Source organism: Danaus plexippus, chromosome 10 (genome assembly GCF_018135715.1).
Source record: "Danaus plexippus chromosome 10, MEX_DaPlex, whole genome shotgun sequence".
Classification (NCBI taxonomy): Eukaryota; Metazoa; Arthropoda; class Insecta; order Lepidoptera; family Nymphalidae; genus Danaus; species Danaus plexippus.
The window spans coordinates 4,908,576-5,052,176 of record NC_083543.1 but is presented as its reverse complement, the minus strand read 5'-3'; the positions used below and the strand labels follow the sequence as shown (position 1 = coordinate 5,052,176).

At 31.3% G+C, this 143,601-nt stretch overlaps 14 protein-coding genes and 2 non-coding genes across 24 annotated transcripts in view; 9 read left to right on the top strand and 7 right to left on the bottom strand.

The window, feature by feature from the left end:
- LOC116767078 (uncharacterized) overlaps positions 1-22,966 on the top strand; it is a 55,223-nt gene extending 32,257 nt beyond the window's left edge. For 3 of the 5 annotated variants that reach the window (XM_061521464.1, XM_032657244.2, XM_061521466.1), the window contains exons 8-22: positions 173-334; positions 636-928; positions 1,160-1,311; positions 1,382-1,584; positions 1,661-2,000; positions 2,304-2,446; positions 2,605-2,709; positions 3,083-3,221; positions 4,872-5,072; positions 15,840-16,014; positions 16,823-16,849; positions 17,907-18,038; positions 19,318-19,437; positions 19,659-19,714; positions 21,283-22,966. In XM_061521464.1, coding sequence (XP_061377448.1) covers positions 173-334; positions 636-928; positions 1,160-1,311; positions 1,382-1,584; positions 1,661-2,000; positions 2,304-2,446; positions 2,605-2,709; positions 3,083-3,221; positions 4,872-5,072; positions 15,840-16,014; positions 16,823-16,849; positions 17,907-18,038; positions 19,318-19,437; positions 19,659-19,714; positions 21,283-21,922 — 2,888 coding nt within the window. In that variant the 3' untranslated portion in view covers positions 21,923-22,966. Of the gene's footprint in view, positions 1-172; positions 335-635; positions 929-1,159; positions 1,312-1,381; positions 1,585-1,660; positions 2,001-2,303; positions 2,447-2,604; positions 2,710-3,082; positions 3,222-4,871; positions 5,073-15,839; positions 16,015-16,822; positions 16,850-17,906; positions 18,039-19,317; positions 19,438-19,658; positions 19,715-19,909; positions 20,538-21,282 lie in introns of all 5 variants that reach the window. The other 2 variants (XR_009752667.1, XM_061521465.1) reach the window with 2 other exon arrangements.
- Positions 22,967-24,113: 1,147 nt separating this feature from the next.
- Positions 24,114-30,725, top strand: LOC116766729 (uncharacterized). Its single transcript, XM_032656796.2, has 9 exons — positions 24,114-24,272; positions 26,581-26,744; positions 27,203-27,346; positions 27,613-27,833; positions 27,903-28,433; positions 28,513-28,854; positions 29,055-29,295; positions 29,367-29,666; positions 29,751-30,725. The coding sequence occupies exons 2-9, from the start codon at positions 26,633-26,635 to the stop codon at positions 30,080-30,082; spliced, it is 2,223 nt and encodes a 740-aa protein (XP_032512687.1). The 5' UTR covers positions 24,114-24,272; positions 26,581-26,632; the 3' UTR covers positions 30,083-30,725.
- Positions 30,726-30,767: 42 nt separating this feature from the next.
- Positions 30,768-37,371, bottom strand: LOC116766728 (exosome complex exonuclease RRP44). Its single transcript, XM_032656795.2, has 15 exons — positions 37,156-37,371; positions 36,753-37,081; positions 36,475-36,677; positions 35,659-35,885; positions 35,284-35,554; positions 35,024-35,194; positions 34,688-34,803; positions 34,325-34,580; positions 33,637-33,761; positions 33,342-33,512; positions 32,711-32,917; positions 32,078-32,298; positions 31,777-31,945; positions 31,359-31,499; positions 30,768-31,071 (listed from the first exon to the last, which is right to left on the bottom strand). Exons 1-15 carry the CDS (start codon positions 37,210-37,212, stop codon positions 30,814-30,816), a joined length of 2,922 nt encoding a protein of 973 aa, XP_032512686.2. The 5' UTR covers positions 37,213-37,371; the 3' UTR covers positions 30,768-30,813.
- Positions 37,372-37,978: 607 nt separating this feature from the next.
- On the top strand, positions 37,979-38,811 carry LOC116766794 (uncharacterized protein C15orf61 homolog). Of its 2 annotated transcripts, none has more exons than XM_032656898.2 (3): positions 37,979-38,276; positions 38,350-38,528; positions 38,597-38,811. In XM_032656898.2, the coding sequence occupies exons 2-3, from the start codon at positions 38,375-38,377 to the stop codon at positions 38,722-38,724; spliced, it is 282 nt and encodes a 93-aa protein (XP_032512789.1). In that variant the 5' UTR covers positions 37,979-38,276; positions 38,350-38,374; the 3' UTR covers positions 38,725-38,811. The 2 variants fall into 2 exon arrangements, with proteins under 2 accessions (XP_032512789.1, XP_032512788.2); XM_032656897.2 differs by having other exon boundaries at positions 38,345-38,528.
- A 2,165-nt stretch (positions 38,812-40,976) lies between these two features.
- Positions 40,977-43,775, bottom strand: LOC116766852 (odorant receptor 13a-like). The gene is made up of 8 exons (XM_061521561.1): positions 43,600-43,775; positions 43,018-43,266; positions 42,677-42,945; positions 42,402-42,603; positions 42,218-42,317; positions 41,884-41,988; positions 41,655-41,816; positions 40,977-41,095 (listed from the first exon to the last, which is right to left on the bottom strand). Exons 1-8 carry the CDS (start codon positions 43,749-43,751, stop codon positions 41,045-41,047), a joined length of 1,290 nt encoding a protein of 429 aa, XP_061377545.1. The 5' UTR covers positions 43,752-43,775; the 3' UTR covers positions 40,977-41,044.
- Positions 43,776-45,919: 2,144 nt separating this feature from the next.
- LOC116767087 (probable cytochrome P450 304a1) lies at positions 45,920-54,133 on the top strand. Its single transcript, XM_032657255.2, has 9 exons — positions 45,920-46,056; positions 47,778-48,026; positions 49,013-49,185; positions 49,892-50,164; positions 50,316-50,433; positions 52,271-52,451; positions 53,006-53,123; positions 53,254-53,395; positions 53,855-54,133. Exons 1-9 carry the CDS (start codon positions 45,960-45,962, stop codon positions 54,037-54,039), a joined length of 1,536 nt encoding a protein of 511 aa, XP_032513146.2. The 5' UTR covers positions 45,920-45,959; the 3' UTR covers positions 54,040-54,133.
- Trnaw-cca (transfer RNA tryptophan (anticodon CCA)) lies at positions 49,412-49,483 on the top strand. The gene has a single exon. It is a non-coding gene; the product is annotated as a tRNA-Trp (tRNA).
- A 3,760-nt stretch (positions 54,134-57,893) lies between the features above and the next one.
- Positions 57,894-57,965, top strand: Trnaw-cca (transfer RNA tryptophan (anticodon CCA)). The gene has a single exon. It is a non-coding gene; the product is annotated as a tRNA-Trp (tRNA).
- A 19,694-nt stretch (positions 57,966-77,659) lies between these two features.
- LOC116766847 (NPC intracellular cholesterol transporter 1-like) lies at positions 77,660-81,786 on the bottom strand. Its single transcript, XM_032656971.2, has one exon. The coding sequence runs from the start codon at positions 81,018-81,020 to the stop codon at positions 78,183-78,185; it is 2,838 nt and encodes a 945-aa protein (XP_032512862.2). The 5' UTR covers positions 81,021-81,786; the 3' UTR covers positions 77,660-78,182.
- A 3,982-nt stretch (positions 81,787-85,768) lies between these two features.
- Positions 85,769-104,711, bottom strand: LOC116766732 (nuclear factor NF-kappa-B p110 subunit). 2 transcript variants are annotated; one of them, XM_061521471.1, is made up of 22 exons: positions 104,341-104,711; positions 103,995-104,137; positions 101,889-102,034; positions 101,506-101,611; positions 100,152-100,284; positions 99,792-99,896; positions 97,249-97,360; positions 96,891-97,069; positions 96,664-96,716; positions 96,503-96,586; positions 95,692-95,929; positions 95,507-95,535; positions 95,362-95,427; positions 94,099-94,224; positions 93,358-93,467; positions 92,660-92,835; positions 91,792-91,929; positions 89,986-90,166; positions 87,798-87,909; positions 87,222-87,383; positions 86,685-86,855; positions 85,769-86,484 (listed from the first exon to the last, which is right to left on the bottom strand). In XM_061521471.1, the coding sequence occupies exons 1-22, from the start codon at positions 104,492-104,494 to the stop codon at positions 86,365-86,367; spliced, it is 2,844 nt and encodes a 947-aa protein (XP_061377455.1). In that variant the 5' UTR covers positions 104,495-104,711; the 3' UTR covers positions 85,769-86,364. The 2 variants fall into 2 exon arrangements, with proteins under 2 accessions (XP_061377455.1, XP_032512699.2); XM_032656808.2 differs by having other exon boundaries at positions 87,798-87,908; positions 89,994-90,166.
- A 3,767-nt stretch (positions 104,712-108,478) lies between these two features.
- Positions 108,479-114,494, bottom strand: LOC116766795 (bifunctional purine biosynthesis protein ATIC). Its single transcript, XM_032656900.2, has 11 exons — positions 114,352-114,494; positions 113,430-113,533; positions 112,850-113,066; positions 111,982-112,257; positions 111,725-111,837; positions 111,245-111,468; positions 110,722-110,970; positions 110,239-110,460; positions 109,796-109,973; positions 109,279-109,442; positions 108,479-108,975 (listed from the first exon to the last, which is right to left on the bottom strand). The coding sequence occupies exons 2-11, from the start codon at positions 113,449-113,451 to the stop codon at positions 108,856-108,858; spliced, it is 1,785 nt and encodes a 594-aa protein (XP_032512791.2). The 5' UTR covers positions 113,452-113,533; positions 114,352-114,494; the 3' UTR covers positions 108,479-108,855.
- Positions 114,495-114,835: 341 nt separating this feature from the next.
- LOC116766872 (putative methyltransferase C9orf114) lies at positions 114,836-116,496 on the top strand. The gene is made up of 3 exons (XM_032657006.2): positions 114,836-115,589; positions 115,704-115,976; positions 116,095-116,496. Exons 1-3 carry the CDS (start codon positions 115,033-115,035, stop codon positions 116,480-116,482), a joined length of 1,218 nt encoding a protein of 405 aa, XP_032512897.1. The 5' UTR covers positions 114,836-115,032; the 3' UTR covers positions 116,483-116,496.
- On the bottom strand, positions 116,488-118,082 carry LOC116766873 (ribulose-phosphate 3-epimerase). The gene is made up of 4 exons (XM_032657007.2): positions 117,625-118,082; positions 117,405-117,512; positions 117,080-117,301; positions 116,488-116,726 (listed from the first exon to the last, which is right to left on the bottom strand). The coding sequence occupies exons 1-4, from the start codon at positions 117,859-117,861 to the stop codon at positions 116,616-116,618; spliced, it is 678 nt and encodes a 225-aa protein (XP_032512898.2). The 5' UTR covers positions 117,862-118,082; the 3' UTR covers positions 116,488-116,615.
- Positions 118,083-119,742: 1,660 nt separating this feature from the next.
- Positions 119,743-125,066, top strand: LOC116767100 (uncharacterized). Of its 2 annotated transcripts, none has more exons than XM_032657276.2 (9): positions 119,743-119,934; positions 120,029-120,184; positions 121,156-121,252; positions 121,438-121,570; positions 122,314-122,407; positions 122,613-122,763; positions 122,841-123,347; positions 124,305-124,646; positions 124,729-125,066. In XM_032657276.2, the coding sequence occupies exons 1-9, from the start codon at positions 119,797-119,799 to the stop codon at positions 125,040-125,042; spliced, it is 1,932 nt and encodes a 643-aa protein (XP_032513167.2). In that variant the 5' UTR covers positions 119,743-119,796; the 3' UTR covers positions 125,043-125,066. The 2 variants fall into 2 exon arrangements, with proteins under 2 accessions (XP_032513167.2, XP_032513166.2); XM_032657275.2 differs by having other exon boundaries at positions 122,826-123,347.
- LOC116767099 (uncharacterized) lies at positions 125,040-130,930 on the bottom strand. 2 transcript variants are annotated; one of them, XM_032657274.2, is made up of 9 exons: positions 130,757-130,930; positions 130,311-130,469; positions 130,006-130,096; positions 129,743-129,872; positions 128,673-128,757; positions 127,435-127,630; positions 127,099-127,293; positions 126,282-126,984; positions 125,040-126,206 (listed from the first exon to the last, which is right to left on the bottom strand). In XM_032657274.2, the coding sequence occupies exons 1-9, from the start codon at positions 130,865-130,867 to the stop codon at positions 125,075-125,077; spliced, it is 2,802 nt and encodes a 933-aa protein (XP_032513165.2). In that variant the 5' UTR covers positions 130,868-130,930; the 3' UTR covers positions 125,040-125,074. The 2 variants fall into 2 exon arrangements, with proteins under 2 accessions (XP_032513165.2, XP_061377661.1); XM_061521677.1 differs by having other exon boundaries at positions 126,118-126,206; positions 126,278-126,984.
- Positions 130,931-130,976: 46 nt separating this feature from the next.
- On the top strand, positions 130,977-132,390 carry LOC116767101 (uncharacterized). The gene is made up of 2 exons (XM_032657277.2): positions 130,977-131,124; positions 131,201-132,390. The coding sequence occupies exons 1-2, from the start codon at positions 131,010-131,012 to the stop codon at positions 132,331-132,333; spliced, it is 1,248 nt and encodes a 415-aa protein (XP_032513168.2). The 5' UTR covers positions 130,977-131,009; the 3' UTR covers positions 132,334-132,390.
- The last annotated feature ends 11,211 nt before the right edge of the window (positions 132,391-143,601 follow it).

Sequence of the window (143,601 nt, the reverse complement as noted above, 5' to 3'; positions counted from 1 at the left end):
TTTCGGTCGCATTTGGGTGATTAAGTAACAAATACACACACACATACAAACTTCCCATATATAGTATGATGACTTACGGGAGAGATTTTTGTTTTCCAGAGGTTGGGGTAGGGTCAAGCATTGGTGATATGAAATGAATTGCCAAAAATATTCTGTATAATGTTCTTTCAAGGCACAGGATCCGCGGTATCCTGTGATTCTGGCGTATGGACGGGTGGCGAGGCCGATCTATCACCACGCTCTCGACGACGACCCCGAAACCTGGAGATGGTGATGAGAGGAACCCATAATTTCCACCTCAGAGAACTGCAAGTAGCTGATCTTGATATAATGGGTATGTGTGCAAAATATACATTCATGTAATATAATACGCATACATGTAATATAGCATAAGTATCACTTATAAAGGCTAAAAATCATGACTTTTGTTATTTGTTGTTGATGGTTAAAGTTTACTTAAGAATCCTGATTATATTTAATTTTTAAAATTTATTGCCTTTCAAGTTGCTATCACTTAGATTTTAACGAATTTTGGTAACATTCAGTTAAACCTTGTATTAGTTGTGACGTCTGTAAGCTATTTACATAATATAAAGCGTCCTGGATTTCAAGTTAATCCTTTTTGCTGGTTTCAGATGACGCGGTAGTAACTGGTCACGCGGTCATTCCACTCCCAAAGTTACCAAGTTCATTTAACGAAGAGTCATCACCAGAGTATGAAATGCCAGAACCTACCTTTGCTCCAACATCACCTATAACAACCAAATCCGCATTTATCGAACCAGTACAAAGAGATGACTCACCTATGTCCACTCTAGATCGATACAGGAATAGAAGTAGGCCTAGCAGAATTCAAACAAACATCGAATTCAAAGATGAAGAGAAATTTGTCCTAGACAGAGCACAGCCTGAAATACTTAACAAACAGGTAAATGAATAAATAAGTAATAAAGTTTAAAAAAAACTGTAAAATAATAGACGAAGGGACTTAGTCATTCTATTTGATTATTATTATCGCAAAAAAAGTTATTAATAATTTTAAGATATTTGGTAGGTCACAGTATAGGATATTTTGACAACAATAGATATGATAAAAATAATATGGAACAAAAAGACCTAAAATAATAGGAAATGACAATGATAATTTCATTTCTTCCAGAAATCGTTTATAAAATCATCAAGTGGAATAACATCACCGACAGCAGTTGATTCAAGCAAGGAGTCGAGTCCCTCTTGTAAGAGCGAAGCAAGTCATTTCGGTAATAGTAGTGCTTGGCAAAGTCATGCTGCAGGAGAGGCAATGGCAACGAGGTATGGTTTGAGATAGCAGTGAATCTTGTATCTATAAAGAATATATTATTATACAGTTATAATATTTTAGATCGCAAGACGATGTTTCGTTAGCACTCAGCGTATCAAGCTGTGAAGATGACAAATCCAAACTGGAAACAAAGGAAACACTTCCTGAATCCGAAGTTCCCATTAAAACGATAGTAATCGCTGATGAGCCTCCCGTTCCACATCCATTACTGATGAAATCACTAACCCTGAGTCAACATGACGCTCTCCGTGGAACTATGATGGGTATAAACTTTATAACATTATAATTTCTTCTAAAACTAAAACTTTTATCACTTACATATAATTCACTTGTCTTTAGGTTCTATGACAGGATCAAATTATAGCACGACAAGCACATGCACAAACCAGAGTACTGACCAACATACTCTGACCCTAACATTGGAGGAGTCTAAATTCGATATGTCAGCTTTAGAAACTTCAACCCAAAGTCTCCTTGATGATGAAACATCACCAGCTGATAGTTTGATATCGTCGACCAGTACTAGTGACTCGAACAATGACTTACACGTTGAAAGGGACGCTCCGTCTATATCAAGTGCATATCAAACAGCTAACACGAAAACTAGGTCTCCTGAACCCATAATAGAGGAGGATGATAGAGTGGACGGTGAAGCCTTGCTACCAGTGAAAGAGGGAAGGTAGGATAAATATTCAAACATAAACTCATACAAAATTCTAGTCTTATTAGTTTTGTTAAGATAATTCATTGAAGTCTGTATATAATAAAAAGAAAATAAAAGATACTAAGAATACTTCGACTATATGATGTAATTAAATAATATCTTTATCAAGTAGTGAGGAACATTTTATAAATATAGTGTTAATTCGGTTTAGAATAAATAAATAAATCTTTTGACATTGCTGCCGTTTGAAAGGATCATTGATTTTGATCTCATATCTCCCATGTTAATGAAGAAGTGTATCATTTTGGTCGAATGTAGTAACGGTAGCGGCGACACCAGCAATAAGGATACTCCTCCATCCCCCGGGACACCGACGCATGCATCAGGGTCGCTTTCGCTGTCCGACGGAAGAGACTTCTTTGATGATGAGATCGCCGATCAACCAGCATTACTCTTTAGAAGTAAGACATTAGATTTTTTTTTCTACATATACCTTTTTTTATAAACAAACATAAGGATGATTTAAAAATTTACTTTACTGAAAGGTTTTATTATATATATGTATGGTGTTAAATACATAATTATGATAATTAATCCGTAAATTTATTGTGTTTTCTAGAAAACAATCAAGGAAGTCCATCTGTCAAGCGAGCAGACTCAGACAAGCAACGGCGATCCAGAGAACAAATTACCTCAAGTCCTCAAGCTCAGCGCAGTCGAAAAAGTATAGCATAGATTTTTAATAACACTTTTAGATAATTCTCCTATATAATACCAATGACTCCAAGCAAATCTGATGAATTTTTTTTTTTATAAAGCAAATAAAAGTAACTAACCAGTACATGTAGTAATCCAAACAGTAATAATAATAATGAAATTACATTTTTCAATTTGTTTAATTTATCACTGAACGAAATCATGAGGATGGGCTAGAAAATCTAAAAGTTAAAAGGTGCAAATTATTATATAATCGCTGAAATATATAACCGTATAAAAAATGTCATATATTTACATGTAACCTTTACCTTATTACTGAAGTTCTAGGTGAAAAAAAAACTAAATATTTTTTTTATATAATTTCGTATGTCATCTTGTAGTGGGTGGTAGTCGTCACCCTACAGAGCGGACTCCGTCCCTGGACACACTCTCCAGCCTTGCGTCCGACGACCTCATGATGGACAATGATTTAGCCAGGTCCATCACCAGCCTCCAGAGCGTTGATGATTACATTGAGAGGTAAGTCACGTGTTGGGATTTACTATTTATTATATTAAGTTTGATGAATGTTTCTAGTTTAACAAAGAAATCACCTATCAGGGAGCTTTACTAAAATTTTAAAAACTTTTACTTAAATAAACCATAGTGCGGGATATTTAAAAGCTCATTGGAACAAATTAAATTAAATTCAATCAAACTAATTAAATGCCAATCCGTAATAAACGTCGGAAAATATGCAAAAAAGATTAATTGGAATAACCGGTTTGAGACAATGTTTTCTTTGCTCTCTCAATATAGATATATAAATGTTCTTATAATTACATTCATATACATATTCTAAACAAATTATTTCTTTGTGGGCTTCTCAGCAGTATATTAAATATAAACATCGTAGTAAAAATGTAGTATGTATGTTTCAATATTGATAAATTTTCCCCTCACTATATTGTCTTGTCATTTGAATATGTTCATTAGCATCACATGTTAATTTTCTAATCTCCAGTGATCATTATCTTTTAGGTTTCATAACGATTATGAGTGAAAGTTGTTACTTAACACTAGATAAATATAAGTAACATTAAGACAAAGAATATTCATGTTATTTAAGTCATTAATATTCTATGGAATATATGAGGAAAGGAATAAGATACTAATCATAATAATTATCTACTTTTAAAAGGAAAACAATAAATTGTAAATAAAAAAAAATACATTCAAATTAATCAATAATATAATACTTTTATATTAAATTAAGAATCCCTATATTAGGGGGATTATACGAAACAATCTACAGTCTTCTAAGATCGTTGATCTTTGGGTAAAGAGCAAAAATTTATCAGATCAGACACACACTCGTTATGAAGTCACGTTTCAGGCTAGCGATTATGACATCACTCTACATGCATCAAAGTTGTTTCTAAAACTTGAAAAATAACTAACAAAACATTAAAATCTTCCTCAAACACTAAAACACAGCTTTCTATTCTTTTTCAGCGATACAATCTTTAGCTGAAAATAATTTATTACCTGCCATTGTCTAGGTTTTATCATTAATTTAGTTAGGTGTAGTTTGTATCTATCTGAAATGCAGAATAAAAATTAACTTAACAACCCTAACTATAATAAGCGGACTGAAAACTAAGTAAGAATTTCAAAATTATATTGGAGAGCCATAACTTATAGCATGCCCTCTTTAAATACTTCGTCTTTAAGAACAAAAACGAGAACTCAAATAATCGCGTTCCTATCCTTTAATAGTGTTTTTAGTTATTACATTATTTATGACTTATAACATATAATTTACTTTTAAACATAGATATGATGTGTTTTTATAGTCTTAATAATGACACTTCAAACTGAGCGTTGAAATTTTTTCACTTATGAATCTTCGTACATTATAGTATTAACGTATCTTATTGAATAAGAAATGGAAAACCTTTCGTCTAGCCTGACAATGTTAACTTGTACTAAGTGCTTGTACTGTACTGTATTATTTTTCCTTATTATGGTGTTTATAAAATATGTGGATGCGTTTTCCAGTTAGGACAAATTTTTGACAAGTTCAAATTAACTATCAACATCCATCAGGTTATAAATATAAATCTTATCTGATGCGATTGCAGAGGTGAAATGATATCCTTACCTTGTTAATTTGTCTATCTTCCGCAGACTGGACAGTTCTCTTCGTAGTGGATTAAATTCTTTGGATGAGAGACAACTTCACCAAGAGCTAGCATCATCTAAGGCAGCTGTCCGACAGTGGAGTCAATTGTTGGAGAAAAACAATCTCCTCGATCGACAACTCGCTGCTATGGCTCAGGGGAAGGCTGAATCCATGACTGGGAGTACCAATAGTCTTAGCAATATTGGGTGAGTTTAAATTCTCTTGATTCGAAAGACAGACGCCTTTACGAAAGACAGGACAGGAATAGGTGTATTTATTTTCATCATACCGGAATTTGAGTCATACATATTTATATTATTTCATTGAAATAAATATATATAAATTTTTAATCTCAATACCAATATCAGGTCTGAATTTCTATTATACTTATAAATGTATTAAGTATTTGCTCAGTGTATTATATGTACATATATACATGAATAATGACGGTTAACACATTGTTCCATTTTACATAGGTGTAATCTGCCAGACAGTTTCCTTAGAGACATCACTCGTATAGCGGTACCGCCGCTGTACGAGGTTCTATACAACTGGTTTGTTAAAAAAAAACTCTATGTAATACAACCGCTAGTTGATAGAAGTCGATTTATAATAGAGCTAATTATCATTTGTGTGATAAGGAATATAAAATATATTTTATTTTTTGTGGTATTATAAAAAAAGTACCTATATTTGGTTTAAGTGACGATGGGCTCGGAATATTTAAATATTTGTAAAAAAAAAAACTATTCATATTGTTTAATCATGGGGCAAATGAATATTTGCTAATAAAGTAAGGTAACGATCTGTATTTATAGAATGCTATTGTGTTTGAATGTTTATTAAAACAAGCAAAAGATAATGCCATTCAACGAAGATTCTGAGAAAGCAAACATTCATACGAACAACTAGTATTATTGTTGGTAATCAATTCAAACTCTTAAACACTTACTTTTCACTTCTTAAAACCTTTAAATCATCGTCTCATTAAAATTAATAACAAAATTATATTACATTTTATAAAGCTCCTACGCATTAATTGTCATCTAACTTTTGAAGCACTTAATTTAGCAATCATAGGCCAAAAATACCTTACAATTACATCATTACGAAAAATAGCTGACATTTTTTAGCTATGTATCGATATTACATAGCTAAAGACCCAGCTTAAGGAAAAGTGGCGATTCGAAATTCATAAAAACATTACCGGAATCAGCAGATCTGTTTGAGAGCCACAGACAGATACACACACACACCCACACACACACACACACAATCTACTTTAAACTTATAACACCCCTCTTTTTGCGTCGGAGATTAAAAATAACCCAAGTAAAAGATGATTTTAAAAAAGCTACACTTATTGTGATAACATAAACAAAACATTGTCGTATTGTAAGTCGTAACTTACAAGGGAATTTATAAGTCGACTGTAATGATCGGCATTCCAAATTATATAGAAATCATAAAATGGTCAAATTATTTTATAATTTAAGCGAGTATAGGCAAATCTTTTAAAATCTTAAGGACTGATTGAATAATTTTAGATTGTACAGAACCTGCTGTGGCCAAACCATGATATTGCAATTTTTTCATAATTCGCAATGTTTAAATCTCTAAGATTTCATAACATCAGCGTTTAATCCATTACTAGGGTTGACAAAAAATTCTGTAGCCATCAGACAATTTACAGTTTGTCTTTAATATTTTTTTTGTCACGACAATTTTAGAGAACCGAATCTTTAAGAAATCAGTACTACAAAGGAAATAGACCAATGCACATAATTATGTCAGTTCTGTTTTATATTCCCGATCCCATAGTAAGTTAATCTTCGGCTTTATAGAAAGACCTTATTTTAAAATATAATTAAGACATTTATTATATGAAATTGCCTAAACGTTAATTCTATTCAATAAATGCGTTACGAATCACCCATATTGGGATTGTTTTAAGAAAGGCTTTACTTGAAATGTCAAGGTATTGAATTATTTCAATAGTTGCTAGTTAAAGTGTAAAAAATATATATTTTAAAACATATTTTAATAATTGCGAAATACTATTGCCATCTAATTTTATACATAACTTAAAATAAACAATGTTAAAGAATATAACTTTTAGAAATTTTCTAACACGTTCTTACGTAAGTTTTATTCAAACAAAGTTATTTGAGCCTTATTATAGCTTATTATATAATTTAGGCAAATTATGTAAAAAGCCGATTGACCGTTCAAAAGTTAATTATTTAACAGTCTCTTTTAAGCAAACGTCATCTTTAAAAGATTATTTAAGTACAACTGACAGTGATTTAAAGAAAAAAATCAATGCGGTGTTGAAGCCTACACTTAAGAGTTATTTTGAGAATAGAACATATTATTTAGTACTGTTAGTATTCGGTAATCATAAAACAAAGGTGTATACTGTAGGTCAAACTCATACTAAAATAACTACTATCAACAATCAAATACAATGGCAGTTGCACAACAATGGGAATCGTTGCCCAGCGTCTAGAGGACGGCATAGTGAGAATTATGAATAAATATTATATCAAAGGATTAAGTTTCGTGTATAATAACAGCTTATGAAATGATAAATTTAGACACGCTTCCGTGTAAACTAAGGTTTTATGGTTTCGCGGTCAATGTAACATAAAACTCTGGTTCTACAGGATCATAATACATATTTATAATCAATTTAATGGCAATGGAACAAACTTTATGCACATTGAATATGTTAAAAAAGCTTTTTCTATAAGAAATTTACTCCAAAAATGTTAATTATAAAATGTTTTCTTTATTTTAGCAGTATAGAAATAAAATTAGAAACTTCAAGAGGGTCTAAAATCTTGGCTATTTTTTCTGTTAACTTTAGTCACATGGTTGATTTTCTCTAAACCATTTGTTTCTTTCAAAACTTATAAACGCTCAAACTTTTAATGATGGACATTATTACACGTGTTTACTGTAACGGTACATTAACACATTAACTAAACGCAAATTGGTGAAATACGTTTTTGTTTCGCAAAGAGAGCTAGTTTTAAAAAAAAGGGCAGATGCGCATAGCCGCAAGTTTGAAGTTCCGTTCCGAATTTCAAGGTACATTTTACGGTAAGCTTTGTGTCGAAAGGTCCTTGGACCATGAGGTAATCGGATCGCAGCTGTTTCTCTCTCGGTTCATCTCCCGCGGTTACAGAATACCATTTACACTCGCTGGCTTATGTAGTCTGTGATGCGACGCGCGCGCGTCCGTACGTTACTCGGACGCTTTTAAACACGTGACACTAAATCAAAAATACTCAGGTCATTGAACGCCGAAATAGGTTCAGTTATTAGTGTAACTAGATTAATTTCTCGTTTACTAAAACGTGTCCGGTACAGCTTAGCGGTGTGACATATAATTTAATTATTCACCTTTTATAGGATTCGCATATTCTATGTAAAGGTGTAGTATGTTGTTTATCTGATTTATTAAATTCCCATATATAATTTTATCAAATAATCTATTATTTTCTGTGCTTTGATATCTTTTATTTATTATCTTTATTGTTTGTATTTTTTGACGCTCTCTATTTATATGTACGCTAAATAACAAAAAAAATGTATTGAGGTACCTACATTCAATTGAGTGTTCCCAATAGCTTTTTAAACATCTGTTCCACCTTCAAACAGATGTTAAAGTATAAAGGGATATCTTGTATTTAAAGATTTATTTCTTCCCTTCATTCCATCAAGGGTTTTGTGAACAGAATAATCTTAAGTCTACCTTTATTATCAATTTAAATAGGAGATCATACATCAGTTATTAGAATACTTTGGAATAATGACTATAATTTTATTTATACTTTAATGTAGTCGTCATTTCAATATTTCTGTTACCCTATTCAATTGCCCTGTTTATGTAATCTACCGTCAAAAAATGTTTTTTTTTTTTTTATAACAGCAGTATTAGTAAAATATTTCTAATGATCTCGAGAGCTGATGTTAAGTATACGGGAATGTTAGTGCATAATGACTTCCTTATTAGCTGATATGTAAACAAAAGCCACGCCTGCAATTAACAAACCTATTCTGTCTCTTTGTTTCAAAACAAAACTATTATAAACGGAACTTAAAACATTAAAGAAGGTTATGCTTGCAATATTAGTTATTCCCTGTTTTGCGATATGAATTTTTTAAATAAAAATTTGTTATGTCTATGTTGTTACTGTTCATAATGTTGTATTGGCTCGTTGCTATAGCAATATTGAATAACTTTCGGGAATTCAAAGCTTTTAAAGTACGGATAAAGTAATGAAGCGATCGTGTTTAACTATTTACATTTTTTTTGTGATGCATATGTTAAATGTTTGAAATGATAAAATATTCTACAGAACCTCGGTGAGATGTGTATTAATCTGTGGTTAACAACTTGGTATTAATATTATTCAGCTTTCTTTCCATTAACGTCTTCTAGAATCGTATATTTTTTTATGTCCGCCTAATTCCTTATGTGTATGTATATAACGAAACACTTCCTTTCTACTTTGTATTATTGTGAATAAAAATTGTATTAAACCGAACATAATTTAGAAAGTTTTTAATGTGGTTATATAAAATATAAGTGTAGGAATGGTAAAATACTCGATTTTTGAACTATTTCCTATAATCGAATGTGCGTATACACAATTGAGTACTTTGATATGGCCTATCTATATTGTACAATGAGTGATATGTTATCCACCTATATAGGCGATAACACTAACAAAAGTACTATACTGGAAAAAAAATGTTTATTAGAAATATTTCTTAAACGCTTGTAGTTAAGGCTGAAACTCTACTTTAAGATCTCTGTCCGTATGTATATTAATCTGTGTTTCGCTTATATCTATTGCATATTAACTTCATCTATGGTCAGTCACTAATCATTTTGAAAGGCAAATCTGACGTAGAATTATTAGCGTACAAACTTCTGCTCTTATTGCAAGCTTTAATTTAATTTTGATTGCTTTTCCTCATACACTTTTCTTAGAATATAGTAAATGAGTGGTCCCGTAGCTTTCCAAGCGCATCTTAATTTTATTGCTACAATTTTTAATGTTATTATTCTTTCTTTGTGTTCCTATATATTAAATAAACGAGTTCTTTAAACGGTTGTTAGATTATATCAGACAGATTTTTATAAAAATATACATAGTGAGTAAAATTATATAAAGTTTACCTTGAAAGAGAAGCGAAAATTCATTGACACATTTATAGTTTACGATTTTTTTAAGGATTAAGCGAAGTTTGCAACGCAAGCTTATAATTGTTTAGCACAAAACGCTGAACGAGACGTCTCAGTCGTTTCGCAAGTTTCATTTTTTCTCTTTTTTTTTGAGGCCATGTTTTCATAAAGTGACAATTTGCGTCTGAAGGTCTTTTAACAATAAATACTATCCTTCTGTATTTGAACAACATTAATATATTACGCACCAAAAACCAAATTGGACTTGTGGTAGGCGTACCAAATTCTTTTATGGAGTACGTTAATATATTTGAAGAAATTGACTAAGAATTAATTTGGTATCATTTAAATAGTTCCTCGGCAATACTTTACATATTAATTATAAATTCAGGATAAAATACGAAACACTATTATTTGTTTATTACTACTTCTACATGATACGTGAAGTGTGAAAGTGATATAAGACGATTGACGGAAACCGTGGTCATGAGGATGGATAAAACTGGAGTTTTGGAGAAGGAGGCGCCCATGAAGGGCATTGTGGCGCAAGTTGTCACCATGCTCAATGGCCAAGCTCAAAGGTATATTTTATACTAGTTATAACAGTGATACACAACAGCCAGTGTGGCATTTCAACCAGTGTGGCATTAAAAAATTTCATCTAGATCGGTTCTGAAGTTTTTGTATGAGTAACAAACATACTTATAAACATAAAACTTGAAACTGCTTTTATTTTGTTCGATAGCAAACTGGGTATGAAGTATATAAATAAATGTGAGTTGAATTAAAATCTAAAAAGTTAATAAACGACCTAAAGTTTATGGACAGCGCCACGATTCAAACCTTCCAAGATAAAGCTTTCGTGGAGTTCATTCTACTTATCAAGTTATTAAAACATATTTTTTATATGCAAAAAAATATTTAAATATAAAATGCTAGTTAAAATCGAAATTTGAACAATAATTAATAAATATAAATAGTTTTCGTTTTTATCAATAAAATAAATAAATCAATCAAATATAACGAGTAAAATAAATTTTAATTAGACTTCCAAGTGAAGAAAAACAATAAATATAATAATAATTTTATTTAAATTAAGTATCTCATTGACGATAAGTGATTTTAACCAAAATTTTGATACAAAAGTTTTTTGTATAATCACATTTGGACCACTTGTTTGGTCTGTTCAAATATGTATCTGAATCCATTGGAGGATTAATATTCAAAATAAAATAACATTTATATTGTATAGATACGCTTAATTATATTTATTAAGTATCACAAACAACAATCGAAGAAAATATATATACTAAATTTATTATGAAACATAGTAATCAACTATCTTAAATAGATACTAAGTTGCAAAACATATCAATGAAAATTTTCCATATAACGGTACCATTGAAAGTAACTAATCATTGTACGTTATTAGCTCAAGCAAAAACCATACGTTGATTAAATATTTGGATATCACAAGTCACCGTAATGCAATCATTACGCTTACCCTAAGTATGCATCGCTACACTATAAACGTAATGTTGAGAATTTTTCGTTCATAATCATCACATTATGGTTTTAACGTAAGTTATTTAATGAGAAACTGGAAACCATTCGTATATATTAGAATAATTAAACGATACAAACACGTGCTAAGCACACAAATGAGTTTGATAACTCAAACAACACGAATCTGCTCCTACACCTAGCTAACTCTTCTTCTCTTCTCTTTATTTATAAAGATATATATTATTAACATATTTGACTTTCAATTAAATAAGAAGCAATAATATTCATTAATCGCAAGAAGTCCTTTGAACACAAATGTACTTCGTTAAAATCGTTTATTTAATAGCTCCAGTAATATTTTATTAGGTTTTATATTATCGACAATTAAAAATGTTATAATTGTGACTATAAATATTATTTTATGATTACCTTATAGCTTATACCCATGCATTAACATTAATTAAAAAAAAACACACGCGTCAAGTATAGTTTTTTAATATTCAATCATGATGAAAATAAAATTATCAAGTGTATTATAATATTTAATGGTGCCCTATGGGAATGATCTCGTTGGTTTTGCTAGTGTTTCAAAAACGTTGTTTATGAATGATTTGAAGTGAGCTTTACCGTTAGGGGTTCGTGACAGACACGTCTCGCTCGACTGCATGAATGCTTCTTGAACGCACATTTTGTAATGAATTTATGTTTAAAGCTGTAATTTATCTATCCTTCTTAATTGGGCATTGTTAACGTAACAGGTTATAATTTAAACGGAGTGGAACGTGTGTGTTTGAGTGGGATTTTAATAAATCTAATTAAAGGTCAGGGACAAATGCGACGTTAAAAATATGTATTACGTTTTCATAAATTGCTTCCATTATCAAATAAAACTTAAATAACAATTGATAAGGGATAAAAATACTCAAAGAATATATTATTTTGGCTATACTTAATATATATTAACTTAACTTGTATTATAGAGAATCGGTAGATGTTATCAGTTTACTTATCGAGAATTATAAGAATAATCAGCTAATACTTTAAAAAAAATAACCGGTACCAAGATTGTTTAATGAAGAGATGTTAGATTATAGATACACGTTCAAATTTTTTAATGAAACCTAACGATATGATTTTCATAAATAAAAGGAAATGGTATTGATTTTTTTTATAACATTCTGTGTAAATTTTCTTGGCTCCTGGTTTAAATTTAAACTGACTTCTACTGGAAACAAACTTTTACGAGTCAGGTACAGAGGGGTTGAAATTATTGAACGGTTCCACGCATGCGTCATAACAGCTATAGAGAAACAGGCCGGTCTTCCTTCATGATATAAACAAACGCTTAACTGACACTGGACTATCCATACCTTCAGTTTTATCCTATTAATAGAAGTAATGCAAATTTAAATATAATTTTATATACATACGAATATACTTAGGATGTCTTTTTGTCGTGCTTGCCTTGATGTAATGACAATTGTTTTTGTATTTTATAAGAGTCATGTACAAAAGAAAGTGTTTGTGAGAGTCAACAAGCGTGACTGAAGTGCTTTGTGATGATAGTCAGGTTTTGCGAGGCGTTTATTTTCCGACACAGTCCGCTGACCTGTGCCTCTCGCACACAACCCTCGTGACAGATTAGAAATGTCAGTAGAGCAATGATAATGTAGTCTAACAGTACTTAATTAGTTACCGTTGAAACAGAGTGTAACAAAAGAAATCATTATGATCTGTTCGGCGTGAATGAGTAGGGTCGCGAGATCTGATTCCGTCAGTGGTGGCACGATAGCGCGTTCGTTCAAACTTCAGTCGGCAGTGTGCGTGCGCGCCGTGAAATCCTCCCGCGATGCGTCAAAGTGCCACGTCGGGGCACCAAACCCTGGGTGCTAGGCGTCAGAAGACGGACCTCCATGTAGCTGAGCCCACGAGGTCCGCCAGCCCAGCCCCCAGTCTCCGCAGCCAAAGGGCCAAACAGTACAGGTGCTTTAAAGACATCGCGTGCAAATTTTTTGTGAAACTACAGTTTTTATGCTGTTGTAATTTTTATGCCAGTGTTTATAATTTACAACAAATTTAGAAACAAATTCAGAAAATATTATAACGTTACGTGATTCATACATATTCCTATCACAAGTTATCATTGTAAAATATATTTTCCTATCTTTCATTTAATGCGTCTCATGTGTAGTACTGAGGGCTATACATTTTTCGTTATACATATATGGCAAAATATAAAATCTGTTATGGAAATAAAACCGATTGCCAGTAAATTAAGTGCCTCGTTGACCTTAAGATGCAAGGCTGTAAGAGCGACTTAGGACACTTTCAGATCACAAAAATAATCAAAATACTAATTTAATTAAAAATAAAACGTTCTATACAATTCTATTGAAGTGTAACGAATATATTTGTTTTTGTCTTTTTATGAATATTTCTGAAATGTTCTCTTTTCTTTGCACCTTTCCTTCGCGCTCCATTGCCTGGTGTTGTAAGCGGATATTATCGTTTTTCCTTTCTATAACTAAGTGCTCTTATTCTTATCTTGTTAAGAAATCGCATGCATTAGTTCATTATACCTTTATTAGAAACCCACTCGACATATTGCCTTGGATCGTAACTTGCTAGTTTTCTTGTTTTTGAATCCAATTCTAATGTTATATATTCAAGCCAATAAACAGAATTAATGAACCGTTCATTCACGTCGTTAGTTTTTGCTAAATGGAACACAATTTTTCATTTTCTTACTATCATTGAATCATAATCCTCATTTAGTCTGGTAATTATATTCGGAATTCAGTCATGTTACACTGTTTATGACGGATTTTCATCGCTACAAACCTGACTAATACCTAATATCATTTTTACTAAATTCTCGTCTAATTAAAAAATAAACAGAGAGATTTGTTCCGAATTTGAGAAGTGATTTTGCAAATGGCACATCTACATTTAATATTATGAAACATTCTAATTACCTTAATGACCAAAAATAGCATTACTAATTTAGGTTAGCTGTTAAACTAGAAAAAAATTTGAGTTTTTTTTTTCTGCATTGCCTTTCACTGTGTAGCTGCAGCTTACCTAATAATTTCATCCATAAAAGACATAAAACCCGGTACAAAAATCATTGTTTTTTAACTCTTACGTTTTTATCGCAAGGTTCAATCAAATTTAGAACTTTGATTTATATTTTATTTCTTCGACGTAGGTTAAAAGATAATTTTTTTTGTTAAATTTAATAAATAATTAAACAATAAGATTTTAAATAGCTTTTTTTTGTGTATCAAACTTCCTTTACATTTACATTATTATAATCTTAAACAAGGACGAGTAGTAAAATTCACCAGCTTTTTTAATTAGACTCATAGATAATTAAATTGCTATTTATTTTCATAAGGACTTAATAATAAACAGTTTGAAGTGGAAATTGAGCTATTTTTATAACTTATCAAATGATAACGATAGCGTATTGAATAGATAAGTATTTGAATCATAGGTAGGCGCTATTTATCACACGTCAAGGTTCTGTTTAAAAAAAAAAAGTTGACAATTCTCGGGTCATAAAGGTCTCTAAAAAAGACCTAATTCTAATAAATTATTATGTTAATGTTTGAATTACTCCTTTTTTAAAAGTCATATCATACGGAATTGTTAAAACATGAATATCATACAAAAATAATTTCAAAACATATCAAGGCTGCTTGTAAATTGATAAAGCAATATATGTATTAAATATAATTAGGTCACTCTATTTTACAAATTAGTTTTTAGCACCGAGCGTCACGCCCACAGCTAATCACGTGAATATAAATTGATTGTAACAAAATTTATTAAATTAATATAATGTAGACAGTTTAAAAAATTTAATTGTTTCCTTTACTTAGGTCTGGGTTTTTCATACATACGACTATCACATTATACAACATTTTTAAGAGAATAAGAAATGGTATTCATTCATGTTTCCATAGAAACATATTATATTTTAGAATAACACTAGTCCGTCCTGTTTTTTTATTTCGAAACTTCTAGCTTTAGTAGCTTGGTGGTGGTAATTTTGTCAGTATATTTATTTAAAGAAGTAATGTTCTTTAAAGAAACTATCATTGCCGCCCCATTGAATCAGAAAGCTGATGACATTTGACTTTAACATAACAAGATAGACTAATACATTACTGGATTTAGTTCAATGTTTTATTGTAAAAGGCTAGCTGTAAATTAATATATAATAATAGTAATATATATATAAAGTTTTGTGTTTTATTTCCAGGGCCAGTCTTCCAGTACGCACGGCTCGTTTGTTGCAACGGTCACGTACTCAGACACCATCAGATGCCGGGATATCAGACGGGAGCACATCCCCTGCACCCGCGCCCTCATCATTACTTCAAGATGTCGTCGACATCAAAACCCTACTGTTGCAACTCAAGAGGGTATTACAAGAGGTTTGTTGCATGATTGCATTAGTTTAAAGAATGCCTTTCGAACGATATAACTTTATCCGCCTCATATTTTTTTGTATTCCTAATAAAGTGCATCCTTCATTTTTACTGCATGTACTATTTAATCAACATATGCTGTTTTATTAAATTGGGAACGCTAAATAATTCATAGCACCCACAAATGCATTAGGCGTAAAGTAAATAGTTCTACGTGTGTGGAGTTTTCTTGAATTTCTAAATAATATATCTTTTCGTCTGTGTTACACTTTTCTTCAAATGGCTAACTTTGATGGTCAGCTTTCTAGCTTTTTAACGAAATTTCTGTGGCATCAATTAATTACATAATAATTTATATTATTTATAATTTTTGTCTGAGTAAATGTTCGCGTGTCTCATTAAAACTATACACACATTATAAGAAGAAGATGTGATAAATAATAATGGCAGACTAATTATTAATTTACGCTGGACATAAATTAGTTTTCAATCAAGTAGAACTATAATTTTGCAATTTCATAAAATTATGATAACATTGAATACAACACAAGAAAAATAATCATGAGAAAGAATCTGTTATAAGATCATACAACCTGCCATTGTTTCTTGGTAGAAAATTAATGTTGATTAATTTTTTATTAATACATATTTAATTTAAACCGTCGATTAACTTTTCTTTAATAATTATTTTTTATACGCTTTACTTGTTAATTTGTTTGTTAACAAGACTACAATGTTTGTGTTGCCTGTATAGCACATTTTTTTTTTGTTTGTAACTTTTATGTTTCGTTGCATCGACTTGTTTGCTGCGCAGCCAGGGGAGGAGCATCATACGATGAGTGTAAGTAAAACAATTATGAATTTGTTTTGTATATATCATGAGAAATAAGTGATAGAAACAAATGTTTTTTGAGGTTGGGAGTTAATAAATATCATTATCTATATATTGCTTAGTTCACGGCACAAATTAATGTCTGTTTTGTTGTTTATTGAGGGTATATATCACTTCCGTATGTAGTTAATATAACGTATTTGTTATTGTAGATTTTTAAAAAGAATATACGTACCTCTTATGTGTTAGTGTTGTTTATGTAATGTAATCAATAAAAAAAACTAAGCTATATTTCTTCACGTATTATTTTTAATATAATTTATATTTACTAAAAATATTAAAATATTACTGCTTAGCTTAGTATATTTTATGTATTCTTGGTTTGTTTTATCAGTAGACGTTTAAGGTATTATATATATATATATATATATATATATAATTTACGCACATCATCATGTATACTTTAAATAGATGCTTGATTAACTTAAAAGAATTTCTGTTTCTTGAAATTTACTGTTTAGGATTGCAATACTAAGCAAATAGCCTGGTTAGTCCTAGGAACACGATGTGAACTAAATAGTATCAGTTGCATTCACTTTTCAATTGATGCGTGTAATTGACCTTAATAACTGGATATGGTGATATTCGTGATGCAATACATGCATGTTCATGCAAATATATAGTTTTTCGTTAATAGCATATATGTATATAACACCAATTTACTAGTAGCGCTGCACTGAACAGTTTAATTCTATATTGAGACATAAATTAATTGATCTCATTCTATTACCAATGCTTTCCAATATCGTATATGTAATAAAAAAGTAGAAAATCAATGTCCTTAAAATATCTATAAAGGATTTTAATTGAAAAGGAAGTGAGTGTTTCATCAAGTTATGATGAGCAGAATGACCAAATGTATTTTTTGTGCAGCAGGATATTTCCTCTAAATCCTAATTAAATACAATTACTTTAATTAAAATACATCTTCCATGTGTGACAAGAGGTTCATGATAATAATTATCTTGTTATATATGTTCCTATAGTTTGTTGATGTCAATTACAGAGCGAAACTCTCGACCCGTTGCTAGCGGCGTGCGCGGAGAGTCCCGCGCGCGGCAACGGGCGCCGCCTCCCCGCCTCGCCGCTGCACCCTGATGCTTGTGCCGAGATGCGTCGCCAAATAGTCTACCTACAGGTAGTAGAATATAAAACTAATATTTTTGGATTACTACGGTTTATTTTATTATTTTCAAACTGCATATTCCCGAAGTTTTGATTACTTTGCAGCAACCGGGATCACGGGCAGACGAGATGAGAATGACGATGATCACGGTTGCTGCAAAGTAACCGAAACGTTCATTAAAATGAATACTCGCGATAGTCTTAGATCTCATTAGGTAGTAGAACAAGCAAAAACACCTCATTCTCAATTCATTCCACGAATCTAACTGTGCGAAATACAAATGAAAAAGTTTTTTAATTTGCTACCAGGCTTAATACGCTTGATATTAGACGTTACAAACGTTTAATATCATAAATATCATATACAAGTATCGTAAATAATTAAACCAGCTGGAAACCGTATCTAGGAAGGATACTAAGAAATTTATTACCAGCGGCGTGGCAGACGGTAGTTAGGTAGACAATAAAGTCATCTCGTGCCACCTATTTGATTCATCACTAGCCATTTATTTGATATCTAATCTTCAGTAACACATTTTTTCGTCAAGGTTTTTTATTTTGATTGAATAGAATTAAAAACATTAAATATTTTCGTAGTGAGTACTTATTTAAATAAAACTATTTTTGTTTGATTAATGTTGGTTTTTGATACGTATGTTCTAAAAGACGAGATGAAATTTTCCAAATTTTTTAATATAAGAAACTATTATATCGTTTGAAAGTTATAGAAAATAAGGGATAAAAATAAAATGAAAATACTATAAAAATTTAGTGTTTTCCAAAAAAAAAATTTAACCTAAATCAAATCACATTCTAATTCTATATTTTAAAGAACTGTGAAAAAATAATACAGTAATATTTTCTAGTAACAAATAAAGGCTATTGGCCGTTACTAAATTGCTTTATTCTGCCTCTAAAAGATATTTTATATGTAATTTCTGGCAAGAAAGAGTTTTGGTACAAAAATCGAATATATGCCAATGTTTATCTGTATCTTAATCTAATGAGAGCAATATTGATAAGGAATAAATGGTTTAATAACAGCCTCAATCCATCCTTATCAGTTATTGTGAAAAATATTTGTGAAATCAATTCCAAGCATTTAATGAATACTGAGAAACATGGCAAAAGGAATTTAATAAAATATACAAATAGCCCAGTAAATAAGTTTTGCTCATAGAAGTAATGACAACTACGTTATAGATAGATCTCAATTCGGTCAAAAAATGAACACTAGGAAATTCCGACTCAGTTACTCAGATCTTAATGACATAATAACTTGATTTTCTCAGGGTCAGTTGGAGGAGAGAGATCGATTGGTGCGTGTGTTGCAACAACAGATGCTGCGTATGGCTGAGAGCCATGAGCCGAGAGTTGATGACACCTGCAACGTCGCCACACAGACCGATCGAGTGAGAAATACTTTCATAGCTACATATATTACTTTCATATTTATTCAAACACTTCTATGGTGTCTATCGTCCTGCTGAAAGTCTCATTTCTTCTGAAAGCTCCTGTGACGTCATCAACATGTTCATTATAATTTCTGCCAAAGAAGATTCAAACATTTCAAGTAACTGCTGCTATAAAATAACAACTAAAAAAATAATTATAAATATTTTTCTATTTTCAGTTGCGGCCACCTATCGGCAGCTCGCTAGCGAGTTCTGAAAATTCCGGTTTAGTGAGGTAATAGATCAATTTATTGTCTTAATTTGGTAATACATCACTCATTTTGTACTTTTGCTAGACCCCACTATATAGTAATCTTCCTTAATAGCGACATTGAACTTTTTTTTCATTGTTTCTTCAAACAATACCTTTCATTATTAATAGTTTATCATTATAGCTTATATATGTATGTATTTTTATATATTGTTTTAGGTTATTCGCCGCTTCAATAAATTCAATCAAGTCCATTATTCACATGATGCAAACATCACTCACGTTTTTAAACACAAAATATATATCATATCTGAACGATAAAAATCAATATAATGCTATATGTACAAATACATTCTCAGTTAAAAATTTCACGAAATATTTAAGAAGTCTAGAATGGGCTGCTGTTTTCGGCGACTATATGAATAAAAAAGTCATTTTCTCGTCTACTTCTATGTGTACTATCACTTTAACAATATCACCTTTTTTCACGGGACTATTTATTTAATCATTCTTTCATTCAATTAGTTTATGATAAAAATATGCTTTTAATCTTATTATATATCTTTTAGTTCCATTCCTATATTTTGTTTCAATCTCCTATCAAAACTTTTGATTAATAAAAAATACCAAAAAAAGGGGATCGGTACTCGGTTCTTATTAAATACTAGCATTTCCCTCAGTATTTTTTTACACAACTTAAATTAATATGACTTTGTTTTTTGGTATATTCATTCATATTAAACTGCCCCTCCTCCAATGATAATTCCGAACAAACTTCCACCTCATGTTATTATTTCCACGCTGCGCGGACAGCTTCCACTTGGGGCGCGTTCGTCCGTCGGAGCAGGTAGCGTGGTTGGACTGCTTGCTCGGTGTCTGCCTTTTGTGCTCATTTACTTTGCTGTGTTGCTTGCATCTTTCGTATACCTAATTCCGAACGCTTACGTTTCAATTGCTTGCTTGATTACATCATTGCAATTCATGGACAATAAGAATTTATTAAAGCATGACTCATATGATCGTTTATTTCGTAAATTAAAATTACCTCACTTTGTTCCTGTTTTAGAAGTTACAAATAACATTGTGCCTTTTAACATATTAAGAAACTATATTTTATAGAGTGTTCTTTTATTATACAAGCATTTTTCTAGAGCTTTGTAAAGGTTATACTGTTATATATATTTATACATACATATATTGCAAATAAATGCACAATATAGGTTGTCTAAAATTTATTATACAAGATCCCTCGACATTTTTTATGAACAAAAAATACAGGTGATATTAGAGTGCTGTGTGTAGTTGTTATAATTTATTTTGTGAACTAACGTTTCTTAACCATGGCCTTGATTTTGAAAATTATCTCTATGTTACACGCTGCCACAACAGAACGTAAAGGTGAGCGATTTGAAAGAAGATAGGCTAAAAGGAACTCATTTTAGATTAGAATTCATATACGATTTTAAAAGATTTTTCTCCATAAATGTTCTCTGTATTTATCATCGTTATTAAAATAATTAGATAAACAATATCAACTCAAAGTTAGATCATTATTCATTACAAAATATTAATGCACTTTATTATTTTCACAGTTGGAATGAACAAGCTAGTGGAAGGAAGCTGCCGTATAGTGAAGCACAAAAGACAAAAAGGCCTGGTAGTAATGGGACCGTGAAATGTCAGTGCGGTGCGAGAAAAGTGAACGGACTATTAGACGAAAACAGACAGACGGACAATCTTAATGACAAGCGGGACTCGGTTCTGCTGAAGCCTAACAGTCGGGTTGGATCTAAATACCTTCAAGCATTAAACAACACAGACAATAGAAGATATATCAAACGAGATTCGTCTCTCAACGATAGATATGAACGACGAAGCCTGTACTCGTCACGTTCCAAATCGATAGAGAATTTTCACAACCAGCATTATCTATCCACAGAGCCTTTACTTTCTAAAACAGCAGTTATCGAGGAGACTTCCATAAAACATCACACTTCCTATGGGGATCTTTACAATGGAAGGATAAGTAGCAAAGAGAGTGTAAACGGGAACAGACACAGTCCAAGTCTCGGTCAGTCCACAGACACGGATTATAGTTCGGATGGAGGATATAAATCTTTGCCATCTTCTATTAACTACAGTACGTCACCCAAAAAAGTAAGCGGAATACCGCGGAGGTCTTACGAACAAAAGTTTAATTCACCAAAACAAATCAGGGCGAGCGCCATTTAACGCACAGCTCTATGTAGAAACTGTTGCAGGCCAATATGATAAGGTTCCTTTGTGCTGTATAAAATATTACCGGACTGACCAACAAACATTCTGACGTTTTGTTTCATTAAATATTCCCTTCGAATAATTAGCGTTTCGTGCCATGACTACGAAGAGCAAGGCTTGTTCGCATTTATATCGAAGCTTAAATTAAGATCTTGTTTTGGCCAAATTGTAATCGATGTTAAATGTATTCCAGTTAAAAAAAAATCGTTCGACTTGAAATGTATTTCGTTTCTGAATCGATTGCTTTGCGCAATTTTTTTTTTATACATAGATAAGCTTGACCCCTGTACATTACAGATGGATAAAGAAACCGGATTATACTATTATTTGTAGATTTCGATTCACATGTTTGTATACAGACGATATTTTAGATTTTCTATGATAGACAAACTAGCTGTAACGCTTACAGCGTTGTGTTATGTGATAAGAGTGGCTGTAAGGACTTCATTTCATTTTACCTTCCTACACCTTATGTACATTGTATTGTATGTTATATCAAGTTGTTTACTTGTACGCTCCTTGTATTATTTATAAACGGTACTAGTTAGGTATCAACGCGCTTGCGGCATTTCGTATCCCCGATGTCATTTTGAAAGCATTTGTCTTATTAATGTAATGTTAAATGTGTAATGATTTAGTATTTCTGTATAGAAAATTGTAATCTTCCATAAAAATTGTCTTTAGGTCGTAACGGAGGTCGTGTGGTGCCGGCTTATTTTATAATACGAAAAGAATGTAAGAATAGTTCCTCTGAATTTGAACTTGTTTTTAATATAAATTAAGCCAGTTCTGCACGAGCCGAGGTCTCGATCGCAAAAGCAAAACATCCTATTGATACCTAGTGTTATCGTATAACGTAATGCATATTGTACTTATGGCCGACGTCTGTTATAGCGTTCATTATCGCCTCTATTAGTTATATAAGTGAAAGCCCATTAGCTTTAGTAAGAAATATATTAATTTAAATCTAAAATGTTTCAATAAATCAGTTTAATTTTGTTTATGATTTTTATTTTATTTCTTATATAGTATTACGATAATTTGGTTTAGTACTTGTGTTATAATAATTTATCATTTTGTTATTTGAAAATATATAAACGGAATTAAATTATTTTAAAATTACCTCTCTTCTTTGTTCAAGAAGAACATACCAAAGTACAAGTCCGACTTCCACACCGAAGGTGATTGACAATTTGACAGAAAAACAACTTAAAATGCTACATTCAAATTATTCACGATTTAAAATGAAGAAACAACATATTTTTGTTTTTATTTTGTAAAACATAAAATCTATAATTTATGTAAGATAATGAATTTTAGACTAAAACATATAAATTCTTACCGGAGAAAACAAGGTCCCGGCATTTGCAGACATTATTTCGCCGGAGATCGATAAAATTTATAACTATTCTTCCTCCACGTCATCAATGATGCACCAAGATAAGATCTGACCTCTTAGTAAAACCCCACTAGCCACTAAAACTGTTTAATAATACTTTATTTCTGTGGTATTTTTTTTTTCAAGTTTTTTTATTTTATAATTATGACTGCGAAGAGAACTGAAACGTATGTGAAAATTATTTTAGCCGCAGTAGATATGTTTAAGAAATCTGAAATACAAAACAAATATTAAATTACCTACACAATTAAGTGACCTTAGATTACTGATTAAAAAAATATATATCACAAAAGAAAATCTCCATACAATAGATTGATACCTAATACAACATGTGTTTTATTATGACTGATAAATTATTTTTATGTCCCTCTCATAAATTTGGTAGCTATATGAAATACAGATAATGGGAATGTTTGTTTTTATTACGATACGAAAAAGAAAATGTCGCTTGTCCCATTTTAAGAACTTAAAACGATTGCTGTTCTTTTTTGAGAATAAAATTTTTTGACTAATTATTATAATGGTAAATAATTTTTGAAATAATGTTAACTAATAATAGTATCTCTACATCTAAGAGAAATTTTCGTAACAAAGATATATGATTTGATCTGGACGAGTATTTTAGCATTACGTAATCGTTTCTATTACTTGGTTATAACAAAAAATTAAAAACGTCTATTACATTTGTTACGAGTTAGATTTAATCTGTATGCTAAATCTATAGTCCCTGGACGTTCTTGCAGATGATTTGTTCTTGAACCTTGGACAAAAGATAACCGATCGTTGGGAGCACGCCACACGGTCACTCCGCTGTCGGAGCCCGTTTAACTTACACGTTGTGCAAATACATTGCTTGTTTTATAAGTGATTTACGAAATACCAACTGTGGTTTTGATTTTTACGAAGGTATGCGGTATTTTTTTTATTTTTTTATTTACGGATTGATGTTTTTTGAACGTGGTGTTATATGAGATGCCATTAAGATTACTTAGCCACATAATTTTTCATCATTCTATAGCTAGTAAGTTGATTAAGTGCTGAAAAAACTGTTCTATAACCTGAAGAAAATGTAACAAGTGAAACAAATAGTCCATAACTACACAAGTATAATTGCAACTTTTGTTTTGCAATGTGATTACTATTATGATTACCGGTTAAGTAGGAGGGTAAACTCGTTAAAATATGACTCCAAAATTTAACATATGTATGTACACATAAATGTATCATATATAATAGGAAAAAAATATGCATTTACTTTTTTTTATATCTTATAAACATTCTTCACAAAATCTGTAAACAAAATTACTGGTGTCATCAACGTGTCGGTGTCAAATAAGTAAATGTATGTACTTATAACAAATAATTTTAGGAATCAAACGACTGTCTCAAGCCAAAAAAGAAAAGAAAACATTATTTTGAATACTTGAGATTTTATTGCTTTTGTCGTACGTCTACAAGTTCTGCGTAATATAAAAAATTTGTTTATTAGAGGCTGATAAATTGTACGGTAAGGTAAATTACTATTCAAAATAACTTTCAAATACACGTGTCGAGTTATTTGTTAGAAACCTTAAAACAGTATGCGCCATTTTACCTTTTTAGATTTTATTAATTCCAGTGACACTCGATAACAAAATCATGAGAACGTTTTGGTATTTAAAATTCTAATTTATTATTTAATTCTTAAAAGTTATATATCAAAAATATCGCAACAGCATTTTTATCTTTACATCCTTTAATTATTTATTCATATTAATAATATATTAATATAACATAAAACGCATATTATCCTGTACGTTCTTTACACTGAGTATACAATAATTTCTGTCTAATTTTACATATTAAGAGCAAAATCTACACCTACATATTGTGAAGTATAACATTGTTAACCCCCATTCTTATGAAAAGTCGATGTTAAATCTATTCTGTTTCTTTAACAATCGATAACAATATATAAATTCGTGAAGCTAGCGAGTTGCTTGTCACACGTCTAAATGACTTACTGAACAATAAACATACGTCTAACGTACATTGCAGGCAAGTGTAGGACGAGATCATGTCACAGGGTTTTTATGTGAACGACAAACAGTGTTAAAGGTTATATATGTTAAGCTATTCGTATCACTACAATCACAAATAGGTATAACTATCGATTGATGTATGTTTGATTGTTTAATACCCGCTTGTAAACGTGATAGTATTATCGCTTGGGTCAGATATGTGCAGTGGTTCACTATACTGAGTAATGCTGATTGTCATTTGCCCTATTTAAAATGAATTTATTATTATAAAATTCTATTGAAAACTATTGAAAAACTTTACGGTTTTGTTATGCAAAAAAACGTATAATTTTATATAAATTGTTCAATGTAAGCTTATGAAAGCAAAAATATAACGCTTTCAATATTTTATTTAAATTAATAACGAGTCAGTTAATTGAGTAAATATTTTTAATTTATGCGTAGAAATTGAAACTTTTATAAAAAAAAAACAAGCTCACTTCTATTAATATTATAATTTATGCGAAATTATGGGGATTTAAGGTTGGACAAAAAAATTTTACTTTCACTTAAAAAACAAACCTTAGTGTTTTTCAAAACTTTACCTATCTGCATGTACCATTAATCCAAAATAAACAGTCTTATTATTAAACCATAGGAATAATGAATTATTACAATTCTTTTTTGTGGGCCTATGAGCACATTCAGAATAAAAATACCAAAATATATAAAATAATATCGCTACGATTACGTTCAGGTTAATAAACTCTCTATAAGATAATCTTATTTTCTGGCCGATAATTTAATTAATTATTCGATTGTTGCTGTGCGATTTTTTTAATATAACTTATATGTTCTGTACAAATATTGTAAATGTAGTTTTATTTAAAGGAGTGTCGAATCTCCTGCGCTGTTATATTTATAGGTATGTTATGTGTAAAACAATTCTTAACTCATAAACATATCCGACACAAGGTCTGTGAAAGTGAAAGCATCTCGTTAGGTAGGTCGGGCTCAGAATAGAAACAGTGAACGTAATTTCTCTTTGCTATTTTTTATATCTTAAATAAAAAAAGTCACAAAATTAATAACAAAAAACTATATACACTCTCGATAAGTTTATTGTATTAAAATATCTAAATATATGATTGCATACGCGATACATGTACCAATAAGAAATATGAAAAAATAATGTTATTCTCTTTGGTTCGCAGATAAATTTGAATTCAGCCATTATCACGGAATAAAATACAGGAGAAAGTCATTATGGCTGAAACACAAATTGGGCTACGTGAGCGACTGCGAAAGGAGTTTTACACTTATTGCGCATTTTGCATAGCAGTGTCTGCGCTACCAGCTTTAGCATTTTCATACGTTGGTATGTCCGATTTCTTAACCCTATTGTATCATATTCTTTTGTATTTACATAACACCAGAATATAAGAACATTTTATAGCGATTTTAACAGAAAAAATATGTTCTCACTAAAAAACTTCGTAATATTTTGTGATTTTAGAAATATTATTTTGATTTAACAATACTCTTTTATTTTATTATGTATTAGTTAAAATTTTTTCAATTTGCCTTCTGTAAGCATATAAATCCAAGTTACATATACACCTTCTCTTAGAAAGTAGCTAATGTGAATTTCCCTAAAAAGTTACATTAATTTTCATTTATCGGGAATATTAAATCATATTATCATTGTGTGTGTAATCCGTATTGTTTCTGACCATGTGTTGAATTTAATTTTTACTAATAATTTAGTTTACAGTAGTTCTTATTTTTTTTTCGGACGTCAACTGAATAATATACAATATTTTCTGCTTCATTTAGTGGTCCGTTTAAGCAAGAAATTATGGCTGAAACTTTTGTCAAGCCGATATCCCACGCTGGAGTTCATCAGAACGGATACTGTACGATCACTTCTAGACACTCACAGAAATCAGGGTATCATTAATGTGTTATTGTGTATAAAAGGTAAATAAAACTAATTGTTATTTTGTACATACATTTTTTATATCTCCTACTCCAATATAAAAATATATATGAATGTTGAAGCCGGAGTATCTCTTGATCTAGCAGAGCTGTTATAATGTTGTTGATTGATACCTCTAGCTAAATTGTCTTTTTCTGACAAGTAAGCGACACTATTACATAGTTTTATATAAATTACTTTATAAGTTTTCCGTCGGTCATACTGTGAAAAGTTATAACATATTTGAAGATTAATTTTATTTTTATAGGTACAATGAATGTGGAAGAAATTCGTGAGAGTCTTGTAAACCATGTTATCAATCGCCGTGATGATACAGAAAGTCTAATGTTTCCAAGATTACGCCATCTCCTGGTATCGTGTTGGGGAAACTACGCCTGGGATGTTAACGTACCGTTCAGGCTAGAAAATCATTTCATCGTAGCCGGCGGTATTCACCGCGGTCGGCCAGTCAATGAAAACAACATTCAAGTAAGCATATCCTCAACAGAAAGACCTTCTTCAATTATTATTAATTTTAATATTGTTTAATTTTTTTAGGGTTACGCCAGCGATATTATATCAAAGTATTTCCCGAGTGACCAACCACCTTGGCAGTTTATATTAATTCCATGCGTCTCTATTGAACCAAAGTATTATATTTTAGTTAGGGTCCATCATTTACTTCTGACGGGTAAGAAATCGCTGAATATAGGCGATTTATTGTTAGTAGAACAACTGCCAGAATCTCGTTTAGTTGAAGCAAGTAACCAAGAGCATAGTCCCTTGACAAATTTATTTCCTGCACCATCTGCAATACCAGAACTATGGGAAAAGATTAATGAAACATTGTCAAACGTTTGGAATGAATTTATATCTGAATACGATCCCACTGAGAGCACTCAATGTAGAAAAAGTTTGCCGGGAATATTTCATGTAGCGGGTATGATAGTCATTTCTGCGACAAACGCTTTCAGAGACATAACAAAAAAGAAGTCATTCAGTGAAGATCCTCATCCGGTGAGAACAGTTACGGCGTTCTTAAATGAACTTCAGAGAGAATGTTATAAGAGAAATTTAACAGTGCCAAAGGTAATATCTTAATAGAACATTCAATGGATTCATTAGACTAGAATAATAAACAAAAAAATGTGTAATCTATTTTTTGCAGATTCTTGTATCACCTGCTGTGACTTTTGATCCTAGAAAGTGGCCAGGGAAATGCCTTCAGGCATCCTACTCAGCTACGCGAATGATTTTCAAATTGCCATCTACGATATGGGGTGAACTTGTTGCATTAAATGATCTCCGAACAACTGGCCATGTGAGATATGTAAACACCTTAACATGGAAGTACGGAGATCTAGGTAAATTATGGGTGAAGGCTACGATAGAAGCTTTGAAAGGTGCCATTCAGATGTATCGAGCTCCAGCTAACTTCTGGACTAATACTATTGGAGCTGATGATGGTAAACGAAATATATTGCAGACATCATCATTATGTGGAAGAAAAGTGAGTTTATCCAACTTATTTTACGTGTACTTAATATTTTTACGAATATTTAACACTTCGAAAAATAACTACTTTCTTCTATATTTCATATTTGTTCTTTTTCTTTGAAATAGAATTCATTATATCAGCGACACTTGCTTTCAATATGCAGTATATGCTGTGATGAGTTTAATATGTATTGAGGTCATTTTAAATTAAAGGTTACTTCATGGTCTCGCCCAGTGTCTCGTGTGGGTATGGAGAGAGCTGCAAAAGCGCTGGGTGTGTCAACAACAGACATAGCTCTATTCGCTACAACGGAAGCTTTACGTGCCTTCTTTGAAAACACACAGAACGAGACTCCAGATAGCGTTTTGATAACTGCGAGAGCTGCTTGTGAGAATTTCCTTTATACCTTCGCAGAAGGCAACGGCAAGAATTTCAAAAAATCTCAAACTGGAGGTATATTGATCACTTACTATGAATTTTTCATAAATCGCTGTATTAAAATATATTATTTATAATATTTTTAGGTATGGTATGTCTTTCACTACCGATTGGAGCAAGTCCGCGGCGCATAGCTGCATCTATAGAAGATGCCTGCAAACAACAACGAGTCTTAGCAGCAGCGTGGGCTGCCCAAGCTCGATGCGGAGCCCTAACAAGATCCGTGCCCTCGCCTCTAGCGAGATTAACCTTAAACGTTTTATCTAGAAGGTATGCAGTTTCTTACGCAGAAATCAATTCCCCAATGGACAGTAGACCAAGAAACACAATGTGGGGACAAACTGTAGACAATGTCATATACTGGAGACCGCCTCAAGCAAATATCAGTAAGGATTGATATTATGAATTTAACTCTTTAATACTTTTATAATAATACCAGCGAATTTTGATTGAATCATAATACTTTTCAGGTATGTCCTTAACAATAATTCAATACGCGAACAGCGTGCAACTGGCTGTTATGGCTGATGCTCGACTAACACCTAACCACATTGTACCCGCGACCCGATGGTCTGTTGTGGTAGAGAAGCTTATACATAAAATAGACCAAGAGATTTGTAGAATAACCGGCCAATTACAACAATCTTTGGACCACGTACCAACTATTATTGTCCCAGATGATTCTCAGGAGGAATTAAGTTCTGAAGACCGAGGGGGAGAAGGTTCAGATCAAGGTCTACGACCACCAAGTCCTGTGGCTGTCAGTCCACCGCCAATTCGAAAACGTGTTATAGAAAAATGAACCTTAATCCTTAAGAATTAGTTTTAACGTATTAAATAGTGCTGATGGTCTTCTATTAACAGATAGCCACAGCTAGTCTGAACCGAAGAATGCTTTAATTTTATTGTTTGTTACAAGTTCATTCAATTCTAGGTGTTTTCTATGAGGTGTAAAAAATCTATGTGAAGCGATAAATCACAAGTCTTATACGTACTTATATTTTAAAATATAGATTTATATATGCATATTTATGTAATCGTTGTTGGTGTCCGTGATATGAGATATATTGTTAATGAAATTTTTATGAAAAAGATATAAAAATAGCTATTATTAGCATAACAAACGAAAGAATTCCTTAAGCAGAACATTCTAGAACCTATGTCCTTAGTTACCAGTTCACAAGGTTTAAAGGCCATTACTTTCAGCGTCTTTTTTTTTATTTATTTCATACAATCATATAACTGAAGATTAAATAATGAAACACCTAAAATTTTTCTTTTTAATGTTAAATTATACTCAATCATTGTTGTAAATAGCTTTAGAAATATCGACTGATCATTATTCGGTATTTCAACCATTTAAAATACAATGTTTTTTCTATACAAAATTTTTCCTCTCAGATATTTATGTAGATGAAAATTATTAATATATAACATTTTATTACTTCATGGCTTTTATTTGAACGGTAATGAGAAGAAACAACAGATGCAGTGTTAACGTTTTTTAATAATAACCATACAAAACAATTCAAGTCATTTCTTGTATTTCTTTTTCTTGTTTTTGCCGCCTTTGCTTTCCTTTCTTTTCTTTTCGTTTTCCTTTTTGTCTATTTCGACGATTTCCATTTTTTCCACTTGCTCCTGAGCAGTGTAACTTACTCCCGGTATGCTCGGCTTCACCAGTTGGAAAACTAGTTTCCTGTGTTGTAGGTTAGTGCTGTCTAACGTCAGACGGACGGTTAGTTCGTCGAACGTACGCAAGATGACGTCACCGCAGATTTGGACGTGCTCCTGGAATTTCAAAAATTTTTTAACCTCTCCATACACATTCACAAACTAATATCACATTAAGCTAAAATAAATTTTCTTGATTTTATGAATGGTTTGTATATTAATATTATATTGTATTTGATTATATTTGTTTTATGTTTTAAAAGTATTTTTGAGAAATATTTCGTTGATAAATAGTTTAGGATCGTCTGCAGAATATTAACAGAGCAATTATTGGCTGTCAAACACTTGATGTAACAAAATGTATCGCCTGAGCAATTTAATGAGTGAAGTAAATGTCAACTAACCTCTTCGTTGTATCTGAACTTATCGGACGGGAGGTATATGGGTCCTTCAAGTCCGTATTTAGGTATAAGAACTTGCAGCGCATTTCGTTTCACAGCAAGCACCACCGCCGATTCGATTTCTTCGCGATTCTTGAACAATATCTGAAAATAAAACGATCTATTAATACCTCGTCATCAAGTTAATGTCTTCATCAAACATGTCACACCATTAATATAACAATATGACATATAAATACTTAAACAAATATTATTCCAAATTTTTCGGTATCGATATTATTTGCTGTGCCTTATACAGGGTATTCGTATGAAGTTTTTCTTTATAAATTTTATTGAAGATTGGATGGAGACCTATATTTTCGTTATTATATATATATATATATATATATATATATTTAGGCATACTAAGCGTGGTACACACATGCGTGTTGAGCGCCACAGACGCGCGACCCGCGTACTGCGCCTGTCGGTGTCGGTAGTTGAGGTTGTCGCACAGTGCGTCCGCCGCCTTAGTGTCGAGTAGAGAAGCGTGACTCACGTCCGCGCCTATACTGGCCGCCAGCAGACGATGTACTATGACATCTGCATATCTGAGTACAAACAAATGTACGAATATAATTATTTCAATAGTGAAGTTAATAATAATTATAGATAAAGTAATAATATTTCTATCACACATCTTATATCTGGGGCGGAAATTAGTTTGATATAAATTTGAATACCTGCGTATTGGCGATGTGAAATGTGTGTAAATAGGACAGGCCAGTCCATAGTGGTAGAACTCTTCCTGGGTTCGAGTCCCGCTTGGGAAATACACGGCCTGCTGCATACAGCGGGTCGCCATTATACGGAGGAGAGTGTTGAAGAACGGACGGTCGGGTATCACAGCTTCGTTGAGGGACTTTGAGAACGACTTATTCGTCGATACATCCAACTCGAAGCCCTGGAAAATATTTTCAAGCGATTTCAAACATTGAGACTGTTTCATCCCTCCGTGTGTACTCTGCCTAAAGGTTTGTTGTTCCTACAAAACGCCTAAATTCCACTGAAACTCCATTGAAATTCATTAATTTGTACCGTCAATTCCAAGTTCATCAGTCATTTAATTCAAGTAAAAATAACTTCTTTGCTGGCTTTAATAGATTAATAATTTATATAAAATATAAATTGAACATATAATCTTCTAATATAAACCAACTATAAAAAGGTGAATACATTTTAGTACGAGTACTCACTGATATTGTCACATTCGAAGCATTAAATTATCGTATATATCATAAGCATTAAATTTATATAGAAAATAACCTACACTACAAAACATGTGCTATATAATAGTGTCCGTTATGTCATCTGACCTGTTGCCTGGCAGCCTTGAGGAACGTGTCAAAGCTGTGCGGCTGTGGCGACGGATGTCTCCTGAGTAGCGCACACCGCGGGTAGTCGGCCGCCACACGTTCAGCCACACTCACGTTCGCCAACAACATGAATTCCTCCACCATAGAGTTAGTGTCCATTATCTTCTTTGCCTGGACTTCTATGGGATCGTGGGTCTCGGAGTCGACCTTAAAAAAAGTTTTTGAGTGACGTCACTTCAGAAAATTCATGTCCTGCTATAAATGCAATACAAGCTGAAGTTTCAGCTCAATATGTCAATTTATATAAAATTATCATTTGATATGGACACATATACTTTATATATGAGTAAAAATAACAACCGAATAGTTCTTGGTATAGGCAACACAAACTTGCTCAAACATAAAATGGCCGTCACTAAGTGAACGTGTATAAATTATGAAAACTAGTTATGAAACGAACAATTAAATTCCTAAAAAATATAGGAGAGAAAAATTGTATCCACAGATTTGTTGGTGTAAAAGCTGATTTAAAAAAGTAACATTAGCTTTGCCCCAACTGTAACTAGTTGGAGTCCCGGTAGTATCAATTTTTATTCCATACTATAAGATTCTAATTAATAGATTATTTCACCTGGAAACGTATTTCTGGCGACGCCAGCAAGAGAGCGCCATTGTCCAGTCTCTTCTGCTTTAACTTTTTAGCCAAAGAGTTCAGTGTTCGCAGTGACGAGGCGATCTCGTCACATCTGGTTGCGTCATCGATTGCTATTTGCGCTTCCTCATACGTCATAGCCGATGAAGACTGGAATATTTATAGAATTGAAATATAGCAATATTTTTTAATAATATATAAGACAAATAAACACAAAGAAACAAGGACTTCCACAGAACACAGACAAGGACTTCCGCAGTACACAAACACTTACCTTTATAACGCTCTTATGGAACTTGGTTGACAAAACATTAGCGTTCTCATCGACAACCCACACACATGAAAAAGCCAACCTCTCTTCACCACCGCGCAGAGAACATAAGTTCGAACTCAAAAGACCTAAAAAGGAATAAGTTTAAAGATTAGGATATGGAAATTTATCACTACTACTATCTGTTACCCGCGACTGCGTTTGTGTAAAATAAAAAACAAAGGAAATCTTTTCGGCACCGCAGGCGCCCCGCCACACATTAACGCTTAATATTAGGATCGGGATACAAAGTAGCCCAAGTTACTCCTTGTAAGAACGGTTACCTGCCATTATTATGCCTGTCATGTTAAGAGATTAGCCGGAACAAACGGACAAAGACAAAATTTGTTAAAAAGGTTATTTTGGTGTATGCACCTTGTATATATGCATGTAGTAAAAAACAGTTATTTCCATATTACAAACAGACACTCCAATTTAATTTGTATCTATAGATTGTTAACTGTATGTGACAATAGAAATTGAATTTCACTCTTCTTAATGTGATAAATTATGACTGGTTTTAAACTTATTTGTGTGAGTGGTATATCTCTCTCCAAACCCACTGCTCGTCCACATTAATCAAATATGTAAACTACCACATATAATTCTCTTGTATTATATATTGAATATATGGAAAATCCTTACTAATTACCTGGGACCATGTCAATTCTCCTGTCCACTAAATAAACTGTAGTGGACCTGGCCGCTGCTTCCCTGTCGAGGGCAGTGTTAGGTCTCACGAAGTAAGTGACATCCGCGATATGAACTCCCACTTCGTAAGTGTTCAAGCCGTCCGGCGACAGACCTGGTAGCGGCCGCGCGTGCAGAGCATCATCGATATCGGTACAGCCGGGAGGATCCACTGAACATATACATATTGAACGCAAGTCAACCCGTTTCTTTATCTCCTGAAACATATTGTATAGAATTTTATTTAAAACAATTGCTATTTTGCTTATATGGTAATAGTATGGAATTCAGTCACCGAGTTATGACATATGTTTAAAAATCAGACCTCTTCCGGTATTTTGAAGTCATCTGGGGGCAGACAAGCCAGCACCGCCTCACTGAATCTTGCATGAGGTACATCATGTTCCAGTAAAATTACCTCGTTCTCAGCATCTTTGTCACCTGAATACAAATGTAGTAAGTATGTTTTAAAAATCTATACAATAAACAGCATACTTAAATATTTTTAATATAGAAATCAATTAAATTCTAAATTATGCTTACTTTCTAATTAGACATATATGTAATTTGTGTTAATGAAAAAAAAAATTGATGCAAAATAACAGTGGGTATTTTAAACAAATTTTCTTGTACATAATTAGAATCCCAATAATTAACAAACCTATAGGGCCGAGCGACCTTACGAAATGTCCTAACGGATATCTACTGTTCCTTGGCCAAGAATCCAATGCAACCAGAATCCTCTGAGAAATAAGTATATCACTCTGACGGGTTTCTATTCGAACTCTGGGAATTCTTTTTTCAGCTGGGGTGAACAGATGTCTCGTGGCTCCTGTATAAATAGATATTATATTGCCGACACCCACGTAACAAATATTAATATTGTTTAAGGTACCAAAATTCATTATGTCTAGAACATACCTGGAAATTTACTCGGCAGCAGAATACCACAATACTGTCGCCATTTTCTTCTTATAATGCCAACAACTTTTCCAGTTGGTGTTATTTCATCTTCACTGTCCACCTTAGTATTAAGAAGAGTCTCTTCTTCGAGCGTGTCACCCGGATCATCTGCCTTATCTTCCAGAACAATGTCACTTGGTTTTCTCCATTCTTCTTTGGGTAAAATTTCAATAGCAACAATATCGCCGTCTATAGCTCTGTTGATACCACTGTGACCTTGTAGAAGAATCTATTGACAACAATATATATTATATGAATAAAGGGGAATAAATAAATTATTTATTTTTATTATATGGTAATACCATTTATTGAAATAAATAAACAAACACTTACAGGCTTATCAAAAGAACTGACAACTGCTGTACCCTCTAGGAAATTATCCCTGGATGCATGAAATGTTCCTTGATATAACTTCCCGCCCCTTATACCAGAATGGATCTGACTTGGTGTTAAGTGAGCAGGATATAATGCATCCTTAGAACAGGCTTCTGGTATAACATTCTTAGATAATTTATCAACCAAACCAGGATATCCAGTGATATTTTCAACATATTCCTTGACTGTAAAGAATAATATCAAGATTTCAGCTACATACATAAAGGGCAAAAAGAAGTTATCCTACATATTTTAAAATAATCCCCTTTTTATATCGAATTTAACTTCAAACTGTGATAGATGCCTTCCTATGTGTAGGCAAATCTCATTTCTAAGTATGTAGCTCATTTCACTATAGGTCTCATTATGTAAAAAGGGGTGATTACTGTGATATTTTTTTCACCTAACCTTAACCTAAGATATGGGACTCAAGGGCCTATAAGTTACAGCCATCCTAAATGTGTTTCTAAGAAGCCAGATTTCAGTCTAGGACATTATTGAATGTAGTGTCATAGGGTATGTAGCAATTTATCCTCCAATGGCAAAACCGCTGAGCAATGTGTACAATATGTCAGCAAAGATAGAGTGTATGTTTTTAGAGGATAATTTCAATGTTCCTCTAGTTAAGAGTGGAAACCTCATAATCACTACCTTTCTTTAACTTTCCACTTCATTGAGACCATCAATATCTTATTTACACAATAAAATAAGTATTAAAAAGGTTATTTACATACTGTATACATGTATACATATAGTCAAAAGTATTTGCTATACCTGTACAACAAACAATTCCTTCTTTTTGAGCAATCTTTCTGTTATTCTCATCATCGGTGAGCAAAATAATTTTAGGTATTTTACCATCAATATCACTCTTTGATAACAACAAGTGAGATGCATACCAGGATGCTGCCCTTCTGATTGCACGATCATTACGGTCATTTTGTTTTTCATGAGGATTTCTTTCCACATAAGTGTCTCTTGAAAAGAAAAATTATGACAATTATGCACACATACATAAAATTTTACATAAAGTAATAGTTTAGAGAGTTTACTTATGATGTTCATTCACAAAGGAATAAAATTTCCTATTCTTATTTCCCACTATTTCTAACAGTCTTTGAAAAATAGCAGTATTCTGATGCTTTACTTCCTCTAGAACTGTTTGTAATATTATAACATTTTTCAAAGCATTTTCTTCTAAAACATCTATCTGATGAAGGACTACGTTGGTGTCAAGAACTAGGTAATGTTCAAAATCAAATAATTTGCAAATGGATTCTGGTTTAGTGTCTAATACAATCTCATCGTCTTTATGGGGACAAATGTGACACACAGCAGATCCACATAGCAAATCATCACGTAAATAGTGCTCCCTTACAATCTGAAAACATAACAGTATTTTAGTATGTTCAAACTTTTGATTCTGTTGAAGTCAAAATCAAAATATAACCTTACTTTCAAAACATTGCCGCGTTTTGTTTTTGTTAAAAAAGTTTTTGTAGTCCACTGCATGGCTTACTGTGTCGTTGTACAAATCAAAACTTACAATTAGCGAATTAGAGATGGTTATTTTGTAACATTGACATTAATATAATAAAAGATTTTATAGCATTTTAATAGTGATACAAGTTACTAAAATAATAGTTCCAACTTTCAATACAACTACACTTTGACAGTTTAACAAATGACATTAACACAATAATATTTAAGATTTTAGATATCGTTATTATCACCACTTTTTATTATTTTTTTACTTAAGACTTATTTAGTTATAGGTACAATCTTTTCTATTATTACTAAATATTAAAGAAAATATAAAATATTTTATATCACTTATTCATAAACAAAGTAAGTAAAATTAAAATTATTCAAAAATACCAAAACTGACACTTAAGATAATAAAATCTTGCTAAGGATTAAATTTCTAGAATATCAAAATATAGAGTGTTGATGTATTTATACAAATATGAATATCAAAACATACATCTATGCTCAATAAAATTTGATAAACTTCGGTAATGCGTAAAGTAACCATATTACAATATGTAATGTATAGATACGGATAAGACATATTTATGTACATATATATACTTTTGCTTATATATCAGTACACTACAAAATATATTTCATAATTTTATTCAGCACTAAAAATTATTTTTTTAATAAATTTATGAAACTACTTTACATTAATACATAATGCAATCCAAGAAATGTAGATCCAAACGCTTTTCATATATAACAATTTTATCTACTGTCAAGTGTCAGCTGTCATCCGATCAGCTGTTAATACAGCTTTGCCATCCGGATATTACCTAACAACACTTTTATGAATGTTTTTTATTTTGAAAATGATTTTTTAGCTTCACATATATGTATTACAAATATTTGATGACTCACGAATATTTATATCATTGTAGTATGTTGTAAATATGTACACAAGTGTAAGAGTAAATATGAAAATATCCTTTTTCGTTATTCGGATGAGGTATTTTTCATCGAAGCCTACATCGTCTGAAGTCCTTACAGCTTACTTAGCTCAATGTAAAGAACCTCCTTGGACGTCTTATTTCGTTAAGGTAATAGTATTAATGAAAGCTTTACTAGAAACTAAATTAAAGCTTTAATTCAATGTGATTTTCTCTAGTACAGCAGTGTAAAAGATGATCAGTTTGGAATGTCAAACTTTAATTGGAAAGTAGGAAAATCTAATTACCAGATTTTGAGAACGGGTTGTTTTCCATACATCAAATATCATTGTTCAAGGAAAGCTGAAGAAGATTTAGTCATCTCAGATAGATTTATGAGAGTAATCAAGATTGTTAACTTTGGTAAGTTGGTTATTAGACATTATACCATAATTTTTTCTTTCATTCATTTCACTGTTATTTCAATTCAGGTATACCTTGTCTACTATATGGTCTTGCTGCAACCCAGTTGATTCGGCACACAGAAGTGGTTTATACATCAAAAGGACCTGTTAATATTTATTTTTTATTACCAGAACATAAAGGATCACTGCACTGAGTGACATGTTCTTATTGTAAATATTTTTAATTTAAATTTAGTTAGACTAAACTTCAATAAAATAATTCAAGCATTGTATAATGATAATCATTGAATATTACTGCTTAAACCTCGAACAGTAAAACAGATGACAAGCCCCCAAAACCCAGCCCACTTATGACTTAATGAAAAACGAAAGTACCCTGTATATCTGGAAATCATGTATAGTATATCTAGAAATCATGTATAGTATATAAGTATCATGTATATCTGGAAAGAAAACAAAAACATAGAAATCACGCACTTAAAACTTGCAAACAATTTACAGCCTATTGACTCAGAAAGTAGTTAAAAACGACTGCAGATATTCCTGAAATATAGTTTACAAAAAAAATAATTATGCAGTTCCAATGAGTTTCATATTGTCTTATAAGGATAATAACCAACTAGTTTTAATCGTGTCCAAAACTCAAATTATCATTACATTTTATTTTCGGACTGCTCACAAGCTGATTCTTAATTCAATATAAATTTTGATGTGGTTAATGATCTTAATGTTAAACTACGTAAACATATGATTTTCAAAATCATAGATATTTTCAAGAAGATGGTTTAAAGTTCATCCTGACTTTTTTTAATGTTTGCGGTAAATTTATTACATGTAAAAAAGAATGTCCCATATTAGAATTACTAAAAAAGTATATAATTTTATTTTCAAATTTTACGATAGCGCACGAAAATAAAAAATGGGCTCCTCACGTTTTTTCCGAATGATTTAGAAAAGCATTAAGCCCCTGGGCTGTTGGTAAAATAACATTTTTGTATTTGACGCCATTGATATGGACGGAACCATCCAACCACGAAAATGATTGTTACTTCTATCTCACTAAAACAGTGGGTTTCATTCAGAAGCAGGAATATAAAATTATATAGCAGGAATATAAAATTATATATGTAGATGTTCCCTCGGTTACTATTTACAGTTACTGTTTATGCAGAAATACACATGATATTTCAGTCGGAGTTGAATGATTTAGTAATAAACTGGAATACGTCATTATGGCGAATGGACTACATAACTCCGTTTTACGACCAACATCACTAAAAAGTCCCAGAACGCTTCTGACTTAGAAAGACTATATGCTAGAAAAGCACAACACAGCCGCCAAGAAATTACGCCTAAAAATAAACATTTAACACAAGCACCCGCACGGTGATTCTATGAAATGCTGAGAGGTTTCGGCTCTTCTTATCCTTTGGAATTTTATTTTTATTATTTAATAAACGAAATTTCTCAACACTCCATGGATTTACCTTCAGAGTGTCGGGTCCATCGCGTTGCAGGGAGAGGAGCTTTAACAGTGCCTGGGATTTGCGACCCAAGTGTAGGTTTAAAGGCCTCCTATCCAACGCGCGTCTAACGCTCACCTGCACCGACCAAGTTCTTCTCTCTACCAAACCAAATTTGATAGGAACCTACTACGGCCGCCATAGAAGTTGATTCTAAGAATGAATTGATGTTAGTTCTGGACAGACCCAAGTCCTTCAGTAGATTGAAGAGTATATTTAGCCCTTGCTCCCACTTCTGCCGCATACAAATTTATAATGAACCTATTTTTGGTGAGTTCGTTAATGAGCTCGTAATACTTATTGACCTTAATGGCATGCTCTTTGGGAATGTTGGTTTTCCAAGGAACCGTAAGATCAGTTAACTTAACGCGCTTTAAAATTCGCGAATACAGAGGTATTCAATATTTTTTTTATTTGTATTATTATAGATGTTTTCAAACAAGCACAGGGTTTATAAAACTGAAACTCTCTCCTTGAAAACTATGTTTGTATGGTTAATTCTATGAATTGCTACACACAAAATTTTTCGTCTTGCGAAATCTCTACCAATGAACATTTTAACTCGTAGTCAAAGAATTAGTTTGATGTTGGGATAAAAAAAATAATAGTAATGAAATAGTTATTGATTTTTAAAGTCTCCAAGTGTATTCGGTCCCTTACCGCAGACACAATGAAGGTCCATACAATTTTACTACGATAGCTTTATGCACGAAAAGAAGCAAATGGTTAAGAGAAACCCAAAAAAAAAAATGACACTATAACTAAAATTTTAACCTAATTGGGTTTTCCCCAAGAATTTGGACTTAAATTCTAGGGAGGAAGACTGTCTTTGAGGAGACATTATCACATAAATTCCTGTATAAATTCATGTGTTCGCTTCCTTGTGAATAACCGATAAACGATGTTTATTAAAACTCTATAAATAAAACGTAAGTTTATTTATGTATTTTATCATACAATTCAAGTAATTGTTGAATGACGGTCATCAAAACTATTTATACTGACGTAAAATATTGAAGTAAGAATATGAAGTACCCATAATCTGTAACAAACCAAATGAAACGTATGTTGTTCTAATATAATTACGGCAATTGCGACTTAGTCTATTTTATTTAATGTCTATGTTTACTACAATATAATTTTGTATCTTGCAACAATATTATCGTAGACAGTCATAATATGTCTACATAAGTACAACATGTTTCTCACAAATAAGGTCATATGTTAAATGTTATCACATAACCTCTCTATTAATATGGCCAAGTCCTCAAATTCAAATAACTCAATGGGGTTTTGGAACTGAGAAATCTTCACGTAATTTGAACATTAAAATTTTAAATATATTAATAAATAAGAATAGTTTCTAGGCTCATTAATAAGGATATATTTTATGTGTATTTGAGTATAATTTTAATTGAACATTAAAAGTTCATAAAAAAAATTGTTACAAGCTGTGGAAAAAAGATAAGGGTTCACGTGCCAAAATGTTTTGTTTTGGATAAGATGTAAAAACGTGAGCAGCGTTATTTTTAAACATTTCATATTTTAAAACATAAACAATACAAACATATATAATATTTTACAGACATATATATACTTACAGACGAAAACGTCTCTAGTTCCAGATTTGGCAGTGCCGTAAATTTTATAGTTATAGGATTATGACTGCGTAAAATAATTATCATCATATCTGTTCTAATTAGTAACGAAAGAGGCGTTTCGTTCCAACCACTCTCCCAAATTGCATCAGCCACGGTGAAAGCCTTAAGTTATAAAATCAGTTAGTCATATCAACAATTTACTATATTCATTAATAGCATATTATCGTACTTTATTTCTTATGAGTGTCCCAAGATAACACGGTATCCATAGCTGCAGACAGGTTGCAGTCAATAATGTCACGAAAATAATATTAAATTTACCTTCGTCCAGGTTCTAAAGTAAAAAAACAATTCATAAAGTTAGAGCCTTAATCCTATACATATATTTAAAAATATATTTAATCTTCTCGGTTTTATATTTGTATTAGGAAGAAAAGCAACGATTCAGTTACAAGGTTACGAAAATTATTAGAACAAAGAAAGAAATGTATATTGGAGAAATGAAACGTTTATAAGAAAAATCGTCTATGGATAGCGTCAATTATGCAGGTACTTGTACTTACATGGGCTACTTGATACGCCGCTAGACAGATAGCTACAGAACTAAGAGACACTTGATAAACCAGAACAGGACCAAAAACTGATGAAACTGATTGTATATATCTGAAGAAAAAAACTTTTGCCTGAACAACTGTTCAGTGATTAATTATTATTTTCTTTGTTTTATCATATGATATAATAACTCACTGAAATATCAAAACATGCCAATTGACAATTCTTTTTACTCTGTTATTAAGAATATGTTGGACCTCCAACCTGCGAACATTGTACCTATCCAGTTTTACAACACTTTCATCAAGACCTCCAAAGAGAGCTTCGCAGTCCAAGATAATAATACTCAGCATATAGAAGCAGTGCAACAACACGTGAAAAATCATGTACACCAAAACTGAAAACTTTCTTAATTGTAGCATTATATTAACAGCAAAATCTTTATTGGATAAGTCGAAAACTCGTCATACCGCAAAACGTTTGAATTAGCAAACAAGCAATTAATACTTCCATAAGCAAAAAGATTTCATAATTCGGTGACTTATATGGGTCGTCTTTTGGCAACCAAAATGGAAAAAGTAGTGGCCTCACTGTATTTTCGTCTTGAGTAGCGAATAGACTTTGGTAAATGAGCACTGATATGGGTGATAAAAAGTACATCATTATGAGGTAAGAAGCGAAACAAAACCACAAAACACAAAGCTGCCATATTAAAAGTTGCCCATTTAAAAAAATATCCCTGAAATAAACATGATTATGAAGTTATTTTGAATAACACGTTATACCAAATGATTATTTTTTGTAACAATACCTGTATTTCAGCCCCAATGATGAAACGTACAAAAAATCTTTGTTCATTAACTCTAAGATAATCAAAATTTTAGTTCTGTTAAATAATATGCTCATTAAAACAAGAGGTACAGTGCCAAGTATTAGAAAGTAACAGAAGCATTCTGTTGCAAATGAGTAATCTGCTACGGTTACTCCGTGATAAATAAACATCAACTCAAATGATATACCTACTATGGACCAACCTAGTGTAATAATAGGCCAAAAAAATCTGAAAAAAAGATCTTTCAATTATGATTTTAAATGATATTAGTCTTCAACTCAATTACACTCACACACTTAAAATAATTCGTATAACAGACGAGAATTTTATATTCAACTATTAAGAATGTAAGAAAAATTAATTGTTTTCATAATCACAATCTCTTGTCATAGAATGCAGTATACATTAAAATTTTTAAAAAATAATTAGAATTTATCTTAATCTCTTATGATTTGGCAGAGTTTATTTTTAGGTCAATTATGTAACACATTTTACGTTTCGTGTGCGATCGTATTTACCGTTTTTTTCATTACATTAATTTAATGGTAACCTTTATATTACCTGAGCTTGGAGTCAGTGTTATTAAAAAAAATGCCGTTTAACATTAGAAAAATTCTTATTTGAGGATGAAAATCGTATAGATTGATGGACGGCGACTTGAAGTCAAATTTTTTTTTAAAGAAAAATGATTTTAACGCTTTAAACCAGACCATGATTAGAGTACTAACATAAGTCTCCTTTCAAGAACGATTCAAATAGAAATGTATTAAATCGAAAGGGGAAACTTTGTAATTAATTAGATGTTGTGAGTAAGGTAGTCGTTTGTTCGTAATTATTATATACTTCTGACTTCTTGGTCTGCAATATAATCGTGGGAAGGTTCGTAAAGAAAATACTATATTATTTGCGACATTCGAAGACGAAAAGGAATACTTACCGATACATGCAAAAAATGATATGAAATTATTAAGTATAAGTGAAATTGCTACATGTAAGTTACAAGCAAAATAAAAACTAAAGGTAGCTGGGAAAGAAAAAGTTTGTTTTGGAATATCTACTTATGTAAAACATAATTACTAAATACTATAAATATAGCAAAGAGTAAATATTAAAAATAAGTTGTATTAATGAATAATATATAAAATGAAAATAATATCTTGATTTAAGTAACTATATTAAAATACAGTAATAATAATTTTAGATATTCATGCTATATAGAGGGGATTTCAGAACTTAAAAAACGTCGCAATTTATTGTATAGGGAGATGTCATATACCTACCTTTATTGACGCTCTATTTTATTTGCAAATTCTGATAACGTCCGAAAGCTTGAGTTACACCAATTCGTTAGATTATTAAATGAGGACTTTTTCAGGTTCACTTAACGTCCCCTCAGGAGACCTGACGAGTTCGATAATTATTTTTTGATTTTCAACCGTTACGGACTACCACCCCCATCATGTAAACGCTCAGATTAGGACACATAAACTATTAAAAATACGTAAGACGTGGATGCTATTAAGTATAAATATCTTAGGAGCTTGAGTATGCTTATGAAACAGTTATTTTTACCTTTTTGAAAATGTATACCCCCCCCCCCCCAATGAAAAGGTAAACATCATTAAACATTTGTGTCTTTTGATTATGCAAGCTTTGCAACCCAGTAGGTCTCCATGATGCTCGAGTAAATCCCTATTTAGCAACGTGGGGTCCCCTACTAATACAAGAGTTATGTCGTTAAAGTGACGTTTATTATATAAATTTCAAAAGCGTACCCGTACATTTTTTATATGTGCTAAAACAGTCTAAGGGCAGAACGGAATATTGAGATAGAGTCGGAGAGTATGTTTTATTTATTGTCAAATTACCAATTTACATAAAAGTCTCAAAATTAAATTTTATATTTTTAGATGAAGGAGAATTTTATGTAATAAGGAGGAAGGAGAAAATTAATTGCCAAGGTGGTAAAGTAACTACGGCTCGAACATGGGCTAGCTCGACCGGTTAAGTACCACCATCTCATAGATATAGAAGATCGGCGTTAAGTGATAGCTGCGTTTTGTCCGATGAGTGTGAGAACCGGCAGCTCTTTGCCAACCATGAAAAAAATTATTAATTAAGCTTTAACAAATTAGTATATATTATGCTTTATAAATGATTTTTTCATCACTACATGTACATGTATATTCCAAATTATTACATTTTATAAAAGATCCACCCTAAACAACTTTTGATGAAAGGAACCACAAGCGACAAAATTTTTATGGTAATCATATTTGTATCTGAATATTTTCTCAAAGCCATCTTAACATCCATACATGTTCAGCTGAATTACCTCATCATAAGAGACATGCAAAGGCATACATTTGAAGTGAAATCCGCCTCTATTTTAATCAACTTAGCAATAGAGGCGGAGCTTTAAAACTTTTAAACAACTTAGCAATAAAGGCGGATTTAAGTTGAAAGCCGCTCTTATTCTTTTAGTCTTCTGTTCTTTATACTTATCTGTCTATGTAAAATGTGCACTACAGTGCTGTAATTTTAATCTGTCTTGAACCTCAAGGCTCAAGGCTAAACAACTGCTTTTAAAAAGATTAGACTTCTTGAACGGAGGCCCCGTGGCATTAACATTTTTCTGATTTTTCATACATAAACACCACGACAACTCTATTTTATTTTGAACACAATTATACTTTAAATTAATAATAAAAATATAAAGGGTATTGATCCTTTAATTAACAGGCTAGTAATCTTTTCATTTGTTTAATTATGTTTGACAATTGAAATGTGGATATATACTAATTATAATTTGATTAAACAAGAATATTACGAATAGATAAAGAGATGGTTTTAAATAAATCATACATTTTGTGATATATTAAGAGTAGCCATTCCAGTGTAGTCGCGTGTCATAGTTCATTATGATCGGATTGCTCATATTAGTATTTTTTATTATATTCTATTGTGTACGGTGCTTTAAAAATGCGTATAAACGACCTTCGGACAAATTTCCTCCAGGTAAGAAATAATTTTTGAAAACAATTACATTTAAAGTTCATTTTGGATACAAATAAGAAGAAATATTAATTTTAAAATTACTTGAATACATTGGTAGCATTTTCATTTAATTATTTAAACTAATTTTGTATTTATAAAAAGTAAATATATTATAAATCATTTCATTATTTATAAATTATTTTAAATCATCAAAAGAATATAACTATAATTTACCTAACATTCTTCAAAATAAGATTTATATTATTTTACTTGATGGCACTCATAGTAACATAATTGGTACATTTTTTTCTTTATTAAGTTTTTTTATGCTATGGCTTCATTCGAAGTGAAATCGCGTAATATTTTGGAAATGTCAACATTTCTTTTTATTGGACGAGTTATAATCTTGAGTACTGTGTGCAGAAAACACGAAGGAACTTTATAAAATTACATAGACCTACACCAAATAGATTCAAAATGTCGTGTCTTTGTCCATTGAAATCTTCTTCTTGTATTTCTGACTGACAGAATTTAAAGTATTTGATTTCTTTCTACATTTTTTGTCCTTTGTCTATTGCTTCTAATAAATACTCGTAACTTTGGAAAAACGAAACAAATTACCAATTTGACATTGACATGACATTCTTTTTGAAGTCCGTTACAATTTAAAAAAAGTAAAAGTCACACGTGGCATTTATGTTCAGGTGTACACGTCGGCTTAAGATTTTAAAAATATTGTTACGTGACAGCAGATCATGTATTTTCTTATTCTTTGGACACAAAGGATTATTTTTTTAACTGTCATTGAATGTATTTAATTTGTACAAAAATAAGTAGATATCAACATATTACAATCTACATTATTTATTTAAGCAATTACACATAAAGTCCTACACATTCTTAGACCTGATCAAAGTTTAATTGAATTAAGAGTTTATAAGAGATACAAATACCTAAAATAAATTCGTCTTAAAGGAAGGCCTCTTTACAAAAAACTCAATTTACTACCTAAATCAGTTATTTATGCTTTTTATATTAAGTAATTATTTAAAATTTTAACAGAATAATTTGTTTTTAATCTATGTAGTACTAAATATTTTGATAGAGTACATCGATTAAATTTTAATGATCTTAATCACATTTTTTTTGACTCTCATAATGTTATTATCACAATTACGGTCGGAACGTTCAACTTATTAATATCGTATTTAGCAAAAATTATAAGTAATTAAGTGACCTTTTAATAATTGGAGGAATTTTGTCTTCCATAAATCTTATAAGTAAGACGATGAAGATGGTTTTAAAAAGTATGCAAAGACCTTATTATACAAATTTTAAGAATGTATCATTATTAAAAAACATTCTTTCATTTAGAATTGTTCAATCCGTAAAGGGCTCTATTCATTTGTAACTTGTGGTTACATGCAACAAAATTAAATATAAAATTTTTCTACTTAATATAGAAAAGACTTTTTATCCCTATCTTTTTCGTACATAGTTTTTATTCAGGTGAAATTAAATTGACGTAAGCCGACTGTTTAATAACGGTAAAAATCCTCCAATATGTACCAATTAATTAAATATATTAGAAATTACTACCTTGTTTTTTTATGTTATAAATTTATTAGAACAACTCTCTTTCCATCTCCATAAATTTATTGTAATTTAAATCGAATGTGCTGAACTAATATTGCATGAAGTATTATGTATTTGTTCCCATATGTCTAAATCTTCTATTGCAGGACCTCCAAAGCTACCAATCCACGGAGCCTACTGGATCGTTGTTTTGAAAAAAATTAATAATTTGGCTGCTTCTTTTAAGATGTTGTCAAAGGAATACAAAACTAAAGTATTGGGTCTCTACTTAGGAAATTTTGTCACAATCATAGTAGACGATCCCCATTTAATTAAGGAGTGCCTCAATCGTGAAGAATTTGACGGTCGCGTTGATTTTTTGGTCGCCCGTCTTAGATCGTTTTGGAAGAAATTAGGTAAAACTCCATTTAAACTATTCTTAACACAACAATTTTCTGAAAACAAATTAATGGGTTAACTTGTTCCAATTACCTTTTTTGTATAATTTAAGATTATATTATATGCTTATATATAAATCTCTTTATTTTTTTTTTTATTTTTTCCTTCTCTATTTTTATTGTACCTACACCACGCTTTCTCGTCTAGTTTCCTTTATCAATAGGGTTTCTGTTAGAGATCTCTTTTAAGAGATAAGTTATCCTTTGTACATCACTTTTCTTTTGTAACTAATTTTGTAACTCTTGGTACATAAATAAATAAATATTATAAGTTGATATTTCCTGGGATATAAAATGTCCTTAAATTCTTAATATTGATTGTGCGCTAACAATGCAACAAAAGATTTGATAATGTTTTCCCAATTGAGAGCAGAGACACGTTGCTATAACCTCAGATAACAAGTTCTTTGTTCCGTATGTGATAGGTCATAGTTTATAATTTTTCTGTTACAAATAAATTTCTACATATGTAAATCGATTATTAAGTACTAAAAGACTCGCATATTGTTAATGACAAAACTGCAATTCTTTTTTGAATGAAAAAACATTTTTTTTTTAAAGTTCAAAGTCATAAATTGTATATGTACCTGGCAGTCATTAATAATTTTTTTTTTATTTTTTCCGCATACCAGTTTGCAAGGGTTCATATGTATACAGCACTGTAGATTACATTTTATAAGCTACAAACTAACTCATATTTCTTACTGTTAAAATACAACTTTGAGGTCCATTACTATAAAAAAGGCTTCATTGTAGCATGCCTCGAAATTAAAGTCAAATGTAGTGAATCTACATTCTAATGGCTAGACTTTATGTATGAAAAGACAAAAATAACTTTGATTAATAAATAACTTAGTGTGAAATAATTCTTTTTGCTTTTAACTATAATGTTTTCTATCTATGTCAGAACAAAATCTAATTAAAAAAAAAAACATTATTTTTAGGCATATTTTTTACTGATGGTTACTTCTGGCACGTGCAAAGAAGATTCTCATTACGTTATATGAGAGATTTTGGTTTCGGAAGACGTGAGGAAACTTTGGAAACATGTTTTTCTAACGATATAAAAGAAATGATTAATATGGCAACATATGGTCCTAATTATCCTGCTGAGAAGGTATTTTTGTTAAGTAACTTATTTAAATTATACTCTATACATTCATAGAGGTTTGGTACCAACAAAAAGATAATGTGATTTTAATTTATATAACAGGAAGGGTGAAATTTAGTAACTAAGCTAGGAAGGAAGCATATAAGTAGAAGATATTTAACTGAGTAATTCAATTCATTTATTTTAAGTTGATTGAAACTTACAGGACTGTTAAATTGTGACGCAGTCATATGACTCCGTGGCGCAACGGTAGCGCGTCTGACTCCAGATCAGAAGGTTGCGTGTTCAAATCACGTCGGGGTCAATGTCTCTTTTTTATACCTTGAAATTTTTATTATTTAAGAAATCCTCAATTATTAAATGTGCTATATTTTAAGTTTGACTCATTTAAAAGTATTCAAAACGAGTCAAACTTACATAGTTTATTGGACAGGAGACAAAGAACTTTATACAAAAAAAAATATTGAGATGTAACAAAATATCTATAATGTAGAAAATAATTATGTTAAATGTAGCAATCATTCGGGGTGATATGTCAAGTGAAATAAACGGAATAAAAATATTTGGGAAAATTAGCGTACTTAAATACATATTTAAGTATGCTAAATAATTAATAAGTAATTTGTAGGAATGTGTGTTTTACTATTTTTACTACTGAAGCTATCATTTGAATTATATTTTTACAAGCCCTAACAATTTTTTTTTATTGCAGGCTATAATTAAAGGTGATTTAATATGTCTACAAGATTATTTTGCTGTTCCGTTTATTAATGGAATGTTACATGTCCTCGTCCGAAATCCATTGCCAAGATCTGAATACAAAGTACTATGGGAACTTTCTCGATATGCCCTTAAATTTCAAAGAGGCACAAACGATTTAGGAGGCGCTGTATCACTTACGCCGTGCCTAAAAGACCTTATGCCAAAACTTAGCGGATACCATGATTTACGTTCAGGAAACCAGTATCTGTTGGATTTTTTTAATGTAAGTAGTTTTTGTTATTAGCGGGCTTTTTTAATTTAAAATGCTCAGTTATTTATTTACTCGCAAAGTTTTATCACATGATAAAAGTTAATGTTATTGTCTATTTTACATCATGTTTAAATAGAATACAATTTATATTTCAACTTTGCAGAAAATTATTAAAGATCAGATGTCTACATATGACACGACACATTTACGTCATTTTATAGATGTATACGTAAAGAAAATGAAGGAAGAAGAAAAAGATACGAAACGTTCTACTTTTTCAGGTAGTTCACTTTTTATATTAATATACATATAAGCTTTTAGCATACAGTACTACACCTGTCGGCTATCAACCCGTTAGATTGGTGTAAAAAAATTACAAATTGTTTCAACAGTCAAGTTTCTGACAATCAAGCGTGGCCCTGTTTCATGTGCTGAGTTTCACAGTAAGCCAATAGATTAATATCAGAAAATTTTCTGAAATTAATGGTTTTAAAGAAGAACGGTTACATTACTTTTCTTGGAAAATTGCTTTAATATCTTGTAGAATACTCAAAAAAATTTCAACAAAAATTAAGTTCAATTATATTAATTACCAAAGATTTTAAGTAGTACATTTTTTTTCTGGCTAACTAACCAAAAGTTTAGTATCAACTGAATTAAAATTTTAATAGACCTTCGCAATGTTACATGGAAGTATCTTTTTTTACGTGGTTATAAAAACTATCTAATTTTGTCGTGATGTACTGATTTTTTCTGACGTCGTTTTTATTGGCTAGAAGAGACATCTCTTTTTTAAAGATGTTTTTCGCTAAAAGAAGTATCTAGTGTAAAGGAAAATGACGTGTGTTGCTGTCTTTTCTGCTCCCATGCCTGCACTTTATAAGAAGCTTTTATGACAACAAAGGGAAGCAGATATTTATGGAAAGCATCAAGACCGCTATTACTAAACTGAGTTGTTTTTTTCAAACTGCGTAGTTTAGAGAGCCGACATATGATACGAGGAAAATTTTTTTCTTGTTTGCACTTGTCCATAACCTTAGATAGATGCTACTGTCACCAATAAGATTTTGATCCTCACCTTAAGAGGCAATCAGAGCGTGTGCCATCGCTTATTTTCCATCCATCATATCGTAAACATTCTGAGTCTCGAGGCTCGACAGATCTTAAAACTATACGGAACAGTATATAACAGCGGTTAGTTATCAAGTACTCAATGAATTGCCAACATAACCAACTAAGTTTCAATTTCTAGTCATGAAATCCTTCTTGAACCAATATTCCAAAATATTCATGTAAATAAGATGCCATTGCAAGAAGATCTTGCTGCCGTTCCTTTTAAGACATTTTTTGCATTTCTGATCGAAATTATCCCTTTGATTACATAATGAACTATACACCTGTGTAAAATTCTGAATATTACAAACATAGCAAGAAAATCCCCTTATATAATAAATAGCTATCCCTAAAGAGTAATTAATTTTAGATAAATGATTTTATTTTGCCAACCCTTTCCTTTTTACCACCAACTTCTCCTCTCCCGGGATGATGATGTGTGCAATGACGTTCCGTAGTGCATCAGCCTAAGTCTATTTTGAGGTGTTAAGAGTGTTTCATTGGCATATGGTCCAGGGAGATCCTTTAACTGCTGGTCAGATCGAGAGCCCTTCCTTATCCCGTGCCAGCGACACTCAAAACTCAGTTCAGACCATTGGCATTGCTATTTGACAGCATTTGACCATCAGTATCCTTTTATCATTGTCTTCGTCCCAAGGCTAGCAAGGCATCTTAAACATCATGTTGTATTGGTCCATGGGCGACGGTAACTACTTCCCATCAGGTATGCCGTCTACTCGTTTGTCCCTTTTACCATAAGCAAGACAACTTAATTATGGTGAACAAGTTTTAAAGATAAAGACGGTTAAGGAAAAAATAAAATTAAAAAGCCTCTTGTATCAGTCAAGGGATGTCATTCAAATCTATTAGAAGGGCTACCGTCGGATTCATCGTGTTAAGAAATAATACTTGATCTATAACTTCATAATAATTCATGGGAACAATAAAAAGTATTCTATTAACTAATTTCGAAACTCATCTATCAAATTATTGGCTCTATTTCAGTGGAACAGCTCCAATTAATCTGCACCGACTACATGTTCCCCGCGGCTAGTGCAGTTCAGGCTGTACTTACGTTCCTGGTGGAGCGATTACTGATTCAACCCGAAGTTCAAGACAAGATACACGAAGAAATTGACCGAGTGGTTGGCCGAGATAGGATGCCCTCGTTAGATGATCGGCAGAAGTATGCACTCGAGAAGCATTATTAATAAAATATAATATTTAACTCATTATTAAATCCTAGACTTCATATTTTAATTTTATTGTAATTGGAGTAAAGAGACAAATACGTGTTTGTATATGAACATCTATATAAAAATATGAAATAAAAAACTCATCAATAAGAGTAGTACCTGCTACATACGGAATATAGAGTTCCTGTTAACAATGCTTTAATGATATACAATAATTATAGGAACTACGTAGATATGATTTAATACGTAGATATGATTTATTCTTAACAACTTATCTGATTGGGTCGTCTCTTCTATCGTTTCTTTATGAGATTCTCTTTAACATGCTCCATTGGACTTGTAACGAAAATTGTCGTTCTACAATTCTGCTTTAGTTCCTTAAATGTCGATTGACACATACTTTTTGTATCAAACCCATAGTCAATATGAACCACATTTGCTACATGTTCTACAAAACGTATTATCACTCTTGCAATTTCGATATTTGAAGTGCTATGCAGTAAAACTTTTTATGTAGAAATCATCATGGTACATTTTCCCACAGTATGCCGTACACGGAAGCTTGTATCAGAGAAATTATGAGATTTGAAACTCTAGTGCCACTAGGAGTGCTGCATCGGACTGTGAAGCCTACTACGATTGACGAATATCACATACCAGAGGTACAGAAATGTTTTAAGAATGTCTTACGTAAAAACCAAAGAAAATATTTCATGATATTCTCAATCTCAACTTCAAAAGGCAGTTTTCAATGATAGAATTTCAACAACATATGATCGGTTTTTGTTTCAGAATACAGTTGTTGCTTTCAATTATGTAAGTTTACACATGGACAAGAAATTATGGGGTGATCCCGAAAACTTCAGGCCGGAACGTTTCATTAAGAACGGAATATTGAATTTGTCTGCCGACAAGTCTCTTCCATTTGGATCAGGTATATTATATACAAAAATTTAATCTAACTGCTATATAGTATATTAACTGTTACCTGCGACTTCGACCGAGTCAAAAAAAAGCAATTAAAGATCTTATGCGCCGTTTGCGCCCCGCCTCCCGCTCGCACGTGATAACGCTTAATTTCAGGATCGGGATTCAGGATCAGGATAAATAGTAGCCTCAATTATTCATTACATCAGCTACCTGTCTATAAAAGTCCCATCAAAATCGGTCCAACAATTTCAGATATTAGCGGGAACAAACAGACAAACAAAAATTGTCAAAAATGATATTTTGGTGTATGTACCGTATATATTCATATACATATAGTAAAAACGGTTATTCTAATATTACAAACAAATACTCCAATTTCATTAACATATATAATAATTGAATATTTTTAACTAAGCCGAAAAAAATACGAAAAAACAACGAATAACGATAACAATTATTGCAGGAAAAAGGTTATGTGCGGGAGAGACTTACGCAAGGCAGTCGATGTTCCAAGTATTCTCAGCGTTTATGCAAGCCTTTCATGTGTCAACTGTTACGGGAAAACCTTTGAAGAAACCAGCTCCAAGAATTCAGGGTATCATTACAACTATCAAGGACTTCTGGGTTAAAATCACGCCTAGATCGTAATGAAAAAAAATAAATACAAGTTAGTTCATATGCAATACATTAAACTTTATATTCTTAAATATAGATCAATAACATTACACACAGTAATTCTTAATACGTATTTTATTTATACAACATTCATCACAGAATGAAAGTTTAAGAGACCTATTTTTCTTTTAAACATAATAAAATTAGGATAATAAACATATTTGAATGCGCCGTCTGATGTCTCAAATAGGCACCCTGGAAGCGTTGCAGCATGACACCGGAAGGGCACAATAAATTCATTAAAAGCAAATGGTTAAGACTGCGGGTCTATGTTAATCATATCAAAGTATTTAAATGAACTCACTTTGAAAATTTATGGAAAATATATCCGAATATACATATTATTATTTCATTATTGAATAAGTAGAACATTGAGTTTTCTGTATCATTAAAACAAATTAAGTACCCTTGGCTAAAAGTAAAGCTCTGACGTCTCCTTATTTTCTTTCCAAGAGATGTAGGTATTTGGAGGGAGATTCGAATTGGAGAAAAGTTTATTTTCTATCCTTTATATTAGTCAAAAACGTAGAAGGATTAAATAATGTTATTGTGAACCAATTCTTTTCCAGTCTAGATAATGATTTCGCTTCCGACATAGATTTTTAATGTCATATAGTAACTACATAACAATAACCTCTTTCTTTTCTGAATTGAGCCTAATTGAACGCAAACAAAATCTTTTAAACAACAACTGACTGGTTGAGTCAGAATTCTGTGGCCTTATAATGTGATTTCGATGAGAGTTGAATGACTCCTAACAGCATTTGCATACAAATAATTTAAATTATTTGGTCGTCGTATTTTGGAAATCCAAAATTTTAAAAATATATAAAGTAACCTTTAAATCCTCTGTTATCTCCACATATGTCAGCCTGTCATGTTTTGTTTTGGAAGAAAGACAAATCCTTATATATCTCTTGCTATATAGTATAAAAAAAATCAACAGGAGGTTCGATTGAATGTTACCTTGGTGCTAATCGTACCGTGAGTTTATTTAGAATTTTAAACAATTTTGTGAGTTGAAAAACTACTTTGCCTAAAATCTGGAGCGAAGATAGTTCATACCAACATACAGGCACCTACATATTAATAAGTTTAAGTAAAATCAAAGCGTAAAATCGTAATAATGAAATACATCGCTAAATAAACAAATGTAAGTTCATTTAAAAATTTAATCTTTAAATATGTAATTTTCATTTAAAACATATTTTATAATATGTTAATTGATACTTAAAACAAAAATGGGCGAAAAACATTTTTTATATTACACTAATAATTAATATAAAATATTAACACATTGATAAAAAAAATTCTCGTTCTAGAATCTAGAGACATTACATTTACATTATTTTTTCATTAATGTTTTGCAAACATTTATCGATTATCGACAATTTCCGACTCTATTTATAAAATGATTTACATAAATTTTATATCTTCATTAACTGCAAGCTTTAATTTTATTTTAACGGTAGCGTGCTGAATTCTGAAAGTAATAAAATATATTCAAATTTGGATTTCGACCCGAAAGCAGTTTTATATTAATGCTGATCGATTTCCATCATTCTGTTGACACATAATATCTAAAATAATTAAAGTAACATAAAAACGTTGGGAATGAGGAGAAATGATTGTCCATATTATAAAAATATATTTATCTGGCTATTAGCAAGGCTGCCTGTAATTCGTGACCGTTTTGTTTCATTCTCCCTAAAGAATGTGACCACACACAGATGTACGTTTTGCCAATTCAGGTACGAAAAAGTTACGAAAATGGTACATAAAAAAAGGAATTGTACACAAATGTTGTTAAATGATTTTTGATGTTAAATGGTTTGTAGTTTTTATAAATTTTAATTATTAAGGATAAACTAGTTTACTTCGTGATTAAAAGACGCTTATCGTTTTAAAGATCGATAAGAGAATCAAAATAGTTCTTTAACAAAAGAGTTCTTATATTTAGGTACAGGAAAACGAAATGTTACAACTAAAAAACCAGGCGATTTTTTACGATCCAAAAGAAGTGAAGAAACCTTAATTCATACAAACCTCAGTTCATACAACTAATCTGTTCGTTGCCTTGATAACGAATTTATAGTTATTATAATAACGGATAAGTACGCCATTGATTTCTTTATTTATGATAATTATGTAACACTTATGACTTTTTACGATGAGTGCGAAGCGATTTATTTCCTTCTTCTGACCAAAGGAGAGTGACAGGATCAGATATAATCAAAAGACAGTCAGGGGCATGTTTGCCTCCGCGGGATAGAACCAAGAACACCACCGAATGAGCTACAAAATTTAATTTGATCACTGTAATGGTGAACTAAAGTGTCTTACATTTATCGCTAAGAAATTATGCTGTTCTGCTAGCTAACTTAGAATATTTCTGTAACCTTTTGATGAATCACAGTTTTCCTAAACTATAAACTGCTCGTTCCTCAAACTGGGATCCATCTATTCTGAAATCCATCTTTCATCTTCGAAACTGAGAATTGAATATAACATAAAAATTCAATATCTTCTTTTAATCTTTACGCTTCTTATATTTATATACTATTTAATTATTTACTATTTTGTTGCAAAAGGGATTAGTATTGTTTAAAATATATTTTAAGTTCATCCACTGCAAACGTTTCCGGCAAAAACACAACACAGTCGAAAGTAAGTAACATTCTATACTTTACGCTAACAATATTCTCTGACATTTTCCTAGAATATTTCTCAAACATAATCAAATAAAAAAAAATGTATATACCATCTTATATGATGGAACCTGATATCTCTATGTTGAAAAATAGGAAACTACATTTTTTTTATTATTTTAGTCAAAATGGTAATTCTTTAGAGCTTTCCTTTAATTTAAATTTTTCTCATGTTTATTGATAATCTAAATATATTCTTAAAAATATTGTCTTTAAATACATTTTAGAAGTAGACTAGCAATCTACTATTTTTACATGTATCTTTAGTTCAAAATTCGGAAGGCAAAAATTAATTTAGGTCATTGAAGTACGATAAAAAATACCAATTTTAGATGAGAAGCAATACATAATCCAGAGGATATTTGTGCGTCGGCGTCCAGACCAGACATATTTTTATATTCGCGAATGTTAAAGCGCTTTGTGCTAATAGAGCTCACGGTTCCTTGGGAAACCAACGTCCCCAAAGACAATACCATCAAGGTCAACAAGTATCACTAACTCACTAACGAACTTACTAATAATAGGTTCGTTGCAAATTTGTACGCGGTTAGAAGTAGGAGCGAGAGGTATAACAGCCAAATCTCCCTACAACCTACTTAAAGACTTGGCCCTGTCAAGAACTAACATCAGTTCATTCTTGGAGCAAGTGTCGAAGGCAGCCCTCGTAGGTTCGTTTTAAATTGGGTAAGGTACAGAGAGTAGCTTGGAGGGTGGAGGTGAGCTTTTAACGCGCGTTAGATAGGGGGCCCTTAAATCTACACCTGGATCGCAAGTCCCAGGCACTGTTGAAGCTCCTCTTCCTGCTACGCGATGGACCCGGCACCCGCACGGTCAATCCATGGAATGCTGAGAGGTTTCGTCTCTCCTTATATAAACACATAATTTAGGAAAATGATAAGTTTCAGAAGAGCATCGAGTCTTTAAAAATATAAAAAGGTTTTCTTTACTATTTTATTAGGCTATTTGAGAGTCGGTCATAAGAATAAAAATGTAGACAAACTTGTATTCCAAAGTTTTGCAAACTTTTTATATTAACGTCTGAATTAGGTATTTTAGTTTTATAGGAAAGAGCTAATAAATTGAAACTTACAGGAGTGTTAAATTGCATTTCAGTCATATGACTCCGTGGCGCAACGGTAGCGCGTCTGACTCCAGATCAGAAGGTTGCGTGTTCAAATCACGTCGGGGTCAATTTACATTTTTGACTATTTTTATTACCTACACTTAACTAATAATAATTTGTCCATTATAACTTCTCTTATAATAATATACAAACATTTATAAATTAATCTATAACTAAAACATTTGCTTATAAAATAAATAAAATGAAGATTTATTGCAACACAAATTTTACTTGTCCGTTTCTCATTCAATACTAGAATGTCTGGTGATTTATGAAATTTGAATCATTAACTTGGGTTAAGCGTATTGTTAACAAAATATTTAAACATGTACTACAATGAAGCGGTCTAGACTTAAATTAGCATTAGCTCTTATTAATAATTTTTCATTATAATACTTTCAATTATAATACCTTATGGAAACAATATTATACAATATATCGATTTTAATACCAATTCGTTGTCTTGAAAGAGAGCGACGTCAGATTTGCTGACGTCACTAATTTCAGAACGTTCAAAAATACTTCAAAATAAAACTCCAACTCTTCTAAATAATATTCCTGTATTTCTCATGATTCTTTATCTATATACTTCAACGGTCTGCACTGAACTGATTTGTAGTGCGCCTAACCTTCGTATTTATATGGAAATTCAAACATAAGTCCTATTCTCTTTTTAAATAGTTATTAAACTATGAATTATTAATTTCGTTTTACTTATAACAATAATTTTGAGTAACAATAAGTTTTTATGAAAATACAATTATTCAATTTTTATAAAGATAAAAAAACATCGTCATTTGGTAGGCAGGCCAAATATATCATTTAAAACAATGTGGTTACCCAATGATAGCACTAATCCCTTAATCGAAAATTACAGACAATAAGTGACATATATTAAATTATAATCTGTCAATTCATGTCACGCAACTATCTCATGATTAAATAAATAATTTATTTTTCTTTTCAAGCTCTTCAAACCTTGACTAATTTAATAAGTACAATATAGTAAGTAATGGCATACTAGCCTTGTTGAAAGTACTAATTTTCGTAAAGATTTAATGACATATAAATTTAAAATCATTTATCAATTAATTTAGGATTAAATCATAAATTATACGTAAGACTATTATCAACTAATTTTTGAGTTTTGACAGCGCGTATTGATAAGACAACTTCTTCGAGATCATTAGATTTCCTTTTATGACGTTTTTATATTCAGTGTAATTTAGAAGTACAATATGAAATTACTGAAAAGTTAAATAATAATAATAACAAATGTTTTTTATAATTTTTACTCATATATTACGTTAACTACAATGCGAAGGTCGAAAAAGAAACCAAACACAGGTTTAAAACCCATTTTAGTCTTAAACCTGTCTTTAAATTACAATTAAAACTTATATTTAATACTGCATGACCTGCTCGATGTAAGTGTGTACAAAAAGTGAATAATCTTATAAAATACAAAAAAATACTATCAGATGTCATTCCCCGTAAATGCACCTGATTGTTTACTTCGACGGAATTCTACATCAGCATATCCTCATGGGGTACGTGTGCGTAACTCCTCCACCGTCAGATCAGCAACTATTTTAGAACGAGGAGATAAAATATAGCTGGCATTTGCTGTCCTGCGCCGACGTCCCTTCCTCACCTGGTTGCGGACTGCCAGTGTCATTTAAAGTAGAAGTAGTCGTTTCTTTAGGCCTTTTTGTTATTTGTATTTTATAAAAGTAGCTTAAAATAGCTATAGTAAGTGCACGTACTCCTAAGATGAAAATATAAAAGGGTATAGTCGCTTGATAGAGACTGTCTGCATTCGATTTGTGTAATTATAATGAAATTTTCTTCATTATTTTAAATCTTGAATACCGTAGAGATCTTGTAAATTTATTGAGTTTAGGTTAAGACGAGTTGGATGTTCACTTTGACTTTATGTGCTGAATGGAATCTTCATCAGTTTTAGTGGCTGGCCCTTGGTTTCATCGGTGTCGTTTATTATAGTGAATTCTGAAGTTTTCATATAACATGTCACAGGAATGGTGATAAGGAAGCTGCCCTGGAGCGATGTGAATTCTTCTCTTTCGCAGACTTATTGTACTTTGGTGACAAGAGGAAAATGAAATATATAATGTTGATCATCCAGTTTATTCATTGCCTCTCTTCTTAGGGTTAATTTTTTTATACCGGCAGTATTCCTTTAGGACTTGATGTAAGATTAGCCGTTGCACGCAGCCAGGTTCGGTACGAATACGTTGATCTACTTCTTTTCCATAAAGATACCAGTTTTTAAATTCGGACATTCAGTCTCTATGTACAAGAACGCCTTCTCGCTAATTGTTATAAGTGGATATGGAGGTAAACGGACATTTTGGAATTTGTTAGGTATAATAGAGAGTTTAGAGAGATCGTAGATATCAGTAGAAAGTATTGGAAATTTAAAAAACTATGTCAATTTGCTTTTCTATATAATAGCATCCTGGTTTCATAATATCATAGTAGTATGTAGTAGTACTACTACTACTATTTCTGACTTCAGCCATGTGAGGTCCACTGCTGGACATAGGCCTCCTAATATCAGATTTGAGGGAATGCTATGATATGATAGGATGTCATAGTATTCTCTCAAATCTAAGCTAATTATTTGATCTTTACTGTATACATTTCTTAACTTATCTACCATTAATTTTAAAATTCTTATATCTACCATGGAACGCTGTGTACTTGAAGCATGAATAAAAGTTAAGATGTTTCCTTTTCTAATTATTTCGTTCATTAAGTCCTCTACATACTTTCGCCAATTATAATTGGGAGAATTTTTGCGTATTCAATTAAACTATTTTCTCCACTAGCGTTTGAATTTAAAATAAATTGTAAGGTCTTATTAAATTTTAATTAATTTTCGAGTAATTTCCTAAGTTCATATTTCGCTTTGTTTCGACATTCATTACTTACTTAAACTCGGATACTATTTTTGGATTTGGAGATTAGTCAATTGATTTGTTAAAAATTCTACTTTATCATCTATATAGTCGAGTTTGATATATTGTAGGAAGGTATGATGGTGAGTCGTACGTCTAATCGGTCCAAGTTTATATGGTAATGTTCAGGTCTATCATCCAAGCTCTCAAGTTTTATCTCGATAAGAGTACGACGCCTTTTTTTTAAGAGATTTAAATATGAATTGGTAAGTCAGTTAAAGTGTTATCTTTAGTATAAAGGGGTGCGGTTTTCTGAGCATCATCAACCGGGTTTCTCATAAAAATTTATTGTTAGAGTGCAAACTCTACTTCTGGCTCACGGATTTTGTTTCTATTATTAATTGAAGCAGGTAGCATTATTACTATACATATTTGTTTTTCCAGTGTGATAATGAGAAATGATTTCCTGTAGTTTTAAATGATCTCTTTCATTTTCATTTTCAAATTTAGTTAAAATGAGATTCATGGACGAACCTTTGAATTTATTTTGTAAAATAGGGATTATTGAATACATTGCGAGGGTTGAATTTATGAGATTTTATTGCGTTAACAACGTCTTCTTTAAAGTTAGATTCTGATAATTGTATAGATGTTCTTGTGTGGTTTTCAAATTATTTAGTTACTGATGGTTTACGCTTAACACCACCAACAATTGCGAAACATATTTGACTACTAAATTTGTTGATATAAAAAACGACGGCGTATTTAGAACAAAGAGCTATAAGGTTAGCCTTTTCTTCGTCTTTTAAATGATTCATTTGTAATCGCGATATAACGTCATGTTTGCGTTTATGATATCGAGTACTTGTGAACTTTATCCATAATAATATTATAAATGCGAAAGTAACTCTGTCTGTCTGTCTGTTACTCAATCACGCCTAAACTACTGAACCAATTTGCATAAAATTTGGTATGGAGATATTTTGATACCCGAGAAAGGACATAGGCTACTTTCCCATGGGAAAATTCAGATGGGCCGATCGCTTTTACGCAACAACGCAATTTCATGGGAACAATTACTTTCTGGCCAAGGAAGGAAAAACAAAAATCATCGTATATTAAAGTGTATTGCAGTAACATATCTTCTTCTTAAAATGTTTTAACCTAACCTAACCTATGACAATCACACTTAGTATGGCCTCAGCCCATCTCGGCACAATTCCAATATACGTAAAAAAAAGTACAGCTCAGGTTTTCTCATACTACTATCCAAAAAAACGATGTAATGCGGACGAAGTCGCGAGTAAAAACTAGTATTAAATAAATCAGCATTCGCCGGATGGTCAAGCGAAAGTATAATATCATTGGTGTCGGGTTCAAGACTTGTCTACGTAGCCGATATTACCAGTAACAGTGGTAATACATGCATGAATAATGCAATTACAAATGAATTGTGCTGGAATAAAAACTTGTCCGTCTTGATAATTTATAGGAATGCGAATTAATTTCGAAAAACAAGCCGGTATTACGTCCTCGTAGAAATTATACATACTGATCGCATTTGAAGTCATAAGAGTAATATTCCATCCTTCAAGTCAATTTTAGCTTCCCTCTTTGTTAATAAATCTAGTCCTAAATCTAGTCCATAATTATGAAATTTATAGATGAATAATTTTATATTTTCGGGATCCATAAAATGTTCAAAAAACGGTGAAGTTATTAGAATATTATTTCTACTTGTCGTATGTACGTTCGTGATTTCAAAGGGATCATAATCGAGGGGATAATTATAAAAATATTTCTTAACAGCATTTGGGCTAATAGAGGATTCATCAGCACCTTAATCAATCAAAAATTTAATAAGGGGATTTTTAATTTGTATATATGATAGTTGTGTCTGTGTCTGCAAGTTTCATTCTATTTTGATTTAAATGATTTCGGATTCGACCGAAAATCGTGATTAGAGCAAGGTCAGTACGATTGTTGTTCAGTTTCGTTATTTAATTGATCGTTGTGCATATGTTTCGTAGAAATCAATAGAATTATGATAGTAAAAGTCGAGTTTATAGTCAATGTTGTAGTCAGCTTGTTCAGTGCTATAATTACGGTATTGATCATAGTAATATTCTAGATAATTAAAATTAAAGTACATGTCATCATAGGGCAAACATTCATTGATGTTATTTTCACGGGTTTTGAAATAATTCGTAGGGAGTGGATTACCTAATTTACGCCAGTCATTTCCAGTAATCATGGAAATATGTGGTAAGGTCCTTGGATTAAAATTATGAACTCAACTCATATGTCCTTCTTGTATACGGAACTCATTATTCCGCGTGTCATAATTAGGTGGCAGTACTTAAAGATTTGTTTAGTCCACGTAGGCAACGGAACATTATACGGGGGTTGGTTACGGTTAAAATTAAATTTAAAAGGTTGTGGCGGTTGTAAAGGACGCTGTATTACGGGGGCTGGCCAACTGCTTGTTGGGGGTTGAAACCCTTGATTATAGTTGGATATGAAAATTGTGGAGGTGAAATTTTAGGGGTTGATTGCTGTTTAATATCTGTGTATATATAACATTAAATTCTTCTAGGACATATTTAAGAGCTTTTTCAATAGACTCGGGGCACATTAATTAAACAGAATTTACTTCGGGCTTTGTATCCAAAATCTCTCAACGGAACTCATTATTCATTACTCAATACGTTGGTATTTGATACATTTGTTAAGGCGACAAAAAATGTTATATCCATTTCTGATACACAAAACGTGACTAAAAATAACAAGACAACATATTTACTGGTTATTGTAACGTCTTGTAGTCATTGTGGTTAAATAAATATTCTTTGATTTAAATATTTAGGTATAAATTTTATATTTATTTTGAGTTATATTAAAGTAAGTTTGAAGATAACCCTTACTAGGGATCTTAAAGAATTTTGTACCGTTACTAAAAAAATTAAGACGTTACTCGTGATTTTATGAATTTGATTTTAATACACGATGTTCCATAAATAAGAAATATATTTTTGACGGCCAAACGGAGAAAAGTTCGTTTAAAAAAAGAGATTGTGTCGGACGCAAATAATTAAAATAAAAAAAAAATGTACAACATAATAAATTTATTTATACTTCAGGGTCAAATTATTCACCTAGTAATTAAATTGGTTTTTAAATTTGAAAACAATCAGATCGTCACTTAATTTTATATACGACTATATCCGAAACTATGAGATTAATCTTCGGAAATAAGAATAGAAATCTCATTACCTACCAAAGTAAAGTTACTGGTCTTTGAATTTTGTTAATTACAATACATAATATAATTATATTTAAAAATATATTATTTGAACCGTCATTTGTTTTTATAACAAATCAACAGGTACCTACCTACATTTTGTAAATTTTTGTCTATATAAAATTATTAATGTCAAAATGAAAGAGATCGTTTCAAAGGAGTTTTTAATATCGAACTGAAGAGGTTAAGTTTTTAAAAATAAATCTAAAAGCAAGCCAAGTTTCTTTTAAAAAAGCATACCATATATTTTCAATTTAAACAATTTTATCTATTTGGAGTTTTAATACCTTGTTTGTCTAACATAATTTAATGCTTATCTATTTAATTTACTCTGATAAAATGATTATAAAATTTTATGACATATAAAAATCAATGAGTATCAAAATTTTAAGTGAAATTATAATTAATCTATCATTATTCTTTATCTTTTATCTTAACTTATCTTTTATCTTAAACGATATATTTTTTTCATACAATTTGTCTATTACATTCAAATTGACCCTTCACAAAACTCCATTCATATTAAATTATTTAGTCCCATTAAAATTATATGAAGACTAGTGACCCATCCAGCTGTCCTTTACATATCTGTCCTAACATTATCGTCAAGGTATGGGTGCCCTAAGAGATTTTGCTTGTTATTCCCCAGTTACTTAAAATAATCTCAACTCTCAATGAACAAAGGTCGATTCCTGAGCTGTTTTGGTTTTTTTTCATGTAAACAACATTCACCAGTCAAGTATACAGGGTCAGCTTAGCATTTACTCTGTCGATTCATGTTTTTATCGCATTGGATGACACATCAGAGACGTCTTCCCTACAAAAAATATTTAAATTAAAGATATCATGTTCCGTTAAAGTTGACGGTAAGGAAATACAAAAACATAATATAAATTATTAACGTTTGAATGCCTACAAATTAATGTTCAAGGCATAAAAAGTGTGACCGAGAAAAAACATTATGGATTATTAAGAAATATCGAAAGATTAAGGTTAAAGTAATTTAAATTGATAAATATATTAAAATAATTAATAAGACTTTCTTGTCACGATTTGTTTTATATACCCTTAAATAATTCACTGTTTATGTAAAACATGTGCATATTTAATTATAGAACAGTTCATAAACGCACATTTAAAGTTCACCTCAATACGAAAAATCGAAGGAATAAAAACAAGATTAATTAAATAATTTTACAAAAAAACATTAAAATTGCTTAAAAAAAATACCTGCAACAAAACATTGAAAATGCATAAAAAAAACATAGGTACAAATTTTGCTTAGTCATAACAAAATCATCCAAAAGTTCTTTGTTTAAACTACCCGCTCTTAAATGTCATTTGTCGCTTTAAACTAGGACCACATCCTACGACATTTGTGACAGGAGACGATATGTGTTGTTAAATTTATTAAACATATTTATAAAACATTACTGCTCAAGTCGGGTTATTGACCGACCACGAAAAGAAGGAGCTATCAATTAATTTGCATTTTTTAGTGTTCATTTAAAATTCTTTTAATTTATCACTATTTTTAATGGGAATTAAATCTATTTTCATAAATAAAATGAATTTTAATAGTTCTAGTCGAATCGAACTAGACGTTTACGATTTGAAGTAGCATTTGGGACATATGTATTTCGTAAAACAACTTTTAATAATGTTTGTTCCTTTTATTTTTCAGTTTATCGTTCCTGTGATCAGGATTATTATCGACCATATTTGATCGTATGTACCTACTACATGAAAAACGTAATTCTTATTAATTCGTATTTGAATTATGTCTCCAACTTTGATCTAGCGACTTAGTACTATTACTATTTGCTGCAGTTCCGGTGTTTTTCGTTGCATCTGCATTCGTTTTCATTTTCAATTTCAATATTACTTACAAAATAATACGGTATTCAATAATAAATTGTAAAAACATTTATACGTCCTTACTAAACATAATATTAATGAGATCTAAGATTTTCGCGAGTATTCATTTGAATGAAACTAGTATTATTCGGATTTACTACGCGGATTTAATTATATATAATGTTATATATAATTATAATAAAATCCGCGTAGTAAATCCGAATAATACTAGTTTCATTTAAACATAATATTGCTGTAGACAAAATTGGTCCGTCCGAAAAATTCAAAAATTTCATTTATTAGTCCTAATGTCGTTATAAGTACCTTTAATTTTGAGGTATTTTTATATCATCATGTTTATTTGTCATATCGTGACGTATGACATTTAAATGATATATATACGCTCAAATAAATATATCTATTTTAATTATCTTGGGCTTGATTTTGTATCATGGAATAGTATCACTGATTGTAGACCTAAAAGGCAATTGACCGTGAATTTTTAATTAATAGATAATAAAATTAAGTCGACTTGCTCAAAGAAGGATATGATATTTTAATTAGAATCGTTTAATAATAATGTAGATAGCTATATAAATGTAAATTATCTTTAAGGTATTTCACAATCATTTTATTTAATTTTGTTTCCAAAGCTAGAAAATTAATAATCACGGATTCGAGTGTTGGTCACATTGAATTTAATGGTAAATGTTTCAACAACAATATTTATCATAGCATGAGGTCAGGTGTAAATCTGATAAGTTGATAGCTTGAGAGCTCTTTGTAACGATGACAGCTATTTGTAATTTATTGGCTATAATACGACGATTTTCAGTTGTGATTATATTCGTAGATATTTAATTTACATACAAAATGAATATCATTTATCAGTTAATTTAGGATTAATTCATAAATTATACGTGAGACTATTATCAACTAATTTTTGAGATTTGACAGTGAGTATTGATATGGCAACTTCTTCGAGATCATTAGTTTTCGATTTATGACGATTAAAATTCAGTGTAATTTAGAAGTACAAAATGAAATTACAGAAAAGTTAAGTAATAATAATAATAAATGTTTTTGTAACATTTACTCATAGATTACGTTAACTACAATCGGAAGGTCGAAGAAGAAACCAAAGATAGGTTTAAAACTAATTTTAGTTAACTAGTAATTAAATTACATAAAAAACATAAAATATGGGTAAAAAGGGTAGTTACGAATATTTGAAGTTTTTGCGGAATGAAATTCAAATCTACCACCTTTAAAAAGTGACGTCACATGTCTAACGAAAGTGAGGAGGAGAAGAGAGCGTGTTTTAAATTTTCGTTTCTTTTTACTGAATGGTCAATAAGACAAATGATTTGCGACAAAATCTACAAGTTTTGTTTGCTTTCGTTTCGTTATTATATTAATTATCGTTTTGAATCGATTACCATACGGTATACGTACTCACTCATACATTTTTTTTTTATGTTATTATTCATTTCTTGATTAGATCGGTTTCAATACCGAGTTAAACATTCAATAATGACTCCACCATAAAAAAGCAATATTTGAAATCACTTTATATTAGAGAAAAAAAAAACAAAAATATTTCGATTGTAAAATATGCAATAAAAACTGACTCGTGTTAAAGGCCAACTACTTCATTAACTAGACATCTGATAGAGTTAATTTTATATTAAAGCGAGAATGAAAATCAGGTGTAGAGAACAAAGAATAGGCTTTTATCTACTGGAATAGCGATTGCGAAGTCAAACAGGAAAAACTATGCAATTAAACTGTTCTTAAAATGTAGAACAACAATACATACAATAATACATTTTACTCAAATTAATTATCAATTACGTTTCAGAAAAGAGAATTTTAATTGACTCTGAATAATTTTTCAAATTTATAATAAATAAAACACAGTTCTCAAAATTTATTTGGGTACAATCATTTATGTGCTTTTATTCTAAATAATAATTATAAATATAATAAAAGAACTGAAATCCGCATCCGGGGATGATGACCTACTTTTACTTACATTTTAAATTTTTTTACATCCGCAACATCCTCGGTATATACATTAATTGGTTCATTTAATTTTTTCCAACAAAAATTCATAATTAACATTAATGGAATAGGCAAACAAAAATTAAAAGTGTACATGCCCGTTCTTCAGTCAAAAAAAGCCCGAGTTTAATTAAGTGAAAAAAAAACAGTTTTCGTAAATGGAGACCTAATTAAAAGTGAAAGATTTAAGACTAAACTCTGGCAATACGGATTCAGACCAATAACAGTAACAGAAGTTGTCAAAAAAATCACAGCATCTATTGCGATTTCCTTTAAAATACCTACAATATTGAAATTTATTTATATAATTACTGACATAGGACTTTTCTTAATAAAACGGTTTTTTATATTTTTTTTTAGTATAAATCATCCATTTTTCTATTTCCTAGAATTTAGCACATATTCCTTAAATATTAAAAATGTATGGCTGGGATCATGGATTTTTTTTAATATTTTGACTTCATAATTAAAATACAGTGACTAAAACTATTAATTTTAATATATTTTATCTTAATCCAAGCAATAAATCTAAAAGAGAGAAACTTGCCATATCACCAAGAATTAGCGTATCAGTACTTGCAAAGACAGATCTAAATAGGATAATTTCAACGAACAGTCCTTTATATAAATCTGATACTGAAGAGATGCAGTTGAAAGGAAAATTGGGATAGACGACCATTCGACATCGGAACTAGATTGCAAAAAAATAATGCACAAATGGGTTTATATCTATCCAATCTAATCAGTTAATCAGAAATTTCTGTTCGAATGGCAAGTAGTTGGACAAAACCTTCGGAATTCACGTGTAAAAATTATAATTTGGTATCTTCCTACATGTTTAAGACTTTTTAATGACAGATAATTAAAATAATTTATTTGAACTGATAATATTAAAAAATAAAACTAATAAATTAGTTTACCACTTAACTGACAAGTTTACCTTGACATAATGTTAAGTACTATGTCCCTCTTGATTTTCATCAAAAGATTGATTTCAACGTATGGAAAAGAATTGATTAGAATGTATTTGCTTATTTTTATAAGTATAAAAAATGGTAGTCATCGACCATAACACGCGAGGCAGGCATGAAATGATATCAAAAAAAAAATATAAAATCATCCATGGTTAGATAAAAAAAAATATGATTAGTAAAAATAATAGATAATAGATATTAAAATATATATTTTTTTCAATATTGATTACTTTTGCTAAGAATATCAGTTACTAGCCACCAATTAAAATGTTTAACATGTTAAAAATTGTAGGTTTAAACATATTTTTACTGCGAGATGGCCAAGGTAAGGTTTATTTTTAAATTGTATACATTTTAGGGCCAGGTATTTTAGATTTTTTAATTACCCGCGATGAGTTGGAAACCACTTCAAGATCAAAATGTAATACGCGTCTCTTTGACATCGCGAGTGTAACATAGTACAAAGTATCACTTCAAATCTATACGACGTTGGCAGAATATACAGTACTTTGCCAACCAAGAAAGCACAAAAATATAAAGACAAAAGACGTTATCAATGGAAAATAAAGTGTGAGTTTTAAATATTTTTTTCTTCTAAAATGCAAACCTATACTACAATACTCCTTAATATTGTATTTGAATTTCGTCAGTTACGACCCAGGTCAGAAAAATGGGATCAAAGCGGTCTAATTTAATTAATAAATTTCCTTACAAAGCCCTTATATAGGGTTTCAGAGTAAAGTAGTTTTAAATGTGAAAATGTAAAACAAAAAAATTACATATAATTATAAAATTCGAAGCAAAATTTACAATCAAACTATCTTTACTATGATAATACAAATTTAGGTAAATAAAATAATGGGTCGGTGAAAAAATGAAATCATAAATAACTAATAAATGAACAAAGATTATTTCAAATTTGATATGAGCTTTTAAAGTTGTTTTTTTATCTTTAAAAATAAAACCTTATCATTTTAAAGCGAATGAGACATTTTATGACACAGTTAGTCAGAGTGACAGGATTCAGCAAAGGTTTTTAGTATCGCAGCCACCAAAAAAAGGTATAACATAAATAATTCATTATAATATAATTTTAATAAATTAAATCATTGGCATTTCTACCCTTAACATTTATCGCTTCTTCAAAATAAACACCGGCTATCCGTTTTTTCATATGTCAATTTTTGTATGCTAAAGAGGGCAACCGAGCAGACGGCCTACCTAATGGAGGTAGTTTCCGGCGCCCATGGACATCAACAACATAGTTTTGCGGATATGTTGCCACTCTTGATTAGGGAAGAGGGGGTGGAAAGAGTGGGAAAGGGGAAGGGGAAGGAAAGGGTGGGAAAAGGGAAACGACAACCGGCTCTCTCACTCATCGGACGAAACGCAGCCATTAAAGACTACTTCAAGCCGATCTTCTGTGGGGGGGGGGGTGGTACTTCCCCGGTCGAGCCAACCCATGCTCGAGCTGAAGAAACTTGACCACAGCTAGGCTCTACCACATCGTAATTGTTTAGATTAATTTAGATGTTTCACGCTCTCAGTGTGGGAAATCAAAAAATAACTGATGATTATAAATTTTTTATAACATTTAATTATGTTTATTACACTTATAAATATCAATTTTATTACATAAGAATAAAATTATATAATATAATCAGGGCCCCAAAATGATTCATGTTTCGTTAATATATGAATATTTAAAGAATAAAGTATTAACAAAATCATTTGGTAAAGTTTTAAATAACATCTTTGTATTAATGATAGCATTAAATAAATTTAAAACAGATATTTAAATATATTAAAATTTAAGATACACATAAAAATGTTAATAGTATAAACATTTAAATTTTAAGTTCGGTCTATATTTAGTAAAAAAAAAACAATTATTTAATGTAAAATAGACAAACATTTGTATCAATATTAATAAGGTGACAATATTATGCAAATACACCGAATAAAAAAGGCAACAGAAATTAAGAGGCAAATACCTATAGGGTAATTCTGACGGAGATGGCCGGAGATCCGAAGGAGAAATATCCCATTAAATAATTCTCGAACTGTTGCCTAGATGTCACTAGTAATAGTAACAGCAAAGATGCGTGGAAATGTTTATTGGAAAAGAATCAAAAATTAAGTAAAAATTACATTATTTGTTTGTGTATTGAAAAAAATTAAATAGGGTTCTTGTTTTAAGTTGTCGTTATATTGTTTTCGTAAAATAATGTCTATTTTTGATTTGGTTGCAAAGTATACAATTCAACATTTTTCCTAACTTCTAAATTATTACATCGTGTTGCGACTTGTTTGTTTTTTCACGGATGAAAAGGAGAGATGCCCAGTGGTATCTGATGGTTATATGGCCATCTTATACCGGGTATAGAAACTACATCTTATTTTGTAATAAAATGATTTTCCCATATATTTTCGATACCTATAAGTATCGTCTGAGTGGTTCAAAGGCTGACAAAAACTAAAAAATAAACCTTAAAACTATATCAACAATTCATATATAAAACAAAGTCCCTCGCCGCGCCTGTCTGTCTGTCTATTCGCGATAAACGGAAAAACTACTCCACCGATTATCAAACAGTTATCACCACTCGATAGCATGTTTCTCGAGGAAGGTTTTGGTATATAATTTGTTAAGTTTTGTATTTACTAGAGTGTACATTAACGATATTTGTTGAAGATGTGAGGAAAACATGAACCGTCTGAGAGGTTTTAACAAAAACGCTGCCTAAAGTCCTTGATATATAACAAAAAAATATATGGTGAAATTGTGTTTCTTATGTAGGTCTACAGAAAAGTCCGCGGTGGCATATGTCTATACCTTAAGGATAACATATTATATCCAATTTACAACTTTTAAAAATTGGCATTCCTAAAGCGTTCATTGGAAAGCTATTTATATGAATACGGTATTAAGTCTTACTACATTAAATTACTTCGTTTTCAAGCCTACATCAGTATCTGTAAAGTACTTTTTAAATTATTTAAATCGGACTAATTATTTGAAAGTAATTATAAAATAAGTTTAAAAATTGTCAAAATTAAATAGGCTATTTTATATTTTTTATAAAGAGTCCGTGCGAAGACAGGGACGAAAATCATAATGGTGTTCTCGCTCCACATCTCAAACACCTTGAACAGCCTCTGACTTGAACAATTGAAGGTAGCCCTTTTCTACCGTAGAGTGTCTTCCCATCTCAGGAAACTGTTAGAGTTCTAACTGCAGGAAAGAATTTATGTGGGAGAGTAACAATGACCACCTCTCTTAATGGCATGTCCGATGTAGTGATCTAAAGGTCTCAGTTTGGTTCGATTCCTGTACAATATCAGCTTTGACGGGATCTGGTTGTTCTGCGAAGCTGATAACACTCTCTTTACTGCTCAAGGCTTTAGCTATGAGCGCGTCTGGCAAAGCCATAGTAAATACTTAAAGGTCTTTGGGAACAAAATAGGTATACGTTAAGGTCGAGGGCCTTTTTTAATTATTTTTTTTTACAAAGGGAGAAAATCATCAATTGACTCCTCTTGTCCTAGGTGCGGTTAAGGGAATGTCAGACTCCTACTAACTAATGCCCCCGTACCTTCTCCTGCTCCGAGACAGGCCGCCGCACATCATTGCACTTGCACCCGCAACCCGGCTTAGCAACGGCTTTAGGGCCCCATCTGTGGTAGTCTGATGTCTCTTTGAGACGCGCGCGGTACGCTACGCGCCGTACGCTTGAGTCTGGTTATGATCGGGCGACAAGGTATCCTTGCTCACCGTCCGCAGACCCACGCTTACGGTGGCTGGAGATCATCTCACGATCCCCAACGCTTGGAGCGTCCCCTGCGGCGGCTTGGACGTGGGGAGGACGTTCCCTCGCTCGCACTGCATCCTCCTTAGCTAGCATGACTGCTTCGCAGAAGGAGAAGTCGGATTCCCAGTGCCTCTCGATCCGTACCATGGCCTGAACTATGGCCGGGACCGAGAGGTTGCCGCCGCCGATAGCTACCCTTAGAACACGGCGATGCTCAGCCCAAGCAGGGCACTCCGGCACCGTATGCTCCACCATGTCCTCTGGTTGGCCGTCGCAATGTCGATACCCGAGCGTTTCTTCCCTCTGAATACGAAACAGGTACCTCCCAAAACTTTTGTGTCCGGTAAGCACCTGCGTCGGGCAGAAGGTGAGGACGCCGTGGCATTTCTCTAGCCACAACTCAAAGAGGGGTCTTACAGCTGCCTAGTAGCGAACCCGGAGGTTGAGGGCCTCTATTTGAAAAACACATCTTTTCTTTTCCACAAACCACGACAACATACCGCGATGAAACGTAAAAAAGACAAGAAGTTTTAGGATTCACTGCAGATGAGTAGGGTTCTATAACCCTTACATGTCGTCTATCTTCGGCATACTTAATACGAAAAAATAAAATAAAGATCTGAAATATAACACTCGTCTTACCGCGGCCAAAACCAGATAAAGCTACGAAAATATTCGATATAATATGTATTAACTTATAATGTTTTAGTAGTTTAAAATCAATGACACTTTAAGAGGACTATAAAACATTTATATTTCACAGATCAAGTATAAATAAATTGGTTTCTCATTTAAATTATTTGATTTATGATAACTGTTACTATTTAACAACGAATATATGCTCATAATTCGTATTTCACTCATAAATTATTTCTATTGTACCTAATAAATAACGAAGGTATTACCGAAAATGTTATTAAACATAAGTCGACTACTTTTAAACTGAAAAAATATTTTTTTATGGTTGAGGAATGTATACTATAACCCTTATGTCCTTAAATTAACCTTTAAAGATTTCAGTTTCGATCTATATGCATCAACGAATTCACATGCTTTTAAAAATAACCTTCGTGTTTGTAGAAAACGGTATATAAATTATTTTTACATATACATGCATATAAACGAATAATATATCAAAGTATAATATAATTGTCACAGTTGGAGACTGCAAATTCGAAAGGGATCCCGACAAACATTTGTTTATTGTGCCTTAGGAAATCACTTAGTAACATAGAAAATAATATATACCTAAACCTATCTTCTTGCTACTCATACATGCAAAGGTAATTTTTTGAGAAAGGTTTAAAATCAATCCGCATATAAGAGTCGTTTTACAAAACAAAATAATATTCAAGTCATTCAAGTCATTGGTACATGTCTAATTTATTCAATAAATATCATTACCTAATATATTAATATTAATTCCGCATAGTTAACACACTTCACAATCAATCTATAAATTAACATACACTCATTTAATATGTAGATCAGATACCAGTTTCCTTTAGTCCAAGTTAACATTTCGAAGATTTATGTGTGATGTACTGGAGACGCTCCGTATGTAGTTAGGGGCCGTTCATAAAATACGTTCGCATACAGGGGGGGGAGAGGGGTCTGGCTGCGTGGGACAAGATGTGACAAGAGGGAACGGGGGGTATACGGCAACGAGATGTTTATTAATTATTACTTTTTGACTCGAGCGCTAGCTCTGACTTTAGCGGCGCTTCGTCGCGATCCGTCACAACTGGTTTCTTTGTTTTTCCAATACTTGAGAGAGTAACGTTTCCACGTACCCTGCGCTCTCGCTTCAGTAACAAACGAAAATATTTTTAATTTTCGGAATTTGTGCACTGTCATTAAGAATTTATCATACTCAGCATCCCGGGGGGTCTTAGATTTTATGACGAAATATTTCTAGGGGGATCACAGAAAATGTGACATAGCGTGACAATAAGGGGTCAAAGTAAACTGATTTTAGTGTGATGTATTTTATAAAGGGCCCCTTAGTCGGTGTAGGCTCGTGGTAAGCTTACCGTAAACAATAAAATCATGTTATAATAAAGTAAACATCATTAAATGAAATACTTAAAGCAAGTGGAATAGTATAAACATATTTATTTACTGGATTGTATTTGATGTCATAAAAACCTGAATAGTGTGTTTGATCAGTAAACAAAAACAAACCTGTATACAATTATGAAAAGGGAAAATTTATATATCTTTAGCATGATTTTATAAAATATTTAATGTACCTAAGAAGTCTCAGGCATTCGATAAGAATAATTTTTAAGAATTTTATGTATTTTATATTAAAATTTTTGGAAGCATTTAAACACGCTTGTGTAACCATTAACCTCATATTTTGAGTGAGCATTCTTTCATGAATATTTTTGACCTATGCGAACCAAACTACAATAATAACTCTTAGAGAATAATTTAAGTAAACTTAAAGCATTTGTAATATCAAATAATATCTTATTAAAATAATATCAGATTTACCTAAAATCGGGAAACATCCAGTTATTTAATGAAAACAAAATATTTGTCACAACACCAAACGCTGATCTACTAAATACCTATTTCTCAATTTGTAGCAGAATATACCACCTAATTTTTCTAATTTTTAATAATTAATATTTGAATTTGCTAGTATTATACATTTCAATAATGCCTTGAATATTCTCAGAAGTAAATATAGTATATTTATAGTTATAGATACACATTTAATAATTTCCAAACCGATAATGTCACTGGTGGTACATTCAAAAAAAATTATATTTTGTATTTAGCCTCAGTGTGATAAATGTCAAATGTCAATTTTTTTTTAAATTTTAATGATAATTTTAAGAATAATAATGATAGTTTTAAGAAGTAGAACTTGAAATAAAATAAATTTGAGAAATATTTGATACAATTAACATATATTCAAAATATTAAAGATAAAAAATAAACATTTGTAGAATGTCCATAATCTTATCGTTTAGAGCGTAGATGTATCTACATTTGTATGTAGATACATCTACACAATTGTCGCAAACCAGCTACACATTAGTGTAGAGAATCAAGGACATGTGTTGGAAGAGTTTTTCGTTTTCTTAACCTGCTATTCCCAGTTTTGAAGGCATAACAACAATTCTGATGAAGTCGCAATCAGACTTTAAGTATAAAGGTATAATAAAGGTTTACCCTTCTTTAATTAAATGTAGCGTCGAAGTAATCGATACAGTGATAATAGCAATTTGGGCCCCGCTTTAAACCTAACCCTAAGTAAAATCCAATGCAAAATGGAGACCCATACATTTAAAGCAACTCGTCTTTTCTATGCCTAATCTACTATTTAAAAAATATAAACTCATTAAGACTTGGTATATTGACGATACTAGATGTAACACAAACGTGAAACTATATGCAAAGCTTCTACTTAAAGTCTTATTAGCATACTTATTATTACACTTTACAACCTGCAGCAGATCAAAGGCCCTTCAAGCAAATTGTCTACTTGTCCCGCGCTTGCTTATACAGCAATAATATTATTTGGAAATGAGGGCACATGATAATAAATCTACATGAAATTGGAGTATGCTGACTCTTTATCGAACTAATAAACGGAAAATTTTCTAGAATAATCGTAACAGGTTCTATTTTTAACATCGTCATCGTAATTCTATTTGATAAAAGTAAGCAAATATATGACATTTATGAGAAAATCTAAAAAATCTTTTTATTTTAATTTAAGAAATTTGGTATCTAGGCTTGAATATCTCTAGACTGATTTGTCTTTATATTCTTATTCTTATATTATAATTTTATATTCTTATTCTTGTAATAAATTATTTATTAATTACTTGTCAAATAATAAATAATTTATGTGAGATGCAAAAATTCTCGCAAAGAAAATTAAGAGCTTCTATATACAATGAAAACAGCACATTAAATATTAAGTTCCAATCACTTCAGTAATTTATGTCAGTGATAAAAGTTTTGTTTGAAGAAAAATTAAGTAATTATTTACACTCTTGTCGTTGAAATAATAGAAGTTGAAACTATTGTATATAATTTTAAAACAGTTCAGTTCATTCATATGATTTTATTTCTGAAGGAAAGTAAAATATTTCAAGGATTTTAGAGAGATAATCTTGAAATGATAAAAGTATTTTAGTATTTTATCGCAACTTATCTAATCTTGCCAATTTTGCATTGAACATTAACATTATCAAAAATAATTTGAACTGAATAATAACTACAAGTACCTGTCTCTTAATTTCATTGTGCAATTGTTAAATTATTATGACACATGTTTTTATTAAATCGGAAGTCATAAATTCATTACCAGTAACAATATTATGAAGATATTTCGATGTGATCTTTGTTCGTGAACCTAAACTCAATAGTTTGACCTTGTGATAAGAATTCTGTTTTTTTTTCACTGTCCCAATTACAATCGAGAATTATATAATATGCATCGTATATACGCTGACAGCAGGTTCATTTTATATTGCAGTATACTTTTCTTAATGATTATTTTTATCTAAACAAACAAACAAGTGACCCTTAGTGGCCTAAGTTCCTATCACAGTTACATTGTGGGAACGCTTATTAAATAATATAATTAAGATTTTATATTATTAAATTGTTATTAACATTTTTCAATGTTACGACTTGCTAAACAAATATATCCTAAACTATAAAGCTTTCGTATTAATTTTAATGTATTTATATTTACTAAACTCCAAAATATGCATTTAAATACGATTCTCCATTAGGAAACAATTATCACGAATGAAAATAATTTACTAATAACTAAAACGGTGGGTAAATAATTAAAAGGCGGAATAATTTTCAACACGAGTATATTGTTATGATAAATTATTATTAAAAATCCTAGAAAAAATGGATGTTACAAAAGATGGAAGGAATAATTACTGGCATTTCACATCCAGCAACTCCTACATTGCCAAAAATTTATAATCGTAATAATAAAAATATTCCAACATTTTACTTTATACCCAGACTAAGTAAAATATTTTAATGGTTGAGTTGAACACAATAAATAAGTTTGTATTTACTACTGGTAACATTTATTATGACTTGTTCCTTTGAATTAAGATAACATAGATAACCTACGACTAATATTAAAACTAATAGCAATGGTCCATGGTTATAAACTTATAACTTATAAGGCACTTACAATTATATGACTTATATATATTTTATAAACAATGTTACTAATGTTATAAAAATATATAATCTAAATCATATTACATATAAACATTAGTGTTATGCTTACAAAAAAAAAATACATAATATAACCGAAACTATTGTAAGGAAATATAATAATTTAGATGTTTCTTAATGATCAAGACTCTACTCGCTTAGCTAACATTTTTTTATTGTCAGGAGTTTTACCATTTAGTTCTATAGCTTCCAAAACGTTTTCATCGCGACTTTTGTAAGGTGCTGGACCTATTAATGATAAAACGACAGGTAGAAATAACAAGCCATTAAATAAACCAAATATTATTACCAGCAAAAATATCTTAAAGAAAGATTGAAATGTATACGCTTTCGACATACTTAGAAGAGATAAAGAAAGGAAAGTCGAACCACCGCCTAGCAGAACTGCGCTGCCGATAGATGTGACTGTGTTGTATGCTCTCTCGCCACGATCGCCTTGGGTCATAGTTAAAAATGTATGCCCAACGTGTGCAGCATAATCAACACAAAGACCAATTGCAAGTTCTAGACCAATGCAACACACGATATCAACTGTCATACCCCACTGTTGCATTCCTCCTAATACATTTACAATTGTGAGTAAAACGCAAATGAATATCCATAGACACATTTGAAGATTTGTAATTAATATCACAGTGCAGAGCATGACACAAAGCAATGCTAGTTCTATGTTTCTCTCCACTTCAACAGCTATAATCTCGTCAGTGACCCAATTTGCGAAGGCCTTGGACCAGACGCTCCGGTACCCATCACCAGTAGCTATGGATGCAGATTTTACAATGTCTTTAACATGATTCATTGCGGGTATATACTCCTGAGGACCCTTGAAACTTGTGAATCTAAAAGATAATGTTGTGGCCCTTATATTATCAATAGCTTTACCACAAGCATGTGGCCCCGAAAATTTAAAATTTACTTGAAATCTACCTCCAACTCCACTGTATATAAATCTTGACAAATAATTTAGAAATTGGCCTTCTGTAATAGAACTTGAATTCAGTAAGTTGTGGTTAAAATTCTTTAAGACATATCCATGAAAAGTTTCTACCCATGTGACAACATCAGTAACATATGATTCATTCCGTAAATCCTGTATCATGTTGTACAAATTATTAAATTCTTTATAGTAATCCATATCTCCTAAAAAAACCATAGCTGGATAACCTTCATCAGGATAGTAGTGCTCATGGGTGTTCAAAAATTGTTTATAATAAGTATCATCAGGAATAAACCACTTTTGGTCAAACTTTTGTTCCAATTTTAATACAGCTGCTATATTAACACCTGTTACTATTAAAACAAATAAGATGACTGTGGCTTTACCAGGAATAGTAAAAACAATATTTTTATAGAAACTTTCTAAAATCTTTTGGAAAAATGTAGTTTTTGATGATACATTGACATCATTATTATGTTTATAACAGAATATAATTCCATTTCTCTTGTCACGAATCCTTTTTATGTCTATTGTGAAAACTGCAACAAAAAAAGTAACAGAATAACAAAATATGAAAAATACACCAACTGCAGCATAGATACAGAAGGATTTCAAAGAAGGAAGAATTGTTATGGCACCTATCAATAGAGCAACAATATCTGTGAAGGATGTTATTACTATTGACACACCTGCATGCTTCAGCATATGACCTACTTTAACAGGAATACTTCGGTGTGACTCTGATTGCAAAACTATTTTCCAACATGCATTCATCACAAACATATCATCTACTCCCAGGCCCATAAGAAGAAATGGTAATGATGAGTGAACAGGGCCAAATGGGATACCAATCAAGGAACACCAGCCCACAGTAGTAATATATGCCATACCAACACTCAGTAAACCTACACCACCTAATGTCAACCTAATCTCTAGCCAATTGAAGCGAGAAACTGCCATCACAACATAAAAAAACATTAACATAATACCTATAGATAGTTTATCCATGTCATTAAACATTGTTTCACCACTTATATCTGCGAAACTTCCTCCTGTTTCATAAAAAAACTTTATATTTTTTGGTGATGATAAATTACTCACATATTTTAAATATTTTTTCTCCCACATGGCTAATGGGACTGTCACCCAGTCTTCTGTACCAACTAAGTTTCCTACTTCATTGAGATCAACCTCTGACATATTAACATACATATACCAAGTAATCAGTACTGACTTGGCTGACACTATTAGACCATTTTCATCACGCTCAACTCCCCCTAACTGCTTTGTATAATCAACAGAATGGCCAGTAACAGGATTTATTTTCACCTCATTAACATTTTTAATAATATCAGACTTTGTTAGATTTTTTATTAACATTTCATCATTTTTCCAAATATCTACAATACTATCCTGATAACAAGAATGTGAGAAACTCTCAATAAAACTACAATAAAAATCATTGTCAACTAAGAGAGATGGATCATAGTAATCTATATCATATCCGTCATGTTTAAGTTTAGATTGACTATTATTAGATTTAACAAGCACCTCAGATCTAGCTTTCCAATTTGGACTAACAAAGGCAACTACAGGTACTTTAAAACACAAGTCATTTTTAGAATATGTTCTATTATTATAATGAATTTGAATGGATGAGACTTCATTTGTTATATTGCTTAACAAATGTATAACATGTGGATCTAGTACATTGTCTGCAGTAATTAACAATTTCTGCATTCTTAAACTAGTTCCAAAATTATCTATGTACCAATTTGTGTCATAATAAAAGTCTGATTCTGGAGGCACCCATAATTTCATAGGATTCTTCTCTAAGTAGAATGTGTAAAGTCCACAGCAACTTAAGAGGACAAATATCCATGTTGCAGCTATTACCTTCCATGGATTCCTAGCCACAAACACGCCCAGAGAAAAAAATATCCTCTCAACAAATGTTACAAAAATTGAAGAAATGTTTTCCCATAGCTGCTGTGGAGACTTAATTTTCTTTTTACTAGGCATAGGTGATAATAAGCAACCACAACAATTTTAAAGTTTTAATTCACTTCACCTAACTGTATCTCAATATTTTCACTATTTCACAAAAATTTTTTCACTGAAATATTTGTTTTAAAACACATGAGAGTTCATATTAGTATTATTGTTTATTTACATCTATCATTTTTTGTACTATAACTTCACCAGATTATATCGTGAATGAATTTATACACAAATGCAACTTGTTAAAGTTTGTTTTGAAACAATTCTCAAGTTGCATAGTGATATATATGTGGAAATGTGCATTCAAAGCATATTCTTAATTTAGAATATATATAATAAATACGCGATTTAAGTAGGAACCGTATACCGAAACAAAAGTCGCGTTCATCGCGTTACAAGCTACACTGAACTGGATCAGTGTGACAGTGTCACTACTCAGTACTCACTGATAAAATGGTGAGTATGCTGCGAAGTCCGATAGGAAGGGATTACAATTACTTACGATAACCGGTAACTGTTTAGTAATTTTGCGGCTATTGATTACGTAATAAATCTGAAAGTTAAAACAAGTTTTGACATGAGACTTATAATAACTGTTTTTACAACAGTGAGAAAAGGACATTCAAGACCATTTATAGTTTGTATTAGCCTTATAATTTTACGGTACTCTTAAAATACGTACATTAATGTGTCTTCTAGAGAACTCGATCCCAGGATCCCGATAATTTTTTAGTCTCGAAATTATCAGGGGTCAAGTCTAATGAATCCCGGGATTTTTGGGATTGCTACAAATTTTAAATAAGTTAATGAAACGAATGAAATCTATAATTAAATATGAAACGAATGAAATCTATAATTAAATAGGTTCTTTAGATTATGGTTAATTTAAAAACATGACTACCAATAGCCATTAATCTCTGTAGCATATTTTAAGTCTTCTTTTCTAGTTTATTTAAATAAGTTCAAAGAAGTTGATTTTTTGAAGTTTATTGTGAGTTTGATAAATTATTTACATAATGGTAGGTAGTGTCCACTTGGAAGAGTCCAGAAATTGTGTTTTAAGTGTTCACCCACAAACAATTAGGGTTCCTTTACTATCACAGATTTGTTTGTAATGAGCAACGTTGTTCGCCCTGGTTCTTTGACAGGGTCACAAGATGTGAGGGCAAGTGTGAAATCCACCTCACCGACCAAAGTCGTGCAGCCGTATCACTACTACAGGTCTATAGTAATATAAAATTTGCAAAAAAGTATTTTTACTATAGTTATTATTCATACTGTTAACCTTACTTCTTGATATTATATATAATGATCGCTATATACATATTTATGATTGTTTATAGATGTTTAATCTTTTTTTTTTATTGTTTTAACAGTTACACCAATCTTCTTCATAAAAAATTATACTACTTTTGAGGTTGTCTCGTAGAAATCGCTACTTTATATAAAATATAACTTCCATGAGTTGTTCCTTAAAAAAAATCACGGACGTTTGGAACAATTTAAAACTTATAACTTATTGTGATGTGTAAACGACATTAATGGCAAGTTTTACCAGAATCTGTTCAGGAGTTTTTCCATGACAAAGCAACAAACATCCATACATTTAAAAAAAATTTTGCATTAATAATATTTGTAGGATCTGTAACAAATAAACTTATAAGTTGAAATATTATTCAAATGTAGTCTTTCCTACTTTTGATATAATTAAAAACATAAAGATTCAAATTTACAAGTCAGTAACCTAGTTCTGGATTGAAATTATCTTGGAGAGATAAAAGAAGCCCAGATGAAAACCCTGACCTATTTTTTTTGCAACGAAAATATCAAATTGTATAAAACATACCGAAATATAATTATAACGGTATACAAAAATTTACCATTGACTTTTTAATTCTTATTTAGTTGAATTAATGAATGTACCGATTTTATATTAATGTTTACTTGGGGTTAACAGTTACTTATTCAATAATGTTTTTTTCGCTTAATCAGTTATGAGTTAATGTTATAGTTATTTTTATGAGTTTCGCCTCTTTCGCTGCCAATGGTATAAACTATTTGTTAACAATTAATTTTTTTACGGAACACGTGTAAAAAAGATAATCAATATAATTGGAGGGTAGACCGTAGACGTCCGGTAAATCACTTAAGCGGTTTGAGGGCGGAGCCTCCCATAGTGAAAACTATCCTATACACGTAAATTTTGAAACACTAGGCAGTGGACTTTTCCGGAATAAAGAAATCGATACAAACAAAAATCATAACTTCTTAACGATTATATAAAAAGCTTGAATTGAAGATTAACTATTGAGTTACTTTTATATTCTTAATAGAATTATTATTAAGAAGACATGGCACCATCAATTAATTTAAAATATCATTAAGTCTTCTTGGAAACTATCCAGGACTGTTAAAATATATATTCAATAATAAAACAAAGTATATTTGTGACCTATAACAAGTTCTCTTATCTTAATAGCTAGTGGGCGGTAAATTAATGATAAAATAGACGGCAGCATTATATATAATTAGTTTCTTATATTAATAAATATAATAGTTAATATATTTTTAAAACTACGGTTTCTAAAACGATTTAAATTTATATTCCGGTTTCTGATCTTCAGATATATTTTTGGTATGTATTTTCTTTATTCAGTGTTGTCCTAAGCAAAATTTTTTTTTTTTATAGAATAAATTCCTGATAAAAGACGATACATACAATCTTTTACTTCATAATGTTAAGTGTGCATAAGAGTTGAAACAGGTAAAACATAAAAAAAAAATTAACGTTATTACTTACCTTTTTATGAAAATATAACACTAGATGCCGATTTTTATATAGAAGAGTTTTAGCAGTTTGAAGAGTGAGATATTCAATATGTTACAATATTATTCATTAAAAATAAATTGTCAGTGCTATAACAGACCGACGTTAAAAAAGTCATCAAGTATGAGGTAATCACTAATCAGGTATTACTTTTGAAATAATTGATATAGGAGACTGAAAGTCATAAACATCTTACAAAGCCACTCCGGGCACTGATTACTTACAATATTTCAAAAATTAATGATAGACCATCTACATTTTCTAAAATTTTACGACTAATAATGTGTTAGAATTTTCGCGAAAGTGATCCAATATGTTTCTTTTGTTAATTAATTTTATATATTTTGGAGACTAATATCAAATGTATTAAAATAATTAAACAGAATGTTAATATCAGTTTCCAATACAAGCTTTCACATATACTTTTGTAGGTGGTAGAGCCTAGCTGTGGTCAAGTAACTACAGATCAAACATGGGCTGGCTCGACCGGGGAAGTATCACCCTCTCACTGAAAATCGGCGTGAATTGGTCTTAAATGGCTGCGTTTGGTCCGATGAGCGAGAGAGCCGGTTGCCCTTTTCCTGTTCCCACTCTTTCCTGTCATTTTCTTATTCCCACCTCTCCATCTTCCTAAACTAGGTTGGCAACGTTGGCAACGCATCCGCAACATCTCTGTTGCGGATGTCCATGGGCGGCGGTGAGTACTGCTCACCAAAGTAGGCCGTCTGCTCGTTTGCCATTTTTCACATAAAAAAAACTCATACAAGTTTTAGTGTAATTAAATGTAAAAATTTGTTACATCATATAAAATATAAATAACCGCCACTATTTAAAACTTCATATGACCGACGTTTCACATTGGTGACTCATTGCTTGCTATTAATCGTGATATTTGCCTACACACGCCGTCAGCTGCTGATCGGTCAGTAACATCGGATAATAATATTACTTTTAGCGGTTGGTTTCCAGTCTTCTAATCATCTAATGCGATCAGCATAAAAACCGATCTTTTTAAATTATATTACGGACGTAATTATTAAATATTAACTTGATATTTTACTATTTAGAGATTATATTTTTTGGAAGCCATGATCAATTACTTATAAAAACAATTAACGTATTTAGAATCCCGCTGAAGACTCACTCGTACTCGTATATCAATTAACTATTAAGGATGTGCGTTTATAAATTTGATTGTACCGCAGGACAAAATACTGGAACAAATATTACCTACTGGCTGCTGTTAATAGGTGAATTTCACATGTGTTCTCATTACCGATACCGAAAGATACTCATGATCCTGTGCCTCCTTCAGATATAGTTTCAGTTGCTACTCTCTCAAGACCAAGAAGTCATATTCTTCATCAAATCATCGAGCAAACTATTTAATTAATTGAGAAACAAAGAAAAAATATTGGTACCGGGATTTGGGAGCTCAGTGACAACGATATTAAAAAGGCAGTAGAAAAGTTTTATAGTAGAGTGAATCAGATTATGGAAAGTTTAATTCCATCAAGAGCATTTATGGGAGGAAATAAATATATAGCAACGGAACTGTGTAGGAAAACCAAAGCATTGGAATTTAAAATATATATATATATATATATTATGATACATAAAAAAAATCAATGTTTTCGAATTCAATATACACAGCCGATTTGGAATTCAATAACGTTCGTAAATCACACCAATAAGAGCCGCTGATGTGAAACAATGTGTTTTGTTTATTGACAAACATTTCCATTATTTACTTCCTGAATAATATTTCTCGCCGAATAACTGAAGCTATTTTTTTGTCGTGTTTTGAATGTTTAACATGCCATACTAAGCAAAACACTAAGATCTATAGGACTTAACACAGTACATTATTCCCTTTCATTAAATAATAAAAAAAACATTTATTTCAAGTCACTTATATAAATGTCTGGATCATAATTCATAAAAAAACATTCAAATATCTATTAACACGAAATATAAAAGCATTACAAGTTTCTCCAACATATTGGAGGGATCTTAGATCCTAACATTTTCAAAATTCGTCACTAGATGGCGCTTAAAATAAAATGAAACTCTTCATTAATTCATTGTAAGACTATGTCTTACAATTGGACAATATATATTACGACAAATGAAAAGCACATTAATGTTATATCTGTCAACTTTTCAGATATCACAGTAATGACCTTTCAGCTGTTTCAGCCGATTTTCAGTGATTGTTTCTTCATAAGTGATAAAACTTATATTATGACTCTCAAATCATTAACATTTTTAAATTATATAATTTTGAGGACCATATCCAAGTATTTTATTCTTAAAATTAAATCATAAGTAACAGTAACAATTCCAATCATCGTATTTCTATCTTCCATTTGTTTTTTAACACAAAATTTTACCTGGAAGTAATTGTTTACTAACAGTAATGTTAACTTTTTGTAATTTTCTTATATAACATTTCATACCTAATTTACTTATTGGGGCATATAACAAAATATAGTATATCTATCTATCTATCTATCTATCTATCTGTCTATGTCTAAATCACTTAAGGTTTTTATTTGGTTCATCGATACAGGCTTTAATAATAGTTGCTGCTTCATGTTGTCCGATGTCATCCAACAACAATGCCAAAGACTTTGAAGACACACCCTCATTCCAACCCTGTAATTTATATTTATTTTTAGTGAAATCTTATAGCAATAAGGTAATTCTGTTATGTATTTACGTTTTTGTAATAGAATAAATATATAGCATATAATTAATCTTTATAAATTTATCACACAATGATCGTTTTGTCTTGATTTTCTCCATTTTTCAGATGAAAATTTCAAAATGTTAGCAAATATAACGTCTATTAGTACCTTAAGATGGTTCAAGAGTGTTCTTGCGGGACTGTCAGTGGCTTTATACCAGGAGTAATAGGAATCCTTATCAAGCCTTCCCATTAATTCCTTCCAGCCTCCATTATTATCCAGTAAGACTGCAACCCGATCAATATACATTGGTAATGCTGTAAGATCCGATTCTGTATCCTGAAATCACATACAATAAAAACAATTGTTCCTTATGAAATAATATTTGAAAGTAAATAATATATATGTGTGCGTGTTTGTGTGCGTTTATGGAAAAAATGGATGTATTGTGTATAGGAAAAAATTAAGGATGATGTATGGATATATTTCTTGGAAGAACGTAATGAATACATTTTCTGGAATTTCGTTTAATATAACACATCGTGTTGGTTGATATGAATATAGAAAAGGATGGGTACATATTGAATTAAAATTACATATAACAATTTAAATAAAAGGAAACCCCTTAGCTTTGATTACCTGCGATTTTGTTGTTTTACTTTATAAATATAATAATCACTCTTAGTGAGTACCAAATAATGTTACCTTTTCTTCCGAGTCGTCGTCGTCCTCCGGCTCAGATTTGATATCAATTTCTATATTTTTTTCTGAACTTATATATTTTCTCATAAGTTTTGCTAGTTGTGGCTTATCTCGCGCCAGCCTCCACGCGGAATGGTTGTTTTCTTCGTGTTTCAGGGGATCAGCCTGTAAATTTGATAAAATAAATCAAAAACAATTTACGACACAATTTTATTACAAGTGGCGCCATCTGTACCATACTAATTATAATATACTATGATCCTTTGAATTATTTTTATAATTAATTATAATACTGAACCATAGTAATTTTGTAATGGCAACATTTAAGTATCAACTTGTATTTGAAAACTATAAATAAATACTGGCTTCAGCCATTTAGTAAGACATTACTAGAAGTAACACTGAACATTAAAAATCAAGACTGAAGCTGTACCTCGAACATTATATTAAAAAAATAGGAATTAGATATAATTAAAGATTATTTTTTAAGATGCATCAAAGAAATTCAAGGTTCATTTATAAAAATATCCATATTCTGAATAAAAAAACATATTTTCTCAAACATGGAGCAAATATTACCTTCTTGTCTAGTAAAAGTTTCACAATCTCTAAGGTGTTTTCTCTGATCACACTATCGCAGGCTATCTGTAGCGCTGTGTAGCCTTTTCCATCCAAGGCGTCTACATCCACCTGAATTAAAATACGACAATAATCATATAAAATGTACTTCATAAGACTATGAAGGTTTTGATTTAAGAAAATAATTAATTAATTGATTCCTCAGTGCTATCTAGATGTGAGATAACAGTGAGTTTGGATGAAGTAAGGCTTTCATAGGGTTTCTGTGCTTGAAAGCTTTGAGTGATGTCATATTGTAGTATAAGTTATTCTAAAGGAGTATTAATATGTAAATAAGTTTTAAAAAGATGAGCATTAGGTTTTGAATGGGGTTGAGGTGTAAGAAAATGTTAAGTTCTTTGGATGTGTCTGTCAACTGTGAAGCCTTATGTGGAATTTTAGAATAGGTTTGACCGACATTATAAGTGTATGTGTAGTCCTTGCGTTTGGGGGAGATAGACCACAGCTATATGAATTCATTATTCGGGAGAGCTTGTTTTTAAATCACACAAAGTAAAATATCCCAAGACGGGTTTGACAATATCACGAAAGACAAAAAGAAATTGTATTTTTTCTTAGACGAAAAGGAAATAAAAATAATATCGAGCATTTACACGGTATAACAAAAATATTTAAAGTCAATAATATTCACATTTTTTTTAAATGATTTTAGATGTATATTACATTTGTGGATAGCCAAAAAATATATTATGGGGTTTTCCAATAGGGACGCTTGAACTTTGACAGCTGATTGCGGCCATGTTGTTTGAGTGACAGCTGTCAAATGCAGTGTGTTATATTCATTCCGTCCTCCCAAACCACCATGGCAGGTTACAGTGTCGAGCAGCACGTGCAAATCATAAAATTGTTTTATGAAAATGGGTCTTCAGTTCGAGCAACGTTCCGCGCACTTCGCCCGTTTTACGGTCGCGATGATCGTCCTGCCGAGTCGACTATCCGTCGATTGGTGGACAAATTCGAGTCAACCGGGTCAGTTAACAATCAGCCGGTTCCCGTGCGTCAACGTAACGCGAGATCTGCCGAGAATATCGCCGCTGTGCGCGACAGTGTCCTCGAAAACCCGCGGCAGTCAATTCCGCGTCGCGCACAGGAACTCGGCCTTTCGCAGACGACAACTTGGCGAATTTTGCGTTGTGACTTGAGCCTGCACCCGTACAAGATCCAGCTGACCCAAGAGCTCAAGGTTAATGACCATAGACAGCGCCGTGTGTTCGCTGACTGGGCATTAGAGCAGTTGGAAGTTGACGCCGATTTTGGCAAAAAAATCATCTTCAGCGACGAGGCGCATTTTTGGATGAATGGCTATGTCAACAAGCAAAATTGCCGTATTTGGGACGAGACCAATCCACACGAGGTTCACCAAGTGGCAATGCACCCGCAGAAAGTGACTGTTTGGTGCGGATTTTGGGCCGGAGGCGTGTCGTCGGAGGCGGGCCGTCACCGTCAATGGTGAGCGATACCGGTCGATGATAACCAACTTCTTTTGGCCTGAAATCGAGAATATGGATCTGGACAACATGTGGTTTCAACAGGACGGCGCTACGTGCCACACAGCACACGCTACGATGGAAGTTCTGCACGAGCAATTTCTGGACATGGTCATCTCGCGCGGAGGCGACGTGAACTGGCCACCGAGATCGTGCGATTTGACCCCGCTGGACTTTTTCTTGTGGGGTTTTCTTAAGTCGCAGGTCTATGCCAACAAGCCGCAAACCACCGATGCCCTCAAAGTCAACATACGCCACGCCATCGATCAAATACAGCCCGATTTGTGCGCCAGAGTCATCGAAAATTGGACCTTTCGTGTGCGCGCCACCAACCGAAGCCGTGGCGGTCATTTGAATGATGTCATATTCCATACATAATGGGGTCGATAGACCTTTCAAATAAATTTCGCAAATTCGCAAATATCTTTCCTACATGTATTTTTTTTGCATTTCAAAGATCAAGCGCCCTTAATGGAAAACCCTATAGTTATATTGAAACAAATTTTAACATAGTTATCCGGAGATTTATAAATATAAAATATCTCTTGTGCGTCCAGCCCTGTAAAGTCCCCCCTCCACTATACCGCAGGACTCATGAGGTGTCTAGCGTATTCGCCCACGTATTATTTCATTTCCTTATCATACTAACCGGCTTCTCTAGCAGTTCATTTGCGACTGGTAAACAGTCGTCGAGTACGGCGAGGTGGAGGGCTGTACGGCCGTCTCCATCGCGAGCGTCCCATTTCGCGCCAGCAGACAACAACAAGGTCGCGCTCTTACGACAACCGTACACCGACGATAGATGTAAAGCTGTCTGTTTCTCTGTAAATGATACATTAAGTTTATGGGATTATATAAATTTATTATATTAAAACACGAGGAGTGATTCTCCCCAACATAATGTGTTATCGCTTGAGTCAGTTTGTGACTACGGCCTATGTTAGCTGCTAAAATATCAAGCAAGGTAATTAACACGTGATCGCTTTAATCCCGCTTTTTAATATATTATTAGTATTCATGAAACGCGAAAACTTCAAATTTTATATAGTTAAATAAATGAAGGTTTGTTAATTTTTTTTATTACATCGAAGATGTTTTTGAATTTATGTTAAAATGTACTGATCCTAAATCAAACTGATAGGATAAATAATTTATATAGAGTATTTAATTAATTAAGGAAAAAAAAGTCAGCTAGCTGAACTCGAACCCGCACAGACGGGACTACGAGTCTAGAACATTACCGCTTACGCCTCAGCACGCTCGGCGCACCGATTAATGTAACTTATACATAAAGTGCAAGCTAAACTTTGTATGCGTTTTTCTCAGCTCCTACTGGGCATTGGACGGAAATATTTTACAGTGGTAGTACCCATATGGGATACTACCACTACACGAAATTTCATTCAAGTCGGTTTCCCCAAGGTCGTGCCGTCCTCTTGTTAGATTCGCGGATGACCTCATAATAATTTCAGACAACCCAGACCAACTACAAAATATGCTCAATGAACTTATAGATGAAAGCAAAGAAGTATGCTTGCAAACCAATCTGACTAAAACTAAACTGATGACGAACCGATCAAAAACTGCCATATTAATCAACGAGGAGCAAATAGAGTATGTACATGAATACAGATACTGAATAACACATCATTTCTCCAACAAATGATACATCAAAAGAAGTACAGAACAGAGTAGATACTGCTTGGAAACGTTACTGGAGGCTGAAAGAGATTATAAAAAACAAATCATTACCAATGAAGATAAAAAGCAAAGTATACAACACCTGCATACTTCCCATGATGACTTATGGGTGCCAGGCTTGGGCTTTGATACTAAACAACACTAAAAAATTACAAACTTGCCAACACAACATGGAAAGGGGTGTGCTAAATGCCAAGAAAAGTGACAAAATCAACTTAAATGTTTTCAGGTAAAAAACAAAGGTCACAGATGTGTCCTACACCACTAATAAACTGAAAATAAAATGGGTGGGCCATCTAACTAGGGGCAATATAAACAAATGGGCAAATCAAACGGATGAATGGTAGAGAGAGGGTACCCTAGAGAGGGCAAAAGAACCAGAGGAAGACCCTCCAAAAGATGGGACGAGGACTTGAAAGCAGCCGCAGGTACAATATGGCGAAGGAGAGCCCACGATCGTGAATCGTGTAAAGACTTGGGGGAGGCATATGCTAAGGCAAAATGATCCACCGGTATCAGAATTTAACAGATTGTAAATAATTTATTTAGATTGTTAATAAAGGCTATTATTATTATGTATTATTATTATACATTAGCCAACGACACAAGATAAAAATTGTAAATAAATCGAAAAACTGATTAAGTTAAAAGTATCAGATTCGTATCTTTTTATATATAAGTTAACACTTAATTGCGACTTTAGTGTCTTATACTATATAGTAAATATATTAACAATTATAACTCACCATTGTTGTAAGCGTCTATATCGTAACTGATGTTATTATTCTTGATGGATTCCAATAGCGGTCCGAGGCAAGTCTGACATATGACAGCATAATGCAGTGCATTATTCCCTTCATTGTCTTCCTCCATGGGATCACAACCTGTGATATTATTATTATTGCATAAGATCTAACAAGTCGCTAACTACTTTTATAGTACAATTACCATATAAGAAACAACTTGTATAGCATAGTATATATAATAACTTCATGACATCAGTGACATGAACCTTTTTTAGAATTAACATAATTATTAATTCTTTCTTTAGTAAGAATAAGATATATAATAAATGTCAGTTCAAAAATTAACTGTTTTATCTTGAATTTAAAAGTTATTATTATTATTTAATAATATTTAATAAACTTTGTAAAACTATTCTTCTTCTAAACTGTTCATGTTCGCTTTTTTTTTATAATGATGTAAACATTTTAGAAAAAATATTTTATAATAGAGAGAAAAAAGTTTATAGGGGCAATTATTAATGAGTTTTTTTATGTTAAAGGGGGCAACCGAGCAGACGGCCTACGTGATGGAGGTAGTACCGTCGCCCATGGAATTCCGCAGCGTAGATTTGCATATGGGCTCCCACTCGTTATTGGGGAAGAGGGGGAGGAAAAGATGGCAAAGGGAAAGAAATTGAAGAGCATCCGTCTCTCGCACTCATTGGACGAAACGCGGCCATTAATGCTACTTCAAGCCGATCTTCTATGAGAGGGTGGCACTTTTCCCAGGTCGAGCCAGTCCATGTTCGAGCTGCAGTAACTAGATCACAGCTAGGCTCTACCACGTAGATGTATTAAAAGATCTACTATGTATTAAAAGATTTTTTACCTTTCGATATAAGGAAAGAGACTAATTTCGGCGAATCATTGATAATAGCCAGATGCAGTACAGTCTGCATTTGGTTGTTCTTCAAGTTCAATAACTTAGTCATCTTCATGTTATAAATCAACTTCACAATATATTCCAAGCTCGGCTGATTACTGCTCAGGGTCAGGTGGAGAAAACTGTAACGAATAGTTATATGTAAATCTCAAGCACAAAGAAAACACACAAAACACCTATAATCATGTTAAAGAAAGTATATATATTTTTAGTTTTAATTAATAATAATATATATATACAATTTAGAACATATTTTAATTAATCATTCATCTCTATCATAAAATATCATTTGAAAGAACAATTTATGTCTTTAAATGGTAATACATATTAGATCAAAATGTTGCCGCTTTCGTATGCATAACATAGATATATATATACAGGGACGACCTAAATAAATATACCGCAGGGTTCCGTAGGGCGTCAAACAGTTGGCATTGAATAGTTATCATAATTTTCGGTTATATTCCATTCGTCCTCGTTTTACGAAATGACCTGTGTCGTTGTTTTATTTGTTACCAAATGTTATAAAAGTTGTTCCGGTACACGCATAGATAAAAGTAGTTATACAGGCGTTCTGCTAAACTTTAACTATATCTTATACAGGATGTTTTGTGCTGCTACAAAGTATATTATTATGTACTCACGTGTCACCATTGGACAGTCTCATCTCCAAGAGCCTGTCCAACTTGCTTCTCACATCCTGCTTCTTGATACCGTCCTTGTTTCTCATCATTTCACAGAGTTCCTTGATGAGCTATAAATACACAAGCCATTTATAAAACTTGATTGTGTAACGCAAACGCAGACTACAAGACATATTATTAGTGTAATTTACACTTACTTTTGTTGAACTTATAGATTAGGTATGGACATATTAAGGAAAACAAATGCACGATTCAAAAGTTTTTGGTTTATTAAAAAAAAAATATATATTTTTTTTTTACAAAATATGATTAAAGCTTACGAGTTTTAAAAACAACGTTTTTATATGACGATGATTATCTTAAACATAATGATTTATTACAAAAAAAATGACAAATATTAACGAAACTGCTTTTATCGATATCGTTACAATACCATCAAGTATATAAAAGTTTATAACCAAGTTATATAAATGGCATTTGTATATTTTTCCTGTGAAAATGACCTTTTTTTAATAGATCACTACTTTCATGGCATTTTTTTCCTGTATGTTTGTACATTTTTATATGAAAATGAGCGGATAGCTGTGGCGACATGTTTTATTTGCATGCAGTGACACGAATTAAAGGGTGAAAAGTTTGATTGCTGTTAAAAACTATTAAATCTGCAATATAGGGATTTTTGTTATAGTAAAATGTGGAAGGAAATCTAGCACTCACCAAATATAACTGTCAATTACTTACTTTCTGAACTTCGACTCCGTCTTCCGCCTTATAGAGCGCGGAGTACTCACTTGGTGGTTTTCTTATGACATTGCTTTTCGGTTCATCTTTTACCTCCGACTTCAATAATTCCTTGTACTTTGTGTTCTTTAAAATATAAAATATGTCTTTAATAAATTTATCTTAAATTATCGTTATCTTTCAATATACAACGTGATTGTATTATGCAAACCGGAAAGTAGTTTGCTCAGAATGAGTAACATACTTCAATGCACTGGTTTTCAAAGGACGTCATAAAAAACTGTCAAAATTACAAGCATTTACAACTGTCCCGATTTCTCCGTGAAAATATGGTCACGGCCACACACACACACACGCGTCCGCGGATGTTACACGCGATGCTGTTAGTGGCCGGTTCGTGTCGCAATGATATTAGTAACAAGAAACCATGTTCAATGAATAAGTTGTGGATACATTTTCCATCACACTATTAACAGTATTTATTACACTTAAGTATTTTTATTTATCTCATGCTCTTTACTGGGGTCGTAAACAATTTTTATGAGGGTTCAAATATGAAACAATAGACGTCTACTTAGATAAAAGAGCCTTTTTTTTAATTTGTAAAGAGTAAAATAATCCCCTAATACACAAACGAGCGCGCTTGCGCATATTTCGCTTTAAGCATTCAAGAATATACGTATTTGTTTTTACGCCTTGAATGAACTTTCAATTTTATTTTTTAAATCATGCTCAGTTTGTGGTTGCGACTTCCGACTGGTACACCGAGTCTCTGACATGACCCCACAAGTAAAGGTCGAGAGGTGTTAAATCTGATGTTTTATCGAACACTAAGGTCCGAGTGGCGCGTGCGACGCTGGTCGGGGCTGGAGGGTATGACCTTGGCTGTTGGAAGGGTGTGCGCGGGGTACGAGACACATGGAGCCCGGCAGGGGGCAGGTTTGGAAGCGCGCAGACACGCAGTCGGCACAGTAAACGTGATATTATTATCTATTATTTTACTGCACAGTAGAGTGTCCCACTTGTTTAATTTTTCCATAAAATTTAACATCATTTGAAAACCAGTCCATTGAATTATGTTACTCATTCTGAGCTAACTACTTCCGGGTTTCTGGGTAATTAATAAAAACTATGATGATCCTAGGTAAGAATGTTTACATTTTTTATCTTCTTTCGTTGGAACCTCTTTGTTTTGAATGTGCTAGTACTAGTTCTAAAAATGTATATAAAATAGAAAGAAATAAAATCTGGATACTTAAATACCTTTTCGCTTCGTTTTGCAGAATCGGCGACCATCATTGATGACTTGATCCATTCCATCGTGCTGCGCTGAAAGATTAATAATTAACTATTATTTTTATGTGCGTACTTTAAAACGATAATGTATACAAATAAAAACTATATATACCTCAACGCCGTCATATTGTTCGAAGTAATCTGTAATTTACAAAAGCAATATTTAGTTATATATATTTATTTAAAATTTTTATTATTTTTTAAATCAACGTCATGTAGCAAAAGTAAAATTCTTTTAAAATCAAACATCCATTAAATATATGAGCTTGGCGTGTTATCATACGATACAAAACGCACCTCCGAGATCAGTACTGAAAAATCGTTTTTTGTCTTCACTAAGTAAATCAATGTCTTGTTCAAGAACTCGGTCCAATTCAGACGAGTGGAGCTGTAGTACGGGGGGTTCGGGCACGTTCGGCTGACTGAGGAGAGGACTCATAGCCTTGGACTGTACGGGATTGGAACCCACATACGAGTGCAATAGGGCATCCGCCATCATCGACTCCTCTGTTGGGGCTATTTGGTTTTGGGGTACCTGAAATGAGTTTAGTATCTATCAAAACATTTAACATTTAGGATTAAAGCAGTGAGGCAAAAAATAATTATTAACTAGTTGCGCAGCACAGCTCTGATCGTAGTTTATAGAAAGCAAAACTCTTTGATTTTCTTGTCATGAGCAAACAAGATTTTATTATTTGATATGGTTGATTTGTAAATTTTGATTTAAATGTATATATTAATGGATGTATATTGTAATAGGCACACCATACAGTTACGAATCCCCAATATATTATTATGCTCTATGATCGCGACCAATGTTTAGTGGTTAGTGACGTCACGACAGTCACGTGACTTGTTAGAATGTTCAAGCGGGAAAATTCAAAATTACTCCTTATTACTATAACATCGAAAGTTCTGATAATTTTTAATAACTTTTTTTTTGGTTAAAAAGAGGCAATCTTTTAAATAAAAGCATTTCCGAAAAATAGTTAACATCCATATTGTATAAAATTCATAATCATAATCTGGTATTATGTAATCCAGTTTGGTAGAAGTGGTATATATATGTAGACTAGTAGACTAATAGAATACTATTATTTTGACTTACTTTGAAATGGTACATCGGCGCAACCGGCGGATGGTCCATTACTTCAATGCCATTGTTAGTCATATTATTAAATTCTCCGAATTGCTGAAATATAAAAATAAAAAATTAACTTCATACAAAAAAATATATTAAAATTAAAGTATATATATTTATAAACTCACATTAGCATACTCTACAGTTGTTGGCAGGTCACTGACACTTTTTATTGAACTACCTACAAAAAAAATAAATATTGAAATATATAAAATAATTTGTATTTAATAAAGAATCAAGTAAAAATTACTACACATAATATTCTGCGGAACTTATATAATCATGTTTGCAATGGAAAAATATATGAGGAGAGAAAAGTATTCTTAGTAAAGTCATTAATAATATTAATCTGAACCTGAACTTCCTATAGAGGAGAATGATGAGTTAGCTTTCCTTTTTTTATTCTGTATATATATAGTTTCAGCTTTGTATGTGAACTCCTTTGGTTCGCTGGTCCTGCCGTCGCTCGGTCTAACCAATTCTATGAATACCTTCACATCTGACGTAATATGTAAGTTATGGTATTCTGGTGTCCTATAACACATTATACGAGTATTATATATTAAAATAATAGTGTAACAAATAAAAACGACGAGTGTAATTTGATATAAACATTCAATGGTTATGAAATTTTCTAATGAAACGATATTAGGAAAGTGAATTATAATATATTTATATATCTAAATAAAAATATAATTAAAGGCAATAAGTACCTGAATACAATGCCGTATTGGTGGTGTACGTCGCTCTGCAAGAAAGTCGCCATTTTAGACCAAACCCTTTCTCCATATTTGTCCAGTTCGAAGAATTTTATCATTATGTTTTCTGTAAAATAATACATAGTAAGAAACTAACCAACTGTTTGTTTGAACACGCTAATCTCAGGAACAACGGGTCCGATTTGAAAAATTCATTCAGCGTTGGATAGTATATTTATCGAGAAACGCTAGAAATTACATATTATTTTAAAAAATTAGAGATCCACTAGAAAATTGCTACTTTGTAGCCAGAGGTGTAAAATCTATCTAGCGTACGCCGCAAAAACTATTGGCAATACAACAAAATCATGAACTACGGCTCTGTAGGTCTCTTTAAAATCTAGAAAAAGCAGGACAGCGAGAGAATATATCTAACTATCATTGTTTAGTCACAATGCCCACTTTAATGTTCAAAAAAATTATTAAGTCGTCTCAAGAAAGCAACGGCGTTAAATGTGTATCTTTTTGTTATTATTGTTATTGTGTATGTGATTAGACTTGGTACCTAATAATTAATTATTTGCCAAAGAATTTTATCAATCTAATATGTCTTATATTAGGTTATCTTCAGAGTACACCTCTGATGTTTATTCGGACAGAGTCGCGGACAAAAGCTAGTACGAGAATATTTGAACATTACGACACTGAAAATAGTAAAAATAAAATCGGCTAAAAATCTTTTAAGATTTTAGTTTAATGTGAATAAATTTTATTAAACATAGCCCATAGCAAATATGGAGATTCGCTGTACACATACAATCTTCTCTAACGATATCAACGGTTTATCAAAAAAAATTCTTTATTTTAATGGAATAAAAAGAAAATATTTCAAATCGGTTCAAAGATTACTAGGTCTTGATGTAAAATTATGTACAATTTAATACTTTAAAGAAATAACTAAATAAACTCATGAGCTATCTTTATCTATGTATTTTAGATTACAAGTCCTTCAAACGTTTCTAAGAATTATTACTATTGAGACAAATTTATATTACTTTAAATTTTCTAACAAGATTAATTCAAGAGGTTGATTTATTACGTTTAAGTGTTTTTAACACATACATTTCTAACCTTTGTATATGAACGATAAAATCGATTCTTGAAAAGTGCGTTTCCATCATGTATACCAAAAAAAATCTTAAGAGGTACTTTTTGCTTTTTTTTCTCCGTCCTTAATTTAATGTTAGTTACAAAAAAAATATAATTTAAAGCGTTTCTGTTTTTTTTTCCTCGTATAGCTATAAACCGAGAGTTTTGAGGTATATTCGTAATAACCTTAACATGAATTTGCATTATCAAACCGACCACAGACAGGTACCAGTTTTTCGTACTCAAATCTTTGCACTTGATAATATAAACTATTTTTTATATCAAACGAGCAAAAGTGGCAAACGAGCGGACGGATTACTCGATGGAAGGTAGTCAACGGTTGCCGATCTTGATTGTAGAACAAGGAGAGGCATGGATGGGAAAAGGGAAAAAACAACCGTCTCTCTCACACATCGGACGAAACGCAGCCATTAAAGGCTACTTCATGCCGATCTTCTATGAGAGGGTGGTACTTCCACAATCGAGTTAGCCCATGTTCTTGCTGTAGTAACTAGATCACAACTAGGCTCTACCACCTTAGCGTACAAAAATTCTATGACTATAAAAGTGGAAACTGTCTGTTTTATTTTAACTTTGCAAGTGTGTGATAAGGGCACTGATATTCTTATCAACAACACCTCAAACTAGTACTCAAAATGGAGTTCTATATAATTGCTCGCTAAATAAATTTTATTGGCATTTTTATTAACACTTTCAAAGATTTTTAAGTGTAAAATATATGAAAATTTTACACGCAAACAACTTAATTGTTGTATATGTTATAACATTTGCAACACAGTTAACATTATTTAGAGAAAATTAACAAAATGTGTTAGTGTGAGATTCTGGCGAGGTGATAAGGCATATCCGCTAACTGACGCACAAATTAACTACAATTATACTTTACAAAAATGTATTAAATAAATACGTGTCAATATTGTAATTGTGTTATATCAGTGCTTGAAAATAAAACTTCCTTTATTAACATTACAACAATGTAGAGGGATTTTTTTTTTAAATAATAATATATATATACGAGTCATTGACTACAGTCAAATCACGATAGCTTAATACACAAAGACTTCCAGTATTTCTACATCATTTATATTAACTATGTATTATCTGTATGGAATTTAATAGAAGTATATTTTCATTAAACTATCCTTTAGTAAAAAGTACAAAAGTCATATGTAAGCCATTTTTATAATACGAGATGTCAAAACTTTTAACAAATGTATTTATTTTGAACCAGATACTTAATTATTGAACGCGACTCATCATCCTAGATTTTCTTAACGGTTTTATTACAAACATTTCCATAATTATATAAGATTTGCATGTCACAGGATGGATGAGTGGTTTGAATGAAATACATATTATAAATTAAAGTAAATTAAATTTAAACTTACTCTTATTTACTTTTTCAACAAATATGAAGACGTCCTCTTTGCCTTTCGGTCGGCCGTAACAGCGGCTCATACGACAGATCTTAAGATCATTTGTTGCTGCACTCTCTGTTGCAAATTATAAATCAATATTAATAAGTGTGATAGTCAATGAAAGTCTCATGAGTACATACGCGAGAAAAACTCAAGCTACATTTTCTTTTAAGGATACCTTAAAATCGTTTAGAAAACTCTGTATGAAACTATCGGAACATTAATCCAGTCTTTGTGGCCAACTAAGTCTGATTCACAATATAACTATAAAATATAATTAAAATAATAACAAAAGCAAAGTTTTGCTTGATATTACATATAAAAACTCACTCATATTATGTATCCACTCTGAGTAAACTGGCGGACAAATTTCAGCATCGGTGTTTGGATCGTGAGCGCTGAACTTCAATCTGACTATATTCAAATTAATATTCTTCGCCTCGTTCTCGCATTTCAATCTTAGCTATGAAATAATAAAAATATAAGACACCGAATCTATTGCACATAAACATTCCAAATTCAAAACACATAACGGCTTTGTTAGTCGACTGACCTTCACGTGCGCTTGTATTGAAGTGACGCTTGCATTTGCCGCCTAAACTATTATATACTTATGCTTTACACTTCAACGTTTTGTTTATAAATAATACTAAAATGAGTTCACGACTAACACCTTCTCAAAACGCCGTAGAGTATTAATTCGATACTTCGCTAAGGAAGTGGTAATCATAATTTTTAAAATTTATTATAATACATTGAAATATAATAATTTTTTTTAACGTTTCGTTATTGTAGACCTTTATTGTTTATATAATATGTTCGTTTATTTCTTTAATTGCTTATTCTGTATTATTTTTTGTATGGTTCGGTATGGAATTAGTTTTTTATATTTGTGAAGAGGTATCACGATATATACTTTATAGGAGAATGCAAATCGACCCAAACGAATCCCATCATCTCGTAAAGCCAAATACGATTACCCCTTAATATCTGACAATGCGTATTCTAGGAAATAGAAAAAAAATTACAAACTGAATTTAATACATATGAAAATATTCACGTATTTATCGTTTTAAAAATCTCCATTATCAGCAGTATAATATTCGTCTCCATATTTGGAGATACAATTTTGTTTCAAAAAAAAATTATTGATAATCGATATAAAAGCTATTTGTTGTATAATGTATAATGCACAAAGGGAGTAATTCGTGTGAAATATATTTTATCGCAAATAGATACAGATAATGTATGGTTGGTTAGTTGTGGCTAATGCATACAATGAGTAAGTATTGCGTCAAGGTTATTAATTCGCAAGAACATCAACTATTTAATCTCTTAAATTCCGGATGTTTATAGTTTTTATCGGATATTATAAGCAATTATGTTTAGTTCATTGGTTTTGATATAAGTATCAAAGCAAGTTTGTTGCAGGGCTTTTGTTTACGAAATATAAATATAAAAAATAATCTATATAGAAACGTATTTTCAATTTAAAAACGCTCAAGTCTTATCTATCATAAACAGCAATAAAAAGTCCTAGTAGCACAAAAAAAAACAGTAAACGATTTTTTTAATAGACTATATTTAAAAAATATATTAATATTTTTCCTATAAATGTTTTAAATATTCTACCTTTTTAAGTCAAATACAAATAAAAAACGGTTAACCATACATTATTAATTACCTTATTTTCATTAAAGGCCGTTTCTGGTTTCTCTGAGGCGTATCTTTTGTATAATAGTGCGGGAACATCTTTTTTCGCCGTGTGTATTATACCCATTCCCCTAAATCTGTTGATAAAATGATAAACAAAGAAAATAGATACATATTTATCAATAATAACTTTTGATAAGGTAATATTTATTATTCGATGTGATGAAATATATTTAAAAAGATACTAAGGAGATACTTCACTAAGAGTTAAAGACCAGTGGATATTATACAACAATGTGGAAGATTAAATTAAATTAATTTTTGACATCCGTTCGGAAACGTGTACCATACGTAGTATAAACTATATAGGTATTATATTCTGCTAATATTTGAGGATGATAAAAAATTGCTTACGCAACTCGATAGCTTCCTTTTTCCGGTAACCAGCTATGGACGTCTCTATCCTGATCTTCCTCTAGTAATTTATGAGGATGTTCATCAGCAGAATCATGCCTAGCTAACCTACATCTTACAAGCGCCCTCCCAGTATAGTTTCTTAGCTGGAATAAAACATTTAATATACAAAAAGCTAGAACACATGAGTACTTGACGTCAACTAGTTTTCCTTATCATTTATTAATGTAATAAGCATTCATCTGTTATAAAGATTACTTCTATATATTATTCAGATGTAAAAAGCCCACGCATTTATTGTCATGCAATGAATAATAAACATGGAAATCGATCGAACCGTTTGAAAGCTATAAAGCCGTGACAAATAATGTATTTGTACGTACACAACAGACACACACACACAAGCACAAACTCTCCACACGAGCACACACACCGGCATCAATGTCAAACTTATAATACTTAAAAATTTTTGTAAATTGTCATAAATATTTTTTTATTTTCATAAGTAAAAAACCTACCCACCACGAGTTTGATTCATCATCAAAAAGAAAACGAACAATAGCAAGTTTTTTGTTTATATTGTAACTTCAATAGTATTTATATGCAAAGAAATAAAATTAAAAAATTGGAAACATATTCAGTTTGGTTTGACAATGCAAAGTTGTGGACTAGGAGACTGGGTTTTGTTACTATAAAAAATTATGACTAAAGAGAAAGTATGTTTTTTTGTCGGACATATTATAGGGCTGATTATTTTTTTCAACTAAATGCTTACATTGTTGAAATATGTAGTACACATGTGAATTTTGCCTTATAAAAACACATAGTTGCAATCAGGCAACAATTTTTTTTTTTGTCAAATAGATATATATAGTATTTAATCAAAATTGATGACCTAATTAAAAAAGAGTATTAATAGTATATATAAGTACAATAATAAACTATGGAAATGATAACTGAAAATGATAATAATAAAAGATTAAAATTTCCAGTACTTTTCCACTAATTTTCATTTTATATTGACACTCATTACTTTAAAAACATAATATAATTAAACTTTTCCTAATTTACTGGGAAAGGTATATAATGAGATCTAAGATTTTCGCGAGTTTTATTCATTTAAATGAAACTAGTATAATTCGGATATACTACGCGGATTTTATTATTTAAAAAACTACATAATCCCGACGTTTCGGTTACTTTGCAGCAACTGTGATCACGGGCAGACGAGACTGGTATATGTTAAATAAAACACCAATGCCATAAAATTTTGGGAATTTGTGATATAAATATCAAGTTTAACACAATTTTCAAAGCTCTGTAACCAAATGAAGTAAATTTTTTTTCCAAAAAGGAAATTTTGAAAATGGGATTTTGGGAAGTGAATTGTGTTAATTGTACTAAAAATGATTTTTGAAAGCAAAACCAAACATAGCCTTTGAGTACAATAGAAAAATCAATTTGCTTTTATCTAGTCTTCTCAGTGCTATTATTCTAAAATAAAATACTAACACTTAATCCGGTTACTGGATTCAGAATATGAAAGCTGTTACAATATTAGTTTATGGTTTCCAAATCTGACTAGAGCTTAGTATATTTTACAATATTGCAATCTCTATTCAGCACATGTACTTTAGAAATTTTTTTTACGTTAAAAGTATATGTATTTTTTAATAATTAAAAAGACATACATAGATGTATTATTTATAGCATTTATATTATGTTAATAAATAAATGGAACAATTTCAGTATATTAAAAACTGCTGGGAGAATATTTACTAAATACACATAATAATTGGATAATTGCATAGAGCAATAATTGCTTAAACAGGTTTAAAAAGCAGGTAAGGTTTATTGTATGTACTTTCCCACTTCTTTATAAAATTTACTGTGAATTATTCATTCCAATGTGTCATTGTAAATAAAAACAATTTGTACTCTCATGAAAATATCATGGTGGTAACAAAAATATCTACTATAATCATATTCCATATTGCTGATTTTCACCAAACAGTTTAATGGCTGAGAAACATTTGGTTGAAAATAATATGTGAACCCTAAGAACAACTATTATTTTATTTAATTTATCATATAAATAGCACTTACCTCAACAGTTGGATGTGATTTGGATTTACTTGTGGCATAGGACTTTCCCAACAGACAACCATGCGTTCCAATCATTTCACTTTTGTATCGGAATCTAAAGTGGTTCTGCGGTTGTTCCACAATACTGAGATATGGCATATTGCCTACAACAATGGTTTATTTTAATGTTATGATGACATATCTATTCAAAGTTTCTTAATGTTTGCATCAAATGAGATATAGATCTTGATTACCCATATTTTAATGCAAATAAACTACCTAAATCCAATAAATTTAATAACAAGAGATACCTAAGATAACAAATATGAAAGACAAAGAGATTATAAAAAGTTTTTTTTCTGTTTACCTTTTGGCATATTTGTATTTTCGGCACATGATAAGTCTGAAATTATATTGGCTAGCTGTGGAACCTGATGAGACGGCGAACTGTACGGTGAATCAGATTGCGAAAACGGCGATTCCAAATTGGAATCGCTTACATCTTGCTCACTTGTAGACATTGTTTTATAATAATTTGCAAAAATTGCAACAAGGTTTAAAGACACTTTTTTTTCTCACTTATTTTATGAATTCCTATTATTTATTTAATACTATGTTTATTTACAACTACACTGAGTGACTCTGATATTTAATTAATAATAAAATGAATTATAAACACAACTTTTCACTGCTTTGGTGTCAATGAACAATTATGAAGTTCGTCTTGGATCTTTCAAGTACTATAAGGTACAAAACTATCAACTAATTTTCTTCAAGTGTTGCTAACTAAATAAAAATATTTTGCAATGAATAGCATAAAATATTAAAAAAAGAATTAATTTTTTAATTTAAAAATAAGTAATCCAAAAGAAAAAAGTTATTATTATGTTTTACACTTCTAAAATACGAAAACCATTAAAAAGACATTTATTTTATAATGGCCTTTGTCTTTCCATAATTTTTATGAATTTGTAATCAATGACTACTCTTTTTTTGAGAAAACTATTAATAAAGAAATATATGTAGGTATTTCAAGAATCTTAAACATTAAATTTGCAACAGAAAAGTTAGTGAATTACCCCGAATTGCAGTAAAAATCGACATGGTAACACTGACATTTCATTGTCAGTCGAATGGTTGCAATGTGCATAACTTTATATATGTAATAATATACATGTGTAGTACAGAAATCTAAAAATGACGACAACACGCTCGGGGAAGAACCAATCCTGCGTAGCAAATAAAGTTGAGTCACAAAATTCCCCGAACTCTGCCTTTACATGTATATATGTATATTCTACTTTGGTAATTAATATAATTATTTTTGATTCTGAATTAACTGACTGGTATATTTGTAACTATTGCAGTTTCCAAATACAAAAGTAATATTACTATTCCTGTTTGGTAATATTCTGTATTGATTAGTTTATAGTTTCTTTATTATTGAAACTTTTAAAAATTTATTTTGTATGATATACTAATATTTTGAATATTATTTATTATGAGCCTAGTTGCTTGAATAAACTGAACTTTTTACTATTAAATCATACGTATTAAAATCAGATTGTAAGTATAGTAACTGTTCTTGATAAATTGACTTAACTTATTGCAAAAATCGTTATTATTCTGATTTACAGAAGGCATGGTATTTTAATTAAAAAGTTTTATTTCTTTCCTTCAAAATCTTTAGTTATAATAAAATATTAATCATCTGAATTTTAATTTCCTACATTAAAACAAAATTTTATACTTCCTACCTACCTATCTTTCTTAGATAACAAGTAATAGGTAGCTATGTATTTAACCTTTGGGTTCGATCATTTTGTAGTAATCACAGTCATGGGAAGATAAGATGAAAGTCTTATGTTTATATTTGTAATATATATAATACAATTTTACATATATATGACGTATATTTGTTACTAAAAAAAAAAAAACAATAAAAACTAGTGATAGTCCCTAATGTACACTAATTATGTTATTACTTATTAATAGTATCTAATTGATCATAAAATAAAAAATTAAAAAACATTTACACAATAATTAAAAAACGATTATAATTAAATAAAAAACAAACAGAATATTAGCGCTAATAAATATGTCAAAGTTGGTAAAAGAAAATAAAGTTTAAAAGCTTATTAAGATATAATTCATACTTTCTTAAAAATTTTATAAATGTTCCAGCATTCTTTTTTCAATATATATTTTTTGACGGAGCAAATGGCAATTAGATAATGACAATGGTTTTAATACATTTTCAATATCTATTGTAGCAAATTGCAATACATAGTTATAACAACTGTAGTAAAAAAAACAGTCAACCAAGAAGTTACAACCGTAACAAAAAAAAAAATTATGATAAAAATGTGCTTTGTTCACATTGAAACTTATTAGTCATGTTCAAAATCTGTTGAGGTTTTTGAATCAGTATATACTTATGACTGAGATGTTCTTGAAGACTCCTTCCATTAACATGTTATACCTATACTTATGAAACGACTTTACAAGTCCATTCACCATCTATTTAACAACATATTTTATCCCAGAACTATTTCAAAGTCAACCACCAGCTAAAGTCATATTAAAAAAAAATTTTGGTGTAAGCAATTTTAGATAACCGAACTCACCGAATTTCAAACGGTGTGTAAAAATTATATATCCGAAATTTTGTTATTTGCCAATTGGATATAAATGAATAGAAACTATAATGGCTTTAACATTTTATAAAATACTAATCTAATATCACCTACCGAAGAACTGCTTATCGATATTATTTCAAAATTGAAAGTTATGAAATTTTTTTTTTGTCTTCAAATTAGATTCATAGAAATATTCAGCAGTATGTAGTTTCGTACCAAAATTATTTTGTTTCAGGACGCCATATGAGATGGACAACATGGACGTGTATCTTTTTAATAAGTATGGCAACATAAGTAATATGTTATACATATGAATGTTCTAAATTACTTACTTAAAGATACTTTAATTAACCAAAAATGAGACGAAACCTTTTAGCATTCAATGGATTCACTGTACGAGTGCCGGGTCCATTGCGTTGCAGGGAGCCGAGTTGCAACAGTGCCTGGGATTTGCGACCCAGATGTAGGTTTAAGGGGTCCCTATTTAACGCACATTAAACGCTTACCTCCACCGTCTAAGCTCCTCCCTCTACCTAACCAAATTTGAAAAGAACCTACTAGGGCTGTCTTCGAAGTACAAATCCACGACGAACCTATTTCTAGTGAGTTCGTTAGTGAGCTCGTAATACTTATTGACCTTGATAGTATGGTCTTTGGGAATGTTGGTTTCCCAAGGAACCGTAAGCTCTATTATCACAACACGCTTTTAAATTCGCGAATACATAAATATGTCTGGTCTGGAGGCCGACGCACAAATATCCCCTGGGATTTTGTATTGTTTCAACAAATCTAATAAAATAACAGGAGTCATGGAGCAAGGACTATATATAGGACGTGCTTGATATTGAATGTTACAATCATTCTAGTGGCAACTATCTATGAGAGGAAAGATATGAAATATAGTCAAATGCATCTCACGCTTTTTACTGTGAATTAAATTATTCTGTTAATAACTTATATTTTATTATAATTTTTTTATGAGTTGATCAACTATGAATGATTGTTTGACCTTCTACTACTGTAATATAATTGAAAATTATTTTCTATTTTTTAGTTCGATTAGCTATAGAGCGTGCTTTTTAGTTTTTTTAAACTATTATTTATTTAACGTATTAAATTCCTTCCTCACTGACTGTTATATCAAAGCTTTAATTTTTACCAAATTTTGTTCCGTAAGACAAATGATTGAAATTTATTAAATATATTATTTTCGGCCATGATAATATTAAATGTAAATTAATCGGGAATTCGGATAAATAAAAGCGAATGTTCAATTTTGAAATACTGCAACGTTTCGTGAAACATAACTTCTTCAGGCATGATTTCTTGCAACATTTGAAATCATTTTGATAAAGAGCAAACAAGATGAGAACACAGCTGTCTTGAATCTCTGTCTCCTTGTGATGTCTCGAGTGCCCGAACCCGAGTAAGTCCAAACTGCAGACATGCGCAGACCGCGCACTAGCTCTATCTCTCTCATTCCACTACAGAGGATCTATAAAAAAAATCATTAATCCTGGCGGTCCTAATAAGGATAATGGAAAACTGTTATCAAATTATTGTATTGTCATCGGTCCTTGATACGTAAGCAAAGATTCAAATTATTCAGACTTCTAGAAACCGGTGAAAATTAAGCTCGGATTCCGTTACATACATACATACAACCCAATAAAAGCGTGTTAAAAAGCGTTTTTGGTTAAAGTTAAAAAACGTCACACCTCCTCACAATTTCTCAAAAATATTTTTAAAATTGCTACTATTTTCAACATCAGCTGTAAGATATTTACGTAACACAAAGACAGCATACTCATTTAAAATATATTATATAATTATAATTTTAGTAAGGATCAAATAAAACCAGTGAAACATTCTATATAGTTGTATTATACTTAAAATATAAAGGAATGTCTAAACATTAATACAAAAGCAGAGATTGTGCTGGACGTTACCAATATATTAAATCGTGAAGTTATAGCGAGTCACGACATAAAAATATATCTCATTACGAACGAACTTCACTATAAAACACAATAATTGATTATAATTTACATGATCCATAAAACATTTACGATTTTTTTAACATTTAATAAAATGATACATTTTTGGAAGACACTCGGAAACAGGATAATTCATAAATTTCACAAAAATATATCTAAGTATTATTAGAAATATCTATATATCATTATAATTCTTTATTTCTTATGGCATAAGATTCAGAAAAAAAATCTTTATATGAATAGTTGTTAGTGGTGGAAAAGTCTCAAATTTGTGTGAGCAAGAATTATTTTGTGTTCGTTGCACGCATCTATGACTTCCTTGTCGTTGTTTGAACCGGATGGACTGCCGATGTATTCCACACCGCACTGGAATCAAGACAATTGATCAAATATAAGCGTTAAGCGTACATAATTGTTTTTATCACATGTTTAATTTATTTCAAACCAAAATACTGTTTTCATAGTATTTTTTTTATTTGATTATATTTAAAATAGCTATAATGTTGCAATAGGAATCTTCAGAAAAAGGAAAAATTATAAAAACTACTATACATACTCAGTATACTATAACATAATCAGTGAAAAAAAAATGATTGTTGTTTATAGAGAAGTAATATACATACAGACCTTAATTTAAAAGGATAATAAATGTCATAATATTAATAATACCTGGACTGCTCTATCAATGTTATCTCTGAATGGGAAGAACGCGTCGGATGCGAGAGCTACTTTATCCATTTTTTTGATCCAAGCGTCTCTTTCCTCGGGAGTTAGCAACGCAGGAGGTTCACCTTCGAAAAGACTATTCCACTGGTCCAGAGGCAAGTCGGTACCTGAGAATGAACGAACGAATTGAATGTAGAAGAATTATTTTTATTCACAAATTTAGTATAGTTTAGTGGTAAAATAAAAATACTTTCGTATCAAATAATTTATGATATACACATTTTTATATTTTAATATGATAGAAAAAAAATTCCAGAGTCGTACAAAACAATTCGAATACGCCAACAAACTGACAGCCTTTTCGTCCAAAGTGAAATCCTTACTTCCTTTATAAGAACAGTATAAAGAACCATACATACAAAACATAAAATAATACTGAATTTTATACATAAAATGTATTTGTTGTCCAATTTGAATAATCGGTTATTATTCAAAGTACATTAGTGTGTCATTCACTCACCTATGGTACCATTGACGTAGTTGTCAATGGCGTTAGATATGACAGCTCTGGTGACGTTTTTCTTGAACCTCATGTCGCTAACCCTGGGATGTCTTCTTGTCCACCACAAGCCGGCCTTGCCTCCAGCGAGACGGGTGCAGTGGATCCTCGACTGTTGACCCGCACCGATACCTATAACCTAAGCAGGGTTGACAGTTTTTGTTAGTTATATGTATGTACATGCCCTAAAAACTTTATACTAACTTTTGTTTTTGTTGATACTTTTTTTTGGCTACTACTATTAGTATAGTAAAATTTAAATTAATATAAAAGAGAACAATATTTCGGATATATATTCTTTGTCAGTGCTTATAAGAGTACCTATAGTTTAATAACTAATACATTAAAAGCAGTGTTCTTTTGTTTTATACATATACAAGTAAAGGGATATAATTTAAAGTTACTTGTCCATCTCTAGCGAAGCACACAGAGTTACTTTGTGTGTATTTGAGAGCGATGGTTGCTACTATGAGATCCCTAATCGCGTTAGGCGGCAGGCACTTTTCGTTGGTGACAACATTCTTAAACAGATCAGCGGTTATCTTGGCGTCGTTACGTCTTTGTTCCAGGGTCAAACCGAATATTGTCTTTTGTTCCATTAAATCCGGCGTGTATTTGGGATCCATCTGCAACGAAATTATTAATGAAATGGCTTTATTACTTTTTTAAGTATTTAATTTTTAATGCAAATTGCAAAGTACATAGTGAACCTTAATAAGAGCGTAACATTCTTACAGATTTTTATAACATGTTATTTTCGTCCCATTCTCATATAGTATACTGTACAATATAAGTCTAAACATTTTTGCCATCACTAGCTTTCCAATTTTTCAGCTTTTAGTGAATTAGCATGCAGTTTATTCTATGATAGGTTAGATTTTCATTACCTGAAGGACGCAGTAATTGCCAGCCTTCTTCTTCTTCAGGATTTCCAATGCGGCTGGTGAATATCCGGGGGCGATGATGCCATCAGATACTTCCCGAGATATTATCCTGGCTGTGATCTCGTCGCATTCATCCGATATCGCTATAAAGTCTCCAAACGAACTCATTCTGTCGGCCCCACGAGCCCTGGCGTACGCACATGCGAGAGGAGACAGTTTTGGAAGCAGATCTGACACCATACATACTGATGCCTGCAATAAATGTGTATTTTATTAATATAAAGCTAAAGGTGACGTTTTTAAAGGTTTTATGTAATAACCTTCCTATTTTCTACATCATAAGCTTTGATGAAAGCGAATGTTTACTAGATATGGTTTTTCCACTTAGGGTGATTGAAAAACAACAAAATTTCCTAGTAAGGTTCTTTAATTAAATCCCCAGCAATATTTCATGTTTTGATGACTTTCTAAAATACGTAACAAGAATTCCTTATATAGTATTCTTTGTTAAATTTTGTGCACTTACTTCCTCCTCGTTTAAGGGCAGCCCAATTGCAGCTCCAGCCGGTGAAACGTGTTTGAAACTTGTAGCTGCTGGCAGCCCTAGCGCCTCCTTGAGTTCAATAACCAACTGCCAGGCGTTCAGGGCGTCACAGAGGTTGATGAATCCAGGTGAACCATTCAGGGTTGTCAACGGTAGTTGGTCGCGGGTAACAAATACTTGAGCTGGTTTCTGATGAGGGTTCATACCTGTTAGAAGAAAAGACATTTCAGAAATGAAATTTCTTTTAAATCTCTTGCTGTTTCTCTGCTTTGAGCTACTATTTTGTTCCCTAGTCCTACAAAGTGGATTTATTTAGAAAATAACAAACTTTATCTACAACAAAAACTTTATCGAGGAATCATTAACATGTTTTTTAAGTGTTTCTTTCTTAATGATGTTAAATAACTTGAACTATATAATGGATACCTTATTACATGATACTGCTACATTAAAGTAACTTACCATATCTCAAGGTCATCTGTGACTGTCCCGCAGAATATTGCTTACGGAAATAGTCCGAAATGTGAGTGTCGTATTGTGAAGTGTGGGTGAAAGCTTTCAAGGCCAACTTTTGTCTGAAATAAATAAGAATTACATCTACCAACTCTCACATACTTTGCTACCAATGTAAAATATTAGAGAACTCGCTCTAAGCATTCTACTTATAACCGATATATGTGAAAGTTTATATTACTTCAAAGTTATACAATAATACGAACCTGGTCTCTGAGGAGGTTTGGTGGTCATTACTCTCCTTCAATTCTTTCATAACTACGTCATAGTCCGATGGATCGCAAACCACGGTGACTCTATCGTGATTTTTAGCGGCTGCTCTTAGTAGCGTCACACCACCAATATCGATGTTTTCTACCGCATCGGGTATTGTGACGTTAGGTTTAGATATTGTCTCCACAAATGGATAGAGATTGCAGACTACCACGCTTATCATTTCAAACTTTTGGCGTTTCATGTCTGCTTGATCGGAATCTGTGAGCCTGAACAAATAAAACAGACATAAGAAAAGGAGAAAAATGCCGACATAATATTCTACAAATCGATATCATTTCGAATATGGCGAAACTTTTATCTAGAGAGAAAAATATTTATTTTCATAGTTTATATTAAAAGATCTCAGCTTAGATGGTATTTATTAGTTCTATAGATTGTAAAAATTTTCGTGAGTGTACTGAATATCGTCCAATTGCTCAGTGATAATGGGCTTAGAGTCACGAACCTGACCTTACATCTAGCCAACACAGAGTTCAATGTATTGTATTGATAATATGCTCAGAACAAATTTTCATAAAGTAAGAAATTCATAACCTATATCAATCAACAAGGTAATGTAAGTTGCTTTTGTATTAATGGTGTTTAAATACCTTTAAGATCTTAATAAATATTTATAAGATAGAGGAAAATATTCAATTTTATATACATAGTGGTAATTTTATAAGATGTTAAGGAAAAAAACTAAAAAAATCGTTCTCAGAAGCAATTAACAGTATATAGACACACAACAGCACAAAAATGTACAGTTTTTTGTACATTCAAAAACAATATTTACTAAGTTAAGTTATTTTATCTTACCTTGATAGTATACCAGCGTGTACTGCTGGGTGGAGTGACTTCACTCTTCCTCCGAGCATCTCTGGAGCTCCAGTTATATCAGACACATCCAAAACTTTAAGGCCAGCATTACGGAGAGCTGTAGCAGTACCACCACTTCCTACCAATCCTAGACCTATATCTGATAGGCATTTGGCCAATGGTATCAAACCGGTCTTGTCTGACACACTTAGCAGAGCTAAAAAAATTATATTTATAATAAGTATTAATAATACTCCAAACTTATAATATGCACTATCAATAATATGCAATATCAATTAATGCTATATTGGCTTAAACATTTCTAAATCCAATTAGCTACTTTATTAAAAATTTGCCTCTGAATAAGCTAACTTTGGTTCAAAATTATAAATTTTAAGAGTAGCTGGTGAGTAACTAAACGGGTATTTTTTTATAAGAAAGAATATATCAAGAACATATATATTATCTTATATTTGTTTTATTATCAAGAACTCTATTAAAGACCAACAGAAACAAAATTAGACTTTCATTAATAAATTTAATTAACATTAAAAAAATTGTGGATTGTTAATATTCTTACCCAATTTTCCATTAGCAGCCATGTCTTATTGTTGTAAGTAGTAGTTTAAAACTGTCTATATTTGACTCTGGAGCAGTTTATTGAAGCGACCTCTCACAGGGGTCCTGATAACAAAATAACTTATTTACTATACAACGATAGGGTTGTACAGTTTGTTAAAGATCAATGCTATAATGTTTAACATGAATTTCATAAATCCTGGCTAATTAAATTTTTACTGTATGGTATAGTATTTTATAATTTATTTTTTCTAAATAGGATTTTTTGTAAAAATAGTGATAGGTAAACAGAAAAAAGTTGTTTCGAAATTTTATTACATCAAAGAAAAAAAATTACATGATACACATCCATCTTTCATGTAATAACATGAAAATTAATTTTTTTTGACAGCCCTAGTACTTTACATGATGAAAGATTATGATGTAATAATTTATTTGTACAAAACTACAAACAATAACAGATTTAATTATATTTTTCAAACGAAAATATGTATATTATATTAAACTTGACCTTTCATACATGATTGATGATAAAGTATGTAATAAAAAACAGACTGAGTTATTTGTTTTTTCCTAAACAAAAATCTTATTTAAAGAAATTTAGATAATAGGTGTAAGTAAAATAAGAAAACTAATTGAAGTATGAATGTTTTGTAATTTATACAAGTTACTCTGATTAGTTATTGCTTAAGTTATATACATGTTTTCATGTACATAATAAGCATTGAAAACCAATTTTTAATTTAAAAAAATCTAAAATGATTTATTTCGTTACAGGAAAAAATTTCAATGAAAATTTATATTTACTTTCTTTTCCTTCAAACGTTTAATATTAATATCATATCACTATTTTATTAAACAATCAATATAAGTATTTAAAACTATTTGTTAAATCATGTTTTCAAATATTTTTCAATTCTTACCGCAATTCCAATTTGAAAATATTGTTAATCTTTATATTACCGGCAACGGGCACATATACAAAATCACATGTGCAAGAGTTGAAAATACACGCTATCCTGTAAATTTTACAGTGTAAAAACAATTTTATTAGCGCAGGTCTAAGACAGGTTACATATAACAGGTTATGTAAAATTTAAATTATTTAATTATATTAACATTAAATGGAAGTCTATTAAAATAAACGTATAAATTATGCATTAAACAAAAAAAGATAGTTTACTCCTAAAATTTCTAGATTTCTTTTTATTATAAATTGGCATGTTATTACATATGGATGATTTAATTCATAAAATTAAATAATAGAAAGACTCAGGTAATATGTAATTCTACAATGTGTCGTAACAGACTCCATAAAAGTTGTATATATTTTAAACAAAAAATATCTTTTTAAATCGTAGCAATAGTATCCAATTTATTGTGACAGTTGACAGAATACTGTCAAAATTGCTGGTGTTCTTGAGACATCGTCATTTTCACGTGTTGGAACTTCGATATTTTAACTGATATGGTATGAAATAATTTAACGCAAAAACTAATTGAGTAAATGAGCTAACCTAAATAACCAACTTGTACAGTTCTTTGAAAAAAAATTCTGATCAAGTTTTAATAAATACAATAAATAAATAAATAAACAGTTCAGTATGTCTTTACCAAGTGTACAAAATAAACCGCCCCCTGGAAAGAGTTGGCGAGAAGTTAATCAAGAACGTAAAGCTTTGAAACGTCAGCGAAATGAAGAAAAGATTTTAAAAGGAGAGAAGCGAATGTTACTAGAAAAAGAGATTGAGGTAAAGAATAAGGAGGAAATGGAAAAAGAGAAGAAATATTCAGAGATTTCTACAGTAAGCATAGCTGTCCCAGGGTCGATATTGGAGAATGCTCAATCAGCTGAACTACGTACGTATTTGGCGGGACAAATTGCGAGGGCGGCGTGTGTGTTTTGTGTTGATGAAATAATAGTGTTTGATGACATTGGTGATAAAGTAGACACCAAAAAATCAAAGCTGGAAGATAATAGTGGCACCAAAATTGCACGTAAGAGTTGTGTGCAGTTGGCAAGAATTTTACAGTACTTAGAATGTCCTCAATATTTGAGAAAACATTTTTTTCCATTGCATAAGGATTTAGAGTTTGCTGGTCTTCTCAATCCTTTAGATGCTCCTCATCATTTACGGATGTCAAACGATTTTCAATTCAGGTATATAATTTTTTTATTATGTCAAAAATATATTTCTCTCTATTCTTGTCCAATACATTCTTATCCAATCTTTTCACAAATCTATAATAACAGTTGTAAGGTGTTATGTTTCAGGGAAGGAATAACAATGAATAAGAATGTTAAACCTGGTAAAGGCTCACAAGTTAATGTTGGTTTGTTACAAGATGTATCCACTGATAAGTTGCTTAATCCTGGCATAAGAGTTACTGTTAAATTACTTCCACTGACAGAGGGTAAGAAAAAATTGAAAGGGAAAATTGTCAGTCTGTCCACACCAAGAGCCGAAACTGGAGTGTATTGGGGTTACACTGTTAGAATCGCAAATAACCTTAGTCAAGTGTTTACCCAGTGTCCATACAAGGATGGGTAAGTGTAATGTATTAATCCATTATATACTGTCATGGAAATATAAATAACATTATTAACAAATATATATTGTAATGCTACTATAACCTTTCCTATAATTAATGTTATATTATTTTAGATATGATTTGACTATAGGAACCTCAGATAAAGGAACACCAATAGATGATTTGCCCAACAAAGAAGTTAGATACAACCATGCTCTAATAGTTTTTGGTGGTTTACATGGCATAGAAGCAGCATTGGAAAGTGACGAGCAATTACAGGTGGACGAAGCCAGTTTACTGTTTAACCATTATGTAAATGTGCTTCCCAATCAGGGGTCAAGAACAATCCGTACAGAGGAAGCCATTCTCATAGCGATGTCATGTTTGCAATCAAAGTTAAAGCCTAACAATGAACCAATGGTTTTTGAGAAAACTGGAATAGCAGTCAGCTCTTCATTCCCGAAAAATAAATCAAATGACTCACCCAATGACAAAAACATAGACTTAAGTAAATTTGATTAAAAAAATTTACACAAAACAAAGTATTTTATTATTCATACAAATTTATAAAAAATGTGGAAGACCTATAAAGAATGATATAAAAATAATTTTAAGTTTCCCTTATAACTACTACAACTTTCATATATGTACTTTCTTATTTTTTATTAATGGCCTGTTTTACAGCATCTCTCATTAATTGAATGGTTGATGCTTGGTCATTGGATCCTATAATAGCTGTTCCAGATACTATCATGTTTGCACCTGCCTGCAAAATATTTAACAATTATATCATATTTAGGTAGTGACTTGCGATTTGACAAAATTGCAATATTAAGGCCCAACTTTATCAGTTTGCCCTGTAATAATCAAAACATCTGCAAAGATATCCACAGACTGTTAATACAATATTTTTATATATTAAGCTTTATTCTACACCACAAAAAGTAGATTAAATACAAAATGTCACTAAGAAAATTAATTACAAAAGCCAATCTTACAATAGACTGTATATTTATAATGTTAATCTTACACTCAACCCAGGAAAACATTGCAAACACAGGAAACATATGTATTAATGATACCTCATGGGGCAGTAGTCTAAGATAAATAATTACTTACTGTGGCACAACAATTAATAGTTGAAGGTCCGACTCCCCCATCAACTTCAATATCTAATAATGGATAATGATCTCTTAAATATTTCACTTTCTCCATCTGATTCTCCATAAACTTTTGACCCCCAAATCCTGGTTCCACTGTCATTATAAGCACCATGTCTGATATAGATATATACTTTTCTATTTCTGTAACAGATGTTCCAGGCTTTATTGCAACTCCAACCTGAAATTTAAGTAGACAAAACAATTGTCAGAAATATTTTAGACAGATTTGTTGTAGAAATGGCAACTTTATCCATCATGATATCATTTATAAGCACACAAACCTTCATTCCGTTTTCTCTGACCTTCCTACAAACTTCTTCAACATTATCTACTGGTTCTATATGGAATGTATATTGATTAACTCCAGCATCTGCCATAGGAAGTATCCACTGCAAAAATGTTAAATGTAGTGATTGTTTACTAAATAGCTTCAATGACAAATAACCTAAAAACATTTTATCACATTATTCCCATATTTAACATTGTTCAGATTAAGTTTACCTGTTCCGGATTTGAAACCATCATGTGTGTTTCAAAGAAAGCGTCCTTTATTTTACCGCGAAGACATTTCACTACAGGATGTCCTAATGTGAGGTTAGGAACAAAATGACCATCCATCACATCCAAATGCAAGTAGTCAGCACCATTATCTAGGAGTTTTTGAGATTCTTCATATAATTTAGATAAGTCTGCATTGAGAATGCTAGGACCTATGAGAGCTTTTAAATGACGAGTCATTTTTTATTTGGACAAAATACTGATGAATCGTATTTTTAAATGTCACGTTTTGTGTAGTGGTTCTAATCAAAGAAAGGTTAAAATAAAATGAAATTCATAAAACACTGTACTTTGCTCCTATGCTAAGGTTAAAGTTTATAACAAAAAGATTAAAGATAGTGTAGGAAAAACATTTATGTTTATCTAATTTAAATTGATAATATATGTCAATTGTCATAACTTGAAGAACGAAGTTCCCTTAGTTTTTTTTCTATGCTATGGCTTCAGTCACAATACCGTAGTGGAATGTTTTGCATATGTTAACGTTTTTATTTAATGAACGAATTATATATTAAATAGTGTACGGAGAAAATACGAAGACATTTATCTAATGGAAAAATGGCGATTTTTAAGGCTGTAGTTACATTTTTACCAGCACTTAGAACAATACAAAAAATACGTAAATATCAACCTAGTATATATTACATTGTTAATGGAAAATAAAATGTAGGTTATTAGATTTAATGATAGATAAAAGGACTATAAATTTAAATAATACCCAACATTAATTGGTTGGGGCATATTATTAGCCTGAAAAACATACTTATATACCCGTATAAGGAATAAGTTGTTATTAGACAAGAAAATAACATATATATATCCTAATATCAAATGTTAAGTTCTTAAATTATGGCTATCATTCAGTATATTTGTTATATGTATTTTTGGTAAATGGTAAGACCAATATACTGGGCTGATTGGTGCCAATAGCGTATATGTTTTGGAATAATGGGTGTGCTATCTAATACCAAGTACTGAAACGTTACTCACAAATACATTACGTTGCCTCCATTTGTCCATATATTTCGTATTGACATTTTGATTTATTATTATGTGCCAAAATACAATTACCAGTCGGTACCCTTACCAGTAACCACGATTATTACTTACAAATTTTCAAATTATTCAAGATAATTAAGTTTTTGAAAAACAAGCAATACTACTCAATTAGATACTATATGTTGCCTGATATGTTTGCTTCGTTACAACTTACTGAAGGGTATCATAAGTAATGAGTAACTTAATTATACTATAGTAACGAGTAAGTTTCAATTGTACAATATAGTACAGAACATTATATTGTACACCAGAAGTCAATGACTGGTGAGTGGTGGTATAAAAGATACGAGTTTATAGAATATGTTACTTTTTGGTTTTAAATTTTCGACGATACGAAATGCCTGGTGTTGTAGAGTCAAGTGGCTGTAATTGGTATTGAGGTGCTCCAGACTGGAAATGAGAACAGTAATTCATTTTAAACGGACCCATCTGAATTCTAAGACGATCAAAGTTCTATTAAATGAAGGAACAAAGACATATACTTGTACGACAATAGTATCTTATTTATCAAAAGCTGTTTTCTGAGATTAATTTGTCCCGGTATTATATTTTTCCTAACATTTTTTATGACATGTTTTATACTATTATGGAAGTCTTGATACTTTAATAAAGAACATAATTAGTAAAAGAGGCACTTTTGCATATGACGTTTGGCACGTATTGTTTACTCAACATAAAATCTATTAACACCCGTTTTAGAAAGCTCTACGTACAAATAGTATAAAAATATCATGTTAGCTGTGGAAATTTAGTTCGAAATATTTCTATGAATATAATTGAATAGGAAATTAGAGTTTTATTTCCATCTGCATCTTACATGAACGTGTTTTCACCAACCATGTTTATATAATTGGTGGTAGATATTAAATTAAATAAAAAAAAAACATCTTCATATATCTATTTTTTTCTACGCATTTAAACTGTTCTGTGATGCAAGCAATGACAATAATGTAATACCTACTGAGGTAAAAAAAAAACTGGACTTGATTATCTCAACCATCTTGAACTTTTTTGGCACAGTAATATATTTTATGTCAGGTTTTTTGTTCATATCAAATGGTTTTATTAATACAACCATTTTTTATATATATTTTTATTCTATTGTTGTATCATTTCAATTATGGTGAAAGTAAAAATTACTGCAATTCAGATTTTTGCATCGACTCTAAAGAGCCTATTCTTTGCAATTTGCACGTATGTACCTAATCTTAAAATTCTTGTGTTTTTAATAATAATATTTATTTATATTGGACAAGTAGAATATAAATAAGAATAAAATATGTTATAGAATAATGGACCGAGTAAAGATTGTTCACATTATGAAAAACTATTAAAAACAGAAAAAGACAAGCAAGATATTTTAAATAAAATTAATCAACGAAGAAATAAAGTCGCATCGGGTGACATACGTTCTCTGCCCCCTGCTGCAAACATGCTTAAAATGGTATGTACTTTTGAATTTAATTAAAAATACACAGTATGTAGGTTTATTGATATTAAGTGTGTAAGACCTCAGTGCCGGGAGAATCGAAAATTTACATATAGGTGACTTTTAATTGGATTACTGTGTAATCTTCATTGTTAATTAAAATTATTTGAGATCAGTTGTATGAAATATCATTCTGTATACATAATATTATCTCGTTCATACTACGCCATAGTGAAGTTAGTGAGAAAAGTTAGGTAAAAATAATAAATTTTAAATGAAACTAATATTTTTCGGATAAACTACGCGTGATTTATTTTAGTAAAAAACTAGATACTCCCGACATTTCGGTTACTTTTCAGCAACCGTGATCACGTAAAAATATTAGTTTCATTTAAATGAATAAAACTCGCGAAAATCTTAGATCTCATTAAGTTATAAAGTACCGGGCAAAAACAACAAAGAGAAGAATATGATGTTGTAAAGTTGATATGAATTTGATCCTCTTTCGTTTGAGTTATTATAAAAGTGTCAATGCAACAATAGGCCAATAAGGCTACGTCTCTTTTTACCATAATTCGTCGGTGATATAATTGACGGTAAAATATCTGCGTTAGACAATTAATATGATGAAGCAATTTTTGAAACCATATCTAAATAGTCATAAATACATTACTAGACTATATATAACTTTTATAGTTAGGTAAGACCTTGTAAAGAGCATAGTTACGACAAAAATCTACTCTAAAAATATTTACAGCGAAACTACGTTATCTATTAAAAATAGGGTTCATATAAGGTAATCAGAATTCTGTATGTTTAGGACTCTCTCATGTAGGCTCCATAGAGCGATGGTCTTGATAAGTAACTCAAATCAATTTTATGTTTTGATTGGAGGGTTGTGGTCTTTGATGACATATTACTATTGAAATTCAATTATTATTCATGGCCAAAGTTTGAATTTATAATTAATGATGATTAATTAACAGGAATGGAACGAACAATTGGAAATTTCTGCACAGAGATGGGCCGATCAATGTTTTAATAGCAGTGTTATTGAAAGGAGAGATGTCTGTACAAATTTAGGTGAGGGGAGTATCGGTTATTTACAGATGGTGTTTGTGTTACAAGTTACATTATACGCTGTATTTAATTACATATTTATTAAAACGAACTGTTATTCTTTGAAAAATTTAAATGTGATATGGTACTTGAATATTTATTTTTGTATCTAATACAATTTGTTTAAATATATCATTCCAATTCCACAGTAAATGAGACGGTTGGTCAAAATGTAGCAACTATATACGGAGAAGCGCCTGGCTTAACAATTTCAAGTTTGGTTGATATTTGGTATATGGAGCTTTTGAATATGAATAGCTCTTTAGTGTCGCGATACAGACCGTAAGAATTAAATTATATTACGGTAGTTATAAAAACTGTTTTGTGCTACAAAAATACTTTTCTTAGCTTGATAACGTGTATTTCTACTTTGATCCCGATATCGAAGGGAGGAATTCAATCTAAATGCCTAGCCGTTGTAACATACTCTATGGTCACCGATACATGTAATTTTAGTATGTGTGCTCCTCCAGCTTGTAATTACAGTTGGTATTTAATTGGGAGTAGACGGAGGAAATGTTTTTTCATTGTTGAAAATGCACGAAATGTACTAGATTTATTTTATGATTTATAACGAAATTTTATATTAGACATAATAGGATTACTAGAAAGAAACTTATATATTTTTTAGAACAATAGACTACACCATGCCTATGCCGAAGTATCTTGTTTCATATATGTTCAATCAAAGAATTTTATATAAAATTTTATATAACGTTAAAAAGAATCTTTTTTATCATTCTTTCAAATATATTCGAATATTAAAAATGACAATTTATTCCTCTCGATTCGTCCTAAATGAATAACGAAGAGCAAATTATTCGGGTAAAAAATTTTATTCGAATATTTTTATTTATTAACGTATGTTAAAGGAATAATAGAATTGTGTGAGGTATTACGAAATTTATGCCGAACAATGATTATTTTACTTAATCTGTACACAAGTATGTAATTACTTAATTATAAGAAATTGTAATTGAGAAGATAAAATATTTAGTCTATTTAAAGGTTTTCTTCAATTCAAGGTCATCTCTGACACGTTTATCGGAATACGATAATTTCACTCAATTGGTGTGGGCCGAAACGAACAGGGTCGGATGTGCTGCTGTGAAATTTAAGGTAACAAATTTATATATTACAATAATCTTATAAAATTATCATAAACATTATTGAAGTAATGAATTTGTTTAATATGCGTTAAAATTAATTAATACAATTTTTGTACGATAAAATTTTTGTACGATAAAATTGATATAAATGTATAAAGTTGGGCCAAAGATGTCAACAACTTAATATGATAAGCTTTAAATATTAAAATTTTCAGGAAATGGAAAGAAACGAAACCGTTTATAGATTGGTGTGTAACTTTGCACCAAGTGGCAATCGATTCGGGGATTCTGTGTACAATGAAGGGCAATCATGTTCCAGATGTCCCTCTAACCTAAGTTGCGACAGTCAATTCAGAAATCTGTGCTGTAAGAGATTAATTTAGATATATGTCTTATTAAGATACCGATATTTTAATAAATATAAAAAGGTGCATTTGTTAAAGGTATCATAAAGAATAATACATCAGAACAAGTGATTTATGACGACCCAACATCAAGTATTTTCAGAGATTTGTTTAGAACAGAGAATAAAATATATTACGAAAGCTCCACGGAAACTATTAATGCATTCAAAAGCACTTCAACTCCAGATAATATAACCGAAGAAGATGCTCAGTTTGATTTTTTATCTGATTTATTTGAAATAACAAAGGCACAGTTACTCACTGAAAGAACTACCTTAAGATGTAAAGATTATTTGGCTGTCGACGATTTTATAGAATTGTTGAAAAGTAAATTGACTAATGACCAAATACTGAAAAATTTACTGGCTACGTCTGCACAGACTAATAGCCCAGAATCTACAATCACTGACCGCACGATGGCAGCCATGATTAATCAAATTTATAGTACTAAGACGACAGCCACGACGACAAAAACAACTGTAAATGATTATATTAACTCTACGCTTTTGGTTGATCTTGTTGAAGCCGTTATATTCCGTCACAGCAGTAAGTTTATATTTATATTTTTTTATTTGTAAATATATGACGTTGATCCGATAAGTACTTAGCCGACAAAAGGAAAACGAACATGTTTTAAAACTTGCAATTTATTTTTCTACGTATCCTCCTTTTAGTTCGACTCACTTGCCCCGCAATATTCTTTCTTCATTAAGCCGTCTGAAAAATATTTTTCAAGAAGTTTTGCAAGAGTATGCCTTTGTGGCGACAATAACCGTCTCATTTGACTGAAATTTCAGCCCTGCAAGTGTTTTATTTTCAGTTTATAAACAAAAAGAAGTCGCAAGGAGCCAAATACTGCCGTTTTTTTCAGGAATTCAGAGTGGAATAGACTCTTATAAGTCATTTATTACATGGAAATGATCACATAGTTACACATGTTTTGATCAGCAAACAAGGCACACATATCATCGAAAACTTTCTCCTGCAATGTGTTTTATGTAGGAAATGATCCAAGTAGTGTTTTAGCTATCTGGACCACCTTCAACCGGTTGTCTGTTGCTAGTAGATAGTGCATTTTTGACATATTTAGCTTCTTTTATAGCTGCTTTTTGAGCATTTGAGCGTGGCCTATCATAAACCAAGGTACGTTAAAACTTTCTTAGCACCTTTGATATATATCATTGAAGAAGAAAAATCATTCTGCACAGGATTTTGGCACAATTTCGCTTATAAAAACAAAAATCAAATTAGCAACCGATGTTCCACTTTATATATTCAAAATTTGATTGACTGTTTAACTTTTACCCGGTATAAAATAAAATAATTCCCAAATCAAGAAAGATATTGACAGTAGCCGTCTATGAGGATACTCTATCTAAATAAATTTTTATGACAAAACATGCAGTAAGACTAAATACTTGTCGGACCGTCCAAGTAATTGAATACTAAATAAAATACCATTTCAAATACTTGAATTTTGTAGTTTAAAATAAATACTTTCAGATCGATTTTCAACGATTGATGACGTAAAGTCTTTTACACAATATGAACCTGATATAAGCGTCGTCAAAGTACAAGCGCAGACAGGTGAGGTAAAAAGTAACAAAGAGTTTACAGGACATTTTTTTTTCCCTGAAGAAGAAGAATCAGTGGAGACAAATACGGAAGACGAAAACACTGAGTCATACTATGATTCTGATAAATTGGCAGTTTCTGATATATCAATGGAAATCGAGGATTTGAAAAGGGACAGGATCACAAAAGATTTCATAGAAGAAATTTTGGATTCAGAACTTGCGACGGAACTTATTGTAAAAGATGCAAGTTTACCGGACATAAATACTGGTAACACTCTGGTTATTAATGAGTAAAGAATAATAATTAATTATAAAATTTTACATTATGAACATCCAAATTCTCTTAATAGAATCAAGTCAGAAATTATTACTCAATAATAATACAGAAAATGAAGAGAGTGAAGTATTTAAAAACACCGATAAATCAAGGAAAAGTAAGAGAGACATTAATTTCATGAAAATTAACGGTGATTGGGTCAAGATGACGAAGGACTGTACATTAGTTAGATATAAAGATTTACTGAGAAATCTTGCTAATGACTTGCGAAAACTAAAACTCCAGAACCGATTTAGTTGCGCTCATAGCTCAGTACAACTATTATCTCATGGGCCAATAACTATTGCTTCAGTGGTATGTTTTAATATCTGTTCTGGTTGGACATGACAAATAAATTGTTAATGAAACTGATTACATTTTTATTTTAGTATAGTTAACATAAATACCAAAGCGATGTTATAATAATCACTTTTTAATTTTGAGACATGATTACAAAAGCAAAATTGGTTATGTTGGATACTTTTCTTTTTCCACATTTTAAGTATTTTTTTAGTTACAAGATAGTAAATATCACCATATGATAATAAGTTATTCTCAGCCTGAATCTTATTTTCTCTTTTGACTTTATGGATATTTGAATTTCGTGTATTGTTACGGCTGGTTGTAAATCTTTTACTTCTATTTTTTGTTTTTATTTTGCGGTTACTTAATAAGTTTTTTGGTGTTAGGTTTATTCTACTGTTAATACTCCTTGGCGATTTAATAATATTGTACGAGATGGATGTCCGCTTTGTAAGTCTCTGAATTATTTTATTTTTATTTATATTTCGTTTGTTTAAAGACCGACGTTCACAATAATCTTCATCGTCACCGTTATCAGTTTCTATGCTAGTAATATCAACGGGCAATGTTGCCATTTTGTTACGATTCATGTAGTCTCTGGTACAAGTAGAAGTTCTGGTACACCCTTCAACGTAGCCAGGCGGTGTTCTAGATCCAATGTTATCGGCGCCTCCAGTTATGACACTCCCATTACTGTCAGTCATAGAAGCGGCAGTCCACGTGCAAGTCAATTTACGTGTGCAATGTTTCATTCGAATATATGGGGTATTAGCAGTGTATTCAGAAGGACTTCCTGCTGTAGTAGCAGTAGTCGTAGTAGTTGCAGCAGTTTTAGTAGTTGCTTTAGTTGTACCTTCTCTGAGTATTTGAATACCGTCATTGGAAAAGCTAGCCCTTTCTTCATTAGCTCTTCGTGCGTTAAGTTCTGCATTATATTTCCGGAGATGTAATAACTCGTCAAATGACAAATACTTTTCTGTAACCCGTTTATTTGATAACGCCGGTTGTGTTTCGAATGGAATCGTGATAGACTCAGTTTTAGCTGAGTTTCTGGTATTTTTTTTAAGTATTTTGGATTTAATTTTCTTGTTGGATAATGTTGTAAATCTTAAAGATTTCAACTGTGGTTGTTTATTACTAGAATATTCATCGACTTCCCAAAATGGTTTAAAATTAATTTCTTCTTCTGGTACACTTCTCTTCCTATTCCTGAAATGAAATAGAAAAAAATATTAACAACGGTGCCTTTCATCTGCGATTTTCTCAATATACTAATTTACCTGCCTGTGGAATACTCTTTTTTTATTAAAGTTTTCCTCGTTTTCATTGCTTCTTAGCCAAGACTCATAATGATGTGATTTTGATACAATTTTTGGATTATTAGAGTGAAAATTAGGATGAAAGTCATCATAAAATGAATCTTTATTGCTATTGCTGTCTTCAGAAATGTCCTTCAAAGTTCGTAACATGTTTCGACAGGGTTCAGTTGACCAATTTTCATCTGCACAACCACAATTAGTTTTGCGATTGTGCTCACAAGACATAAATCTCGTTTTAAATGAATTTTGAAAGGTGTTACACGGACATGACTCATGTGGGATAGAGTCAGATGTGGTCAGAAATTGGTATTGTTTACAATTATTTATCTGACGTCTTGTACATTTAGCAGTTTGAGCACATGGTGTGCATTCTGTAACAGTTTGTGTTTGAGTTTCCCCTTTTCTTGTACAACGGTTGCCACTATTGTGTTTTCTAAATTGTTGATTAGAAAACATATTTACGGTGTAGGTGGTCATATCAAACCTCCTAGAATCTATTGAGGACGTTTCTGGATGTAAAAAATCAAATTCATTTCTATGATTGTGACCGTGGTACACTCGCGAATGTCCTCTTTCTTTTTGATAATTTTCTGCGTCATCTCGTGTATTGTTATTAGGAATACGCCAAAAGTGTTCACCGTCTAAAGGGTAGCTGCGTTTCACAGCATCTGAAATATAAATAAAATTCCTTTTTTTAGAAATAAAACTATGAATGTAATAAAAATTGTACCATTGTTCTCCTTATAAATTCTTCTTAAAATAATCTTAACTATCTTACTAACCGTATGGATGTCTTAGTAAATCTCTAAGTTTTGATTTATGGTTGTTGTAGTAATTATTATTTTCATGATAAACTTTTACGTTTGGTTTAGAATTGTGGTAAATTTTAATAGGATCCATTTCAGGGGTTGCTGATTCATTGTATAAATTAAGTATTCTTAGGAAGCTGGTAGATGGATTTCTTGTAGACATTTTATCTACAATTTTTATCAACAGTATTATTGATTACAATTTTTAAAAATACATTCACCGTTTAAGTGAGTTTATTGCAAAAATTAATCATAAAACTTTTTTGGAATTTTAATAACTTGTAACTTGTTTCGCAAGTATAAGTTTACCTCTATATTTTAATGTTAGGGGTTTTGGTGTATTGTTTGTTTCACACAAGCCAATAAACGCTTTATCAGGATTCATACTATTTTTACACTGAGTGGCGGGGTATCCTATAATATATATCGGTTTTCCTTGTACGTTGCCTGTTGGTGCGAAATTGCAAACAAGTCTTTCAATAAGGATAGGCCTTTTATTATGTATCTGAAAATATATATTAATATGTATAATTTCAAGTAATATGATTTTGTGCTTAAATGATTAATATTATACATATCGAATATCACTCCTTGAGAATACCAATAGGAACATTAAAGGAAAACTTTAAGAGTTTTAGTAACCGATTGTTTAATGGCTAGTGGGTACTCTTCTAAGAATATTCGACAAATTTTATTACATTGCAAACAAACGTACCAAAAGTATTTCACAACTGCATTTTGCGATATATTTAAAATAAAATATTAATTCAAAGAAATTACAACATCCGTACGAATACCACGTCTGTGCTTTAAATCAATTAAAAAACTGTATATTTTTCGTTGAATAACAATATACAATAGTTGTGTCATATTTTACTATTGTGTAATTGGAAGTATCCATTTATTTTATTAAAAATATTCACATAGTCATAGAAAAACAATCGGATATCAGCCCATGAATATTTTATATAAAAATATGTGAAATTTTTTTGCAAGAAGATTTATTTAAAACTATAAATGTATTTAACGGCATCGAAAAGCAAAAGTTCTTAAAGATATTTTGTTGAGAAATAATCTTATTGAATAAAATTTTATAATACGACGCCTTGTTAATATCTCACTAGGACACTCATTTAGTTGAGGCAATCTCGATAAAACAAAGAACAAAGGTTATTTTAAAAATATATTTTTTTAAGGACCCAGCCTCTCTTCTACATTGCAAATGAGGATAAATAATTTTTACGATGATATTTTGTTTCTTTTCTAACTTATGGTTATCGTTATGTTACTGAGTTATTCGGGCACCCTTAGAATAAGGGATATTTTTTCTTATCTTTGTAATGATAAGTGATTATCCGTATTTCTTTTTAAGTTTTTTTTAAATCACGTGGTCTTAAGCTATTCATACATTAATCGCATGTTACATTAGAACCGGACGCAGGATATATTAATTATTTTTCTACAATTTTTCTTTAAATCTATACAGAAAAATAATAGCACTTAAATCACTTTATTTTTCTTTTACAAAATAATATTTTTTTTTTTACCACAAATCTAGCTCTTCCACACCCCACTTCTTCAGTTTCAGCCCAAATTAATTGTGTGAAGTAATTTGCTTTGTGGTCAACAGATCTGGAAGATATAAGCAATATAAAACATAAATAAAATATTGTATTCTGTCTCCATTTGTAAGTAAGGTCAACGCTGAAAATCTTTTGAGAATTTTGATAAAATGGTGTTTAATTATAATGAACGAGCAATCAGTTTTCTTTTATGTTCATGTTAAAAAGAAAAAAAAAATTCATAAAAAAAATTAATACTCAAATTTTTAGATTAATATTCAAATTTGAAGATTAAAATTAATGTTTATGATTTCTGTCGACTTGTGATTCGCTATATATTTTGGGTAAAGTTAATTTAATTCATAAATAGTCGGAAATCTGCAAAAGCACTTTCACGGCTGTTCTCCTTGGAAAGAGAGCATCAAGATTCCTTTATTGCTTCGGTTATTTTACTTTCCTTCGTTTAATGGCTCTCAAGCTTATGTTGACGTTCGGATAAAGAAAGTAAAAAGAAAACCGTACTAGTAACATTTATATTCGTACAATTCTGATTTGGTCAAGAAGGTAACTTCATAATTTTCTTGTTAGAATGGTGGGTTTAGGGTCCGGCTAATTTATATCTTATTTATCGTAAGCTAACAATATTTTTCGTATATTATGTACAATACATTTCATCAAAAGTACTACTAGAAAAGATATATAAAAATGTTTTGGAATTAATAAATATAATATTCTAGAAAAGTTATTTATGTAATATTCAATACTAATAAGTTTGTTATTTCAGGGGAGATATTGAGTTGAAGATTAATTAGATTTATTTCAATCTAATGAAATATGTGCCTTGTATCTAGTTGATACTATAACTTAGCAAAACACGGAGGAATGTCCCTAAGGCGCTGGTTTATGAGTGGAGAATCTTATTACCAGGTGGTCTTAGTTCGACAATTAAACAAATATTGCGACATTAACGTATGCTATTTTATGTATAAATTAAATTATTCTGCTATTTCTATAATATAATACGCATGGGATATATAAAGCAATTACGTACTTACTGATTGTAAAAAGTAACACTGCTATTATAGTAAATAGATTTCATAAACCACATTTCAATAAAACTTTTAATGTTCAGTCCAGGTGTTGATCCGACTATTGTTGCTATATTTTGGCCAACTTTTGTCTTTTCTGAAAATTTCGAATATTTCATCTCAGTTTATCCAACCTCAAATTTCTTCAGTATATTGTATGTATTGAGTATTAGAAAATAGCACCGTTTTATTTAAATGAGGTTTTAGATCTGTTACAAAAAATAAATTACCAAGGTCCCGACAGCTATCTTCCTTATTCGGACTTTGATCACATTGGTCTACCCAACGCTGAGCAAAAGTTGCTAATTCTTCGGACCACTTCTAAAAATGTATGTTTCATTGTAATTTTAAAATGATCTACGTAAAATTTTAATATTTACACATCTATGATATACTGGCAACATACATAATATAAAAAAATATATATTTTAGAATTATCCATCTGGTATTCTAATTATCTTACAGTCTAACTATTTTACGTACGTACATCTTTATTAAAAATGTATTAAGTTCAAAATATTGTCACTTTTCTTACAATTTTATTCATATTTGCTGCTGCTGGTAGATACTTGGAGCGTCCTGTGGCAATAAAATTTCTACGCATATTAATTTGGTTAATAATAATATTGGCTTCGGCTTTTCCAAGAATCATGTTTTCATCATAACCTGTGCATTCCGTACTGGGTCCAGGAATCTGAAAGAAGCGTATTAAAAAAATCAAATTTCAATTTTTTTACTCATATTTCATTTTGTTTGTGTTCATTTTTACTTTTAGAGATTAATTAATTAGGAATTCATATTTACAAGTTTAATTTTGGAAAAACAAAAGGATAATCCTGTTAGGACTTTCTTTTAGAACAGAATGAATGATAAATTGGATAAATATGTTTACGCAACGGATTACAATTACTCAATACAAAGAAAACTCAAAAGAGAAGTTGGAATGTTTTCTACAGTTATTATACTTCCTTAATTTTATACCTGATACAGACAGAGTGTGTGATTTGCACATATTTCACAATATTTAGATACGCTTGCACAAACAAAACTACTCAAGTAAAATTTAATAATAAAAAATGACAATAATTTCATGGTATTAAACCATAATAGTTAAATATATACCAAATGTATAAATAATAATAAGTAGCCGTTTCGTGGCCCTCTGGAAACAATTAATTATGACAAATATGTGACAGTCATTTCGTTATAATGGAGATCTTTGCTGGAAGTGGTTATGTTACTGACATTTTGTCTTGTTATTTTATATAGTTTTTTAGAAATAAATGCATTCACACTAAATTATAGAAATGGGAACATGCAGAACACTAAAACATTCCAAAATACAACTAGTAGTGTTATTTGGTCCATATTATTGTGATATTCTTCAAAATATTCGTAATTTTAATTACCATGCTAATGTTTCAGATAATATTGATACCGAAAGTGGTAAAAGAATGGAAGATGATGGAACTTTTGTAACAATAATTCCAAACACAATAAAGGCGCCAAACCTAAAGTATAATATTTTTGATAAAATGTTATCAAATGAAATGTTATCAATAAAACACCATTTATTTGACAAAAATTCAACTTACGCATCGTCAGTGTACATATCGTTACAAGACAACGTACCAACTCCCACACTTGAATTAAAACAGAAATGGCCCATTGAGAAGCTTCTTTTAAAATCTAAAATTGAATCAATCAATGTAAAGTCAACAGAAGAGACTGATTATGATCGAAAGGTTGTCGTGTTTCCACCATACTCTAGTATCACAACTACCGTTGATAATCAATTTCACTCAGAAAGGGAAAATATAGATTATACAAAACATAAAATCATTGAAGTGAGAAGTTTCTCTAATAAGCCCGTTCTCCATACAAAGGTTCCGTTAGTTTTAAGACAAAAACAAATCTGTTCTTGTCTAAAAACCAATCAAGATACAACATGCAGCAAACACTGCACCGCCTCAGAGGGCTGTTCAAGGACAAAGAAAGTTTGCACACACACTGATGAATATAAGACTTGTCAATCTGAATGCACAAGAACCGCTTTCAATAATATCATGTCAATCACCCTTTATCCTTACTACCCATCTTATTTTCTTGGAGTATCAACAGACCCCCCTAACATATACTATCATCCAAACGTAATAAACGAATTGAAACTTCCGAAACATAAACATCGTCACTCAAACAAGCCTTATGACTATCAGCTAGAGGAAAATGAAAAAGATGATAAAGGAGAGAATTATTACTATGAAGATACTACAAAGGATTACTATTCAGATCCATCTGTCACTGAATACAAAAATAAGAAGTGTAGGAAATGCAAATACAAATATAATCAAAATTTATTGCAAACGGTTGATTTCAATTCTGGCAACTTAGAGGTTGAGAGTAAAGACAGGTTTATAGAAGAAGTTGTTGAAGATTTAAAAGCCTACTACAGCGATGCTGTTATAAGGGATTGTTACTGTTCGTTTTCAGCATTTAATTTGAAAATTCAATATAAATTTGTTATGCTATTTACAGGTTTAATTCATGTCATTATGTAAATTTATAATTTCATGTTTCTGTAACTTTTTCAGTATTGTAAGATAATAAAATCATATTCTTAAGTGAATGTCTATAATTGTTTATATTAATATATTAAATTAGAAGTCAGAAGAATCGTGGAATGTAATATCTTTAATATGACGAAATAATTCGTATGTGCCACTTACAGCAAACTCTCTCCATAAAATATTAAATATTTGACACCAAAAAGCTTTTTGTATGGTACATTAGTGAGAAATATCTACAAAGAATAGAATACTTTTTTTTTTCAAATTCTCTTTATTATAAATGGTACATTAATGATTTTAGCACATTAATGATAATAAGTTAATTGAACATTTAACAACAATTTAATAACCGATTATAAGTTAATTGAAAATCAATTTTAAGTTGATAAAAAAATTAAAGAAACAATGAAGTAATTAATAGTAATTAATATAACATGGGTTATTAAAAAAAATTAACACTATTTTTATTAGGAAATGACGTAAACTGGATCAAATAAAAATATAGCAAGCACACTTATGAATATTGTTTAGTATAGGTTAATCTCAGAAATATATTTATTTAAATGAAACGTAAAAATGAAATAAACTAACCACACCTATGTTTTTTTAACAATTCATCAACAAAAAGACCTAAAAGTTTTAAAAAAATCATCAAAACATTTTGAAATAAGTAACTGTGGCATCTAATGTGAATATTGAATATTTCTTTGTTAAATTATAAATGCTGAATTATAGGTATATATTTTTACCACTGAGGTATGAAAAAAATTAGATAAAACCATTGCAAAACACATTACAAATTTATTAAGATACCTAAGTTTTCAAATACTCCAAGAACAATTAACTGTTAGTTATTTTTATAGACGGGGAAGGCTTAAAACGTTTTTTACTAAACAAAAATTATAATGACCCGCTTTCAAATGTTGGAAATGCGTATGTGATTAAAATATTTAAGTCTGTAACTGACGCATGACAACATTAAATTAAGCCACGCCGCTGCTATGAAAGAAGTGGTTTACCTTTTCTTACAGGATTTAGAACAAAGCATTAATTTGTTTTAGAATATTCAAGACACGGTGATATAAAACTTGACTAATTCACTTACATAGGATTGAATATAAATTATGATCAACCAAATTTATACTTTTAAATTAATTTACTTTATGCAGCGTACATAAATTCAGTGTTGTAATGTTTCTTACAATTGATTTATGCAGACTTCTGTCGAGTAAGTCGTAAGTCAATCAGTAGCATTAAGCTTACTCTTAATTATTAAATGAAGTTTACTATAACTTTTGCATTTCCTTGATCTGCCATCTGTAGCTAACATAAGTACTATTATGTTTTATAGATTTTTATACTTACTTTAAGAGGACTTAGCATACAATAATCAAATAAGAAAGTACTTTTTAAATGTAGTGTATGTTAATAAATTATTTTAACTTTTATATTTGTTTGTTTGGTTGTCTAAAGTTGTTGTGGTCATTTAAATATTTAATTTAAAAAATCTTATGATATCAAAAGTATAAACTGAAAAAACTGAAAACACTGAATTCTACATAAATATTATAATAAAATGTTGATCAAGAAAAGATGTAATTTAAAAACAAACTTTGTTATTGACAACAATAAACAATTCATTATGTGACTTTTGGAAAAAAAATAAAGTAGCAATAGTTTCAGTTATATTCTATAAAAAAGCAGTTGCTCTCTGATTATTTTTGAAAATGGAAATGGAAAATAATTTCAAACAGATCGTCATGGAGTTGTTAAATCGAATCAATAACTAGTTTTCAAAGTGCTTGTTGAGTGAATTGCGTCCCAGTGCTGTCCCTGGGGTCTCGAGAGGGAAGTAGATTATTCACATAAAAACTGTAGATTTATAAAATATAAAAAAGGTTTTTTGTAAATTTTGTGGTAACACAATACAGTTATAATGTTTCGGTTTGATATTTCCGTTATTATTCTTTTCAATAACTCCTTCTTTAATGACATCTAAGATTTTCGCGTGTACTCAGTTAAATTAAACTAAGCTTTGTTTTATTAAACAATTTATGTATTTGCATTTGTTTTCCAGAAAACTTTCGGTTTTTAAATTTTGATAGTTAACTTATGTTATGTTATTACTGTAATGTTGTAAATATTTCTCATTTCATTTATTTATCTATAGTATACGAGTGTCTACAGCAACAACAACAAATTTAAATTAAAAATCATAATATAAGCAATAGCACCAATAAGGCTGGGGTCGGGCTGGTAACCCGGCTCCTGTGAATGCCCGGCGTCGTCGGGGCGGTCCTAATTGCCGGGATCGCCCCCTTTCTCCGAGGGAGTAAGACCGGTCTTTGCCAGGACCGGACAGTCGCTGGTGTGCCCTGTCGCTGACAGATCCGGGGTGCACCAACATAGCGGCCGATGGCTTTCGCAGTGGTTTTAGTGAGTAGTCATCAAAAAAAAAAAAATAGCACCAATAAAATCCAAATGCATTTTAGAAATAAATAATTTATGAGAATGGGAAATAGGAAACTAAGACAGATTAAACTTTTTTAAACCTTTCAATATGATATACATATTCTCATATATATGTCAACATACATAACAACTAAAAATCGTCTTTCTGTTATCGGACAACCACGCATGGTGGGCCTTCATCCCTTCCTTGCAGATATTCTTCGCCGGAGCCATACACTTCCTCTAACCTCAAGCGCACAGCAAAGGATTGGAACAGTTTGAAAGCGTTTGTGTCCTTCTGCGTCCTTCGAGCTACAATCTGGGTGTATTCTATAAAAGGGTGAATAGGCTAATACTGAGATAGTGCGTTCACCACATACGACTTCATTTCCACCTTTCGACGGTTGAATGTATGTCAAGCACTATCCAGACAAAATTTTAAAAATAAATAAAAAATGTGCCGTTCATTTACAGAGTAACCATAATTTACTTGTGCTTTTTTCTTAATGTCCTAAACAGGCAAATAAATAATAAAAAATAAAATAGATAGCTCATAACTGAATTTGTAAGAAAAATTAATATACATGACCAAATAATAATAACAAAAGACTCAAAAAAAATTTACTCATCCTTTGTTCAAAATCTTTTATTCGGTATATCCGCTTGAACGAAACCGCTCAAAATCTAGAGAATTAACTTCTTTTTGAATTTTTTCAAGACTTAATGTTAAATCAAAATAATTAATCATGTGTATGGGCATAAACCCTTGTCAAAGTTAAGAATGCTATTAACCATTAGTTATAGGAGTTGAAAGACCGAACTAAAAAGAGCAATATAATACAGAAATCATGGCCAATTTGTGTTAAAATTAGCTTAGTATATACTTCGAAAAATGACATGCTTATTTGTACACATATAAGATAAAACCCAGTATTGTGTATAACAAAAAAAAAAAATTAGATGAATTAAAAATCTGAAATTTCAAGAAGTAATATATCAAGGATTTTATTATTTATCTGATGAAAAGGTTTTCGGGTCAGCTTATATGAAACACACAAAAATAATCAATTTTTTTTAACCAAATTAGGATGTTAATAAGAAAGAAAGTGTCAAATTTGCAAAATATTTAAAATAACTTTTTTATCAACTTATCAATATACGTATAACTAAACAAAAATAGCAACTTAAATGTACTATTATTCTATTAATAAAATAACATATATAGAAAACATCTTCGTTTGTCTTTGATAGAGGTAGCTGAAGTAAATAAATGGAGTTGCATATCTATTTATATTCCGTTAAATTCCAATTAAGTACTGGCTGTCTCAATTTATTTAGTTTTGCCGCAGGGGAAGCGACTTCAGGACATTTATTCAGTGAAAATTATAATGTTCATTAAATTTAAGTTTTAAATTAAGAACAATTTTCTCTCGTACAAAATTGTTTGTTTCTCATGTTAATCAGAAGTCTTCATCTTGATAGTTGTTACAATTAAAAGTTGTTGTATACTTTTATACTATTTGAGCGTCATTATTAAAAGATTTTCTCATCAGAATGTTACTATATGAATGTTACTTTTTTCTTTATCACACTATAGAGAATTACTAGTATTGAAGAAAAATATAAAAGGTAGCACATAAAAAACGTAGGTGGTCTTAACGCCGGAAAAATATATTTCTGAAATGTTTAGTTTCATTATGATGCATCATGGAGAACCAAGTCTCAAGCACATCTGTGAATAAATAGTTACTTGAATTAAATAATAAACAATGTGATGAAAATATTTATACTTAAAAAGAGATATATGAAGAAACGTAACAATACTTTTTATATAAGTTGAAAAGTTAGAAGAAGTTAGTAATAGAAGCACGAAAAATAAAGAAAATAATTTATTCTATGAAATTTTTATTAATTAAAAACAGGTTAAGCAAATACAAAAGGTGTTAATCTGTTCGGTAGTCAAAGACAGTGTCGCAGATGTCTCTCTATCCCTCAGGACACAGGCGTTTCGAACAATCTTTAAATATTAATTAAATAAAATAGTTTTTATTTTACCTTAACTGATCCATTTGGCAAAAAAAAATGTGTATGTGTGTTTGTGTGTGAGTGCGTTGTGTATATTGATAAGTATCTTTAGGCCCTCGCACAATTTAGTTACAATTTTAATAAACATATCGCTCCATCTTAATCAAAGTTTATAATCCATTCATAAAAAAATACATTAGCATAAAGAGACATTTTAAAAATATGTTTAATTCCATTTCAAATTTATAGAAAGTGAGAATAATAGTCATGATGGTGCTTAGTCAAAAAAATACTGCAACTAGGAAATAATTAGGGCCGTCTACACTATTTTGCAAAAGGGATTAGGGTTATTATATATACCAGAAGATTTTGGGTTTTCGAGGACCAGTATTGAAAACAAACAATTTTCTTATGGAGAAAAATTTTAAAGAAACGAACTTTTAATTTTATCGAATTTAATTAAGATTGGCTTAGAAACCTTGACAGCCAAGACATCCGTTTGCGTTCTTTCACCTTACCGCTATGTCACAGGAATTTCAATTTCTCCTTTAAGTAAGGTGTTTTTGGAATATTATACAGCACACAAGAGAAAATTAACAACCCCGGGGCCTAAAGGGAGCAATTTGAATTTAAGCTTTTGATGGAATTACAATAACGGTAGCTTGTGATTAAGTAGTATTTATTTATAAATTATTGTATTTACTCCAATTACGAAAAATGATGACTGAGAGACCATAAGAAAAAGTGTGAAACCAAAATGTTTAGGTTTATAAGGTAGGTCTAATTTGTGTGTGACAAATATTTTGGATACTTTATCTGTACAAATAATAACTATATATATATACCTTCATGAAATCCTCACAATCTGTATTGTGTATTTAAAATTCATGTGAAGAACCAAAAAAAGAAAAAAGCAAAACTAAAATAAGTTTTAATTGAAGTCAAACGGGAAAAATGTTTCAAAAGCAAAATGGGAGGATTTTATTACTTTAAAGAGACTTTAGCAGGTATTCAACTACAAAAGTTATTATAAATGTTCGGCGATCGAACTAACTTAACGGGATCAAAAGGTCTCTATTACAAATTGTGATTTAGTTAATGGCACAAATTTTAATTTTGAAACATTGTATATTTTATAGTGACTTATTGATACCATATTACTAATATATAAATACCAATAGTTAGCAAATCTCAAGAGCATTCGATTTTGAAAATAATATAAAGAATGACCAAACTTAGAAAAAAAATGAAACTAGTTTTTTTCAGATAAACTACGCGTGACTTATTTTTGTAAAAAAAATTTCTAAAAAATAAATCCGTTTAGATTAGTCGAAAAATACTAGTTGCATTTAAATGAATAAAACTCGCAAAAATATTAGATCTCATTAAACTTAGTAAAATTGAACCACCAGTTCATAAAGGCTTTTAAAGGAATTCCGTGGAATTTTCATAACGGATTCAAAGACGTCACAAGGTGCGTGTTGCACATACACTTAGTTAGGCAATGAATACTACTATAATTAAAAATTATTCTAATACTACTAATAACTTTGGCTTGTCTACTTTAATGCAATTGTTTATTAGGTTTTCTTATTTTCTTGTACAATGGAGAGGAGATTATAAATGATTATAGCGAGCCAAATAAATACCAAAAGCATTGAAAATTTAAGAAATTAAAATTTTCAATACTATTCGCATAAGTCAAATGTTTTTTTACCGGGTGATGGGTATTTCAAAACCTCCAGTGAATGCTACAGAAAGAGATCTGATAATTCAAGTGTTTGTATGAAAAAGGCTATCATAGCTGTAAGGGAAATAAGTCTAAGAAATCCTGTCTTGAAGCAAAAAGATTTTTCCATTGAGATGAAGATTGTCGCTTATTTTAGAAAATGTTTTAGGAATCTCAGCTTATCTGATAACGCCTAGTTATTTTTGGACTTGGTGTTTAAATCAAAACAACTATAATAAATGTACACAAATAGATGTCACGGAAATATTTGGGTTACGAGATCGATTTTTTTTACAATTGAGCTATGTTAGAAAAAGTACCATATTTATCCTCAAAGCTCAAAAGAAGCTTCCTTATTAATTAACAAAGTGTGAACGTGGGTATTATTAAACTTCGGTGATGGTATGATATGGTATCTATGAAGGAGTGATTGAATCATATTTTTATGAAAAAGTTATTAATACAGATGCACAAGTTTATCAACACACCATTCTTGACCAAGTAGTTAAGCTCCATAACAACACCATATTAAATAACCAAAAATGGCCGTTTTTAAAGACTAGGTATCAAGTCATAAATCTCCATCGACCCAATCTTGGCTAGAAACCGACTTTCCCGACTTCATCAAAGTTAAAGACTGGCCGTCATCTTGTCCTCATTTTAATTTACTAGATTATTATGATTTAAGGTCAGTTTTCAAGTGTTTTTTTAAAAGTTTGCTGTTACCGTCATGTTAGTTTGAAGTCCCTAAAATATTAAATAAATAATTAAAAATAAGTTGTCTTTATGACGAGCTTTACTCTTTATTTTGCTGTTTACTCTGCTCTTGAACCACAATAACCCAGTTCCTATTTCAGACTTCAAACTAAAAGAATATTTAAACGACTTCCGTAGTTTTTTTAACAAGATTATGATGATATACTCAGTACTAGGGAATACTTAATACTTGTTCGTATTTAATATTGAACATAAGAACTTAGTAAGGATATGAGTAACTTTGATTAAATCTTAATAACATCAGGTATTTTAGGAATATAAAATATGAAAACACTCATAGCGATTCCTTGCAGTTTCCCCTTTCAAAAATTATTAATATTTAATTTAATTTTTATTTTTTTTTCAGTTAATTTTCATTTCTGATGCAGTAGCATTTCATAAAAATAATTAATTGAAGCATGTTAAGAATTTAGTAACTAATACCTTGTTAGAAATACTTAAGGATTTCTTTCTAGAAGTCGTAATTTACAATAACGTAAATACTATTTGTAAAATAAAGACCATTCACATAATAATAATGACAGTAATAAAGAGAATTTAAAAATAATTCGTGGACATTTATTATTCGGAACATGTATGTTATCTGTAAATTTTGCCCGATTAAATTGAATCATTTTAAATCTCACTTTGTAAAAGAACACGTTTATTATATTCAGAATGTTAAATTCTCATCGCTCACAAAAATATCATTATAATGATGGCTACAGCGATCTTTTTATGATAATCGTTACCTTCATTTATCGCAATTACTTCTTGTTCCGATATGTTGTTGTTCAATGGCTTTTTCGATTAAATTTTATCTTTATTTTTTGTATTCCTATCATATTCTACACCTTTTGGTATGTAGCTACATATTTTAGGAATATATGCAGACAACCAAGTTTACTTTATATTTCTATTATATTATTTCAAAATTTTCCATAGCATTTCAGCTCTATAAATTTAGAATGAATTCTTAATAAATGAATTTACGAAAGGGAGTTTTTATACATAAATAGAATTGAATATTTTTTTTTCAGGAAACAGCAAAATTCTTCCCAATACTTAACTAATAAATTGGATTAAGCCTTGCGTCTTTCAGAATCATTGCAAAGATTTCGATTAAGATGCTTATTTTTTGTTCATTTTGCGATATGAAGATTTGATTTGATAAAAAAAAAATGAAACAATATGTTCTTTCAACTTATCCACCTTACATTGTATTTCAAAAAATAAAAGTGACTTATAAACAAACAATATGAATTCCAAAAACCACAAACCAAAGGGCGATATAATAGAATTTCTATATAAAGCTTTTCGCTTCGTGCCAAGAAACTTCTAGGAAAAATGACCTTTCACTTTGTTGGTATCTCTGTATATCGACAATACAAAGGTACATAAACATTCACTTCTATAATTTGATAGTGATGCATGCAGATGCTGGTTATAGTAAGTCTCTATGAAAAAGATTTTTTTTTAATGAGAGCGATGGCAAACGAGCAGACGGCCTCCTTGATGAGCAGAAGTTACCGTCGCCCATGAACATTTGCAACATGTTCAAGTTGCGGATACATTGCCGAGCTCGAGGAAGGTCGAAAGGGTGGGAATAGGGAAAGGGCAATCGGACGAAACGCAGCCATTACAGACTACTTCACGCCGATCTTCTGTGAGCGAGTGCTACTTTCCCGGTCAAGCCAGCCCATGTTCGAACTATTGTAACTTGACCACAGCTACCTTTTACCACTTTAATAATCATCATAAATTAATATTTTTATTACAACCAGTAGATTTCGTAAGAGTATGCAAAAGATAACCAATAAAATAAAAATTAAAAACTTCGAAACCCATAGTTTAGGTTGAGTATTCAAAGAATATTGGACATAAATTGACTAAAGATTTTAATGTTGAATATAAATACATTTTATAGAATAAGTATATCTCATTACCATATTGTAATATTTATTTAACGTTGATGTTTGAATCAAGAAATTTTAGAAATGCGGGTCTGCTCCCAAGGTCTAAGGACATGAGTGCGGGCAAAACATACTGAAATTGCAGGACGGTTTTCATCACTTATTTAAATGTATTTTAAAGGATAACTTTTGACATTCTCAGTCAAATATATTTGAAATATTTTTGATGCAGTTTTATTGTGTACTATTCAATATTAAATATTAATACAATTTTTATAAGAAATGAGAATCGTACATTGACGAAAGCTTAGCGATGACTGTTATCGAAGTTATACATCAAAAGACATAAATGTATTATTTACTTGAGTACAAGATGAATTTATAACATTAAAAGCGTTTGTTAACAGACAGCGCTATTGCAATTTGGTATTTTCCCTCTGTCCGAGTTACAAAATTCATTACACTGTTAACAATTTAAACACATGTTTTAAAGTGGTCCGACGGGTGTTAGGACTAACAAATTCCATGAATACGATCTAAGCGTCCGTCTGTGACATTTTACAAGGTACAACATACCTGTAATATTTAGATGAGTAGCCATTTTCACATTTACTTTAGTTTGCCATTTTAATACATAAGCATACTTTCAATACTCAAATTACTTACTTTCAATACTCAACTTTATTCAGAGGGTGTCCTACTAATTATTTTTCCGATATTTGACCCTGGGCATACGGGGACGCGACCCCGGATCCTCGAGCCACCACTTCCATACCTTTATCTCCAGTCTATGAAGGTGGTGTCCTGTACCTCCCCCCATTCCCCTTCCTAATATCTTTCCCTCCTTTCGACCTTTTACTTCACTGGTTTTACCCATAAAACGGGGTTTTGGAGGTCAGATGGCAGTCACTCCATTAAAACCACTCCTCGCCACTCTTATGAATGACAATGACAAAAGACTGGGTACGGCTAGGGCGTCGCCGATAAACGATGCGCAGGCACATCGCTCTACACCTGCGATAAGTAGGCAAGGGCTACCGTGTCAAGTACGGGCACGGCTAAAAACGTCAGTACCCCAACGGAAACTCGGCTTGGCAACGTGGAATATTGGCTCTCTAACCGGACGATGCAGAGAACTCGCAGATGTACTCATGAGACGTCGGGTTCAGTGTGCGTTCCTCCAGGAAACTCGCTGGAAGGGCAATAAGTCTCGGAACATCGGACAGGGTTACCGGCTGATATACATTGGGTCGCCTTCAGGTAAAGCTGGTGTAGCGGTAGTGCTATCTGAAGAGCTTCGGAATGGTCTTCTTTAAGTAGACCGTCGCTGCGACTGCCTGATGCGGGTGCGGGTACTGATCGAGGGAGTCATTACTAACTTGATCAGTGCTTATACTCTTCAGGCGGTATGTAGCGGGTCTGAAAAAGAGTAATTCTGGGAGCAATTTGAAGAGGTTCTACGTGCTATTCCAGCTGCTGAAGTAATCATGGTTGGGGGGACATAAATGGCCACGTAGGTCGGCCTGCAAAAATGTTTGAACGTGTTCACGGTGGTTTTGGTTATGGTCACCGCAATGCAGAGGGAGAAAATTTTCTCAGAACCTGTATTGGGTCTGACTTAGCCGTCGTGAACACGTTCTTCCAAAAGACTCCGCAGCACCCTATCACGTATAAGAGCGGGTCCCACTCAAACCAAATAGATTATCTGCTGACTAGACGGTGCCATATCGGCAAGGTGAGTAACCGTAAAGTCATTCTTGGTGAAAGCCTGACGACTCAACATCGCCTTCTTGTCATGGACTATGTCGTTACGCCGAAAAAGAAAGTAGCCGAGAAACGTAAGCCTCGGATCAGTTCAAGATTGTGGTAGTCATAAGGGCGTTAAGATCATGAGTCACACCATGAAGCTCTTTAAGCGCATAGTCGACCTCAAGCTCCGCCGAGAGTGTACTGTCTCAGAATGTCAATATGGATTTCAGCCAGAATCGGGCACCTTGGACGCCGTTTTTGCTATCAGAATTCTGATAGAGGCATACAGGGAAAAAAGGAAATTTCTGCATGTCGCATCTGCAGAAGGCCTTTGACTGCGTGCCTCGTCAATGTATCTGGTGGGCATTGCGATCCAAAGGGATCTCTGAGGCCTATATTGACATCATCAGAGACTTGTGCCGCGATTCCGTTTCGTTTAGGACTGCTGTTGGCGATACAAAACCCTTCCCGATCTCAGTAGGGGTTCACCAAAGCTTAGCCCCTTCTTGTTCAATTTAGTGCTGGACACTGTCTGGGCTAACATCCAGGGGCTGCCTCCATAGATGATGATGTATGCCGATGACATAGCGCCATTGATGAGTGCAGGTTGACGCTGGAGCGGAGAGTGAACCTCTG

What these genes read in the sequence shown, in the direction of transcription:
- LOC116766729 (XM_032656796.2), top strand. Translation starts at nt 26,633, where the DNA reads ATGGCTGAAACACAAATTGGGCTACGTGAGCGACTGCGAAAGGAGTTT. An exon ending in CAAAAAATCTCAAACTGGAG is followed by an intron (nt 29,296 to 29,366) that starts GTATATTGATCA and finishes TAATATTTTTAG; the next exon opens with GTATGGTATGTCTTTCACTA. An exon ending in ACCGCCTCAAGCAAATATCA is followed by an intron (nt 29,667 to 29,750) that starts GTAAGGATTGAT and finishes AATACTTTTCAG; the next exon opens with GTATGTCCTTAACAATAATT.
- LOC116766728 (XM_032656795.2), bottom strand. Translation starts at nt 37,212, where the DNA reads ATGCAGTGGACTACAAAAACTTTTTTAACAAAAACAAAACGCGGCAAT. An exon ending in TCCATAAGAGCGTTATAAAG is followed by an intron (nt 33,513 to 33,636) that starts GTAAGTGTTTGT and finishes TAAATATTCCAG; the next exon opens with TCTTCATCGGCTATGACGTA. An exon ending in CGCCAGAAATACGTTTCCAG is followed by an intron (nt 32,918 to 33,341) that starts GTGAAATAATCT and finishes ACTTTTTTTAAG; the next exon opens with GTCGACTCCGAGACCCACGA.
- LOC116766794 (XM_032656897.2), top strand. Translation starts at nt 38,130, where the DNA reads ATGTACACAAGTGTAAGAGTAAATATGAAAATATCCTTTTTCGTTATT. An exon ending in GGACGTCTTATTTCGTTAAG is followed by an intron (nt 38,277 to 38,344) that starts GTAATAGTATTA and finishes GATTTTCTCTAG; the next exon opens with TACAGCAGTGTAAAAGATGA. An exon ending in AATCAAGATTGTTAACTTTG is followed by an intron (nt 38,529 to 38,596) that starts GTAAGTTGGTTA and finishes ATTTCAATTCAG; the next exon opens with GTATACCTTGTCTACTATAT.
- LOC116766852 (XM_061521561.1), bottom strand. Translation starts at nt 43,751, where the DNA reads ATGGTCTGGTTTAAAGCGTTAAAATCATTTTTCTTTAAAAAAAAATTT. An exon ending in CGGCGTATCAAGTAGCCCAT is followed by an intron (nt 41,989 to 42,217) that starts GTAAGTACAAGT and finishes TTTTTACTTTAG; the next exon opens with AACCTGGACGAAGGTAAATT. An exon ending in AACTAGAGACGTTTTCGTCT is followed by an intron (nt 41,096 to 41,654) that starts GTAAGTATATAT and finishes GGTTTGTTACAG; the next exon opens with ATTATGGGTACTTCATATTC.
- LOC116767087 (XM_032657255.2), top strand. Translation starts at nt 45,960, where the DNA reads ATGATCGGATTGCTCATATTAGTATTTTTTATTATATTCTATTGTGTA. An exon ending in ATCGTTTTGGAAGAAATTAG is followed by an intron (nt 48,027 to 49,012) that starts GTAAAACTCCAT and finishes CATTATTTTTAG; the next exon opens with GCATATTTTTTACTGATGGT. An exon ending in ATCTGTTGGATTTTTTTAAT is followed by an intron (nt 50,165 to 50,315) that starts GTAAGTAGTTTT and finishes TCAACTTTGCAG; the next exon opens with AAAATTATTAAAGATCAGAT.
- LOC116766847 (XM_032656971.2), bottom strand. Translation starts at nt 81,020, where the DNA reads ATGCCTAGTAAAAAGAAAATTAAGTCTCCACAGCAGCTATGGGAAAAC.
- LOC116766732 (XM_061521471.1), bottom strand. Translation starts at nt 104,494, where the DNA reads ATGTCTACAAGTGAGCAAGATGTAAGCGATTCCAATTTGGAATCGCCG. An exon ending in TGTTGAAAAAGTAAATAAGA is followed by an intron (nt 97,361 to 99,791) that starts GTAAGTTTAAAT and finishes ATTATTTTACAG; the next exon opens with AAAACATAATGATAAAATTC. An exon ending in CTAGAGAAGCCGGTTAGTAT is followed by an intron (nt 87,910 to 89,985) that starts GATAAGGAAATG and finishes TATTTTAATTCA; the next exon opens with GGTGGATGTAGACGCCTTGG.
- LOC116766795 (XM_032656900.2), bottom strand. Translation starts at nt 113,451, where the DNA reads ATGGCTGCTAATGGAAAATTGG. An exon ending in GCAATTACTGCGTCCTTCAG is followed by an intron (nt 110,461 to 110,721) that starts GTAATGAAAATC and finishes ATTTCGTTGCAG; the next exon opens with ATGGATCCCAAATACACGCC. An exon ending in CTACGTCAATGGTACCATAG is followed by an intron (nt 109,443 to 109,795) that starts GTGAGTGAATGA and finishes GTTCATTCTCAG; the next exon opens with GTACCGACTTGCCTCTGGAC.
- LOC116766872 (XM_032657006.2), top strand. Translation starts at nt 115,033, where the DNA reads ATGTCTTTACCAAGTGTACAAAATAAACCGCCCCCTGGAAAGAGTTGG. An exon ending in TCAAACGATTTTCAATTCAG is followed by an intron (nt 115,590 to 115,703) that starts GTATATAATTTT and finishes GTTATGTTTCAG; the next exon opens with GGAAGGAATAACAATGAATA. An exon ending in CAGTGTCCATACAAGGATGG is followed by an intron (nt 115,977 to 116,094) that starts GTAAGTGTAATG and finishes ATATTATTTTAG; the next exon opens with ATATGATTTGACTATAGGAA.
- LOC116766873 (XM_032657007.2), bottom strand. Translation starts at nt 117,861, where the DNA reads ATGACTCGTCATTTAAAAGCTCTCATAGGTCCTAGCATTCTCAATGCA. An exon ending in TGGTTTCAAATCCGGAACAG is followed by an intron (nt 117,513 to 117,624) that starts GTAAACTTAATC and finishes ACATTTTTGCAG; the next exon opens with TGGATACTTCCTATGGCAGA. An exon ending in TCAGAGAAAACGGAATGAAG is followed by an intron (nt 117,302 to 117,404) that starts GTTTGTGTGCTT and finishes CTTAAATTTCAG; the next exon opens with GTTGGAGTTGCAATAAAGCC.
- LOC116767100 (XM_032657275.2), top strand. Translation starts at nt 119,797, where the DNA reads ATGGTTTTATTAATACAACCATTTTTTATATATATTTTTATTCTATTG. An exon ending in CTGCAAACATGCTTAAAATG is followed by an intron (nt 120,185 to 121,155) that starts GTATGTACTTTT and finishes ATTAATTAACAG; the next exon opens with GAATGGAACGAACAATTGGA. An exon ending in CGTTATATTCCGTCACAGCA is followed by an intron (nt 123,348 to 124,304) that starts GTAAGTTTATAT and finishes AAATACTTTCAG; the next exon opens with ATCGATTTTCAACGATTGAT.
- LOC116767099 (XM_032657274.2), bottom strand. Translation starts at nt 130,867, where the DNA reads ATGAAATTATTGTCATTTTTTATTATTAAATTTTACTTGAGTAGTTTT. An exon ending in ACACACTCTGTCTGTATCAG is followed by an intron (nt 130,470 to 130,756) that starts GTATAAAATTAA and finishes CGCTTCTTTCAG; the next exon opens with ATTCCTGGACCCAGTACGGA. An exon ending in CCTAACATTAAAATATAGAG is followed by an intron (nt 127,294 to 127,434) that starts GTAAACTTATAC and finishes TAAAAATTGTAG; the next exon opens with ATAAAATGTCTACAAGAAAT.
- LOC116767101 (XM_032657277.2), top strand. Translation starts at nt 131,010, where the DNA reads ATGTTACTGACATTTTGTCTTGTTATTTTATATAGTTTTTTAGAAATA. An exon ending in AACATTCCAAAATACAACTA is followed by an intron (nt 131,125 to 131,200) that starts GTAGTGTTATTT and finishes CTAATGTTTCAG; the next exon opens with ATAATATTGATACCGAAAGT.